This window comes from Convolutriloba macropyga, chromosome 13, assembly GCF_964194025.1.
Source record: "Convolutriloba macropyga chromosome 13, txConMacr16.3, whole genome shotgun sequence".
NCBI lineage: Eukaryota > Metazoa > Xenacoelomorpha > Acoela > Convolutidae > Convolutriloba > Convolutriloba macropyga.
The window spans coordinates 7,584,590-7,725,463 of record NC_134480.1 but is presented as its reverse complement, the minus strand read 5'-3'; the positions used below and the strand labels follow the sequence as shown (position 1 = coordinate 7,725,463).

Here is a 140,874-nt window from a genome sequence, read left to right as displayed (position 1 = left end):
TAGCAAAATAGCGTGTTGGCAAATTAGCAAATTAGCTAAATAGCAAATTAGCAATTTATGTACACTAAAAAATTTTGACAAAAACGGTGTAGCAAAATTTGGTTGTGAAGTTTTTTTTCAAACTGAAGTATTTTGTTTTTCAATTTTAGTTTCTCAAAAAGTGACAGTATTGTTTTCCAAGAGAATTTATAATCTTGCAAGAATCTCGTAAATTTTCAATTCTTGCTTAACCAGGGAAGTGTTAGATGCAAAATTCAATATACATTCCCTAAATTCATCTTGCTGAAAAATTTTTCACAAGTACTCTCGCACAACAATTTGACAGAATTTTTTTCAAGTGGAATTGATTATTTAGGACAATAATTTCGAAATTTTTCTCTTCAGCAAGTGGTTCTAGGTTGTCATATAATGTCTCCTGTTTGGTGCTTAAACTCCCAACTTTTTGTTTCACCTTGTTTTTTTACTAAGAGTTTAAATTATTTAGACTAAAAAAGAAAAATATATAAATTCAGAAACTTCCTACCTAAGAGATGAATTTGAAACAAAAAATGATTCATGAAGTAAATCACGTAAGTTTGAAAAACAGTGGAGTTTTAATAATCAAGAGAATGGAAAAAATCTTGTAATACCTAACGCTTTTAGCGTAGTTGAATGTGATTTATATTCACACAGTTTTTTTTCTCAAATTGTTTTTCAACAAGGTTTTGTTCTGGTGCAAGTTGAAACTCGATTAGATACTCTACAGACCACCTAAGTGCCGATTGGTAAGTTCCATTGGACAGGTTATCCAAAAAGGTGCCAATTGAAACTCGATTAGGCACTCAACAGACACCATTGGTTTAAATGAACATGTTTTTTTGCTAAAGTTTCGACACTCTACCAATTTATCTCAAGAATCAATATAATGGCAATAACATTGAATTGATAATTCTGTTGTCAAAACGCTCAACCGTTCTCGAGACAGAAACAGAGCGCCAACGATTTCTTGAAGAGAAATATAGTACTAATTGACGCTTCAGTCTCTTGTTCTTCTCTGCATTTCTAGCAGCTCGATGTGCTGGACAACCGGTACGAAAAAAAGAGTTTGACGAATCGCCTATTAAGATCTCAGTTGTTCTTGCGAGCACATCAACTTGTCTCTCAATCGTGCTACCTTATTCCAGGCTGCGTAGTTCCTACTGCGATATTTTACTATTCCTACGTCTCAGAGATTCGTCGAGTTTTCGCTCCATCCCTGCTTTTACGTTTAGAGCTGAATCTCGTTCGACACAGAGCGGTTGATTTGTTGGTTTAGTTGTTAGTACTAACTGAATGGCATAAGATCAGGAAACGACTAAAAAGTTGGAGAACAGGTCTGAAAGTTATGAGAAAAAAATTGTCCAGAATTTTTTTCGATGTAAAAAAAGCACATTTTTTCACATGTGGCTTAAAAGTTAGAACTGATCTGAAGAGAATAAGATTTCTGGGATAAGGCAAGCTGAAATTGCGGAATGTTTTGTCGGAAAAATCATTTTTCACTTCCAAATATTTTGCCCAAACTAACGCGTCTCAACTTCATCAACAGAAATCTTCACCAAAACTGAAACCTCCTCGCACTCTACTAAAAAAATCACAAAAATTGTGACGTCTGCGCACATTTATTATATCGAGGTGTGAACATTTACGTCTGTTCTATCATACAATTGTGGGTTTCATCATGTCTTCCCTTTGCTTGGATTTTCGGATTTTCGCAAAATTCAGATTAAAGTATTAAAGTATTGATATTAAAGAATTTTTATGATCAGATCAAAATGATCTAAGATCAGAATTTGTGAGCCGATATGTAAGATTTACGTGGTTTTCCCTTGCGGATTTTCGCATCAGAGATCGATTCGACCTGTAATCTAAAACTTGGTATCGCTCATCACATTGAAGAAATGGCTATCAAAATTTCGCACCACTATATCGACTGATATCGTTGAAGATTCCGACAGCTTTGACGTAATGACGCTCTTCAAACTCAATTCTGATTTCCCAAATTTGTCCAGAGTTCGTACTTGAAATGGACAAGCAGTGACCACTCCATGGACTCATGCCCACATTGAGGTCATGAAGGGTGCTGATAGGACCTAAAATTTGTAGCTTCATCATACATTACGAAAAGAATTGACGTTTTTCGACCTGATTTGAAATAGTATCTCAAGTTTATTAGACGTCTTCATTTCATCGAAGTTTCGGTAAAAAAAAACTCAGCGGCTAGCCCAGGTTACCTGTGTTGAGGAATTTTGTTTTTCACTTATAAGAAATCGTCGTAGGAAACGAAAAAAAAACGACGTAAGAAAGGACAAAAAAAACGATCAAAAAATGACTATTTTATTTGATGAAAACGGCGTAAGAAACGACAAAAAACGACGAAAAAACGATAATTTCTTACACGCAAAAGACGATTTAAACAACGGAAATTAATGAAAACGAAGAAAACTACGACAAAACGGCTAAAATGACGACAAAACGACGAAAACAACGATTTCTTACCAAAAGATTGTCGTTTTTTCGTCGTTGTCCTCAACACGGGTAGCGGATTTATGCGCTACTTTAACCACTTTTTGTGAGTCAAGATTTTGCTGACAATAACACAATTAAATCATGAGGGCTCTTTAGCTGCAATTGACAAAAGTTCGCCCAACTGTTGACCTTTTGACCTTGGATTTGTGCAATATGAAACGTGATATAGATCTCTCGAAAAAGGTCATTTAACCTGAAATGTGGGCGTTGGTAGATGAAATCACAGCCCTGTTTCCGATGTCCAGTCGTTGGTAGCCTGAAACAAGTGATAAAAAATACTGTAAAGCCATTACAAACGAAATTAATGGAAAGGCAGTTATCTATCACCATTCCCGCCAGCTGAATGAAAAATAAACCCAAAGTTATGCATGAATTACGTTGTTGCCCAGAAACAAATTAGTTTATAGCTGTAGTTTATATCATAATCGGTGCCGCAACCATAAGGCTAAATTTTTGGGCTGGATATGGGCATATTAGTGAGCTGATATTAGTGGTCATAACTCTCATGAACTGTTTAATGTAATCCGGTACTAACGGAGACCAAACTTCTCAAATTCGTAGCTTAGATTTTGTTATTCTTGAAAATAACTGACTTACCTATAGAATTTCTTAACCATCGCCTGTCTTTTTTGATCATTTTTTTCATCAATTTTTATTTGGATTCATTTATATAAATCAACACCAAGAATTCGCCACTTTTTATTCGTCCAATGCAAATCCTCGCTTATCAGAATTTTTGAAAAATTTATAAATATATCAATTATGGCCCTATATTCAGATTAATTGATATTTTCATAAGGACTCGTTAAAACTGGACGGCTTTTCTATAAGATCTGGCACGATTCTTATGATAAGATATTTTTTTAAGATCTGGCGAAGCAAACATTAATCTTTCAAAGCTACAAAAACATGAGCTCATGTTTGGTGCACGTTTTGGCTGATTTCGGTGCCCTGAAAGCCGGCAGTTGCTACCCAGGTTGAGGTCCAGACCAAAATGGCTTCTGATCAGACCGTCCCAGACAAAAGCGACCTCTGATCAGACCGACCCAGACTGAAGTGTCCTCTGATTAGACTATAGAGCGCTCGAAGCTCAGTGTGCGCTTAAAATGCGCTCAAAAAGCTCCTCTGATCAGACTATTGTGAGCTCGAAAGTCATACCCTGATCAGACTAGTGTGCCCTCGAATCCGCAACTGATCAGATTGAAGTGCGCTCGATATAGCCTCTGATCAGAATGAAGTGCGCTCGAAATTGCCTATGATCAGACAAAAGTGCGCTCGAAGTTGCCTCTTTTTAGACTAAAGTGCGTTCAAAATAGTCTGATCAGAGAATGATTTTGAACATAAACAAATCTCTCGTTGTAATATATTCATCTCATGAAAATTGATGTTTTCAATCTTCAACTAACGAAAAGCCTATTCTAAAAGTATTGCTAAAGAAAACAAAATCAAAAAAATTCTCAAATAAATTTATTGAGCATGCCATTTTTTATGTTTTTAACTGAATAAATGAACTTAGACAGCTTTGCATGAAAACGTCTTGATCTACTTAGATTCAAAATCTTTTGTCGAAGGGAAGTTGCTATCAGCTGGACCCCTTGGTTCTGATCAAACCCATCAGATTTTTAGATGGAGTTCTGATCAGCAAGCTGCTTTCTTGTTGACTCTTACCATAGACAAAAAATATCAGTAAAAAAACTTGAAAAAAAATTTGCTCGACTTGGTCTATGGTCAGACTAGTGTGCGCTCCAATAAGCCTCTGATCAGACTAGTGTGCGCTCGAAAATGCCTCTGACCTGACCGTCCCAGACCAGATTGACCACTGTTCAGACCGTTCCAGACCAAAGTAGCCTCTGATCAGGCAAGTTCCAAGACCATTGTCCAGACAACAGTGCGCTCGAAGCCTTTTCCAGACACTGTAATTCGAGCGCACCGAGAACATGTGTGCGCTCGAAGATGGTCTGATCAGAGCTCAATTTGGTCTGGCCACCTCAACCTGGGTATCGTTGCATTGAGAGCAAAACTCCAGTTGAACTTCTATTGGGACGCAGAGTGAGACTACAAGCAAAAGCAGACTTTGAAACCCATTTTATTCAAGACCAAAGTTCCTGTAAATTTTATCAGCAGGAAGAGCTTGAACATATCTCTCATAAAACTCGAAACCTCAACTAAGACTATCCTAGTGAGCGACAACCAATTTCCAATACTGGATGAGGACAATGAGAAAACTGAACCACTAGTGGAGCAGACAATATACCAATCAGAGCCACAGTTCAGCGCACAGATGTGGGACCTTCATATCAAAACAAAGCTTCTGCAGCTACATCAGCTGCAGAGCAACAACAACCTGAATCATCAGAACCTTGGCGATCATCAACAAGAAAAAGAAAACAATTTGACAGACTTGGAGAACCTATACCCACAAACTTGCTTAAAAAGGAGGCAGTATGTGATGGTTTCAAAGAAATATCGAAAAATTCGAAGTTATAGTATTAAAGTTTCAAAGTACGAAAGAAACACTTATCTGACGAGTTTTTCTGCTATGTCGATAAGTATTGGCCACACAACAAACTCGATTCTAATTTTGTTTGGCGTTATCCTTATCTTATTGGTTCATCAACCATATATCAAAAGTTAATTCTCCCATCAATAGAAACCTAATTCTTACAGCCAATGACTTCCAACTAATGAGCTAGATTGTATCTAGGCCACATATGATTCTCATGAAATGTTGCAGAAAATACAAAATCAACTCCGGGATTAAAAACTAACATCTATTCATATGTCAATCAAGAAAAATGTTTTTCAGCTAATGTAGTTTTTCTCTGTATATTTTTTATAAACAACTATTTTAAGTACGAGCGAAATTTTGTATATTTTCAGTTCCAAATTTATTTTAAAATTTAACATACTGAATTGTTTTGACCCGTGTTATCGACCACGTTAATACCAAACATTATTCTTCTAAGAAGACTAAGAAACTGTGATCCGGAAAAATATTGTTGTACGATCAACTAAGATTTTTCCGCCCGAGTTTTTCTAATTCGTTCAACTTTGGCTGTTTTGCTCTAGTTGCTATGGAAGGGGTTCGGTAGTGAACTGCTCTGTTTCTTTAATTTGATTTAAAATTGAGAAATCAATCTGACAAAATTAACTTCAGAGTAGCCACAATAATAAAGTCGGTTAGAAAAAAATAGAGTTTTTTCTGCTTCAATTTTATATTGCTTCTCTGTTTTTGGCATATAGAAAAACTTTGACTTAAGCTATAGCGTTAGAAACAACTATAAGCAAGAACTACTTGGAAAAGGGTTATCTTGCATGATTTGAATTGAAAATGGACGGAAATTTTGGAAACTTCTCACATACGTTTATTCCTAGGCTAAATATTTTATCTATGACCAATTTTCTGATAAGATCAAATTGCACTGTCACTTACAAACGATTCAGCAGCAAAAAAAATATTATCTGAAGCAAAAACTGAATCGAAAAACGCCAGACAAAACATATTATTTCCCTACACTAACTGACAGACGAGAAGAACGGACAAAAATTTTCAAAATCCTCCATTTGGATTGACAAGTTTTCTGTTTGAGTTTATCGGGCAAAATCCACCAAATATATCCACTAAGCTCAACAAGAAATTTCGTTCGTCCCTCTGGCAATCGAAGTTTTGGGCGGTCTCTCGAAGACTCTGAAGAAGAACTTACTTCGCATTTCTTTTTAGCTGATAGCAGAAACTATCAGTCAAGGGGACATTCATTGCCTTCGATAGAGCAGTTCAATCAATTTCTGTTGTCATCATACGAGGATCGGCTACTACGCTGTTCTTGCGAACTCCGTAGTTGAAATTGTCTGTTAATTAGCGACCCGATTAAGTGGGACGCAAAGTGAAGGTAACTATTCCTATTCGCTTTTGCTGAACTGAATCAATCTCTTGAGAAGTTAGAAACACGCCCAGAATCATTATTGAACTCATCCAATGAGATGGGAGCCTTTTCTTCAGCAATGTCATCCAACAGGAGGGAACTTGTGCTCATTTCAAGTTCAATAAATCGAGGAAGGAGAAAACGAGAGTTAAAAGGCTGAGGGAGAGAGGAAGAGTCATCAAAGATCAGAGAAAACATCAAGATTGGCGATAAGAAATAATCAGCAACATTTGATTTTTAATCAAGATAAACCAATATTATTTAATAATGGAGACCACTCTGATTGCAATAAATTTTTCAACAATTTGAATATATATATATATATATATATATATATATATTTATATATATATATATATGTGTGTGTGTGTGTGATTGTGTATGTATGTATGTATGTATGTATGTATGTATGTATGTATGTATGTATGTATGTATGTATGTCTGTATGTATGTATGTATGCATGTATGTATGTATGTATGTATGTATGTATGTATGTATGTATGTATGTATGTATGTATGTATGTATGTATGTATGTATGTATGTATGTATGTATGTATGTATTTATGTATATATGTATGTATGTATGTATGTATGTATGTATGTATGTATGTATGTATGTATGTATGTATGTATGTATGTATGTATGTATGTATGTATGTATGTATGTATGTATGTATGTATGTATGTATGTATGTATGTATGTATGTTTGTGTATATGAATATATATATATATATATATATATATATATATATATATATATATATATAAATCTTATAGGCAGAAAAAGGGCACTCACTTGTGCAGAACAATCCGTTTCCATTTAAGTGCGGCGGACACAAACAGAAATATTTTTTTCCGTTGAACGAACAGGTAGCCAGGTCACTGCAGAAATGATGCCCAGTTTCGCACGGATCTAAAATCGAAGCAAGTTATTGATCAAAACTGTTTTCATTGAAAGCTATGATAAAAAAGCTTAATATTGACTTTTGGTGCCCGTTATAGTTGCACCAGATAATTATAACTCGTTACGTTGCTGTGGTTAAATTTTAGTAATTAGGGTATCCAGTGTTCACAGGATCTGAAATCTAAACAAAACTATAAAATGGTTCAGAACAAAATGTATAACTGACAACTTGATTAATCACCAGCAAAATTTTGTGTTTATCAGAATACGTGTGCTCAAAAACAGTTAAAACAGGGTCCGTGTATGAGCGTTGCTTTGTACGTGTTGGCATTTCTTCGGATAACGGAATTTACTGGCCAATATTGCTTTTATTTAGCTCCTAATTGTTTGAACCCCCCTATCGCTTTTGTTTTCACTTCATAAAACGTTTTTAGCACCCTGATTTGATAATTACTACTCTAAAGCGGCAGAGATAAAGGTGCAAGCGAAAAAAGCCGCTTGTTTTTCTGTCTATCATTCACCTAGCTTATCTACACAGAATGAAATTGTCCTGTATAACTTTTTCTATGATTCCCTGTGACAGCGATATCATTAACTCCCATTCTATGATTTCTATGTATCCTAGAAGTCTGAAAACATTTGGTTATCTTGGATTTGCCATCTTCGAAAGCAGATTTTTTGGTCTTTGGTATGGTTTCGAAGCTCAACATTGTCATAAATCATAAACTATCATCTGTTACCTGGCAAATAGTGAGCAAAAGTACACCCCAAAATGGCATCTATGAAATAACTTGTTGAGACGATATATCTAAAAGGATAAAGTCACCGATTAGACTAAGAAAAATAAAGTATAAAAAATAGTAGACTTAATTTTTTTTTAAAAATTAAAGCGCAAAATTCTGTGGGATACAGCGAGTGAGAAGCATTTTTTGTGCTGAATACTCGGCAAAAGCTTATTCTCTAACCAGGAAGATAATGCTTTTTAGTATGTTTTCAAATATTTTTTTGATAAGTAATAGTTGGCACAAATCGGCTTCTCCCCTAGTGACGAGCGGATTCAACTCTTGCAAGAATCTTGCAAGATGATTCAAAACTTGCAAGATTCTTGCAAGAATCTTGCAAGATATCAATCAAGGCAAAAGAATAAATCGGGGTACAAATGTTTTAGGAAAGATCTTTAAAGCAAATTATTTTTTATTGAACAAATTACAAAACCTTATATTTAGTGATTTACTTCGTCTAGTTTTTGTCGTTGTTTGTTTTGGAAAACTGTGTAAGTGCGGTTTTTTTTACCGTACTATATCAGTACTGCTATAGTTTTTTCAGTCCAAAGCTCGGAAAGAAAAAGGAGGAGGAAAGAACCACCAGAACCATACTGGAAAATCTCAAAAAAGTCAGGTTTTAACTTGACTTCAGAAGATTTTCCGACAGTTGATTAACTATTTCAGCTCAACCAACAGCAAAAAAGCAGCCAGGTAACCAGGACAAAAAGGTAAATGTAAATTTAAAATCTTGTAAGATTCTTGCAAGATGGATTCAAAATCTTGCAAGTCTGTTGCAAGATGGATGCAAATCTTGCAAGAATCTTTCAAGAAAAAAGGAAGAACTATGCATTCCTTGCAAGATTTCTTGCAAGATTCTTGCAAGATTTTAAATTTTTTCATCACTAGGGTCGCTCTCGATGTGTCAAGAATGTGTTTAAAAGTATTCCACGACCAATTATCTAGGGTGACCGGATCTTAAATATGTTTTTCAATGGGAAAAGGGACCTCTTCCCTGAAATCCGATTTATAGTTTTCAGGGAATCTTTTTTTCTATTGTACGTTTAATAAGACTTCATGCTCGAGATTACTGAAAAATTTCCACTCACCTTCAACTTCTGTCATTGGGCCCATCTCGCCTGAAACATGCGCATTGAATATAGCAAGCTCCAAATCTTGTTATATGAAAGATTGTATAGAAAACGGTCATATTAACGTTTGGCAACTGAAAAACAATGAAAAAGTAATTGTTTGGACAGATTTTTTTTCTCATCACTGGCACGAAATCGAGAAACTAAATTTGCTAAACATCACTAAAATACTAGAAAAGGGTTTAAATTCTAGCCCCAATGTTGCTTTTTTGAGTAAACGTGCGATTTTTTTCCCATATTTGAGCAAAATTTTCGTTTCATGGGTTTCTATGAACAAGTAAATATGCCTTTTTATAAGCCCAGTTAGGCTTTCAACCAAAGGTTGTTATCTGTGGACGAAAGCAACTTTATAATAAATCGGTCGATTAATCAGTAACGCTTTATTTACATTTTTTTGCTAATCATCTTGTATTATTAGTACACTATCTCTGATAGTTGCTTGGCTGATCCAAAAAGAACTTTGAATATTGTTTTTTTTGCGCTACAGTAACAAGCAAACAATATACAAAAAGATGTATTGACTGTACCATTGATATAATTGTTCATTCAATTAGGCCGATAAGAGTTGTTTCTTTGAATTAAGTTACTCTAAACAGTTGATGATGTCTTCGTTTTTTGTGGGCTTGTTGTGAATTATCGTTTTCATTACAATTTTTTTCAGACCGTGTTGAGTTTTTTCATTGCTATGACGTATCTCTTATTCATCAATGGGTTACTAATTTCCAGTGAACTTATGTTGATTTATAGATGGAAACCAGTATGACCTCCACCTTGTTCAAAAACAGTCTAATTAGCTTTTCAAAAATTGAATTTCCTGTTTTTAAAGCACTCCGTTCACATATTTGTTCATGTAGTATTGCAAACACCGTCTCAATTTATAAGGTTGTGATGAAGTTAAATGCCTCCCTACTCAGTTAAGATAGAGATTTTTTGCAAGCAAAGGTGTTTGAAAGACCTGAAGAAAAAAAGACAAGGCATTGGTCATTATCTCAAATAGAGCGGGACCAGTGTGATCTATTGTCTTCATCTCACGAAAAAGACCTATAAGAAGACAATGCCAGGTTTTGTTTTTCTCCAGAATTTTTTTTTAATTCATGGTTGATTTCAGAAATGTGATCTGATTATCCTAAAAATATTTGGACAAAAGAAATGTGGAAAAAATAATTACATTTCGTAAAATTGAACTCATAATCAATGTCTTCAGAACGAAAGGACAATTAACCACAAATTTTAGAAACGGTCACCAACCCTCTTACAAAACAAATTATGGGTCTTGAGATTTTTCCTTTAAACACCAGACCATTCTAATGTTTTTGGACCAATTTTAAAATCCGGTAGTCCGTCGATTATCAATGAACATGTGAATACAATAAAATCTATGAATTTCATAGTAAATATTATTCACTCTATAGGTATTAACATAGCTAAATAAGTTACCATATATATAAACGAGAAGGAGAACGCAAAGGAAGCCGAAGTAAAAGTAAGCCGACAGAAAAGCAAGCCGAAACATATGTAATAGTTATGTAATCTATCAAAAATAACACATTTTTAGTCGTTACAATCAATACTTTGCGTAGTATTATAGTGCATAATGTATTCCAATGCACCCAAGAAACAAAAATACGTCAATTTTTATACATCTAGTGGGTACGGGTCTCAGCGGACGGCTGTCCATGGCCATGCCTCTCATCCGCTATGAGATGTTATCCGGAAACCGCGGGCCAGTTATCGCGGCGAAGCGCGCCCACCGGCCCGCCAAGGTCAACTTAAAATACGGGTATTTCAAAATTTTATGGATTACTGGACCTCATTTTCAAAATTCGGCGTGCTTGCCTATCGGCTTGAATGACCACCATCAAACGAGAAGACTAAACAAAGAGATTTATTAAATGCACAGTTAGAGAAACTCACTTGAATAGATCCATGAACGTCTTGTGTTTTTCTCTGCTTTCGAGAAATCAATCAGCTTTTCTCTCTTACTACTGTAACAATTACACTTTTGGGAGTCTTCGGAAAAGGCAGACACTAACATTGTCGCGTTTGGTAGGTTTTTTGAGCATTCTTTGAAACAAATTTTTGCGTTTTTAGACCATAAAACGTAATTAGGCTCTAGGATATTTTCATTAATCGAAAACAAGTCACGTTTTGTTTGCAAAATAAAGGATGCACCGGATAATAAAACCGCAAAGTTTGTTATAATAACACTGGTTAAGGTAAATTGACGGAAATTAGATATTTTCATCATTGCACGGGAAATCTTTTTGATACAATTCTTAAGCATTTTTTTAAAAAAAGTTTATTTTAATTAAACTGATTAGTGAACAACAAACTTTTGTTTATTTTTCAAACTGAATATAATCATGATGGGAACTTCTCATTAATTAAACTTCTATGACAGCGGTGATTCTATTGTTATGGATAAATATATTACAGAAAATAATATGACTGAAATTATAGAGGATCAGCTTAATTTCCCTTCACACAAAAAGACAAAAATTCTGGCAAGCATTCGGAGTGAATGGTCTTTAAATATTTGACGACAGGAACTTCAAAGTTGTGCAGATTGGTTGAATTGATAAGAAAAACCTTAATAATAAAATTTTATTCAGCAAATCTATGAAATTTCTCAAGTGAACATCCTGTCAGCAAAAAACTTTTTAATGACCCTACTTATACCACGGAAGCATTTTTTAGAATGAAAAATTGTTTTTGCGTCTGGTTGAATGAATGGTTTTTCCTATTTGGATTTGCATCAAAGTGAAATTTTGATAGCATCAGCCGAGGCAGCTGTCTAGATTAAATATTGATAATGTCTTCGTTTTTCGGGAACTTGAGTTAGGAGCAAAGAATTACAACAGCTTGATGACAAGAAAATTTTCTTTGAAATTCAGTCTTTAAATAACTTCTGATATGGGGATATTTAAACTTCGAAGTATGCACTTTGGAAACTTTCTGGATAATTTTCTTTGGATAATTTTCTCTGAAAAACTTTCATTTTCATGAAAGATTAAAATTTTTTATGAAAAAAATATTTGCATTCATTCAGAAAAACGATCCATTCATTTGCCCAAAAGAATGACGCAGAAAATAAAAAGCACAAGTTTTCACTATATGTAAACAAAAAAATTGGAGGTAGAGATCTTTGAACTTATAGAAGTCCTCCATGAGATGAAAAAAATAAAGAACATTTTTTATTTAAACAGTTTTACGTTTGCATCAATTCGTCTCTCTTGTGGGTCCAATTTGACGCCATTTTAAAAAGGAGGCTCGTTAATGTGCGTTCGCACATGAAGTTCCGACCCGAGCTGATCTACATTTTTGTCTTGATTGTCAACCAAATGAAGAGATAAACAGAAATAGATATTTGAGTTTTAAAAAATCGTTTTAAACCCCGACCACTAATTGAAATGCATAAAACCATGCCTCATTACAGCGCTTACGAGATCTGTGAAAAAAAAACTACGAGAAAAAAACAAACAAAAAAGCAAAACGGCGAGTACTCAATATCAAAATGTCAAAGCACCTAGTAAACAACGTCAAAATGCAATCAGATAAAATCTCAACTGCACCAATTTTATTTTATCTTAACTATACAGCAGATGGGACTTCTTCTTAATGAGACTAGGTAAATGAAAAGAAAAAATTTGAGAAGAAGTTCATAAATCTATCAACTTCTTTTAAACCAAATAGATGGTCAAACAATTTCCAACGTCTTAAAAAATTTAGCTCTTCACAGATTATTTCTGAATAAATTTACTAAAAAGTCATCACGAAATTGATAGAACCTGGTTAGACAAAGCCATAGAAATGGTTTAAAGATGCAGAAAAGCTCAAAAAATTACAAACAATCTTCGAAAACGCAAAATATCGAAGACATTGCAATCATTACCTATCACATAAATATTTTTTTATTTCATTTTTATCTAAACTAATTGAGCTGAAATTATACTGAACAACTGAATGAGTTTACTTGAGCCTCATATGAAAATAGTTGAGCTCTGTTATTACTTGAATGTGGTAAAAGAAGAGAAAAAGAACACAAATATTGACCAATCACAAAACGTATATGAAAAATCATATTGTCCAACAAACAAAACATCAGGTACGTCAAAATATCAATAGAAAGTTTATTTTTGAATTACAAGGATTTGAATGGGACCTCTCCTCTCAATGATGAGAATAAATTACAAGTTGACGAAAAGAACAAAAAAAACTATACAAAAAACTAAACAAATAACGAAAAACGAAACAATTTCGAAAGAATTATACAATAAACCTCATCAGTATTCGCTATGAAATGACTAGAGTAATATTAGTAATATTTTTTATACAATCCTCAATTAGAAGCTCATGAGACCTCTCAGCATTTAGCGACTATATAAAGAATAAAAAAACAGCAAAAACAGCAAATTCTAAAAATAGATAAAACAAAACTGTCACAGCCAATAAAACTGAAATTTTCAGAATTAACATTTCCATTTTCCTTAAACTTTTAGCAACACTAAGATTGGTTTTCCTTTGGCTATAAGACTTCAAAGAATCAACAAACATGGACAAATACTTTAAAACTACAAAACATCTGAGAAAACCCGTAGTATCAACGACACTTTATTCAGTAGCTTTCATCAGAAGTCAATAAAAACGTTACGTTTTGCCTTGATAGGAAACGAAGCTGTTTTTTGCTGACCACTCATCAAACTGATATCAGAATAAGTCTTATGGCTGTGAAAACAGAAACAAATACAGGGAAAAAAACAAAGTTCATTACAAAAGTGCAAGAAGAAAGTGTCGAAGCCCTTTAATCCAAAAGTTTTTCTCGCAAAATTTTATCCATAGTTCTTTTAAAGTTTTCTCTGGGCCAATGGGATCTAATAAAATTAGGATAAACTTGAAAGTGATAAAAATTATTTTATAAAAACATACAAAAACTTAAAAAAAAAATATTAAAGTTCGTCCTATCGAAGTCAAAAATTGAAGATAAAACAGCTAACCAAATTAGTTTTGTTTGCAGAAGAAAACGCGGGTGTAAGTTCTCACTGAGATTGACTTAGAATTGGCAAAAATCAGTTTAAGATTTGCTAAAGTTCAAATAAAGTTTATTGAAAAAATTATGTTTAAAGTCTTGACAGCCATTAGCTGTCCGCTCAAGGCACTAGATAGATTCACCAAATGCTCATTAGAAAGTCTATTGGATTTTCAGTCATTATATTTTTGGCAAAGGATTTCAAAATTTCAGTAAATTCTCAAAAAGAAAATCAAAATTTTATTTAAAAAATATGATTTAAAAAAATATGAGTGATCCTTTGAAAGCTAATTTTCTCTTCTTTGGGCATCATTGGACTGTATATGAGTTTTGTCTTTTTTGCAACCTCGATATGAAAGTTGGCCTTTCTCTTAATGACTTAAGGACAAAAAAATATGAAATGTTTTCATAAAAAAACAGCTCTCAAATAGAATTCGATTTTTTTGATAATAAAATTTCCAATGAGTCCAGAACCAGTCTTTTTAATCGCTTTTGCTCTATTAGGAACACCAAATAATTAATTTGGTAGCGTGAAATGTAACTTCGAATTAAAATTTATATACAGGAAATGTTAATTCGAACAAAAATTACGCTAAAGTGAGCAAAAGTGAACCAAATATCCCGTGATCAAAGGAAACTTTAAGCCTCGATAACTCCACGAAAAATGAAAATTCAAAAATTATATTTTTAATTTTGAATTCTAAGCTGAACGAGTTTTTTAATGATACCATTCACATTTCTCTACGATGAATAAATTGATCGGCCAAAATTTTCTGAACAACTCATTTTAGTATATAGTTCCTCCCACAGCAAGTGGGGTTGGAAAAAAAAATGAAATTTGTGGTCGATATTGTGTCCAGATTCCTGTAATATAATCGATTTCCGAAAAAGTGCTTATATGTTCTTTTTTTTGAGAAATCACAGGGTTGCTGCAGGGTATCTTATTTGAATGAGAAGTTTGTCCGATGTCACGTATACTGTATTTCTAATTATCCACAAAAAAGAAGCTCAAAAACTAAAGAAAAAATGAATAATCTGATGAAAAAAAAAGGTTGCCGCCAACCCAATGCAACAACAACTGTTCTCTTGTAAGCTTTTGCCCACAACCACCTACTTTCAAGTATCTCGTTAAAAAGAAGGCTGTCTTTGACATCTTGCAGAAAAATGTCTGTATTAGAAGACTCCTGTAAAAGTTTTACAAAACGTATCTTACCAATGCTCTTGCACAATATTAACTGTCTCATGAATACTATCATGTAATTAGTAGGTAAATATTGTCTCAAGAGAGGGGGTTATCCTACGATATTTAAACATGGGATAATAGGGGGTTATCCTGGACGAAAAGGGATGAAGAGGACTCGGCTACTACCGTTTTAAAACTCATTTTTGCGCCATGAAAGCACTAGCGACGGTTGATTGGAAAACTAATCATGAATCTTACAAGGAATGGAAAAAGGATTATCTTCAATACGGTGAAAGGATTCTTCATTTCATGGCAACATGTCAGTACTTGGATCCTGATGTTGATTTGGATAATGCGATGAGATTGAGACCCTGTGGTGGACTGATTGATATTAACAATTCATCCCTGGACAAGTATTTCAAGTTAAAATTTTGAGCTGCATGCTATACTATACTTCAGGTTTTGTCTTCGATTATAGCGAAAAAGGGGTGAGCTATTCGTATATCCTACCCTGTCCAGTAACGAACAAGTACATTGGTCACGTGACAGGACTTCTCTTCTGTCTTTATGTGGAAATTTTCCAATAGCAGTTTATTCAGTTTGGTAGAATGTTGAAATCACGACCAGTTATTCTTGATTTTGAAGGCTTTCGATATATATAAAGTCTGTTTTAATTATCAAACAACTAGCTGTTTCTTTGAAAGTAAATTAATGCGATACTGTGTCAATTATACCCCCAACTTAATTCAGCATACTCTCATCAAGCGAGACGCGATCAAACTGGGTGTCAAAATATCTTCATGGTTTGAATTGGGAGAGGGAAGTTTACCCATATTGTTATTTGCATCAAACATTATCAAACTAGAAATTTTATTATGTTAAAAATAAAAAATTTGAAATTTTTTCACGAGACACCAAATTGTGCTTCACATGTTTTAAGCTGCCCTAAGCAACAAAGAAACAAACACTGTGCAACAAAAAGGCTACGCATTTTTACATTTGGCTAACGAATGAATCGACGGTCCGAGAAAGCAGCACAGTCTCTACTTCAAGTGAAATTGTCCCCAAAATTAGTGGTTTCCAGTTGTATAGCGGATGGAGATCAATTGACAGTTATATTTGTCAAATAAAGAAAAATTGACAGTCGCTGTCAAATGATACTGAAGAAACAGCAACTGGTCTGTACTGGAGCGGAAATAGAAGCTTTCAATAAAATCCATTCCCTTTTGGAGTACTTTCTATTGTACCATGTATTTGGAATAGAAAAAACGAAAGCTGAAAATAACCCCTTTACCTGTGCCCAAGCGTGCGGTACCAGTTCTGATGTCACTGACAGTTCAGAACCCTCCGGCTAAAATAAGATAACAAAATGAAGAGAACAACGTACAATGAATTGTATTCAGAGACAAAACTGACAGAGTAAATGAAAACTACACCATTACTTTTAATAAAAGAATGGTGTAGATAGAAGAATGAGTGATAATCAAAACTCACACGCTGTATCTTATGAAATTTATATAATGAAATAGACGAATTTAATTTTTTTTCAAAGATTTTAATTGAAATGAGCAAAGCAGTGGATCAGTTAGATACCGGCGGGGCGATAACCGACTTAGTGTTTGATGATAATTTACCTTGAATGACGATCATGGAAGTTTTGTAATTCAAGGACACCACGATCAGAAGTTATTTATTTCACACGAGTTTTCATCACATTTTTTTAGATAATCGGTTTTCTGGCAAAGCTGGTGTTTTTTCAGCTTGATATGGAAGAGTCTACATTTTCGATTTCTCTTCTTTCTTGTACCGTTTGATACGCTCTTCCCTACCCAATATTATGAACAAAATAATTTTAATAACTGACTTTTCGTTTATGGTTGTTTGCGGTCCGTCAAGTTGGGGAAAAACAGAGCTTATTTTCAGAACGTTGCTTCAAAACACTTTTTCTCCAAAGTTCCTCTCGGTTTTTTGTTTCTACCGACATGAACAACCCAAATTTAGGTCGCTAGAGGCAAAAACAAACATATATTACCAAATTTTTAAGCTTCGATTTTATATCGGAGCTCGAAAAGTGTCGGTTAGTGTTTGACAATTCAAGCGAAAAAATTTACAATGACAAAGAGTTTTCGAAGTTTGCTACAGCAGGACGTCACAAAAACATTGGTGGAATATACGCAAGACACAATTTATTTCAACAATGTAAGTGGTCACGAAATTTGGATCTTAATTCAACACACATAATTTTATTTCAATCACCCCGTTATTTTCAACAGATTGGTTTAAAAGGTCGACAGCTGAATAATACCTAATTTTCGAAAAATAGCTACAAGCTAGCAACCAAACAATCATTTTTTCATTTACTGATCGATATGGATCCAAAAACATCGCACATTTTACGTTGCTGCACCAATGTTGTCCCACAAAAAAACCATCCTTGTTTAACCTCTCAACAACTAAAGCTCCTGTAACTAACTTGAGTAATGAGTGAGAATGAGTTTTGTATGCTGAAGTGAATGTTGGAGATATCAACATAAAATCAAAAGAACTAATCAATTCCGCACCAAAATGTTTTATAGACTTCATTTGTGAGTATTTGTTCAATGTTGTCAATGGTCACAATTCTTCCAAAAATTAATCAATGCAAGGTCATGAAAACTCATATAAAAAAATTTTATCTTAACAAATAAGTTTAAAAAATAAAAAGCAGTTTTCATGAAAAAACAGGGTCTCTCGTGTTAAATTCATTTTAGGAAGTGATTATGTATACCGAAAAACTTTGTTTCAATTCAGAAAAGAATGCTCATGTCAACAAAACCGGCAAGAAGTGAGATTTTTGATAAACCTGTCTACAAACAAAAAGCCACGCAATTGTCTCTAATTCAAACCAACATGTCACAAAAACCGGAAAAAGTCAAGAAGAGGATGGAGCAGTCTAGACAGAACCCAGCGTAAATGTTGAAACAGATCATGGGGAAAAAAGGGAGTCCATGAGTAATGACAGTGAATTTGAACCTTTTGTCAAAATGTACAACTACAAATTTTCAGTCAAAAATTTATAATGAGAGATTTGGGAGTAATGGAGAAAAACTAAATCTGAAGACCAGAGATCCTTGTCAACAAGATATTAGAATCCCGACGGTATCCATTGATGATTCAGGAGGTATCATACATATTGATAATCAACCACTTGGCTTAAAAGTGCCAAATTTGTTAAATAATACACGAGTCAACAATGAAAATTGATATTCAAATGTATTCTAAGTTGTTGATAGCTCTTGAAATTCCACCTGATTTAATTTTGAATACCTATGCCAAACAATTCTTGGAAGAAACTGAAAGCAAAGAACACAGTTTTGCAAGCCCACGAGGACAATCAGGAAGCGGTTATCAAGTTACTAACTAAACAAAACAGGCACAAGTAAAAAGTCGGCAGAAGACGAGTCCAAACTGCAAAAATGGTCTTACTTCTTCTGAGAAAAAATGTTAGACCAACTGTATCTGAAGGGACCCAGTGCGGTTACAAACCCAAGGCCAATTGTCATTTGGTAACGTTAAGTCATATTTGGAAACCAAGCCACCTTTTACAAAAAATATTGATCAATTCCTTTACGATTTCCTAAACTTAAAGTAATAGTATAAGACATAAATGAAATATGGTCCGTTAACTTGGCCTATGTGGACAAACTAGCAAAATACAACAAGAATGCTAATTTTTTATTGTTTGCGGTCAACTGTCTTTCCAGATACCTTTGTGTGGAGCCCTTTATAACAAAGTTTGCAACGGAAGCTGCCTTGGCCTTTAAGAAAATGATAAAACATAAGCAAAACATAGGGTTGATGATGGTGCAGAGTTTCTTGGAGCCTTCAAAACCTTATGCAACAAAGGAGAAATTCATTTATACAGCACTTTTAGCGAAAACAAGTCGGCAATGGCAGAGTGGAACATTCGAAAATCATTATCAACAAGTATTTTGAAGGAAAGGACATACTCTTACATATTTTTTGAATTTCAAAAGTCAAATTGTTGTATTTGAACTAGTACTTCAATGTCAATTCCCTCACCCGATATTTATCGCGCGTATTTAATTGCGATTTCAGCTTTTTGATGTAGATGGCTTCTATCGTCATTAGTTTTTCAACCCCAGGACATGCATCAAGAATATCCCATTTTACGTTATGCGTTGCACCACATTCAACAAGGTGTTGTCCTTCTTTTGATGCTCTGAATTTCTAGTAGTAACATGTCGGCTGGTTTGGCCAACATAGGGAATTGACATTGAAGTACTAGTTCAAATACAAAAATTTGACTTTTGAAATTCAAAAAAATTTCTGGTACATGTTAATTCGAAATTTTGTCAGTCCCAAAAAGTAAAAAGTAAAAACAGAGAGGAATGAATGTAAAAATCCCTTTAAAGCATTATACCCGGAATTTTCATAAAATCCAGAATATTAAATGAATTGATTTTAGTGTAATAAGTGTAAATAAAATGTTGTAAATGTGATTTTAACTGTAAATAATTTTAAAAATTCGATGTTATTTTAACTCATTTCTTAGAATTATAGTCAAGACAAGTTTATATACTTTGTAAATGATTTCATTTAATTTTTAAACCTGACGATGAACGCAATGTTCGAAAACGTTCGTTTTAGTTAATCAATTTAAGTTTTAATTGACAATTACTTCTCTGCATACTCTTACATAGATAAACTGGATCAATTTGTAAAAACAAAATTTTCGCGGGTTAACCGAGTAAACAAACTTGCTCCAAATAAAATCACTAAAATGGATGTTCCACGACTTTTATCTTTGAGTGCTCAAACTAACAAGTCTCAGAGACCCAAATTTTACGTTGGAGATTTTGTTACAATTGTCAAAAAAAACAAAGCCTTCAGGAAAAGATATAAACCATCGTTCACCGACGAACTTTTTGAAGTCGAAAAATTACCAACCTTTAATCCACTAACGTATTCATTTAATGATGCAAACGGGGAAAAATGGCTAGATTTATCTTTAATGTTATGAACCAGAGTTACAGCTTGTTTGCGTTGAGAAAAAAGAGTGAGAATCGTTTCACCGACAAGTTCACTGTGCATGAAATTTTTGACTCTAACACTCTTAGTTCATTTCGAAACTTTCATGTTTACTGAGCAACTATTTAGGTTATCTTCCCGTATCATATCCCTTATGAATTATTGTTTAATAAGATTTCTTAAGTAGCCGCCTTACTTGTCGAATTCATTGCTCGTGTGCACGAGTGATATGATGGGCCCTATTCTTGACTGGAGTCAAACTCCTATTGACAAGCCTATCAGTATCTAAAAAAGCCTTCAAACTATACTGCATACTATACTATCTGTATTGTGATTCATTACGCTCACTGCTCAATGGTGTAATTTGTTTAACAGCCTTATTTTCAGACAATTGGGGATAGTTTTTCTGATTTTGAGGTAAAATGACTAATAAAGAATTGACAAATATACAACTTATTCCTTTTGAGTTTGCTGTCCAAGTTACCTGCGAGAAGTGTGTATGTAAAATCACAAAGGCTATTGAAGATGCCCCAGAGTTTGAGAATAAAAATTATATGAATTTCATTAAGAATTGGAACGTGAATATACCAACTCAAACATTTTATTGCGAAACAAGCTTGCCTGGTTTTAAAATGTTAGAAATATTGCGCCGCTCTGGTTTAGAGGTGCGCCTGAAGAGTGCTGGAAATCCAAGTCATCCGGCTGCAGTGACGGAATTTCACGACGTTTTGAAAAATGGTGTTGTTGGAGTTGTTCGTTTTATTCCTCTGTCAAGACTGTTTTACGTTTTGGAAGGTATGTAGCATTCGATTTTGTTAAACCGAATTTGTCTTGCTTGGAAATCTTCTACAGTGCTTTAAATAATCTAACTTGTTTGTGGGGGTCGTTCCCATTATTAACCCTCATGAAATTATAGCCCCATTATGGTATAATTACCATGATTTTTTTTGAGGGGGGGGGGGCTATAGGTTATCTGACCACTAAGCTGGAGGGGGGCTACAATGAGAAAGATCCGGTTTGTGAATGATTGTAAACTTAGCATAGACATTGGTTTAGGTTCCTTCGCTGGTTTACCGGATGAATCCAATGAAAATCGCTATTCCGTTTCAATCCACGAATTTGGAGATTTGTCGAGTCCACCTTATTCTTGTGGACCTGTATTTGCATTGGAGGGAGTTTGTGACGGATTGTTGGGGCATTTTACCTCCCCAACGGCTTTCTACCTAAGCAATCTAAATATGGATATGAGTAGACTTATAGGAAGGTCTTGCGTGATTACGAGAACCAAGTATGGCGTAAAAGAGGTTGCAGCTGTTGGAATTGTCGCGCGTAGTGCCGGAGTATATGAAAACCCAAAGATGTTTTGTACTTGTGATGGTTTGAGCATTTTTGATGAACAGAAACTAATTGACAAATATTAATCAATTACAGTTATATATAGAATCAGTGACACAATATCAGATTATTGGAACAAATATATTCATCAACCAAATACTATATTGTTGTGAAGGTCGTTTGGATCCTGAAAACAAGAATCATTTGTGCCGATAAAACTTTGAACATATGCGAAGTTGAACAACGTTTAATTGTTTAAACAATGTCAACTCTTGTTTGAGTATTGTATAGTCACACCGATCATTTTCCGATCTACGCGCGTAGTTGCGGGGGCACCTTAACTTACTAAATTTTTGTGATCGAAGTTTTTGTGTATCAAATGTAATTCGAAGTGTATCTCTGAAACTCGTTGCATTGTGGAGGTACAATAAATGTTATATTTCGTACATCTATAAACAATAAAACTGCAATTGCTGAGCCATGAAACAAGTAACCAATGCTTCTCGTAATTTTTGCTTCCTTCAAGATATGTTTTTATCTAATAAGTAAATTTATCAGAAGTAAGTTAGCGAGCTGTAGATTTGCGAGGAAATTTTTAATTTTTGATAATTTCACTATCAGCAACTGTAATTTCACCATTATTAGCAAGTAAGTTAGTGCTCTGTTAGTTTGTGAAGTAAAAACTCAATTTATGTTAGTTTTTTACACCATTTATTTCCTACACTACTGTTCTTACCTACCTGAAAATTGTGGTAAGTAATGTTAAACCCCATTTTAAACTTGATAAACTTCAGCTAAGTTTGACGGTTAAGAAAGCTGCTGTAAAGATGTGATTGAATTCTGATTTTGCAACAGCTTTCTTTTCACGGTAAACTTGGATGGAGTGCATCAACTTTTCATTGGAGTTTCTGGTATGTTAAGGATTTGTTTCTACTTTTTAGGGTTTATTACTTTTCTAGAGTTAGTAAGGTAATTAGGGCTCAGAGTCGAGGGCGTTTTTGCCTGTGGTTGAGATCGAATTGCGAATGATTCTCAGAAATATATTCAAGCTTATTTAGACCCCAACTGTGCTCTTTCATGGGGTATATGTAGATAAAATGATGAAAAACTGAGTTAACTGATGGGAAAAATCCTACTTCTTTTGTCTGTGGAGATGCATTTCCATGCTCAAATAATCACGCAATTCGTTTGTAGGGGCAGTTTCTGTGTTGAAGTCTTCTTTCCACTTGGGTAATGCAAAATTGAGCCTCAGCTAGTTTTAAATTATATTTCGGCTTCCAAGTATTCAAGAAGCTTGACTTAAGATACACATCAATTTTTGCATAGTCTTTCTCAGTTTTTCGCCCAATTCCTCTACCACACTGTAGCCGCGAATTTTTAAAAAATATATGTGGAAAGAGGTGTGAAAAATTGAACATAACGTGAACCCGTTTGGTTGAAAATCGTTTCATTTGAAATGCCATTGAAAACTCTGAAAAATTCCCTCATCAATTACCTGAAATCCAGAACATCTAATTTTTATGATATGAAATATTCGTGTTCACATTTTTTCAAGTGTTATTGTACATTTTGTCGTGCATAAGTCATACATATATGTTTTTCTTAATCCTTATTTAAAAGGAATTAAGTCTTCTACTACTACTACTACTTGAAAATCCTCGAATTTAGTGTCCTTGCACAGCTTAATTTTTATTTATGTATCAGCAGCCAAATTGGGGTCCAAATAAATGTCGATTTTTGATATAAATGCCGCTCACGAGATGCTGAATTTAGACTAAAAACGCTCTGATTCATCTCAGTTTGTAGTGACCAAAAACCAGTGAACACAAAAAAAGCTTAATTGATGTATCTCTTGAGATTCATTGCCTGCGCTTTATTAAAAGAATTAGTTAAATTTCTTCTTATAACGTAGCGTTCCACGCCACACAATCATATATACAAAGATAATTTGACAGAATTTGGCTAGCATAGAGCATTAGATTCTTAGGTAAGCGGAATCAGCAGCTACAAATGGAAGACATTGTTGTGACTTTCTTGTAATTTTCTTCCCTCGCGTTTTGAATTGTTTTTAATCTTAATTTTTTAACTGCTCTCAAACGAAGTTTCACCCCCAGCGTAGTGTGTATATATTTTTTACGACCCCCAGTGGCACGTGCTATTTTTTACATAGTAACGTGCTATATAACATCATATGATTTGTAATGGGGGGCATGAAAAACACTGGGGAGACCGAAAACAAATAGATCCAAAAGAAGAACGTTAATAGACGGTGTAGCTTAGTGCTTACTGTCGAGGAATCTTATCATGGAGGCCGGGGGGTCCGAATTCAGCCCTAGTCGGAATTTTTGCGTCATAAAAGTCATTGCCCCTTTCTAAATTGATTGCCTCGTGTGTGTTTCTAAAGCAATTCGTCCGATGTTGATAGGTTTATGTTCTCTGCTTTTTAATGGACTTCAGTGTGGTTCAAATCCGCAAAAATAAGGTGAGCAACTTGAGCAAACTTTTTTGATGTTTTTTTCTCTTGCTAAGTTTATGACCAGAAGTTTGCAATAATTGTGATAGTTTGTTGGCTTTTACGCCTCTTGCGATCAAATTGAAATTTCTATAATTTCACGAAGCTGCTCAAACAACGCTTTATCAGGGTGCTAAAAGTTGTTCAAAAATTTACCTTACTTTTCAAAAGTAATTATCAAAAAATGCGCTTTTGGTCCAGCGAAAGTTTATCTACTATAGCGAATGCGTTTGATTGAGAATCAAGAATAAGTCCAGTTTTAAACTTTCAACTTTTGAGATTCAAATTTTAGAAAAATTTTTCGTAGCTGTTTAACGAAATTTATTATATACCTGCCTGCTGAGTTTTACCAAAAATTTCTGGCATACTATTATTAGTTACCAACTGGTCGCTCTAAAATGATAGACATTTTTGTTATACAATTTGAAATATACAATTGCTACATTCAGCATGAATTTCAAAATCGATATCAAGAAGCTTCTCATAGGAATTCCAATCTGCATAAAAATCAATACCCCTTCAATTGTATGCTTAAAGGTTTACCCATTTTATTTTATATCTGAACAAATTTAACGGACACAAATTTTCTTTTATATCTGAACAAAACATCACAGTCTCACTGAAAGAAAATTTTTTTAACGAAATCAAATTTTCTCCCTCTAATTTTTAACGCAAATGCAAACTCAATCATAGTTGAACAAGCGTGCAAAAATCTCATTTTGAGACAACTTTCTTTTAACAATGAAACAGATGGAATTTTGTGAAATTTGCTTCGGGGTATCTGGTAAGTAACGGTTACTTATTAGATGATTTTTTTAAGTAGGCGAGAACACTAGCCAATGGGGGTTAGTGCAAAAGTTTGATTGCAAGATGGAATGTTGCGTCAAAGATTGAATTTAGCGTCGTAATACTAAAGGGTGCTAACTTAATGTTGACGTTCAGTATATTTCTCTTTTTCGAATATTTTCTTATATCGAAGGTTAAGAGTTTTCTTCATGTTTTTTAAAGCTGAAGAACATCTGTTCGCTAATTGAACTTTGACTTCGTTGTTTTCGAACACTGATTGCTGTTTTCGAATAATAAACTTTTGCATGCTGAAGACATCAATTTGTTTTCAATTACCAGTTTTTAGTAACTGCTGATCTTTTTCTCGGAAAGGTGTTGTGAGAGCTTTTGATTAATAATCCCGTTTGCCTCCACCGCTCACCTCCGACATAACTGTATGCACCACCCTCCACACAAACTGCTACCGTATTTAACTACTCCTTCAACCAAATGTATACAGCAACCAGATACACCAACCCTCACATGCATACCGCGTTCGGCCATTTTCATTAAAAAGCATTGGTTTGTGGTTTTCGTAATTATTTTTTGTAATTATAAGCAACATTTGGTTTTCTTGTTAATCTATTCTATTTTTTGTGACTCGTTGATCTTGGGCATTGATGGTTCTAACAGTTTTTCTCAGGGCGAGTATTCTTTGGGTTATTAATTGCCCTCCTACGAAGCTTAACAATTCCTTCAAGTCTTGTTTCATAACGCAATTTTCTGTATTTTAACTCTTTCGTCTGACCATTATTTTCAGTGACGTTCAGGCTTGTCTTTTTGATTTTGGGCTGTTAAGTTGCGCTCAGTTGCAGCGTTTCAATTAATCTTATCGCTCACCAGTCGTTTGAGAGCAATTCTTCCGAGATTAATGGATTTTACCTGAGTCATTTTACATTTTTATTTTTATTTGAGCAGTTTGACTATCTGGCGAGGCCAACGTGATAATTTGATATAGCCCAAGGCCATTAATTTGCTGTGAGATTTTTAAATTGTTGATCTGTTTTTCGGACCAGTTTTCAACAGTTTTATAGTTTTCTGTTTTCGGACATTGCTCTATAAAGAATAAATAAATTGCTGCTATTGACTTCTCTCGTTATTTGAGACCTGTTAAAAATGAGGTCACAATTTATTAAATAAAATTTATCCTAAAATATTAAAATATATATATTGGCGTATCTCGAGCCGGCTGTTTCAGTATCTTAGCATTCAGGTACCCTACGACCGTACCAACTGACGTCACTTATATTCAAGGAAATCAAAGGTGTTATTAATAGTGACTAGTTGAATTTTCTGTGAGCCTGATTTCGCAATGAACAGAATATCACAGTAAGAAAAATGAATAAATCAACAAAATTTGAATTTCATTTTCAGATTTGTGTTCACTATGGCACAAGTCCAGGAGGTTTCCGACTTTGAGTCTCTTAAAAAGTCAATTATGGATAGAGATCTAGTTTGCTTACACATTTTTGCAGAATGGGCTCCGGAATGTGCGGAGTTGACCAAAATTCTCGAACTGCTAACTTCCGAGTTCAAAGACATCACTTTTATTTCTGCAAATGCTGAAAATGTCGAAGATTTTTGTGTCGAGAAAAACGTCAGTTCTGTTCCCACAGTTTTGTTTTACAAATTTGGTGACCTTTATGGAACGGTGGAAGGATTCGACGTGCCAGGTGTTAAAAATCAGTGCAAAAAATTGTCAAATTTTGTGGGACTTCGACCTATAAAAACGGGATCTGAGAAAGCTAATGGTGCGGCTTCGGGCGACCAAAACGGAGCTTCGACCCAAGAAGCGTTTAACGAATATTTGGGCAAACTAATCAACAGAGCGCCAATGATGGTATTTATGAAAGGCTCGCCCTCAGAGCCGAAGTGTGGATTTAGCCGACAAACAATGGAGTTATTGTCGAACTACAAGAATGTGAAATTCGATTATTATGATATTTTGCAGAATGACAAAGTGAGGCAAGGATTGAAGACGTATTCTAATTGGCAAACATATCCACAGGTGTATGTTGATGGGGAGTTGATTGGAGGTATTGACATTTTGAGGGTAAGAAAAGTAATCGAAAGTTCCTTTTAAAATTCTGTACCTTACGGCGGTGCTGAAGTGGCTAGGGTTTGAATTGTTTCGTAAATTTTTCGTTTTTGGGGTTTGTTATCAATCAATTTTGTTGATATTCTTAAAATCCTCTCAATTTTGTATTAATTCTTTAAGAACTGAAAATAGAGCTGAAGTTCAAATTGGAACTACAACTCTAAATTTAGATCTAAATTTAAATCTTTGTATAATCAATTCGGTTATAGATTTTTCTTGTTCACTTTGTTGGTTTATCCTTTAGGAAATGAATTCTATTGCGCGGCTTTTTTCTACCATTTTTGATTGAAAAGATGTCCTAATTTCTTTTTCAGGAGCTACACGACGCCGGCGAGCTCGAAGAACAACTTCCGAAATCAGAATCAGTTGAAGATCGAATTAAAAAGCTGCTTTCTAATAACGAAATTATCCTTTTCATGAAAGGCAACCCTAAGGAACCCAGGTGTAAATTCAGCAGAGCTTTGATGGAAATGTTCAAAGATCTTCCGCCGACTATAAAGTACGAAAGTTTCGACATTCTTCAGGACGATGAAATTAGGCAGGGCCTGAAGGAATATTCGAATTGGCCAACCTACCCCCAGTTGTACGTCAAGGGGGAGCTGGTGGGGGGCTTGGATATTTTGAAAGAGATGCACGCTAGTGGTGAGCTCGTAGAGGCTATGACCGTTTCGTGATCAGGGTTCGCGATGGGCCCTAGTATACATAACGAGGATACATAGGATTGAGAGGTGCTGCCCGTTTTCAATGGTGAAATTGGAACAAAAGACGTAAATTTTTGGACGTTGAATGCCATACAGATTAAATTACATAGTCTTGATTGGTTTTTAAAAGACGTGACGTATATAATCAGTTATATATTTATTGAAAAATATTTGACCTTGAGGCTTTGTATTTCAAAATTGAATTTTAGCATCAAAAATAGTACAAATTTCGGATTTATTATAGTCGTGTGACTTAAAATCAACCGAAAGTGTTTGTACGTTGAATGTATATACTATGGGTATCCTTGCGTACTTCGACAAAGTTTTTCAAAATATTTCCGCTTCTTTCACCTTTCTCCAAACTGTTCACGAAGTGGTTGAATTCCCTCGTGGATGCCTCTAAATCGGGAGTACAGGGAGGAGGTCTGATGGAATCCATAGTCGGCATTGATCGTAACTGTCTGGTCTGTCGATTCTGATTGGTTGATGAAATGGCCGGCTGTGATTGGCTGAAGGTTTTTTGATTGGCGGTGCCGCCGGATTTCGAGGTGAGGCCCCTGGAAGCAAGGTTTTGACGGCGCTTTTTCAAGCTGGTTGGTGTTAAATCACTATTAGAGTCCTCAAAAAATTATCTGGTTTTCACAGCTGTTAATGGAAAAATTTTAGTGAGAGTATAAAGTTACCCATTAATAAATTTGCTTGAGAACTATTAGCTTTCAAATGAAATGAAGTAGAAAGATAACAATTATATATTAAAGTAATGGTCTAATATTATATACACCCCCAACAGAAAATAATTAAAATAGCAAAAAAAAATATAAAAGTAAGAACCCACCCCCCCCCCCCCCAAAAAAAAAAAAAAAACTAGCGTTCTTGCGAATATAAGGTATAACATAAAACAGCGTGTAATAATAGGACAGAATATATGCATCAATGAATTGTCCCAAATGATCAATTTCTGTATTAATAGAATCAAAACCCTGCCTGGCACTTGTAGGTTTCAACTGAAGAATTGGTTTGCATATGATGAACATGTTGTGTCTGGGAGTTGGATTGTACTTTGCACGCCATGCTATCGAACATGTCTCTGGTCTGTCTTGGTGTAACTTGTTTGTCAAGTCTTTGTTGTTGTTTTTGAGGGTAATGGACTCCTTTGTTTTTTCCCTGGGCATTTTGCGGGGAGACAATAGGTGTAATCTTTTCTGCAGATCTAAGTGAGATGGGCCCAAGTGAGGTTTGCTGCTCTGAAAAAAAATTGCTCTTGTCAAAAATCGAGAATGGTTTGCGTTTGTCTTTTTATGGGCAATTTTTTGCGAAGAACTTAATTTTGCTTTTCGATAAAGTTTTCGGAGAATGAAAGTAAATTGTGTGTATGAATGATGCTATAATCTATGCACCACAAGAAACCTGTGGATATGTGCTCAAATACCTAGCCTAGTCTTAAATTTGAACTAGTCTTACATTTAAAATATGGTAAACCTACTTGAATAAAATGTAAATTATCGCACTTAGGCATTATTATGCTAAATAGTCATCCTGTTAATGTTGAAAAATATGGTGACATTTGGAATATTTTGGGTATTTTGTCCTGACACCGTGATAACGGGGCGTTTGTTATTAGATAACGGAGCGTTGGTTATTAGGCAAAAATTACAGTAGGTGAACATTTAAATTGTAAAAATTGGGCAAAATTTCTCAACAAGCAAGCAAATTGATCGAAAACGGAATAAACGAACACCGAATAAGCACTAATTATTGAAGGTTTTGACAAATAATATTAACGCTGTTCCAGTATGTTATCAAGTTTATTAAACTTTGCCCGTTATAAGTTACTAGTCTCAAATATGTCTGACAATTTGACATTCTGTCGTAACTTGCAAAGCGCTAAATGAAGCAAGTGCGTTGGTTAGTTTTATCTGAATATGAAAAATTTGTTTTGTTCGATTCATGAATTCTACAAGTCAACCTTTGTCAAGGCGCTATTCCTTAAAAAACGGCCCAAAACGATTTGAATTACAAAAGGATCCGTTATTGGATCGACTTATTTTCTTCAACTATATGTGAATGCTAATAAGCGGGCAGCTTATGTGGATAAACTTTTAAAGCAGTTGCAGTTTTATATCATTAACAAGTTCTACTTATTTTATTTTTTCACTTTTATTCTTTTCTCGTTCCTCCCTTGTTACTTGAGCAGTGCGGCTGCGCCAACCCTGAATCAGCTAAATTAATCCAAGCCCTCACCTGTCATTCGAGAGCAATTCGACCGACAGTAATTGGTTATGTTTTCAGTTTCTGTTAGCTTCGTTAGTTTTAAATTTTCTCATCTGAAGACATTGTTCATTGAGTCTCCTCAGCTCAATTAAATAAATTTACAGTCGAGATCTCAAACAAAGTTTTAAAATTTTATTTTGAAAGCCTTCGTTATCGTATCGGTTTCAATTTTTTTCGTGACATAAAGGATCCTGATCTCAAACAAGGTAATGTGCGTTTGCACATAATGTTCCAGCCCCGCTCATCACGTTCTGATTTATTTGTCTACCAAATAAGAAGAGAGAAAACTCTCAGAATTATCAATTACCGTTCAACAAACAACTAAGTGAAAAAATAATGCTCGATTAGAGGGCTGAGGAGACTTGCCATTAATGAGAGTACTGGACAAGACCAACATAAAAATCAAATAATGGCAAAAATTAATTACGGCGAAATTTCGATATTCATATTTAAAAAAGCGCTTCATAACAAAATGCAAGTGGAATCAATAAAACCTGAAATAAACAAATTAACTTGTACTTCATGAAGCATTAGATAAGATATGAGACTTGTCAATTATGAGATTCTGTAACAGGCGGACAAAGAAGAGCAAAAAAGGGGGCAAAGTTCGAAAAAACGTTTCTGTTTATAGAAACATCCAATTTCCTGTCCATATAAGCCAGACGACTACAAAAAGAACGGCAAAGCCGGAATAGATCTATTAAATTTAGCGAGAAAGTGGTTTCGCATTAAATAAAACCGTAGGCTATTCATGGAAAACATTAAATATCGCCATTAGTGTTATAATGTGACCAGGAAACAAAATAACTCAGAATTGGGCAAGTATCCCAAAATCACATTTAATGAGTAGGGTCGAAGCCAAAAAACCATCAGTTGAAAACAAAAGCGATTATAAAACTGGATCCTGGTTCACTTGAAAGAGGATGCGAGCTTTCGTTACACAGACCAAGCTATGAAATTGAAAATTAAGATGAAAGTAACAAAGTACATTCTTTTAAACGAATATAATTTTAAGTTCAAACAAACTGTAAGCTTTCAACTTGAAACAAAAACATTAACTTGCAACTGCCCAGGAAGACAGTTGTGCTTGTTATTAGTGAGACCGCATTATATGACGACAAAAAACAAGTACGGACAGAACTCAAAACAATTTTACAAACAATTTGTTGAAGCCATTCAAAGTATAAGATATTGAAAACCATTAACAACTCTAAATTAGCAAAAGTTTTTTCGCTTGGTTATCCTTCAATTTTTAAATGGTTTTCTTTTTAAGGGTCTTTGTGAAAAAGACAAAAAGTAACCACATATGTTAACCATTGGCGAGAACTCAAGAACTTCTAATGAATACACTCAAGCTCTAAAATCGTCTGTCAAAACATGATCAACAGCAAAAATTATGTCTGGAACAACTGAAAATCGATGAGCCCTGTCAGTAATGAGTCTAAGTTGACGACAAAGAGAAAAATATTGGAAATAGAAAATTTTTTGCGATAAAAATGAATTGAAAGGCATTACATATCGCCATTAGTGTTATAATGTGACCAGGAAACAAAATAACTCAGAATTGGACAAGTATCCCAAAATCACATTTAATGAGTAGGGTCGAAGCCAAAAAACCATCAGTTGAAAACAAAAGCGATTATAAAACTGGATCCTGGTTCACTTGAAAGAGGATGCGAGCTTTCGTTACACAGACCAAGCTATGAAATTGAAAATTAAGATGAAAGTAACAAAGTACATTCTTTTAAACGAATATAATTTTAAGTTCAAACAAACTGTAAGCTTTCAACTTGAAACAAAAACATTAACTTGCAACTGCCCAGGAAGACAGTTGTGCTTGTTATTAGTGAGACCGCATTATATGACGACAAAAAACAAGTACGGACAGAACTCAAAACAATTTTACAAACAATTTGTTGAAGCCATTCAAAGTATAAGATATTGAAAACCATTAACAACTCTAAATTAGCAAAAGTTTTTTCGCTTGGTTATCCTTCAATTTTTAAATGGGTTTTCTTTTTAAGGGTCTTTGTGAAAAAGACAAAAAAGTAACCACATATGTTAACCATTGGCGAGAACTCAAGAACTTCTAATGAATACACTCAAGCTCTAAAATCGTCTGTCAAAACATGATCAACAGCAAAAATTATGTCTGGAACAACTGAAAATCGATGAGACCTGTCAGTAATGAGTCTAAGTTGACGACAAAGAGAAAAATATTGGAAATAGAAAATTTTTTGCGATAAAAATGAATTGAAAGGCATTAAAACCGTTTTCTATAAACCGAAATCAGCAAATAGACTCATTTAAACATTCAGAGAATCAATTACGTCTTTTGATTGTCAAGAATATTCGTAAGACAACAAAAAGAACGACAAATAACGGCAAAATTAAAATTCTATTGAATTTTGCGCGAGATAGCGGTTTCGCAGACGTTAAAACTATAAGCTATTCACTGAAATCTTCAAGTGTTTTTTTGCGCTTTCTTTCAATGCCAATGATAGCTTACTTTATTGTGATAATTCAAAGAGAGGACAGATAACAACCTCAAATAGCCGCAAATATTCAAAAATCACAAAACATTTTATAAAATCTCGCGGAAACCAAGAAACCATTAATTTATACTTTGTTTTCTTCACCTTGAATAAGTTTTGCACGGCATATATTGAGACTAATTTAACGCTTGCCAGAAATAAGATAAAAAAATAGTCACACTTCCAAACTTCACTGACAGTTTCCTAAAACAAGTTTGTAAGTCATAAGATGAATTAGATAACAACTGAGAGAATTGTATAGATTCACCTATAGCTCCTAGAGAACCCATATAGATCTTTGACTAATAGAAAGAAATCATGAGACTGCAAAAATAATGACAAGTGAAGGCAAAACAAAAGAAATCAATTAAAGTTTTCGAAATCACTTTTTCAAATCCATCAAAACCATGAGTTTTTCTCTGATTACATATATCTTATTTTGGCAGTAAGTAGTATATGTCCATAATTGGGCCTTGATTTGAAAGCTTTCTCATCAATAATAAACAGAAAAAATTACAAAAAAACATTTTCTTTGAAAAAGACCGGGCCCCAATATAAGCCGAATAATTATTGATTGTAAGAATCTAAGATCAGTAGAAGTCTAGAGTTGATTTTGCTGCCCGTCCAATAAACACAAGTAATTTATCCGTATGCTTGCAAAATAGATCAATTAGCAAATGAGATATTTCAATAAACCAACGATAACATGCCTTTTTGTATAATTATTTTAATTTTTTGAAAAACTGGCGAAATTTTTTCCAGAAGACTCCTATAGGAAACGAATGTACACCTAGCCTTTTTTTTGTAGTTTTCAAAGATTTTGACAGCAGATGTAAGGTCTCTACTTCCGGCATATTTAAACTAAGTGGGATTTAAAAAAGCCGGTTTGGAGCTTTTTTAAAAGGCAGGAAATTCGAAAAGTCTAGCGAAATATTTACCAAGAGACTCGGATGAAACCAATCGACAAGCTTCCTCTGTCTGTATTTTAAAACCAATTACTTTGTTGTTAACATTTTTATAAATTTCAGCCAAATTCACGAAAATTTGGTGAAAAAAAATACGGAAAATGTGATTGAAAACAACGGAATTCTGTCTACTATTCACGAAACTTTAAACCTCGATAACTCCCTGTAAAAATTGAGATCAAAAAATCTGTTTATTTCCATTTTCTACGTTGGACGGGCGTTTTTTGATATCTGTCTCAACTCCCTACTATGGATATATCGATGGGTCAAAATTGACTGAACAAAAAAAAACCATTTGATTATATAGTTCCTGCACCAAGTGGGTCGGAACAATTAATTTGAATACTGCTCTCATTTGAATTTTTGGAATTGGCTATTATATTTCTCAGCAGTTCTTGTTAGAGCGTTTTATCCGACGCCAGTCGGTTATGTTTTATTTTGACTGGTATTAAGGTGTTAAATAGTTGTTGAGGGATTTACTATGCGGAATATTGGTGTACCAGATTTTTAATTTTCCGTATTCGAAAAAAAATTCAGGTTCATGATGGAAATGAGAACTCACTGAGACTTTCGAGGGGAGTTAAATTCAACGATGAGCAGTTCTTGAAGTTTTAGAACCTTCACTAACTGCACTAATTCTGCTGTGTAGGCTTAAATTCACGTTGTGAAGAGCAATTTTAGGTGGTTTGAACCCAATTCTCACTTATGTCCCTGCTCCGACGTCCTTTTGCCTCTGACCTTTTCTGGTCATCCCCAATCACCCCCCAACTTGTTGCTCAACCAGTCAAACTAGACCGCGTTTAGGACAGCTACAGACAACCAGTCAAGACCCATGCCAGTCGTTTGACAGCAATTCATCGGGTGTTAGTTGGTTATGTTAAAATATTTTTTTCTGATGCCATGTCTGTGAACGAACGTAGAACGCGAACCTCAGAATTTTATATAATCTCATAAATGGCAACAAAAGCCTTGAATGTTGCGTCATTCAAACTGTCGTTATTTGCTCTCCCAATATTTGTTTCCTTGCTTAAACATTCTTTGAATGCATTTTGACTTTCACTTAAACTAACTCGCCTCTTTGTAATAATATCATCAGTTTGGTTATAATGCGTAGTTATATCGTATGTTAAGATGTGAGGTTTAGAACAATTGGATTGCTTCAACTTAAATTGTCATTTATTGCTACAAACTCAAACACAAAAGTTATTTTAAGTTTTGCTGAGGTTTTAATTCGGGTTTTCTGAGCTACGTTTGAGGTCTACCACAGCGGGGTATTCAGAGAAAAGTGGAACCAAGATTTTAACCTGGGTAAGTTGCTTGCTGAAATTTAATAATTACTTTTGATAACCCACTCTTTATCTCAATTTTTCTGTCTCAGGATTTGATCGTCTATTCTTATGTTCGGCGAATTAAAGCAGGAATTTGGCTTTAATAAGAAGTTTTTGAACGTGCGTTTCCTTGTTATGAATCAATTTTGTTATACATCTGTAAACAAATCCGTCTATTTCATGATTTCAAATGTTTTTGAGATTGTTTTGTTTTACTAAACGTACAACCATGTTTTTAGAAGAAAAATTCATATAGCTCGACAAGAAGCTTTGCTTGTTCAAAATGAATTCGCATAGAGGAGGCCTCGGGGAACAAGAAAATAAGCGAAGAGGTTTTAAAGGGTACCATTTAAGAGCTTAGGTTTAAGTTATATTGACTTGGCTTGAAGTAACTGAAAAGTTCCGTCGTTTATCGAGAACCGCATAGTTCAAAATGTTAAGCTAGAACTTCGAAGTGACTTCTACAGTGTTGCGTAGCCGTGCTTGAAACAAGCGCGTGTAAATTTTAAATGACAGATCTCTCAGTGACAGGTTCTAGAAGCCAGATTTTCCTATTTACAGGGCCAGATTTCAACTGCTATCATTTTTAATCTTGCAAGGTACGTGTTTCAAGCAACACCCGACTCTACTAAAGTTGCTTGCAAATTCTGGTTTACTTCTCGAACATCTACTACAATACAATCAAACTAAACTTAAGGTGTTTTTTTTTACATTTGCACGTTTTAACTCCTTAGTTTAATGTCTTTTTAAGTAATAGTTATTAATCAAATCATTCTCGTTAGTTCAAATTATGAAGAAGTCGCATCATCACTTGCGGCCCACTTTGAAAAGCAGCTCACGAAATTGGGTTTTCAAGTGCAAAAAATATCTTGCAGTACATTCATGATCAACTCACTAGTTAGTTGGCTCAAATTGAGTACTTGTCCATATTGAAATTAGTTGTACGTGAATAGATCCTATCAATATTTTAAATTCGAATGATATCAAGCTAATTTGGTGTCATCAGGGTATGAATTGTCTATGGGTGTAAGTAAAATACGTACATAGTTGACCATTGGGTGAATTGATCCTATTGTCCTCTGGTTCTGATTGGACGACTGTTCAGCTTGATTTCCCTGTGGTTGCTGGTGATTCTTTTGTACGAAAAGGTTTCCTTCTTGTTCTCATTACTGTCGCAAAGCGAATAGTGTAAAATTTATAAAAATTTTTCTTGATTTCGAAATTTAGATTGAACAAAACATTTTTCGCACGTTTTGTTTAGCCTGCCATTCTACTTCTTCTGAATCTGACTTTTTGTGAAGTAACTTCCATTACAAGTTCAATTCCCTGCTATGTCTAATGCATATTTAAGCACATAAGCTTACATGAAGCGTGAACAGGTCGGAAATGTTTAAAAAAATAGGAAAACTTAAGCCTCATTTTTTTGCCGATAATTGGAAAAAATTTGTATCTTCGAGTGTTTGAGGGGTTTTTCAAGAGCTTTATATCACAAATAATTTTTATTGAAAACTCTTCGGAACGGATATTGCTGAGGCAAATTTGTTATTAAAGAAGACAGTCGCCGATAATAGGGTTCCTAACCCCCTAATCAATTTTGACGGTCGAAACAATAAGTTATGTCAATTATAAAGGGTCAACTTTTGTTTTTGTTGTTTGGAAGGAAACAGTTCCTGAGTTTGCTGTTGTGAATATTGGCTGATACGATTCCTCCTATTAAACGATGAGTTTTTCCGGCTGTTTCCGTGACTGTAAAACGTGGATGTTCTGGGTTTGATCTGGCACCCTGCCCGGGCAATGTCCCTGTCGGCTGCCCATTTTGGGATGCCACGTATTATTGACCCCTTCTCACAACTACCATCTATCACCACTTTGGTGAATGTCATTTGCTCCATTTCTGAGAAGAGATCTGTTCATTGAGTTTTGCCGCTTTGGTCACTTTTGATTTATTTGAAAATTAAGCAAAACATTATCAGTAATTTCTCTATTCGCATATATCAATAATTATATATTATTTATATTATTTATAATATTTATATTGATAATATTTATATTCTTTGTTTATAATTAATTAGTTTTCTACACTGCCTAAATTTTGCAATGTCTGAACTTTTAAAGATATTAGAAGAAATATAGTGTTCGTTTTTTTTATTGATAAAATAAAGAAAAATAAAGAATTAAAAATTGTAAATAATAATGCAAAACTGTGATATTTTTTGATATAATATCGTATGTAGAAATTGGGTCCTTATGATTTTGAGAATTAAGATTGTTATTATCAAGTGATTATGGAACTTCAGGAATGAACTTTTAGTACAACTTGTTGGCTTTGGTGACTGCAAAACTATAATATAATAATAGTTTTTTTTCGAAATACGGAATAAATTAACGAGTCACATTGTTTTGTAATTTTGCCATATCGAAAGGGTAGCAGACGAATATGAAGTTGATTGCTTTCCTCAAAAGATTGAAATAATAAATACGCTTTGAATTATTGAGATATGGTAATCCATCCCTAATTCAAGTAAATTCTTAAACTGAGATGTTGATTTTGTAATTCAGAGTCACAATATATATATATATATATATATATATATATATATATATATATATATATATATATATAATCAGCTAAAACTGCTATTCCGTGTACTATTATTTTATGCCATTTTTATATCTGAATCGTAATAAACCTATCAGTAATATTGGTAATTAGTAAGCGCCTTCTTTACTATTTATAACTAAAACCGTACTACGTTCAAAGCGAGGCTATCTGAGGTCGGCTGGCCTGATTACACGCTTCACCTGTTTCGAATTAGTATTATCTAACCCTTGCTTAATCCGGATCGGATTCTCTCCACGTCTCTAGATTGTACTGTTGAAAGAGAAAACCATTCCATGTTTTGTTCACGTGATTTTTCCTCTTTAATTAATATGACCAGTTTTCAGGCGTTTAGTTTTTGGCGCGATGTGTTGTTGTAAAACGTTTGTGTGCGTTTTACGTATGGATTGTTTTGTTTGTGCTTGCGTAGCGTGAAAAAGGACAAACTTGATTTGTTACTGTCGTCATTTTCAGACCGTTTTGTGACCCTGGCTGACTTCGAGTAGAATAAGAGAGACAGAGAGGGGAATACGAAATATAATGAGATAATATAATGAGGTGTGGTTTTGTTGATCGGGTTTTTAATAGGTTTTTGAAAACAATCGCAGCACATTAATAAAAATTTTTAAGGTTTTGGAGCTGATATTCAACAGTGTATACAATTTTTTGAAAGGCGCGGAAATTGACAAGAATTCATTTTACTTTCTTGAAATTTGGGGAAGCATCCATGAATCAGATCTAAATAGAAAAATAAGCAAGCTAGAACCTAAATTTTCTAAATTCATTTTTCAATTGTCTATATACGTACAGAGAAAGAGTTTAGCTATATCATCTACAAGTCTTCAGATTTAGAAATTTTACCAACATTTTTTCTCTAAATTTGATTTTTTGCGTGTGAATAGGTTTGAATCATGAGTCTTGAGTGTAATTTTTGCGGACGTAATAGCAGTATTTAAAAACACAATTAGGTTTTTCTAGATTTAAATAAAAGTTTTGAACGTTGAATGCTATGAATAATTACTCTCGAATGAAGATATGCAAATTTTTGCTTGATCGTTTTCTTCCAGAACATTTGTTGATTTGACTTTTCTGAGTGAGTTTTCCTATTGCGAGTCTGCTGCTAAAACAAAGGCGATTGTGAGCGATGACCTAACATAGCTCCTGCGGCGTAGAGGTTAATGTCTCGGGTGCTCATCCGCGTGGTATCGGTTCGAACCCCTTAACAGTCAAAAGTTTTCCGTAAATATGAACAAATGATGAACACTGATGAAAAATCCTTTCGCTTTTGTTAACTTCGTTTTGAAGCTATTCTTTTTGTTTTATGATTTTTATGAAGTCTAACAGGTTTTTGTAGATCAAGGTAAGAATATTCAGCTAGTTTTGATAGCTTTTTTAGGTAAATTTAGAAGTTTTTCGGCGGGAATTCAACGCTAATTTGAAGGTTTTTTAACTATTTTCGGGCTATATATTCATGGTAAATGAATAAAAGCCTAATATCTGTTGGCGCTGTTTTCTACAAACGATGCAAATTCTTATTGAACAAATTTGTCTTTCTATGAAAATTGTAAGAAATTTGAGAAATTCGACGCAATTTTCTCATTTTTTTCTCCTTTTCATCAAAAAAGATGTTTGTGTGCTAATTAAGGTTTGGCTAATATTTCGTGGTTGAATTACTAGTTTTGATAGCATGAAACAACGTTTTTTGCCACAGGTGGTGTAATTTTTTAACTTTTCACCTTCTTTCCCACCCCTCACCTTCTGAAGCAGGCTGAAATAGGTTTGAGCTCCCTTTATTCGTTCGAGAGCAATTCTTCCGACGTGAGTTGGTAATGACAACTGGCTTTTAATATCTTAAGCAGCTGCTTCTTTTCTATTTGTGATGGCATGGGTGACATTTTCTATCTATTGATTGACATTGTCTGTTAAAGCTGCATTTCGCTAGTTCTCCATCGGAGATTTTTTTGGGTTTCCGGACAAATCGTGATCGAAGGCGACTGTTTACGGTCTGTTTACCCGTGAAGCTTGCTGATTTACCCGTTTTACATTTTAAGCATCATTACTCAAGCCTGTCATTTTTATTTTTCTGTTTCTCTCAATTTTTGTGGGCAACTTTATTATTCCGGTGAACCCATTTTGGCTTTCCGCTCTGGATTTACATACTTATTGGTTTCAGTTTTTTTATTGTATTAGATCTATCTAGATGCGTTTCTTGAATTGTTCATGAGGTTTCACCATTTTTCGGTTTTGTTTCAGATCGGTTGATGAGTCATGGGTAAGAAACTTCTGATTGGTCTGGTTATATCTGGACTAGTAATACTCACTGTTGGACTCACAATCCTGTTCGGCTACCCTTCATTCTACAATAAAGTTAGTTGTTACCTGTTTTTAACAACCTTTTTTTTAACAATCTCAAATGGCAGATGACTTGAATTGGCAAAATCTGTTTGGGCTCTTAATGGCGCAACAATCAATGCTGAAGACCATTTACCAAGACCCTTTTTTATTAGCATCTTCCAACATTAAACACAAGCTGTTCATAATAAAATCACGTTTTTACTCCAGCAATAAATTGGCAATTGAAAAAATGGCAATTTCAAAAAAATGGCTATTGGGTTTACTGTTTGGTCACATGAGTCAAGCATGAAAATTATAACCTTGACAATATTTTTTGTTTAAACACGGGTCAAATAGTACTGCTCGGTGGGCGGCTAAAATTTAAAATTAACAAGCTGATCACGGATAAAGTTCAGCATCAGGATGACAGATGTAAAATACAAGACTGTGTGTGTAAATATCTAATAGCAGCGAAAGAACATTATTAAATAACTGTCAAAAATATTTAGGAAGTATTCTGAATCTCCGGGAAATTACTGTTTTTTTTGAATTTTAATTAAATGAGGGACTTGTTAAATGGTTTCGACATCAACGGTTTCAAAATACACCAAAAGTTTCAAAATACTTCGTCCTGGGACTGACTTTGAAGAGTGTGAAATTTTGAGAATGAGATGCTATTGTTCTGGATTGCTGTTTGGTTCTAGCAAACATCCCTAGTAAGAGGTAGCCAGACGTACCAAGAGTGGGTGAAGCCAGATCTGCCTGTGTACATGCGGTACCACATGTTCAATTACACAAATGCCGACAAGTTCATTCAGAATGTAGACGAAAAGCCGATTTTGGAAGAAATTGGCATTCTGTCATACAGGTTTGTAGTCTCTAGTTTTTAACTGCTCTCGAACAAAGTTCTAGAACAATCTTTCGATTTAACTTCTCGAGTGAATTTTTCACGCTTGACTCTTTGATCTTTTTTGAGTGATTAATAGCCGCCCTCATCTTCTCAGCCGGCTATTATAGCGCTCCTATTTTTTACAATTCAAAGAATTTGAATTGTATTGGGGCGCTGTCTTTTTTTTAAGATCTGTTCACACATTTTCATGATTTTTGAAGTCAAATTGGAGGGAGGAGTGATTTTGGTCACGCCGAAACAGTAAATGGAGCAAAAAAGCGAGTGGTTTTGCGGTGTGAATTTTTTTTCGCTCTAATTTTAAAGTAGAGTGCGAAAATGGTGTTTGAACAAAAATTCGGTTTCTCGGTAGTGGTTTTTTGTTCACATGCGGCAATTTGACTCTGATTTTTACTGTTTTTTCGATTTTTTGGATCGGATTTTTTTTCTAAATGGTTCTCTTAATCCATTCACAGCTCATTCTAGGACTAGTTTTTTGTTTGAATTTTCATTTAAATTTTCATTTCTCGGCAGTGGTTTTTTTGTTCACATGCGGCATTTTGACATTGATTTTCTGTTTTTTTTTCTTAATTTTTGATCTGATTTTTTTGAAATGGTTTTCTCAATTCACTCATAGTCCATTCTAGGTCTAGTTTTTCTGTTTAGTCAATGAAAATTCTTTGAATTGTACGTCAGGACTTGTCCTGCTATGTTTTTTTACTTCGTCGAATTAAAAAATGTTTCGCTTTACCTCATTTCGCCGCTTTTTCAACATTTTGTATCGTTTTATTAACGTTTTGTATCGTGATATCTTTTTGACTTCTCTAGGCTAGTTTCTCTTTTCTCTCATTCTGCTAAAAGTGATTTTGAACATCAGTTGCTCAGCAAAGCAATTCAAAATGAACAGAGTCAGTATAAAAAATTGAAGTCAGAAGTAGAAACGGGATAAACCCATAAAGCCCAATTTTAGGTGCCCGCTATTTGAACGTCGTTCCTATAAGTCTTAGTTACCATCTCTAATGCTTATTGGTATTGATAGTAGCCCCTGTGGCCTCTCTCTAAGAAACAGAAGTACGTTATGTTCAACTACGAAATGCCATCGAAATAAGTCGTACTTAAAAAATGTTTTTGTACAAACATCTTTTTTTTTCAATATCTTCTATTCTTTCAATCCCAATCATGCTTATTGGAATCAACGGCGGCTATTTTCCGGCAATCTGCCGGGTATGTTTTGAATTGCGAGCATTCTGAAGATAAATCTTGTTAAAATGCAACCGAGTGTGAGCGAGGAATTTTCAATGCCGTGTAGCGTAGCGGTCAATGTGCACGACTGTCATATGAGTGATCGAACCCTTCACTCCCTCGTACAAACTTGTTGCTCCAACATTTTTAAAAAATGGGGAATATAAATATGCAAGGCTGGCTTTTTCAGTCAAATGTTCACTTTTTGTTTACGCATCATAGAGAAAAAAGGGTTCTACTTCTTTTCACCCCGATTCATTGAACCCCGCATATTTTAACACCACATCATTTAACCCCTCTATCATTTAACCTCTATCATTTCACCCCTCTAACATTTCATCCCGCCAATTAGCAGTCGACATTAAAGGAATTTTTTGTCATAATTAAGTGGATAAATTAATCCCACGTTCGGTTGTGATAGTTTCATGTCAAGTCTCACGGGCCGCTGAGGCATGGCCATGGCCCGCCAGGCATGACCAAATGATTATAATGCTAATTTAATAATCCTTATTTTATAGAAAGATTAAAATCAGGGTGGAAATGTTTGAGGGATTAAGAGATAGAGGGGTTAATTGATACAGGGGTGAATAAATCGGGGTTAAATGATAGGAGGTTAAATGAAAAGGGGTGAAAAGCTGCACACCGAAAAGAGAAAGGCACCATTTTGTTGCCCTCGGGATTAGTTTTGATTTACATTAAAAATATCAGAAATTTGAAAAAGGTTTACTCTTAAAATTGAGGGAAAAACACCGCTTGCTCGGGGTGGGGGGAGGTTTTGTTGTAAATTTTGTAGTAAAATTTGTAGTAAGTTTAGTTAGGTTAAATTGAGGTTTTCCAGCATAATTTTCACCGTTTCTAGCCTAAAATTGATCATTTAAACTATGGCCAAAAATTTCCAAAAAATGAATTCTGTTTTCTCAAATTTTTGTTTAAAAACTTTTCTATAGGTCCTTCTGTTTTCTGCTGGCTAAAACTTTTGTAAGAACCATTATTGGCCTGCATCGAAAAGGAATTTGGAACATTGAAGACTTCAGGCAATTTAGAATGAAACAGCAAAAATCAACTTTTGAGAATGTAAAAGCATAAAAATTGTTTTCTTTTCTAAATTCTAGCGATCTTTTTTTAAATAATCCTCCTTGTGCTATCAGAACTAGTGATTTGAGCAGTTTAAAAACATTGGAGACGTAAATACCGGTTTCATGAAACTAATTTTTTTATATGTATTGTTTATAATGTAAGGGCAGACACTTCGAATTAATCTCTAGCATAATGGAATACATATAAATTTGAAAGTTAGAGTTTTTATGAATTACCAGGCTGAACAATTTATTACACATGTTCATTTTTTTTAAATTGGTTATTTTTCACTTCTCTGTATATTGAAATTGCCCTTCGAAAAGATCTTTCCAGTTGTTGAGAGTTTATGTACATAGCAAAATCCAACTGTTTATTGTTGGTAAAACTCTTCACATAAAAAACAAATATATCGCAAGAAGAAAAAATTTTCTTTTCTTTTCTGTTATCATAAAGTTTATTAATCTTTCCTATTTCTTAAAAAAAACAGCTTACTTTAAAAGTTTATGCGTCAGAATGCAAGTTTTTCTGATGAAAAATGTTACTCAACGCCACTAAAAAACAGCGTTCAAGAACAGTTTTCAACGTTCCTTTACATGTTGAGACAATTAGAGGCAGAATGCAAAATTTATCTGAAATTTTGAAATTGCGGTTTTAATTCTATACAAATGAAATTGTTTTTGTTAGATGTAGTTTTTAACACATAATCGGGAAATAATTGGATGGTGACGAGCTTTTAGTAAAGATAAAATGCGAAAAAGAAAGTTAAAAAAGTTCTTAGTTGTTAGGTCTGTATTTGTGTTTGTGCAGGCTTGCTTGGGTGTATATATGGGTGTGCGTTTTTGTTTATGTGTGGTGCTTGTGTGTGAGAGAGAAAGATTGTTAGTTTGAGATAAATAGTTTCTTCTAATGTTAGACACAAAGAGGAGCGAAGTCAAAAAATGTCCCATTATGCGCATGAAACATTGAAAGTAAGAAATTTGTTTCGAAGACTTCTTGGAGTTTTTTTTAGATTTTAGTGTCAATTTTACAATAAGCAATAAGTTTGCTTCAAGAAGTGCACACCAAATTTTCCAAAAAACAGTCAGACATAATTGAACGCCGAGTGAAGATCGGATCACAAAATTATTAAAGTTTTTCGTATTGGGGTTTGTATTTGTGTGCGCGTGCTTGTGTGAGAAAGAGAGAAAATAGTTTGCGATAGTTAGCTCCTTTAAATGTTGGAAACCAGAATACTGTCAGAGTGCTAAAACTGCCAGAAATTATGACAAAATGAGAAAAAAATAAGTTTTAAGTCTCGTTGATGACATCTACGAGTTTTTAAAATGTAATGCCCCATTATGCTCATGAAAAATCAAAATTTAAAAATTTCAAAAAGTTTAATTTCCAAGTTAAGGTTCAAAGTTAGGTATCAATAAAATTGCTATGAAAAGTCCATGCCTAGTTTTTCTAGAAAAAAACAATTCAAATAAAATGAACAGTGAAGAATCTTGTGTATTGACCAGTTTCGAAAACCAGAAGTTTTTTCGGCGTTGGGCCCTGTATTTGTTTATTGGTGTTTGTTTGTTTAGTGTGCGGGCGTGTGTGTTTGTGTGTGTGTGTGTGTGTGTGTGTGTGTGTGTGTGTGCGTGTGCGTGTGCGCGTGTCTTTTATATGTAAATGGTGCTACACTTATTTTAACAGAATTTTTGAAGAGTTTTTGTTTTAACTGACAAAAAAGACGGCATTTTTTGGTTGAATTGGTACAACTAATTTTCTCCAATGCGTATAAACTGCTTTTGAATACTCCCAACAGTTTCTCTGACAGAATTCAATTTTTGCAACAGTGAGAGGTATGCTGGAACATACTGTGCTACGCACAGACTCGCACAAGCCGTTTTTTTCTTGTATCTACTAAGTTACCCAATCAAAATTGATATAATCAAACGTTTTTTCTTTTGTTATACGCAAGTAACGGGCTCTAAAGAAGAATTGAATTAATAAGGACAATTTGTGGAGTTTTTCCAATGTCAATCAGATTTTATGCAACTGATCTAATTTTATTGCTCTTGAACGTAGTTCATAGCAATTGTTGTAAAGGTGTGTCTTTTTTCAAAATTTTCGCTTGACAATTTTGACTTTTCGAGTGACTTTTACGCCCTTGACTTTTTGCGTTTCGCGTGATCTAAAATTGTCTCTCAATCACAATTTCAAGTGGCCGAACTCAATTGGCTGCAATTTGATGCTAAGTCAAATGAAAAGTGCGCCGAAATTGGTGTCATTTTTTACTTTAAATCTTAATAGTGGTATATGTTAACCTCTATTGTGGTCATTTGAAGCCCACTATTGAACTTCTTAGTCCGATTTAGACCCCCCGCCGGCTGGAGCAGGCTGCAATTGATTAGAGCTCCCACTAGTCGTTTGGGAGCAATTCTTACGACGTTTAGTCGGTTATGTTTGTTTTTTAATAGCCGCCCTCATCTTCTCAGCCGGCTATTATAGCGCTCCTATTTTTTTTTTACTTCGTCGAATAAAAAAATGTTTCGCTTTACCTCATTTTGCCGCCTTTTCAACATTTTGCGTGATATCTTTTTGACTTCTCTAGGCTAGTTTCTCTCTTCTCTCATTCTGCTAAAAGTGATTTTGAACATCAGTTGCTCAGCAAAGCAATTCAAAATGAACAGTCAGTATAAAAAATTGAAGTCAGAAATAGAAACGGGATAAACCCATAAAGCCCAATTTTAGATGCCCGCTATTTGAACGTCGGTCCTATAAGTATTAGTTACCTCTCTCTAACGCTTATTGTTATTGATAGTAGCCCCTGTAGCCTCTCTCTAAGAAACAGAAGTATGTTCAACTACGAAATGCCATCAAAATAAATCGGACTTAAAAAAATGTTTTTGTACGAAAATCTTTTTTTTTCAATATCTTCTGTTATTTCAATCCCAGTCATGCTTATTGGAATCAACGGCGGCTATTTTCCGGCAATCTGCCGGGTATGTTTTTTAGAGATAAGCGCGTTAAAAACTATCAAAAACGCCTTGATGAGTTAATTTTGTTTATGTCACACTTTTTCAAACCAAAATTTTTCTACCCCTTCTAGACCATTTTTCTGAGACACCTCAGTAGAAACGAGAGTTCACTCCCCCACTTATCATCAAGAATTTTGTTTTCGTTCATTTAAATGTGTAGATTGTTGAGCTTGAAATGTGTAGCTGATTTGACAGTATGGCCACATCTTACCATTTAGGTGACCAGACAATAAATTGATGTCAAGGGCTAACTAAACAATTTAATAAAAGAACTATTGTTTGTATTTGCTATTTCTATTTAACAGTTTTCTTATTTCAACACTTGATTGATTGATGAAAAAAGTGTACCAAACTCCTTGGCAACAAAGTCACCAAAACTGTCAAATACAGGTAAATATTTGTGTATTTACCTGTGTTGATTTTTCATCTAGTTGAAAGAAAGATTTGCGTCTTTCAGAGTGAGCCTATTGCAAGGTATGTTTTGATGTTCATGATAGCGTTAATATTGCTGTGGTCTGTGCTTGTTAACCTGTACTTTCTTTCTTCTGTCTATTCCTCTTAATTTCAGCTTTCTTAACAATTGATTTTTAGTGTTCATTTGATGGTGATGTATTGAATTCAGTTTACCATTGAATTAAGTTGAAATTAAATTTGATTTCTAATTTGCGAATCTTAAATCGGATCTTTTCCGTTTGTGCCCCTCAGCCTAGTGGGTGCATATTATTTGCACCCCCCCCCCCCCCCCCCCAGATGCACTTGCCATATTTTTACATTATGATTTACTATGTAATGGCACGTGCTCTGTATTTGGGGGAGCATAACGTACTGGGGGGGGGGGGGGGGGCACAAACGGAAAAGTTCCCTTAAATCTGATTTTATCTAAATTTGTTTTCTATTTAACATGTGGTCTGCGTTTTAGTAAACTACGAGTAAATGTTGAGATACTTCGGTTAGTAATAAGACACTTATTGAATTGGTTTATTAACCCTATAGGCAAAAGAAGCATATTTTTTCGATCGTGAGGGGTATTGGGGAAATGGTTGTTTGTTTTTGCATAATATTTGAAATAATCATGTAACGTTTTAATTATTATAGCTGAAATTTTTAAACTCAGAACGTCCTCTCTCAAACCAATGAACATATCTTATCTTATCTAACCGATTCCACAAATCGCACATATGGTTCTATGCAACTCATCAAGAAATTTTCTTGGCTGGGATATTGCAGCGGTCCCCCCTCAGTGTTTTTTATGCACCTTCCCAGTGTTTTTATGCCAACCCCCCCCCCCCCCCCCCCACACACACACACACAAACGGAATAGATCATTTTCCATAATCATAGAAAATGTATGGTAATTAGGTGACTTTACTCTCTTATGCCCACTAAACGTGGAGGGGATTAGGATTGGTAGGACCAAATTGACAGTGTTTTCCCATTTAGAGAGTACGAAGAGAAACACGATGTAGAATACGTGAAGTCTGGTGACATTGTGAGATATGTGAGCAACAGGACATATGTATTCGACCCTTTCACTTCTACCATGAATGAGTCTGACATCGTTACAGTCCCAAACATTGTCATGTTTGTAAGTGTTTACCTAACCTGCTGAGCAAATCTATTGTAACCGAATCTGTGATGTTCCGGACCCCCCCCCCCCCCCCCCCTGTTTTCTGCCCGTCAGCAGTTTTCTACCTAATGAGCTGGTTTGTCCTAACATAACAGCTCCCTTTTCCCTGCCGTAAATTTTGAAAAATGAAATGACTATATGCTACATTTAGGGAGCTTCTGCACTGTTAACGGTTTGTGGAGCTTTCAAAGTGCTGAGACTAGCGATTATGATAAATACAATTGTCCATTATTAAGGTTTTAAAATTATTAATTGCTCTTGAACGAAGTTCATAGCAATTATTGTAAACGTGTGTGTCTTTTTTTAAATAGCCGCACAGCAATAGCTGGGGCTATTATTGGCCTTCTCTTGGTTTTTTACAATTCAAAGAATTTGAATTGTATTGGGGCGCTGTCTTTTTTTGAAGATCTGTTCACACATTTTCATGATTTTTGAAGTCAAATTGGAGTAGTGATTTTGGTCACGCCGAAACAGGAAGTGGAGCGAAAAAGCGAGTGGTTTTGCGGCGTGAAATTTTTTCGCTCTAAATTTAAAGCAGAGTGAGAAAACGGTGTTTGAACAAAAATTCGCTTTCTCGCTAGTGGTTTTTTGTTCACATGTTCACATAGTCCGTTCTAGGTCTAGTTTTCTGTTTAGTCAATGAATATTTTTTGAATTGTACGTCAGGACTTGTCCTGCTATGTTTTTTATTTCGTTGTCGAGATTTTGTTACGACCATATGACGTCACAACCACTTCAAATCTGCTTTTTGTTCATTGGTTCATGCAATTCCAACTGAAGTGTGTGCGTGACGTGATTTTTCGCTCTTAGTGGAGCGAGTTTTTTTGTTCATTCGCGTGATCAAATTTTTGGTCACACTTGACTTACCTCACTCACAAAAATGACTTCCTCACTTTGAAATTGACTTTTTTTTTACTTTAATTCAAAGAGATAAGGTCAAATGGTTGTGTGTCACTCTAAATGAAGGTTATTAGAGAGCAGCTATTAGAGGCAGCAAAAACTTAATCAAAATATAACTTATGAGCCTTCAATGAAAAGAACGATTTTTTTTTTGCTCTGTCCTTTTTTAAGTATTTTTTCGAGACTGCAGATCTACGAAGCTATTGCGGTTATTTTCTGGCAATCTGTCAGCTATGTTATGCAAAATTTTCGCTTGATCGTTTTGACTTTTCGAGTGACTTTTACGCCTTTGACTTTTTGCGTTTCGCGTGATCTAAAATTCTCTCTCAATCACAATATCAAGCAGCTGAACTCAATTGGCGGCAATTTGATTCTAAAACTCAATTAATAGTACCACTATTAAGATTTAAAGAGAAAAAAATTTTCTCTTTCAATCTTAATAGTGGTACATATTAACCTCTAATGCGGTTATTCGAATTAATTAGAGCTACCACTAGTCGTTCGAGAGCAATTCTTCCTACGTTTAGTCGGTTATGTTCAAATATTGGTTTTCAGATTCCTACGGTGAAAAGGAAACAGTATAGTTTTATCGTAATCATATTTGAGGTGCCAAAATTCTACAGTGCCACAAAAATGCCAGAAATTGCTACTTAGCCAGAAGTTGACTTTTGTCATTTTGAAACGTGCCCGTATCGTGTTTTAAGCATGGTTACGTGACTCTGCAGAACTCACTTGAAAACTCTGACTTAATATCTCGAACTGCTTCGCAGTTCTCGGTGAACACCAGAAGTCCTCAGTGACTTCGTTCTCACTCTCCTAATCTATAAATGAATAAGGCACTGATCTAAAAACAATTTTGTACCATCATACAGGTACAAAAAGTGATTATAGATAGACGGTCTTGTTCTATCTCCGCCAAAAAGAAACAGTGCCAAGAGAAGAAAACCCACCAAAATCTGCTGTTGGCATTGGATCAGTTTAAAGAGCGGTGTTCAATGATATAGATACCTCATTCCCCTTTAAACCCGCGGCCCCTTTCTGCCCCCCCCCCCCCGCCCAATCATCCGTCCCACTAAAATATGACGCCTAGGCTTACTTGGCTACTAAAGAAGCCGAAGCCTTGCAAGTCATTTGAAATCAATTTTTCGGACTCTAGTCAGTAATGTTAATTTTTCTGCTGGAGTTTTTATTTTGTTTGCTCGTTAATGTCAAACATAGGTGGGGTTGTTTCGGGACTCATATATGCCAAATTTGAAAATCTGAAAAGCTATTCTGTGACTCTCTGCTGAAAATCTTTTGAGTGCCTAGTGAATAAGATTGAACAGCACATTTGGTACATGAAAAATTAACATAAACCCTTCACAAAATTGCTAGCTCAAAAAATGGAAAGCTAAAACGTTTTCTATTGAGGTTTACACTTTGCAACACGCAAATGTTGTGATGGTGTTAAAACGGAAAAAATCCCGGAAATGTTTGGCGGCAAATGCTGATAGATTTCATTGTTATGATTGTGATTTCAACGTGGCTTTCAGTTCTTTGACTTATTCTGTGACCTTATTTGTCCTTAATTTCGTTACTCTTTGAAAAAATTTTTGTTATTAAAAAAATGTATTTTAAAAAAAATGCACTTTTTTTAAAGCTTCCATGGTTTACTGCTATTATCCTGACCATGGATTGATTAAAATTATACCGTATAGATCTCGAGTTATCGCCAGTACGAGACGTATACCTTGTAACGACATGTGACCAACAGTAATTAGCTAAAAATTCCTTAGTTTGGAGGGCTACGTTGATTTTGGCTATGTTGGGGCTGGTGTAAAGGTAAGATGAAATTAGGTAGTTACCGGAAAAGCGAGCAATTTGTTATGGGCAAATAATTAATTATAGGTGAATTCTAAATTATATTTACATCTCGGTACATCCACTTCTTTCAAAGTTTGTTAATTGCTTAACGATGGGACATAAATTTGCCGCTTATTTGCAGATCGTTTTGAGGCATTTTTAGGTATCTCAGAAATTGATAAATGTTTACGAAACTCGTTTACCAAGTTAATTACAATATTATATGGATATTCTCAGTTTGTGGCGACATCGATCTAAGTCTATATCAATTTAAAGAAGTTATTTGAAAATTGACCGGATTTAAATAGATGATTGCAGACCCTAGGAGCCCCGTTTGGTTGCTTGCTGACGATCAAGCCCATAAATGTGGCCAAAAAGTCATAAGAATCGTCGTGACATATAGTTAGTGGGTTAGCTACCGGAATATTGTCGATTGTTTAAACCAGTTGATGACAGAATGAAATTTACTGAAGTCAATATGAGATGATAATAATTGGTTGCTGCTTAACCACAGTGGCGCATCGATAATATGAACAAACTTCTTTCATTGGTGGCTATTGTATAACTGATTTTCCGATTTTGAAACCCGTTTTTACAGTCTCTTACTAGTTCGAAGGCTAGTGGCTAATTGGTGTGCATTTGAAATGCCAATTGGTAAAATTGGACCTAATATTGATCAAGATTTGCAACAGTACTTTGAAGGTAAAACAGATTTATTTTGAAGTGAACCTTGTTCGTTAAGTGGTATAAATCATTTTGTATTAGGGGAGTTTAGCCGGGGATCAATGTTAATTGCAGCTTTGGATATCCGAACGATGAGCTAACTTGGTAATCGCTGCCTTCGCGTAGTCATTTACGAGCCTTCACACTTTCACTTTCGAATTTAGTTTAGATCTGTGTCAGGTTAATTTATAACCTATCGATAGCATGAAGAGATTATCAATATAGCGAAAAAAATTTACAAACTAACGTTAACAACAAAAATCGAGTTTGCTCAAAGCAATTTTGATCAAACGTTCTTACAACTAAAATTTATTGAAAATCTTTTGAGAAATTGCAACGAATGAGCAGCTGACTTTTTATCTAGATCTTATTGAAGATTTTGAGTCTGTTGATCTTCGGCTACGCACCAAGCAGTTAGCTCTGACTGGGTTTGACGAAAATGTTCAACGTATGATAGTTTTGTTATATGTGAAGACGACCTTGGCATGTTTCATTCATGAGCTTTGGAAAATTGCTTCTGGTTCTCTTTATCGAAGCTTCTTTTGCGTCAATTACACTTTGCTACCAAAAAGCTACGTACAGCATAATTTCTGATTTTAAAACATGATTCGTGGTTCATAAGCATGAATTGAGCTAAGGCGTGAAAAAAGTATGAAATTTAGAAGTTTAGAAATTTCACTCTTATTTTCTCCGCATAAGCAGAAAAGATGGTTTAAGCAGAAAAGATGGTTTAAGCAGAAAAGATGGTTAAACCGCTTTGTTCTTTCAGTTTGCCAAATTGCTACGCTAGGAGATTTCGGATTTTCATGGATGAAAATACAAAAACAACTCAATTTGAATTCATGATCTAGTCCACAGCATGTATACAAACATATCTGAAAAATAAGTTTTGAGGCCAAAAATCGAGCGAAAGACGCCCCAAAATTGCCAAAATAATCCAGAAAAAGGTTATTTAATGACAATTTAAAATATCCCAAAACCTCTATGAAGCGTATCAGATTTACACAAAACGCTTACTCTTGCTACGATACAACTTCCTGAGCTACAGTTAGACGAGTTCTCAAAAAATCAGTTTTTTTAAGAAATGTTGCAAATAAGTCAGTTTGAAGAAATAAAAAGCAAATGTTTTCATTCAAAATGGTGTGTCAATATGCTCAAACAGCCTTTCTCTCACTGGTAAAATTTTGTTTTTACTGATGAAAAAAGGGTGCGCATATCCAGTGACGGAATTGTTCAAGTTTTTCGAAGAATTGGACGAGATTTCTTGAAAAAAAAACGAAAAATTTGAGTTCGGACAAGCGATCACTGATGTTTCGGGGTGCAATACAATCAGACGGACCAAAAATCCTCGTTAAGTGTCCAAACAAGCTAAACGCTGCCGGTAATTTGGAAATTTCGAAAAATTACGAAGGAAAAATAGATTTTCAGGACATTATTTTTTCAACAAGATAATGATCCTGTTCATAAATCGAAGATTATCGGCAATGCCTTTCAAGGGAAGGAGTGGAAGGTGCCGGAATGTCCGGCATATAGTCCAGATATAAATCCAATCGAAAATTTATGGGCAATTTTGAAGCACCGATTACGAAAACACAGTTTTTCTGCTAAAGTATAGAAGAAAAGGTGTCAGAATTTTGGAATTGATTTGACCCAGATGTCAATAGAAACCTGTATGAAATCTAAACAACCGTCTGCTAGAAGTGTAATGACGCGTTATTAGGAACAAATTTTAACTCAAAATGTATTTTTTGATTTTTTTAATGCTTTTTAAAAAAATCTTCAGGTGTACGTAGCTTTTTGGTACGATAGTGTATTTTACAGCGAATCAATACTTATCTTAAGTTGAAATATCTAGCGAGAACTTTCGATAAAAGAGTTCATATCAGCGGAAACTTGAAAGCAGAACATCACATACGAGCCCTGCTTTTGGAGGCTAATCGAACTTTCAATTTTCTGCGAAATAATGTTCCTTTATATAAATCTGGCAATGGAACGTGTAGTCTGGTTACCGGTTACAGATATTTTTGTTCGATATGCATTTTCTCCGAATGATGAAGCTAGTTATTTTGCTGCCGGTCGTGATGACATACTTTTCACCAATATTTTATTAATTGATCAAACGGTACGCTTGGGAGGTTATCATTATTCACACGAAAAGCTGTATTTTTGACGACCATTGCAGCTATCAAATATGTCCAATGCTTCGTAGGGCATGTTTGAAATTTAATATGACAGACATTGACATTGAAAACGGTCGTTAATCGGATTAACTGTCGTTATTGTGAACAATTGTAATGCTTGATTTGACCAAAAACTGGTTAGAATTCTTAAAAAAAACGGCGAGCTGTTTTTTTATAGCTAGTCTTTTTAACAGCGCGTATACGACAAATAAATTAAATACAGTTTAATTGCTCTCAAATGAAGTTTGTAGCAATTATATTGGTCCTGTGGTCTTTTATCCAATTTTTTGTTGACCAATTTTTCGTCTGACCCTTACAACTTTTTGTTCTCAAAAACGGCTTAAACAGGTAAACGGCTTACTAGTCTTTAAGTTCTTTAAGTTGGCTATCCAGTGAAACCCCCTCTCCCCCACTCACTTCACCTCCCCTATTTTGGCCAGGTACTATTGCACTGGATATTGTTTAGTACTTTAGAAGGGAAAATATGATCAACTTAGATTTTTTGTACTTCAGACTGTGTTGGCATCAGCGCCTGCTCTGGAGAGAGGAGTTGTGGAAGTAAAATTTGACGAGTGGGCTCTGGAATTCAATCATCCAGACCTGCAGAATGCAGTCTCCCCGTTTTATCACGTGGAAGCGGGTAACTTCTTGTGGGGCTATGAAAACAACTCGCTCCTTGTCAAGTTGGAAGAGTTGATAGGAGGACCGACTAGTTTCGGATTACAGGTATGTTGTTTGCTAAAATGTTTCATAGAGTGCTCTTTTTCGCCGTATCGATTAAATAATTGCTCTTCACCATAAAGGCTCATTCCACCGTCAGTAGAGGAAAGGTCGTTAAGAAAGTAAGTAGGGGCTCAATCACAAAATCTTGCCAGCCTAGTATTTAATTTACGATTTTTTAAAGATTTTCCTATCTATCTAATTTTGTTTTAAATTCTAAAAACTTCTGAGCTCATTTAAACTTTAAAATGGTCACTTATGCATGAAGAAATTCTTTCTTTCTCGAACGAAGTCTGAAGCAATTATTATAAACGCGTGTCTTTTCTTCAACTTTTTTGCTTGACCGTTTTCTTCTAGAACTTTCTTTTGGTTTCACTTCTTGAGTGACTTTTCATGCTTGAATTTTTGATATTTTTGATTGATTTGAGTTGTGTGTATTCAGAAATTCAGTCTCTTTCTACAATAAGTTGGTTAGTTTATGTTTGATGGATCGAAACGAGGCTGTTATACCAGATCATACAGCCAATAAAATCTAGTGTCAAAAAGCAGTCATCCAATGTCCCCAATTTACCAAACGAACGTGATTTTTGTGTAGGATTCAAATTTGTATAGTATTACCAATCGCTCTCAAACATTTTAAATCGTTTGTAGATTTTGTAGCAGTTATCTGGGATCTGGCAGTCTTTTTTACAGCTAGAAGAAGAGTAGTGGTTGTTCTACATTTTTTTTCGCTGAAGCACAATTATAAATTGCTTAATCTACGCCCGATAATATTAACTCGTACCTTCCATTTTTCACAGACTTCAGTTCTCTGTCACACAAATGGCCTGGTTATAATTATGCCACCTTTTTATTACCCGTCGTCCTCTACTCATTCGGGTATTATTTAGGTGCTCTACTTTTTTCAATTGTTTTTACCTTTCGTTTATTTTTTTAACCTTTCTTTCGTTGTTTTACACAAGCCACATATTTCATGTTCAACTTCAGATCCATCTCACTCACTGTTTTGATGAGTAGGGTTTTTATTAATAGCCGCACAGCGATAGCTGGGGCTATTATTGGCCTTCTCTTGGTTTTTTACAATTCAAAGAATTTGAATTGTATTGGGGCGCTGTCTTTTTTTTTAAGATCTGTTCACACATTTTCATGATTTTTGGAGTCAAATTGGAGTAGTGATTTTGGTCACGCCGAAACAGGAAATGGAGCGAAAAAGCGAGTGGTTTTGCGGCGTGAATTTTTTTTCGCTCTAATTTTTAAGTAGAGTGAGAAAACGGTGTTTGAACAAAAATTCGGTTTCTCGTTGGTGGTTTTTTGTTCACATGCGGCAATTTCACTCTGATGTTTACTGTTTTTTCGATTTTTTGGATCGGATTTTTTTCTAAATGGTTTTCCCAATCCATTCACAGCTCATTATAGACCTAGTTTTTTGTTTGAATTAATTTTTCATTTCTCGCTAGTGGTTTTTTTGGTTCACATGCGACATTTTGACATTGATTTTCTGTTTTTTCTTATTTTTTATCTGATTTTTTCTAAAATGGTTTTCTCAATTCACTCATAGTCCATTCTAAGTCTAGTTTTTCTGTTTAGTCAATGAAAAATTCTTTGAATTGTACGTCAGGACTTGTCCTGCTATGTTTTTTTTATTTCGTCGTCATGATTTTTGTTACGACCATATGACGTCACAGACACTTTTTGTTCATTCGTTCATGCAATTTCAACTGAATTGCATGTGTGACCTCATTTTTCGCTCTTAGTGGAGCGAGTTTTTTTGTTCATGCGCGTGATTAAATTTTTGGTCACACTTGACTTACCTCACTCTCAAAGATGACTTCCTCACTTTGAAATTGACTTTTATTTACTTTAATTCAAAGAGATAAGGTCAAATGGGTGTCTAAATGAAGGTTATTTGAGATCAGCTAATAGAGGCAGCAGTAACTTATACAGATTTTAATAAAAATATAACAGATCAGCCTTCAATGAAAAGACGAATTTTTTTGGTCTGTCTTTTTTACTGTTTTTTTAGACTGCCGATCTACGAATCGATTGCGGCTATTTTCTGGCAATCTGCCAGCTATGTTTTAACAATTTTAGTAAATCGGTGTACACCAGAGTCAAGAGAATCTGCATTAAGCGATAAAGTCCGGTACTTTCTGTTGCGCGTCGTCCTCTACTGTAAATTTTTCCCCGTCGTCCTCTGCTTATGCTGATATTATTTAGGCGCTCTCCTTTTTTCAATTGGTTTTTACCTTCTATTGCTTTTTTTCTCGTTTCCTTCGTTTTACCCAATTAACCTATTTCATGTTTGGTTTCAGATCTATCTCACTCACTGTTTCGATTAAGTGGTGTTTTTTTAAACAATTTTACTCAATCGGAATACACGAAAATCAAAAGAATCTGGATTAAGCGATGAAGCCGATGAAACTTTAATGTTTTTATTACTAATTGATTTTACTTTCAAGCATGTGTCCTTCAATTTAGAGGCTGAGATCAGTATTTTTCGGGTAATGAAATTGTCTAAGAAAAATTTTTAAGACTTAGAAAAAAAATTCCCCGTCATTTTTGTATTCTTCATTTTCTTCAATTATAACGTAGTTTAGTTGGTTCGTTTTTGAAGGTTATTTTTCGGCAGTCTGCAGGCTTTTTTGCTGATCTATTTACATATTTTTTTTGATGTGAGTTAATTTCGTGAATATTTGGTTATAAAAATATTTCTAACCACTGAAAACTGTGAAATTAGGTCATACTCTGGAATTCGCACTCTCTAAGTCATTATCAAATTGAAGAACTTAGGAAACAAAATATAATAGGGGAAATAGTCTCGAAATTTATGTACGACAAGAAATGGTGTATTGAATTTTCAGAAGTTGAAAACGGAAGCTCTTTTGTTCACCAAATTTTTGTTTCATGGCGAAGATGATTTTTCAGAAATTGCGACCAGTTCTTCTGTCCTTGCCTGGATCCAATTCCCCAGCTAAACTCGCACCCTTTCATCTATCCTAGCTACAGCCATTTGTATTGAAAATGAGATGTTTGGGTTGATTTTTTGTCCTTGTGCTTTGATTCTTGCTCTTTTTGTTTTAACGAATAGTAGCCGCCGTGAGCTTCGCATACGGATATTACTTCTAGATATTGCTACTTGTTCTACTAGGTTAAACTTTTGTGTTTGTTTCGTTTTATTTTACACGTTTGAGGATTTTTAAGCTTGATTTTTTTTATCTGTCTCGTCACTGAATACTCGAAAATTCTTCCAGCAGAAAGTTTGCTTATTTTATTGAATAAGACGGGTTAAACCGATCAAGCGGGGTCTTTGAATCAGTGCATTTGGTCATGAAAAATGCTTGGAACTAATTATGATTTTTCAAGCTTTCGTGCTTGATTTTTGTGTGACCTGAATGTTTCTCACTGGGAATTTTGGGCAGCTGAAATCAATTGGCTGCAGTTTACTACTTATCTGAAATGAAAATCACGCGAAAAGTGGGTTTCATTTTGTCGCTTTTGATCTTCCAATTGATCTATATAGGCTCTGATAACATGATTTGAAGCCGCTTAGTAAACGCATTGCCTCGCTCTTATCTCTAGTACCTCCTCCCATGGTTGAAACAGTGAAGCAGGCTGCAATAAAATTGAGCCCTTCAGTTGTTCCAGATAAATTCATCTGACATTAGTTGGCTATTTTTTTAATGGAAATGCTCTTGGTTTTTATGATTTCATCGTCACGACTTTTGTTACAACCATTTAACGTCACGCTATTGTGAAACCGGTTTTTGTTCAATTTTTGACTGAATCACATGCGTGACGCCATTTTTCAAACGTATTCTTAAGTGAGAAATCTCATTTTCTTCCAAATTGACCTTTCCTCTATCAAATTGACTTTTACTTACTTTAAATGCAGGAATTAAGGTCAATGTAGGATATCTGGATCTAATTGAATGTCATTTGAGAACAGCTTCACATTTTATAACTGTAAATTAATTAAAGAAATCAAGACATTGAAAACAACGATTTTTTGAATATTTGTTTGGTATCATTTTTTATTAATAGCCGCACAGCGATAGCTGGGGCTATTATTGGCCTTCTCTTGGTTTTTTACAATTCAAAGAATTTGAAATGTGTTGGGTCGCTGTCTCTTTTTAAGATCTGTTCACACTTTTTCTTGATTATTGAAGTCAAATTGGAGTAGTGATTTTGGGCACGCCGAAACAGGAAGTGGAGCAAAAAAGCGAGTGATTTGGCGGCGTGAAATTTTTGCGCTCTAATTTTGAAGTAGAGTGAGAAAACGGTGTTTGAACAAAAATTCCTTAGTGTTTTTTTGGTCACATGCGGCAATTTCACCTTGATTTTTACTGTTTTTTCGATGTTTTTGGATTGGATTTTTTTTCTAAATGGTTTTCCCAATCCATTCATCGTTCATTCTTGGCCTAGTTTTTTGTTTGATCCAAATTTCACTTTATCGCTATGATTTTTTGTTCACGTGCGGCATTTTGACATTGATTTTTAAAAATTTTTTTGTCTGATTTTTTAAAATGTGATTTTTCCACTTCTCTCGTAGTCCGTTCTACGTCTAGTTTTTCGTTTAGTAATGGAAATTCTTTGATTTGTACGTCAGGACTTGTCCTGCTATGTTTTTTATTTCGTCAAGATTTATTGTTACGACCATATGACGACACAGCCACTTCAAATCTGCCTTTTGTTCATTCGTTCATGCAATTTCAACTGAAGCGCGTGGTCATTTTTCGCGGAGTGAGTTTCTTTTTTCATTCGTGTGATAAATTTTTTGTTCACTCGTGACTTACCTCACTCTCAAAAATGACTTCCTCACTCTCAAAAATGACTTGCTCCCTTTGAAATTGACTTTATTTCACTTTAATTCAAAGAGATAATGTCAGGTGAATGTGTGTCAATCTAATTGGAGGATACGTGAGTGCAGCTAATGGAGACAGCAATAACTTATACAGATTCCTAATCAAAATAACATCTCAGCTTTCAATGAGAAGGCTATTTTTTGTCTGTCTTTTTTTACTGTTTTTTTAGACTGCGGAACTACGAAGCTATTGCGGCTATTTTCTCGCAATGTGACAGCTACGGTTTGTTTTTTATAGCCGCAGTCAGCCTCTCAACGGCTATTGTATAGGCGCTCTCCGCTTTTTAATTCGCTTTACCTTTGATCACGTTTTTCGTTTTACCTGAGTCACGATTTTCACGCTTGAATTGTGGCTTACTTCACTCACTGTTTCAACTGAATGGATTTTGAATCATTTCACGCATTGAATTACGCAATGTTTTGAATACGCTGAAAGTCAAAAGAGCAAAATCAAAATAAGAGGAACAGGATAAGCATATAAAGCCCGGTCATTAAAGCCATAATGCATTAGTTTATCAAAGTTCATTAAAGCGATTGCTAGCTGGCATCAGTATTATGCTTAATAGCGTACAGTTTAGAAGCTGAATTCAGTGTAAGTTTATAATGTAACCGAATATGCAGAAATTGAGCACCACTTAAGAAAAATTTTGAAACTTAGAAAAGTTTTGTCAGTTTATCTTTTTCTGTTTCAATCCCAATGTGGCTATTTTCCGACAACTTACCGGCTATGTTTGAGACTGCCGGTTTGTGAAGCTATCGCTGCTATATTCTGACAATATGACAGCTACGTTTTATGTTTATTTGTTCCTTGATTTGTTCCCAGTGTTCTAACCCTTATGTTTTTAGAGGAGACTGCTTTGTCTTTTATTTGTTGCTCTCAGGTGAATTTTGGTCTTCATGCGATTTGTTGCCTGATCGAATTTTTTCTGAATATTTCCTGTTTTCGATCTCAATTACGGAAACGACAGTTAAAGCCTGGTGCGCATTAAGTCGCTGAGCAGCTCTCTTAAATTTTCTGGTCGCTAAGTGTACAATTCACCAAAGCCAAATTCATGAGAAAACAAATTAATGAGTAGAAGGGCAGTTTTTTTGGCGGTTTGGACGTCCTCCAACGCCCCTTAATTCTTTATCATTTAAACAACTGTTTGTCCTTGCCAACCTTGATATCTTTCGAATTCAAAATCAAACTTGTTTGTAGAGCATCAGTTTACGATACCCGATAATGTTCACTCAATAGTCTGATTTGGAGGTCACTTATCGTAGTGAGTTTTTAGTCTAACAACTCAAATGACGGGCCTTACGCCGTGCTAACCGGGAAGGACAATTTGAACGAGAAAAGAGGCAAGATTATCCAGTGGTACAACATGCAGTCATTGCCTTTCTACAGTAGCAAGTACGCTAACATGATCAACGGCACTGACGGAGAGGTCTTTCCTGTTGATATTGACAAACATGCTCGGTAAGTGTTCAGTTTGCAGATATTTATCTTAAGCACGTGAACAAAGTTTTCTATTTCCGCAAACTTGTGTGTTCAAACTAATGTGTGCTTCGTAATGAAAAATTTGCTTTTGTTTTCTCTGTAGGCAACAATAAAATGATACCTTTAATAAGTGCATTTCAAACTGTTCTGTTTTGCTGTAGATAAGTTGACCAATTCATCTGTTTTTTTCCTAAATTTGGGGGCATGCGCTTTTTCATATTATACAACTATCCAAAATTGGAAATAGATGGAACCAGCACTTATACGATGGCTAAAGAAAGTGATTTATGGTAGGCGTATGTAGTTAAAGGCTCAGTTCCAATTTATGGAAGGACATACGTGAACAGAAAGAATGATGACAAAAATAGAAACAAGACCCAACATCCCTTGATGGCGCAATTGAAATGAGCAAGAGCCATAGATTTAGGAGCCGCATTATCCAGGCTGCTAACTAATTTAGCTTCCGATTTCCCTTTGACTTCGCGGTTTTGTTTACCAAATTTTGGGCTATTTGTTTGGTTAATCAAGGGACTAATGTAAACTTCTTCCGAGTCACGGGATGAGGGTATGAGTAAACCCTAGAATCAATGAAAACACTAAGATCAGATGAATATATCTACGATATACGTGTCGCCATAAATGTGTACATGAATTTTACTAAGAAAACATTGATATGTTCACGTGATTGCAACTAGCAGAGACGGAAATTCTACAAATTCATTACTCTAAATTTACGATTTCTTGACGCTATGTTCTTTTGTATTGTATCTTTCGTTTTGTATGTCTTCCTAATCACACCTCGATAGTTTTGATTGCAATTTTGGAAAGAGTAAAATTGCTCTGATTATCATTTTGCTTTCCAATTTTGACGAGAAATAGTTGCCCCCTGGGTAAGTAGTTATGTAATTTAGCTGTGGAAATTGTCAGGCTACAATTATTCCAATCAAAAGTTGGTTTTTTTGTTTCTCAAAATTTGTGTGAAATCGTTTGGAAAAGATATGGGCTCGTTCTTATGGACAAGTTTCGAAGATGTTTTGAAACTCCGTGAGCGAAACTTTTTATTTACAAATTTCAGAAGTTTTAACATTTTTTACAAGTAGCGGAACAGGTCGGTGGTATTATATTTAAGTTTTTATGAAAATTTAGCCTTTTTCATGTTTCTCAGCTTGTACTTAGTCTCTATCATTTATTTTTAAAAATTGCATATCGGTACAAAAATAATCAAAAAAAATTCATGGAAACCTGAACGGTCATTTTAAATTATTTTGCAAATCATAAGAAGTCACCTGCTTTGGCCGCATGCAGCTTGTACGTGTTCGACTCAGTTGCGTGTCGAATTTCTCTATCATATAGCAATTTTTTTTTACTAATTTTCTAATTTTCATATCGTCACAATTTTTTTTAAAAAAATGGAAGCCTGAACGAAGTTTTTGCCGCGGATAGGTTGTACGTGTTCGACTCAGACGTGTGCAGAAGTCTCTACGTCACAGCGGACTTGGATGATCCTCAAAATGAGGTGGAAGGAGTTGCAACTACAAAGTTCTCAGCACCTCCCGAGCTGTTCCAAATGGACTTTGAGGACAATGCTGCTTTCTGCAAAGGGGGAGATATTAACAACTGTCTCGGAGATGGTCTTATGGATGTGTCAGCTTGCTATGGTTAGTCATGCTTAGTATTATCGACATTTTTTATTTTATTCAAATTTTTTAGCAACTGTTCTTCTCTCAACTCAATCTTTTCTCATTGGAAAGTTTTCTGTTCCGAGTGCTGTTTTTGGATTATTTTTAAAACGCTTTTCTAGCAATTTAGTAATGAAAATTAGGTATGACAAATGCCGTGCTAGTGTCGGTACATTTTTTTCTGTTATGTAAACTAGATTGGTCGTTGTGGATATACTTAAAGCTTATTCAGTGATGCAGTACTGAAAGTCAGGTGTTGTATCAAAAATGCTCTGATCATCTGCGCAGTTATGATTTATTAATAGCCGCTCTCATCTTCTCAGCCGGCTATTATAGCGCTCCTATTTTGTTTTTAATAGCCGCCCTCATCTTCTCAGCCGGCTATTATAGCGCTCCTATTTTTTTGCAATTCAAAGAATTTGAATTGTATTGGGGCGCTGTCTTTTTTTTTGAAGATCTGTTCACACATTTTCATGATTTTTGAAGTCAAATTGGAGCGGTGATTTTGGTCACGCCGAAACAGCAAATGGAGCGAAAAAGCGAGTGGTTTTGCGGCGTGAATTTTTTTCGCTCTAATTTTAAAGTAGAGTGAGAAAACAGTGTTTGAACAAAAGTTCGGTTTCTCGGTAGTGGTTTTTTCGTTCACATGCGGCAATTTCACTCTGATTTTTACTGTTTTTTCGATTTTTTGGATCGGATTTTTTTTCTGAATGGTTTTCCCAATCCATTCACAGCTCATTCTGGACCTAGTTTTTTGTTAGAATCAAAATTACATATCTCACTAGTGGTTTTTTTTTCTCCCTAGCAGCATTTTGACATTGATTTTCTGTTTTTTTTTTGTTTTTTCATCTGACTTTTTTAGAAATGGTTTTCCCAATTCACCCATTGTCCGTTCTAGGTCTAGTTGTTTGTTAAGTCAATGAAAATTCTTTGAATTGTACGTCAGGACTTGTCCTGCTATGTTTTTTTACTTCGTCGAACTTTTTTTCGCTTTACCATTTTGCCGCTTTTTCGACATTTTGCGTGAAATCTTTTTGACTTCTCTAGGCTAGTTTCTCTCTTCTCTCATTCTGCTAAAATTGAATTTGAACATCAGTTGCTCAGCAAAGCAGTACGAAATGAACAGAGTCAGAATAAAAAAATGAAGTCAGAAATAGAAACGGGATAAACCCATAAAGCCCAATTTTAGATGCCCGCTATTTGAAGGTCGTGCCTTTATGTCTTTGTTACCATCTCTAATGCTTATTGGTATTGATAGTAGCCCCTGTAGCCTCTCTCTAAGAAACAAGTATGTTCAACTACGAAATGCCATCAAAATAAATTGGACTTAAAAAATGTGTATAAAAATCTTTTTTTTTTGCGATATCTTCTATTCTTTCAAAACCAATCATGCTTATTGGAATCAACGGTGGCTATTTTCCGGCAATCTGCCGGGTATGTTTTATTACGATGCGATTAAAAGTTAACTCTTCGATTGCGTTTTTTTTAGTTTTTTGCTGTAGCTGTCATCGCTGATTATAGTAATTTTCTGTATAAACCAAAGAAAACTTGAAGTTTTCAAATATTTCAGCATAAAAAATTTTGCCATCTTATGGTATAGGTGTTTTGATGTTCATTAGTGCTCGAAAGAATTGACTGTTTTATATTTTGTGCAGTAACAGCCCGGGTCGAGACCGAATGGTTAGCTTGTAAGAGCTTGCAAGGCCAATTGTTAACTTGTAACAACTTGCAAGTTTCTAGCAAAAGATGGTCAACTTGTAAGAACTTGCAAGGCGAATGGTTAACTTGTAACAACTTGAAGTTGCTTGCAAAAGATGGTTGACTTTTAAGAACTTGCAAGTTTTTGGAAGAAAAACTTCCAAGGCGATGCGTCGCCCTGTACGAACTTGCAAGTTCTTACAAGTTAATCATTCGGTCTCGATCCGGGAGCAGAAGTCCTTCGTGTGCGTCAATGAAACAAAAGCTACCCAGATTGAAATGAGCTTTTTTGGAAAAGAAAAATTGTTTTAAAAATTCCTGTTTATTTAGAGTTCATGCAGGAAAAGCAGACAGGCGAGCAAATGACACTGTCTATTGTGATGTCCCTGCCTCACTATTTGTATGCTGACAATACAACACAAGACACAATCATCGGATTCCACCCTGACAAAAAGCTCCACGAGACATACATCACATTAAACACTGTAAGCATCTCTCATGACAGCCGTACCTTTGCCGGTGGACTGCTTTTCAATCTTATTTGTTTAGCCCCAAATCATTAAACCCCGATTTTAATCCTTTTTTTATTAGGCATCATTAACATTATTTAACATCTCTACTATTAATTGGCACTATAAGCATCATGACCACGCCTCAGGGGTCGCCTCAACTGAGTTGATATGAAACTATCCCAATCGAACGTGCTTATAATGCCCACCGCTAATTTCCGATGTGAAATTATGTGGTGATAAGATATTCGGGGTTAAAGTAATCGAGGTGAAAAGAAGCATAACAATCTTTGCCGAAATTAAGTCTGATTCAGGCGGATCTAAGTATCTGATAACTTTGAAATTATTACTTGGAATCACTGTCAAGAAAATAATAAATTAAATAATTTATTGCTTTGTATGAATAGATTTAGGTTTCGTTTAAGTTATCTACTTTTTAAGGACTTATACATGCAATTGGCGTGCATTTAGTCATTAAAGTCGTAATATTATTGAAATCAGTTAATTTGATCATCCGACAATTCATCATTCATTAAGCGGCCAATTTCTTTGAACATGGAGATATATATAAACAGTCCCACTAAACCGGATCAAGTTTTTGTTCACGGATCCGCACAATTTGTTAATTTCTAAGTATATGATCTAATTATTTGACTTCAAAATATCTTTAATAACACTGAATTGGTCCTCCGTGTTAACATAAATAATGTGGCAAGACAGTGGGGAGGATAAACATATGCTCTGGTCAATAGTATTTCAATCACAAAAACCTAAAATCACCCTTGGGTCCTTTCAAGTCAAAATGATAGAGCGCATTTTTGTAGTTGAAGAGCTTTTGGGCAGAAAGTTTTGACATTAAAGTTGAAATTGTTTAGAAATCTTATATTTTCTGGTTGAGGTGTACGACTCTTTCAGTTGACCCTTACCCCTTTTTTGCTTGAAAAGTAGATAGCAGAACTAAATTGCTGGCGTTGACAGAAAGTTATTGTTTCTAAAGTTCTTTGTATGGTGAGCAGTCTTGCTTTGCTTAGAAATAACGATGTTAAATTTTTCTATACATATCCCATTATAGATCCGACCAGCTGAAGAGGGCATTTAATGTAGTGGGCATATAACTAGCATAACTTAGATCTAGCTGCTAACAAAAATTTCTGATAGAGCTGAGCTTCAGCTTGAAGTTAAGGTATTTCGCTAGCAAGAAATAATTTTGTACGTTTCTCTCATTTTTTCATACATACTTTTACACTTGATAAGTTTTTATGGCAAGTTGCAGCCTGGTTTTAATTGAGCAAATTACTGAGCAAACAACTTGAAAATTTTAGGAAGTCAATTCGCACTTGGCGTTTATACCAGAAGAACTGATGCAAATAAACTATCAAATTGTGGGCTGTTTCAAGTACGGATATTCTTTTCAAAATGAAACACAGGCTATATGTGCTGTTTTAGAATAGCCGCCCTCATGTTCTCAGCCGGCCATTATAGCGCGCCTATTTTTTCAAATCAAAGAATTTGAATTGTATTGGGGCACTCTTTTTTTCAAGATCATTTCACACAAAAAAAATAGTTTAAGGCTAATTTCATGCTCAAAATGGCTTTGTTTACGCAAATTGCAAAATTAATTGAAAGGTGTCTTTTCGGAAATTGGCCATGTAATGAGTTTGACTTTCTTAAATTTTTTGATCGGATTTTTTTTTCAAATTGTTTTTCAATCCCATTCATTGTCTTTTTTGCTAACCTATACTGTGTTGACATAAATGGCCTTTATGATGTTTTGTTTGGCCCATTTTGATTTAATAAACGATGACAGCTCTGGACGAGAGCTCAAGTTCCGTCAGGGAAATTTCTGGACACGGCGGATTAAATTTTAAAATCTTATATCTGGTCAACGAATCGCCCCCCACCGCCCACCACCACTCACGTGAGGAGGTATGTATGCCGTATTATGAAACCAAAATACAGGGCCTTCATCAGTTGGCTTAAAGCAATGCGACCATTCATTATTAATTGCTCTCGAAGGAAGTTCGTAGCAGTTATTGTAAACGTGTTGGTCTTTTTTATGCAATTTTTTTTTGCTTGACCGTTTTTGCTTTCCTTATAGAGCATTTTTTGACTTCTCAAGTGACTTTTTCACGCTTTCGTTCTTCATTCTCTATTGCTCTCACTGCGAAATAAAACTGGTTGTTAAAATAATGTCGATTGCAGCAAAATAAAAATAAGGCCCTGATTGCCGAGTAGGCAGTGCTGCTGGTGAGGGATCGGGTGGTCAATGGTTCGAATCCCGGCGTGGTGAACTATTTTTGCACCTATAAAGGAAAATTTATCTAGGCTACGCCCATTGAATTAAATTGTCTCGCCTGTTCGAGAGCAATTCTCCCGACATTAGTCGTTTTGTGCTTTTTAATAGCCGCCGTCAACCTCTCAAAGGCTATCATTTAGACGATCTCCTTTTTTAATTGCTCTCGTAGAGAGGCTATTATTATTAACATGTATGCAATGTTTTCGCGTGACCGTTTTGACTTTTTGAGTGACTTTTAAGCCCTTGACTTTCTGCGTTTTTCGTGATCTAAAATTCCCTCTCAATCACAATTTCAAGCAGTTGAATTTGGCGGCAATTTAATAGTCAAAGTCAAATGAAAATTGCGCCCAAACTGGTGCCATTTTTACTTTAAACCTTAATAGTGGTATATATATTATACTCTAATGTGATCATTTGAAGCGCACTATTGAACTTCTGAGTCCAATTCAGGCTCCTTCCTTGCCGACGGAAGCAGGCTGCAATTGATTAAAGCTCCCACTAGTCGTACGAGAGCAATTCGTTCGACGTTTAGTTGGTTGTTTTACAATTCAATGAATTTGAATTGTGTTGGGGTACTGTCTTTTTAACATACCAGAGTTGGGTTGTATTGGTGCTCTGTCCTCTTTGTAATATATTTTTACACCTTTTTCCATGAGAGTTTTCAAAACGGGATAAACAAATAAAGCTCATCGGGCATCTAGTTTCATTCGATGCCCTTAAGTGTGGCTTTATTAGTCCCTCAAGTGCTTAGAATGATGCAATTTGAGAAGGTCGTAATTCAAGGTTAAGAGGTCAGTTTTAGGTTTTTTGACCCCAAAATGGTGCAGTTTTTTCCAATTTTTTTGGTCATTTTTCGAGTTTTTTTTAATTTCTCTCAAACAAAGGTTGCAACTATTATATTAGTCCTGTTGGTCTTTCGTTATGTGATTTTTCGCTTGACCGATTTTTCAACTGACGCATTTGATTTTTCTTAGTCAAGAACGGGTTAAACACGTAGTGCCCAGCGGTCAATAATTTCTCTTGAGCCTTTCAGCTCACTAGTCTGCAAGTATCCTATTAACAGAAACTGCTTTGAACACTTAGTATTATGGGGTGAAGGGCGGTTCTTAGAGGTTGACCCGTCCCCCGGTGCAGATTCTGAGCAAGGCAAAACCGCTCGGCAGTCATTTGAGAGCAATTAGCCCAACGTTGGTCGCTTATGTTTGTTTGCTTAGTCTTGAATTGACGTTATCAAAAGATCAGACAAGTCTTTTTAAGGAGATAATTACTTTCTATGATCATTTTGTGCTCTGTCTTTTGTTAGTGCAAACATAAATACACAAAATTATACTAATTTCAATTTTTTAAGTTATAAAATTTTGTCATTTTCGAGTTCTACCGGCTTCAGGGGCCAAGGAACCTCCTTTAGGGTTCGAAAATAGGATACTTCATTTTTCCTAGTTGCTATGGAATCCTTTTCGACATTTAAATATTGCAAATTTTAGAACTTTTTAGAAATTGGGTTACTGAATAGTGTCTGAAGACAATGAATTCGTTCTGAAGATACTATTATCACGAAATATAGCAACTTTATAATAAAGTTTTAGTATAAATTTTTTTGTCTTTATCTGATTTTATTGATTTCCAGGAGCCAAATTAATTCAAAGTCTTGCAAATGGTTTACTGGAAAGATTTGAGAAGTAGCAAAAAGTGGTTTTGAACACATTAGTATTGCGAAATTTAGAGAAACTTTGTAATTTTTTTTGCCGTTTTCAACATTTTTTTAGAGTTTTTGCAATTTTTTTGGTTCTATATTTGGTGGCCCATTAACTCCTTTCAAGGCTTGTATGTGGGTTAAAGGGTATGTTTAAATTATTGAAATTTGATCTTAAGTGTAAAAGCAATGCTTATATATTTGTTTGCTTTAGTTTCTCCAATTTATTACCCTTGCAATTTGTGTTTTTGTTTTTAGTCTCAAGTTTTGGGACTGTTTGCCTTTCTACCTGCCCTTGTTCAATTGATTTGCTTGACAAATGAAGTAGCTTTCATTCAGTTCTTGGGATTATCTCAGAACTTGTCGTGCTGTTTTTTTCACACCTTTTTTCCGTGACTGGGCTTTCAATACGGGTTAAACTGGTAATGCTCAGCGGCATAAAGCTTCGTTGTAGGCACGAAGCTGGTTTTCCTAGTCGCTGAAATGTTTAGAGTGGTGAAAGTGCTGGAAAGGTCGTAATTCAATGTTAAAAGGTAATTTTATTGAGTTTCTGAGCCCAAACCGGTGCAATTATTCACGTTTTTGTTTTTTTTTCGACTTTTGACCAGTCTTGAATGAACATCTGTAAAAGTTGATGAAGGTCTTCTGCCTGACATCAGTACCTTTTTTGACCATTTTGTGAGCTACATGTTTTTTGACGTTAAGTAGGTTTTGTTTTACTATTCAATGAATTTGAATTGTACTGGGGTACTGTCTTTATACAACCCCGCAATTGCATTGTATTGGTGCTCTGTCTTTTTTGTAATATGTTTTCACACTGTTTTCCATGACTCAGCTTTCTAAACGGGATAAACAGGTAAAGCTCATCGGGCATCTAGTTTTATTAGAGGCACTTAGCTGTGGCTTTAGTAGTACTTCAAGTGCTTAGAGTGATGCAATGTGGGAAGGTCGTAATTCAAGGTTAACAGCTCAGTTGTAGGAGTTTTTGAGCCCAAAATGGTGCAATTTTTTCCTGTTTTTCGAGTTTTCAATGGCTCAAACAATGTCTGTAGCAATTATTTTATTCCTGTTGGTCTTCTGTTATGCGATTTTTCGCGTGACCGATTTTTGTCCGACCCATTTGATTTTGTTTACTCAAAAACGGGTTGGACAGGTAGGGCCCAGCGGGCATCAAGTTTTCTTAGAGACTTTCAGCTCACTAGTCTCCAAGTACCCTATTAACAGAAACTGCTTTGGAGACTTATAATTATAGTGTGAAGGGCGGTTCTTAGAGGTTGATCCGTCCCCCACCCACTCCCACAAACCCACTCCTCCCCACATCACCCCAACCGCACTCACTTCAAAACCACATCCCCACCCCTCCATATCGTTTAGGCTCTAAGAACGCCGTGCAGCCAAAGACCCTCGGCCGTTGCCCCCTGTGGACCTCGCCCCCGCTGCGCTTACCACACGCCTCTTCAATTAAGCTAAACCTAGCCTCACTAAACCGTTGTTAGCTACTGACAAAGCCAAAACCGCTCGTCGTCAGAGAGCAATTAGCCCGACGTTAGTTGGTTATGTTTGTTTGACCAGTCTTAAATTGACGTTATCAAGTTTTTTAAGTGTGGAAGTGGAATGGTTTTCAAATTTTTAATTTTGCGATTTTCGAGCAATTTTTCAATATTGAAATCTTTTTTGAAATCTTGGGAATCTTTTTTGAATTCTCTGAAAGCATCATGTTCCATTTTAATTTAACTAAGTTTGGCCATTTCATTAAAAAACTTTTAACTTTTTGCCATTATTTGAGTCCTGAGCCCTAGCAGCAAGGTAACCTCATATAGGGTTTATAAATAACTTACTGAATTGTTGCTAGGGACAATGGAAGGGCAGTCACATTTTAGCATCACAAATTTTTGCAATTTTTGTGATAGTTTGCAGTTTTTAAATTGTCTGAAAATTCGTATGTTCTAATTTTATCAATATTTATTGGCCTGCGAACTTGCAAATAGCTTGCTGATTAGATTTTAGAGACAGTGAATTGGTTCTGAAGATTTTATTGTCATGATTATCAGCAACGTTTCGTTGCAACTGTTTTGAAATTTTCCGACGATTTTTGTCACTTTTGGGTTTTATCGATCTTAATAGGCCAATGAAATATTTTTAGGTCCTGTAGATAGGCTACTGGAAAGATTTGAGAGGCAAAAATGGTTTTGGAACTAATTATATTGCGAAGTATGGAAACTTTTAAAAAGTTTTGCAATTTTCATTTCTTAAGCGTTTGTCATGATTCATATATCTTTATTCTAAATGTTTATGCTAAATTTTTAGTTGGTACTAGACCCCTTCTAAGGCTTGTGCGTGGTTTAATGGGTGGATTTGAAAAGATCAAATATTGCCTCTGGGGTGAAAGCTTAAGGAGGTGCATCACTAAGTTTTTTAATAGCCGCCTCATCTCAGCGGCTGTTTTAGCGCTCCTATTTTTTTACTTCGTTGAACATAAATTTCGCTTTACCTTAGGTCACAGCTTGTTCAACATATCTTGTGAAATCTTTTTTTGTCTTCTCTAGGCTAGTTTCTTGCTTCTCTCATTCTGCTAAAAGAGTTTTTAGACAGCAGTTGCTCAGCAAATCAATTCAAACTGAACAGACAGTATTAAAAAACGAAATCAGAAATAAACGGGATCAGCCCATTAAGATGAATTTTAGATGCCAGTTACTCGAACTTGTTCTTAGTTGCCATCTCTTGTGCTTATTGGTATTGATTCTAGCCCCTGTGTCGTCTCACCACGAAATAGGAGTATGTTCAGGTTCAAATTGACTTCAAAATAGTTCGCACTTTGAAATTGTTTGTGCACAAAACTCACTTTTTTAGTATTTTTTTCAATCCCAATCTCGATTATGGGAATCAGCGGCGGCTATTGAGGGGTATGTTCTGAATATTTTAGTTTAACCTTTTGAGATTACTTCATTTCGACTGGCGTTGTTCAATTGTTCTGCTGTTCAGATATATCAGTTTTTCAGTTTGTCATTTAATTCTTTGTATTTGGACTTGCCTGCTATGTTTTTTTAAATGATCTATTCACACTTTTTCATGATTTTTGAAGTCAAATTGTAGTGATGAGTTTGGTAACGCCGAAACAGAATGTGAAGCGAACCTAATGGTTTTGGGCGTGAATTTTTTCGCTCTAATTTTAACGTAGAGTTGGAAAATGGTGTTTGAACAGTAACTCGCTTTTTTTCGCTGGTGTTTTTTTGTTCACATGCGGAAATTTCACTTTAATTTTTACTGTTTTTTTGGTTTTTTTATTGGATTTTTTGAAGTTGTTATCCCAATCCATTTATAGTTCAAAGTCAAACGAGCAAAATCAAAAGAAATGGGATAAACTGATAAAGCCTGGTCATTAAGTCATAGTGCATTAGGTTATCAAGGTTGATTATAGCGATAAGGTTGATTATAGCTGGCGTTAGTATTATACTTAATAGTTTTCAGTTTAGAAGCTGATTTAGGAGTTTGCACACCAAATAAGAACACTTTGGCACTTAGAATAATTCTGTCATTTTTTTTTTTAATTTTTCTGTTTTAATCCCAATGTGCGTCAGGCATGTCAACGGCGGCTATTTTCCGGCAATTTGCCGGCTATGTTTTCAAAATTGCGGTCTGTTTAAACATTAACTCCTAGCTGATTGATTTTTTCTCTCTATCTCAAGTTTGAGGCTATAAATTTCTTAAATTTGAGTAAGATATTTTTCCAATCAAAAACTTTTGAAGTGTGTAAATTTGGTTTGTTTAGAAAATTTATTAAAGGCTTGTGTTTGTGTTTAGGAGACGGGTGTTGAATTGGAAGCTGCCAAACGAATGCAAGTGAACACACAGTTGAAGAAATACCAACTGAACAGTTTGAGACACCTCAAAAGAGACTGGACTTACGTTGTTCCACTCTTCTGGGCCGAGGAACTGCTGGAAGTAGATTCAAAAATTGTTCATCTAGTTCAGGAGTCGAATAGGTTGTCTTTATCTGCGAGGATTCTCGCACTGATTCTTGTGGCTGCTGGAGTTATGTTGCTGATTGGCGCTCTGGTCGTTGTCATGTTTTATGGAGCGGTTAGTTCTCAAATGTTCAACCTTTTTTGTCTCAAAGTTCAAATGGATGTTTGCTTCAACTGAATTACTTAAGTGATTGCTTTTTATATTTTGCATCTAAAAATTTATGTTCGAATTTCAAGCATTTTTTGCTTTCATTATTAGGACCTATTGATTCTACTCTAGGAACTGGTAAGAAAACAATTGCCTGTTCGAAGCATTGAGAAATTTGGTTTGGTAGACTGACCATATTAATTAACTTAGAAGCCACCTTCATGAAGTTAATTTCTAGCCCTTTAGGGATTTTTGTTTTGTACATCTTAATCAAATATGACTTCTGCAATCGCTTCTGAAATTTGAATTCAAGTCAAATTAATTGCTCTCAAAAATTTGTAGCAATTATATTAGTCATGTAGTCTTTTTTGATGCAATTTTTTGCTTGACCAATTTTTCGTCCGACCCTTTTAGCTTTTCGTCCTGAAGAAGGTGATAAACAGGTAACGCCCGGAGGGCATTGGTCATTAAGTTCTCTCAGTGCCTTTTGGCTTACTAGACTATAAGTATGCGATTCACTTAAAATGTTGAGATATAAATTTATGGTGGGCCCCTCCCCACGCCTTCACGCCGCATCCCAAACCCCACCCCTGCATTTAGTTCTATCCGTAACTCAGTGCCCTCTCCCACCCCCACACTCCTCTTCAGTTAAGCTTAAGGTAGCCTCTCTAAACTGGCTCTCTAAGCTAGCTAATGACGAATCCAACGGCTCCACAGTTGTTTGAGAGCAATTCGTAACATGTCCAAGAGTTAAGGGGGTGATCTTAATGGAAAGGGTGTTCATTTGGGTTTGGTTGTGCCTGCCTTCTCTCCGCTTTTTGTTTGCAATGAACGTGTCTCACATTTCGGGACGAAAGGGATATTTAGCCATTAGGCGAAAAATTTTGAATGGATGTTTTGTTCAAAGTAGTTTTACAGCAGTCGTTCTTGGATCCCTTTATACAGCAATACTAAGAGGAAAACTGGTTATTAACATAAAATTTACGTCAACAATCCAATAATGAAGTTGCCTATGACGTCAACCTTCCAATAATACTAGCTATTGGGTAATCTGTTAGATAATAGATGTATTATAGAACAGTGGACGTAATCGTCCGTTTCATTGGTCAATTTTATTCTAAGAACGGGTTTAAAAAAGCACTCACACTTGAAAATTCAGCACAACAGTCTGCTGTTTTCGACGCTTGTAATTACTGGTTTCTAATCGGTATTCAGTCTAGTGTTATTTGATAATATACACTTAAAACACTTAAAACCGTTACTTCAAAATCTACCCAACGCTTTAAAGTTGTTCAGTGTGCCTAACAGTTGTCTTTACACATAGAAAAATTATTAAAGTACTATGGGTGCTATGGGTAATTTGTCCTGATAATGTGCTAATGATCTTGCCAGAATCTAGTTAAGTGATCGAACTGCTAAATATAATTAATAAATACTTGATTAATAGCCGCCGTCAGCCTCTCAACGGCTATTATTTAGGCGCTTTCCTTTGTTTTACAATTCAAAGAATTTGAATTGTTTTGGGTCGCTGTCTTTTTAAGATCTGTGCACACATTTTCATGATTTTGCAAACGAAAAAGCGAGTTGTTTTTGTTGCGTGAAATTTTGTGACTCAAATTGTAAATAAGAGTGAGAAAACGGTGAAAAATTCGCTTTCTCGTTAGTGGTTTTCTGTTCACATGCGGCAATTTCACTTTGATTTTTACTGTTTTTACACTTTTTTGGATCGGTTGTTTTTAATTGCTCTCAAACGAAGTTTGAAGCAATTATATTAGTCCTGTCGGTCTTTTTTTTAATGCGATTTTTCGCTTGACCGATTTTTCGTCTGACCCATTTGACTTTTCGTCCTCAAAATCGGGATAAACAGGTAGCGCCCTGCGGGTATTAAGTGCTCTTAGAGCCTTCCAGCTCTGTTTCAGCCCAAATCGTTTTGGAGACTTATACTTATGGTGCAAAGAGGTTGAAGACCCCCCCCCCCCCCCAACTGTTGATCGCCCCCACTATTGCCACCACCCCCCACCGCGATGTTGACCCCCCCCCCACCCGACTGTTGCTACCCCCATCACCCCTCTAGGCCCTGATGATAGGTTACTGAAAATTTTTTATTGGCAATAGATTAGTTCTCAACTTTTTACTTTTACAAGTTTTATCAATTTTTTCATAAAATTTGCAATTTTTCCAATATTTTTGAATTTTTTTTTGTCATTTTATAGGTTTATCGAGATCCAAGGGCCAAGGAACCTCATCTCGAGTTTGATAATAAGTTATTCTATAGTTTCTAGATGCAATGGTGTGTTTTTGAAGATTATAACATTTAACGAGTTTAGCATTTTTTTGAAAAAATTTTGGCAATCTTCAAGTTTTTTGAAATTGCAAGTCATTTTTTTAAGGTTTTTCCAGCCTCAAGAGCGAAGAAACCTCCTTCGAAGTTTGCTATTAAGTTGTTGCTTAGTTTCTAGAGTTAATTGAATGGTTATCATTATTTTAATGACTCGAGTTTTCGCAATTTTTTGATAAAATTTAATTTGAAAAATTCTTAAAAAATTGTTATCATGTTCAAAGTGTATGGATCTTTATGAGCCAGTGAAACTGTTTAAGGCTTGAAATGGGGATACTGGATAGTCTCTCGAGACAATGGAATGGTGTTTTGAAGATATTAATGTCACGAATTTTAGCAAGATTGTGTTAAAATATGCAATTGTTTTTTTTTTTAATTTTTGAATATTTTTGTCCTTCTCTGAGTTTAGCGATCATTACATCATTACTGGCCAACGACGCTTTTTAAGTCTTGCAGATGGGTTGCATGAGAAAATCCAGAGACAAAAATTGTTTTTGAACATTTAATTACTGCGAAATGTTGAAACTTTTCTTTTGAGTTTTACACTTTGTTTTTTTTCTGTATGATTTAGTTACTAACAAAGCTGGAAAACATCATGGGAAAAATTACTAGCTCTCTCTCTCTCTCTTTGTGTTGGCTGTCGTTTCCTTCGTTCGCGTTCTCGCTCACGTTTGATCTCGCACTCTCTCTCTCTCTCCCTAACTCTTTTGTTGATGCCGCACTTCAGCGGCTGTTATGTGGCGTGATGTCAACGTCTATTACCCTAATCTCAGATCCCTGCAATCTAGCTAAAGCTAACCTCACTAAACAGTGGCTATGTACTGACGAAGCCAACCGCTCGCCGGTCGCTTGAGAGCAATTTGCCCGACGTTAGTCGCTTATGTTTCTGAAATGTTTTCCTAATCCATTCCTAGTCCATAGTTTTGTGTTTTAACTGAATTTTTTTCTCGCTAGGGTTTTTCGTTCACATGCGGCCTATTGACATTCATTTCGTTTTTATCTTGATATAATTTTTTCAAAATTGTTCTCCCAATTCACTCCTAGTCCGTTCTAGGTCTTGTTTTTGTTTACTCGAGGGAAGTTTTTTGAATTTTACATTAGGATTTGTCCTGCTGTTTTTTTATTCGCTTTACCTTTTGATCACGTTTTTTTTTACATAAGTCACAATTTTCACGTTTGACTTACTTCACTCACTGTTTCAGCTGAATGGATTTTAAATTCTTTCACGCATTCAATTACGCAATGTGGTGAATACTGTCAAAATCAAAAGAGACGGGACAAACCGATTAGTCCGATCATTAAGTCATTGAGAATTAGGTTTTCAAAGTTTCTTAGAGTTTTTGCTAGCTGACATTGGTATTGAGCTTATTACTTATCAGTTTAAAAGCTGAATGAAGTATAGTATTAGAGTCTAACTGAAACTGCCCGCCAAATCAGAACACTTTTTGAGACTAAAAAAAAAACAAAAAAATCTTGTCAGTATATCTCTTCCTTTTTAATAGCCGCGAAGCGATAGCGGCTATTATTGGGGACATCATGGTTGTTTTTAATTTGTCGTCTCCACCGATGATTCTTACGAATTGGCTTCTTGGAATTGACTTTTTCAGTGACTTCTACTGCTCTGCAGTTCAAATTTGTGTGCGTGTCCTCATTTCTTCTTTCAGGTCAATTGCGTGACTTACCTCACCCAGAAAAGTGACGTCTGAACTCACTTATGGAACTTTAAATTGTATGAACATATACTAATTAAAGATCAATAGTATGCATCTAAGTAGTGCCAAACTTATAATGCCCTAATGCTTGAGTATTAGAGTCTTAAGTTTTTGATTTCGATTAATAATTTTGGGGCTCTTTTAGGGCTTTTCCTTATAGACCGTATGTGTTGTAAAATTTACAGTCCGAATCAAACCCCCAAAAAGTCTATTGGTCTATCAAGGGACTGGTGGTCGATCTGTCTCTTTTTGATTGCTCTTGAACGAATTTCATAGCAATTATTGTAAACGTGTTGGTTTTTTATGCAAATTTTTCGCTTGACTATTTTGCGCTTTTCTCAAGTGACTTTTTCACGCTTTCTTTCTTCATTTATGAGTGATCTCTATTGCTCTCACGCCGAAGTAAAGCTTGTTGCTAATATAAGATTGTTTGCAGCATATGTACGATAATAGTCGAGTGGGCAGTGCATCTGGTTAAGGATCGGGAGGTCAAGCGTTCGAATCCAGGCGGGGATAGCTTTTTCTACCCGTCTGTCGTTCGTTAGCAATTCTTCCGACATTAGTCGGTTTATGTTTTCTTTAGTTGTTTCAATTCATGGAAGGCCACAAGCTTCTATCGCGGCTATTTTCCGGCATCTGCCGGCTATGTTTTTCTGTTTCCATCCCGTTGTGCATCAAGCGCGTCAACGGTGGCTATTTTCCGGCAATCTGCCGTCTATGTTTTAATATTAACAATTTATTTGTTGAGCTCTACTAATTTAATCTTATTTTTATTGCTCTAATATCACGACTAAGGAGCTAAGGAAGAAAATTTGAGACCAGGTATCAAATTTTACTTTTCAAAATGTAGAGAGATGATGACGGTTCAGAGGGAGACGAAGATGAAACGAAGCCCCTTCTGTCTACAAACTAATAATATGCTAATTTATCTTAAATGCAACTGGATAGTTACGGTACTAGTTACGTCTATGCAGGAAAGTTTAGAGTACATCTTCCTAACAACTGAAAATCATAATTGATGATGTTATTAATTGCTGTCGAACCAATGTGGATGTTTTTAATTGCTGTAATTACATTATCATATGTTGTCAACTGCTCCCGAACGAAGTTTGTAGCAATTAATGTAAACCTGTCTTTTTTTGCAAATATTTGCTTGACCATTTTTTCAGAATATTTTTTGCTCTCAAGTGTTTTCAAGCTTGACTTCTTTTTTTTGCCTGATCTAAGTTACCCTGATCCCGAAATATGCCTGTTGCTAACATAAAGACGATTCTAAGCTTGGAAGTAGAAAGCCCATTCCCCGAAATGGGTGGAATTTTTGCACCCATCCCCCTAAGTTAAATTGCCCCGCCTGTCGTTCGACAGCAAATCATCCGACAATAGTCGGTTTATGTTTTGTAATACCCTCATTGAAAACTCCATTGTCGATTGAAAAATGTGTTCTCACTGGCTGGCGACATTTCACTTTTGACTGAATCAATTTGTCATCTATCAGTGACTGAATACAACCCATCGAATAAAACGCTTGCTCCTGGATTGTATGCATTCTTTTTAAGGCTCCAATTCATCATATGCGACTAAGTGGTTATTATGCAACCTTGCGTATCTCTATTTTTTCAACTAATTTGTCTTCTGAATTAAATTGATTGTATTCTCATAACATAAAACCAAAGGTACGTTTTTTATGGGATTTTTGGATTCAGTTTTTAGGCTGCTTTCAAATTTTAGAAGCTGACTAATACGAATATTATTGGATTTAGACCTCGTAGATATGACTATCTCAAAGAAAGTTCAAGTAAAAAAAAAACATCGAAAACTGGGTTTAATGGGTTTTTGTTAATTTCGTGATTTTTTTTGTTCACATTGACTACGTTCATTCTACATTGTGTTCTTGAGCAACTGCTCTTTGCATGTCAAATGAGTAGAGAGAGCTTAGAGTGAACTGCAAATTGTTGAAAAAAGATGCAAAAGTGGTCTAATGCTCAAAAGTATATCACTACAATTTGGAAACTGAAACAAAGCGACTCATTTTTTTAAAATTAGTTTTGTCAAAGTGATATCTAACTATATCTTAAATCCTATTTTTATTTTGGAGCTTGAGAAAAAACACACTACCCTTTGAAGAAAATCGGTAAATTCCAGTGGAACCTGGCATTGCCGAAACTAAGTGCAGCGAATAAAAGAAACAGCAAACACGGGTAATAAGTCAAAAATTAACTGTTTTTTTTAATAGCCGCGTCCTCAATTCTAAGCGGCTATTATAGCGCTCCTAATTTTTTTTACTTCGTCTAACAGATTTTTGTTTCGTCTTACCCTGACTTCTTGGAATTGACTTTTAATTGCTCTCAAATAAAGTTTGTAGCAATTATATTAGTCCTGTCGGTCTTTTTTATGCAATTTTTCGCTTGACTGATTTTTCGTCAGACGCTTTTGACTTTTCGTCCTCAAAAACTGGATAAACAAGTAGCGCCCAGCGGGAATTAAGTGGTCTTAGAGCCTTTTAGCTCTGTTTCAGCTCAAACTGTTTTTGAGACTTATACTTATACTTGTGGTGTGAAGGGGGGTTCTTAGAGGTTGAAGACACCCCCACTGTTGAACCCCCCGCGCGCTGTTGCCCCTCCACCCCAGTGTTTCCCCCCCCCCTATCAGCCCGACCCTAGTGCAAATTTTCGACTTTTTTTGATTTTTATCAGCCCTAGGTGTCAAGGAACCTCCTTTAGGTTTTAATAATAGGTTAGTGCATAGTTTCTAGTGTTAATGGAATGGTTTCAACTTTTTAACATCACGAATTTTAGCATTTGACAAAACGTGCAATTTTCAAATTTTTTGACATTTGTTTTTCCTCATTCAAATCTTTCCGGACCCGCGGGCCAGAAAACATCCCAAGGAGTTCGATAATAAGTTACTGACAAATTTTTAATGGCCATGGAATAGTTGTTCAACTTTTTAATGCCACAAATTTTAGCAATTTTTTGATAAAACTTGCTTTTTTTCAAGTTTTTTTGAATTTTTTTTTAGTTTTTAAGAATTTTTCAGCCTCAAGAGCCAAGAACCTCCTCTAGAGTTTGAAAATAGGTTATTCTCATACTATAAAACCAAAGGTACGTTTTTATGGGATTTTTGGATTCAGTTTTTAGACTGCTTTCAAATTTAAGAAGCTGACTAATACGAATATTATTGGATTTAGACCTCGTAGATATGACTATCTCAAAGAAAGTTTCAGTAGAAAAAAGATCGAAAACTGGGTTTAATGGGTTTTTGTTAATTTCGTAATTTTTTTGTTCACATTGTATACGTTCATTCTACATTGTTTTCTGGAGCAACTGCTCTTTGCTTGTCAAATGAGTAGAGAGCGCTTAGAGTGAACTGCAAATTGTTGAAAAAAGATGCAAAAATGGCCTAACGCTCAAAAGTATATCACTACAATTTGGAAACTGAAAAAAAGCAACTCATTTTTTTAAAATTAGTTTTGTGAAAGTGATATCTAACTATATCTTAAATCCTATTTTTATTTTGGAGCTTGAGAAAAAACACTCTACCCTTTGAAGAAAATCAGTAAATTCCAGTGGAACCTGGCAATGCCGAAACTAAGTGCAGCGACTAAAAGAAACAGCAAACACGGGTAATAAGTCAAAATTTAACTGTTTTTTTAATAGCCGCGTCCTCAATTCTAAGCGGCTATTATAGCGCTCCTATTTTTTTTTACTTCGTCAAACAGATTTTTGTTTCGTCTTACCCTGACTTCTTGGAATTGACTTTTAATTGCTCTCAAATAAAGTTTGTAGCAATTATATTAGTCCTGTCGGTCTTTTTTATGCAATTTTTTGCTTGACCGATTTTTCGTCAGACGCTTTTGACTTTTCGTCCTCAAAAACTGGATAAACAAGTAGCGCCCAGCGGGAATTGAGTGGTCTTGGAGCCTTTTAGCTCTGTTTCAGCTCAAATTGTTTTTGAGATTTATACTTATACTTGTGGTGTGATGGGGGGTTCTTAGAGGTTGAAGACACCCCCACTGTTGACCCCCCGCGCGCTGTTGCCCCTCCACCCCAGTGTTGCCCCCCCTATCAGCCCGACTCTAGTGCAAATTTTCAACTTTTTTGATTTTTATCAGCCCTAGGTGTCAAGGAACCTCCTTTAGATTTTAATAATAGGTTAGTGCATAGTTTCTAGTGTTAATGGAATGGTTTCAACTTTTTAACATCACGAATTTTAGCATTTGTTTGACAAAACGTGCAATTTTTTTTCAAATTTTTTGACAATTGGTTTTTCCTTATTCAGATCTTTCCGGACCCACGGGCCAGAAAACATCCCAAGGAGTTCGATAATAAGTTACTGACAAATTTTTAATGGCCATGGAATAGTTGTTCAATTTTTTAATGCCACAAATTTTAGCAATTTTTTCATAAAACTTGCTTTCTTTTCAAGCTTTTTTGATTTTTTTTTAGTTTTTAAGAATTTTTCAGCCTCAAGAGCCAAGAACCTCCTCTAGATTTTGAAAATAGGTTAATGAATAATTTCTACTTTAAGTTGAATGTATTGCAAGATTTTTAGAAAGATTTTTAGATTGCAAGATCACGAATTTTAGCATTTTTTTGATATTTTTCGCCATTTTGTTTTCCAATTTTTTGACATTTATAGTCATTATTCAGAGTTTCTGAGCCTCAAGGGTCAGAAAACCTCCGTTAGGCCTTGATTATAAGTTACTGGAAATTTATTGTTTGTCGTATGTTAATTTTCAACTTTTTAATATTACAAGTTTTAGCAATTTTTTTTGTAAATTTTTTTTGAAGATTTTCGAATTTTGTCATTTTTTAGATTTCTCTAGCCTCAACGGCCACCAAACGTCCTCTAGGGTTTGATAATATATTACTGCATAGTTGAAAGATGTAATGGAATGTTCTTCAAGATTTTAATATTACTAATTTCAATAATTTTTTAAAATCTTAGCAATTTTTTCATGTTTTTGAATTTTTCCGGCAACAGAGGACCTGTGACCTCCTCCAAGGTTTGATAAGAAGCTGCTGCATAGTTTCTAGAGTTGTTAAGAGGATGGTGATCAACATTTTTAATGACTCCACTTTTGGTAATTTTTTAATAAAAATCAAAGTTTTGGGAAAATTTTTGTTGGATCTTTTTGAGACTGTGAAACTATTTCAGGCTCGAAACAGGGATACCGGATATTCTCTTGAGACAATGAGTTGGTTCTTAAGATATTAATGTCTTGATTTTTAGCAAAATTTTGTTAAAATTTAAAAAGTTTTTCTAAAATTTTTTAATTTTTGTCCTTTTAATTTTAATTTAACGACCATTACTGGCCAACAAATTTTTTAAGTCTCGCAGATGGGTTACTTGACAAAACTTTCGAGACAAAAAATGGTTTTGAATTAGTTTTTTGCGAAGTTAAAAGTTTTTTTAATGTTGCCTTTTTCAGTTATTTTCTATATGATTTATTTATTAACAAGGTTAAAAAAACAGAAGTTGCAGTGTCGAATCCAATCGTGGAAGATATTCATGTCTCTTTCTCTCTCTTTCGGTTATGCTTCCTTTCCTTCTCTTTCTCGTGCGCGTTTTATCTCTGTCTCTCAAACACACACTCTCTCACTCGCTTGGCCTATTTTTCGTCTGGCCCATTTGATTTTCATCGAAAACGGGATAAGGAGGTAGTGCCCTGAGGTCACTAAACCGTGGCTAGCTGTTGACGAAGCCAACCGCTCGTCGGTCGTTTGAGAGCAATTCGACAGACGTTAGTCGGATATGCTTCATTGACTTACCTCACTCAAAAAAAGGACTTCTGAACTCACTTATGAAACTTTAAATTTCATGAACATTTACTTATCAAAGGTCAATAGTGTGCATCTAAGTAGTGCCAAACATATATGCCCTAATTCTTGATTATTAGAGTCTTGAGTTTTTGATTTCGAATATTGATTTTGGGATCTTTTCCGTTTGTGCCCCCCCCCCCCAATACTGCACGTGCATCTGGGGGTGCAAATAATATGCTCCCACTAAGCTGAGGGGGCACAAACGGAAAAGATCCTAATTTTGAAAAGCCCTATTAAGGCTTTCTCCTTATAGAGCTTATGTGTCTCATAAAAATGACAGTCCGAAGCTAACCCAAAAAGTCTAGTGGTCTATGGAAGGACTGGTGGTCGATCTGTCTATTTTATTTCTATAGTTGTTTCAATTCATGTAACGCCACAAGCGTCTATCGAGGCTATTTCCCGGCAATCTGCCGGCTATGTTTGAGAAAAAAGCAATTTCAAAGTTATTTAAGATATCACTTTCTAACTGTTTCGTTACAAAATTGAATTCTGCGTATTGAGATTGGCTTTTTCAGATGATATAGTTTAATTAGTAAATTTAAGTTAAAAGACAATATAGCATTAAAAACACGTGCAAAATCACTATCTATTAAAGCAAAAAGTGTCAAATTGAGAAAGCAAAATCATGAACTGAGCTCGTCAAAAAATGTTTAGGAGGACTATTAGATGTGAAAAGTATGACAACTTTAAGCAGCAATTTTTCCTCAAGAACAGAAAAATTTAAAAAACTGAAAGAGCTTTTCAATGGTACCACTTTTGTATCTCCCCAAAAGATATCTATCAGTCAAGATTGACTTAACAAAAAAGCCACGGTAGCATAAAGTTCCTAAACAATAAATTTGAGGTCTGGAACAATGAGTGGTCAGGTCATGAAGGGCACTTGGGACAGAGTTAGAATAAATCTTTTTTTACTGATGTTTGATTTTTATTTAGAAGAAAGAAGAATTTATCTTCACAATCAATGTTGAAGACGATGGTGAAGAAATTTCGCATTTTCTTATCACTTCTTGGAAGGTTATCCCTCAACGAAATATGGGCCACTTCTGCTGCTGCTGTTTCAATTTTATCACTTTATGGTCAACTATTTTCAGTTGTTCACCGATGCTTCACATACATATCTTTACGGTTTTATATGTTTTGTTTGATTTAGATTTAAAAATTTTAAAATGTATAATCTTTTTCTTTCTAATTGCAACAGTTGGTAAAAAAAGGTTTTCGTCAACTCTCGACGCGGTAACATTAGATGCATAACATTGCTGTTAGAAAAATTTAACTGTTAACGCCAAATTATAACTGAAAATTTTACTGAGCATGTAGCAAAACCGTTGGAAACAAGTAGTCTAATACTAAAGCAGAATTTAGACCCTGTTTTAGACTTCCGAGGTTTTTATCGCGCGCTAACAAATTATCAGTAAGTTATGCAACTGTTGTTATCATAACTAAACCCTACAATGGGTTACATGACAAGTTACCCAATTCCATTTTACTCAATACCCTTTGACTTTTTCGCTGAATAATCCGGTTACAAATAAGGACAGTAAAATCCAATTCTCGGTTGTGATAGTTTCATATCAAGTCCTAGGGTCCTTTTATTGTAGTCGGCTAAATATTCGTTCTGAAGATGACGGTTTGGGTATAAGGGCATTGGGTACCCGGGTTGCCCGTCATAGAACTCCCATGGATTTCATGCAAGGATCATATATGATTTCGTAGATTCCATACAAGGATCGTACTAGGAAATACGTTATGATTTGTATGCCATCAGATATGATCCTTGTAAGATTAACGGAAAGGTCAACCCGGTTAAGTCCCATTTTATGCTTAAATGGTCGTTCTCGTATATTTAACAATAGGGTGAAACATTGCCATTGGGTAAAATAGCGTTGGGTAAAACGGAGTTTGGTAAAATTTACTGACAGCCTTATTCGTTATTGATGTTGATGTGAATTCTTCTGATTTATAAAATGTTATGTTTTATGGATTTTCAGACTAGCAATGGGCACGAAACTAATTATCGGTCTGTCTGTGGGTGGTCTTCTCTTGCTTGCTCTTGGCCTCATTGCCCGATTCGTCTACCCACTCATCTATAACAATGTTAGTGTCTTTCTTTGTTTGCTAGGGAAAAATTTTGGTACATCGCAATTAGCGGTTTTTATAAAATCTGTTCTAACAGTCGCTGAGCGATAGCGGGGCGGTTATTGATCTCTCCGTATTTTTAATTGCTTTTGAACGAAGTTTATAGCAATTATTGTGAACGTGTTGGTCTTTTTTATGCAAATTTTTTGCTTGACCATTTTGCGCTTTTCTTCTAGAACATTCTTTGACTTCTCAAGTGACTTTTCCACGCTTTCGTTCTTCATTTTTGAGTGATCTCTGTTGCTCTCACTACGAGGTAAAGCTTGTTGCTAATATAAACTCGGTTGCATCAAAGCAAAAATAAGGGCTAAATAGCACAGTCGGTAGTGCATATGGTTTTGAAGCGGGAGGTCAAGGGTGCGAATCACGGTGGGGTCAAATGTTTTTCCACCCGCCTGTCGTTCGAGACCAATTCTTTCGACATTAGTCGGTTTATGTTTTTACAATCCAACGAGTTTGATTCGTACTGTGCTCTGTGTTTTTACAATTACCAAAAACGCATGTGAAAAACAAGGGATTAAGGTCAATCTGTTGAACACAAGTCAAATGTAGAGATTCTGAAAGAGCGAGAGAAGTAGGCATGAAAACGTTTTCACCAAGTGAATAGAATTTGTAATGATGTGCGGCGTTTTCAATGAACTTGTTCAGTTTTAACGTGAATTTTTTTTTTGGCTCAAATGGTTTTTAATTGCTCTCGAGCGAAGTTTGGAGCAATTATTGTACACTGTGTTTTATGCAAAAGTTTTGCTTGACCATTTTTGCAATTTTGTTCCAAAACATTCTTTGACTTATCGTGTGACTTTTCACGCTTGATTTTTTCAATTTTGACTGATAGTTGCTCTGATAGTTTGACTGGTAGTTGAAAATTGCTCTCATTCTGAAATAAAATTGAAAACTAATTTAAAAGCGACTGTGAGCGAAAGAGAAAGCTATTGTAGCTTAGGTATTAAGATGTCAGACTTCCATGCTGGAGGCCCGTTGTTTGATTTTTATGCACCCATAAAACATTTCTAAGATAAACCCCTCTATTAATTTGCCCCGCCTCTCGTTTGAGAGCAATCCATCCGATGTTAGCCGGTTTGGTTCACACTGATGTAAACAGTTGAATGTATTTTTGTGGCTTGTTCTAACCATTTTAAGCATTTTTTGCCCATTTCTGGTTACTTTTTCAATGGAGTTAAGAGTTGTTGTTAGTAAAAAGGAGTATGTAAATAGGGTTGTGACTGTTTAAAGAGAAACCACATATCAAGGTCGTTTTTAAACGATTGCTGGTACGTTGCAACTTGTGGAGTTTTTTGCTTTCTCCGTATCTACCCGTTTTCTTGGTATATAGCGTTTTATAATTTTCTCTACCTTATTTTTAGTCTGATTTGTTCACGCGAGGCATTTTTAAACCTTAGGTTTAGTTTCAATTCAAAATGTTTGATGGGCCTGACCATGCTGACATGCAATGGTTCTGGTTTTCTGGACGATATCGTATTTTGCGCTTGTGGTTTTTTATTGTTTTTTAAACTTCAAATTTTTCGAGCTTTTGTGTTGAGCTAAAAAAGAAAATAAACAACTATAATTGACATGGTTACTCTTTTTTAATGCTCCGAAATAATTATAATAGCAACTTCCTCTTGTCATCAGTCTATGCAAATCAATATTACATATATGGTAATGAAACTTACATTTTGCTTGAGGATGATTTGTTCAGTATTTTTTGAACTAAATATAACCCGGGTTAATTTGATAATGTATATGCACAGGAATCGTCCTTAGCTGATGGCTCGATGGTCTATGACGAATGGCAGGCACCCGACTACCCAATCTATATGAAGTATTACATGTACACATACACCAATGCACAAGACTTCGTCGATGGCACAGATCCTAAGCCAGAGGTAGAACAACTCGGCGTCCTATCTTATCGGTTAGTTTGCTTTCGTAGCTGCGTTTTTTTCAAAGGATTTGACGGACTGGAAATGGACAAAACTCGAAGAAAAAATTTTTAAGGTTGCGCTAGTTCCTTACAGCAGCCGGTTTACATGGAACGCAGGGAAAATTTAAAGAATGAATACTTCTGATCTTTCTTCAATAGGCTGATCACGAAATAGCGCATTTGGTATTACAAGAAATTTTGCTAATCCATAAGTTGAGTGGCGACATATTATGTGGGATCTTTTCCGTTTGTGCCCCCCCCCCCCAGCTAAGTGGTTGCTTATTATTTGCAACCCCAGACGCACGTGCTATATTTTTACTTAAAAATTTACTATACAATGACACGTGTTCTGTAATTGGGGAGTGCATAACGTACTGGGGGGGGGGGGGGGGGGGGGCACAAAAGACCGCGATTTCGTATATGTGAGTTTGTTTTTTTAGTTATCATTGTCTGGATAAATGTAAGTAGAAAAGACTAACTCTTAGCGTGACTAACTTAACAAATCTTCTTTCTCCTTTGTTGATGCCAAACTGAGAGTCCTGTTTTGTATTTGTTTTCTAGCTTTTCATAAAGTGACTGTTTATTAATTGATCTCAAACAACGTTTGTAGCATTTCCCTGGACCTTGTTTCTCTTTTTTGCGATTTTCTGGTTGATCAATTTTTCGTCTGACGTTTTTGAATTTTCTCTTTAACGCTTGACTTCTCGATTTTGAGTTATCTAAACTGCTCTCTCAGTGATAATTTTTAGAAGCTGAATTCATTTGGAGGCAGTATTCTTTTGAAAGCCAAATGTTGACTTCTCAAATTTAAATTTGTAGTGTTATAGAAATCAGGTGAATTTCCTTCAGCAATGCGCCTTCCCACTCTGTCATAGCAGTTTTCAATTGATTCCCAACCCGTCAATCGTTTGAGGTTAATTTTTCCAAGACTAGTCGATGTTTTGTGTTTGTGTGCTTACTGTGTTAATCCATCTCTCTTTCCGCTCTCAGAACTTTTTGTGTTTGTGTTGGCATGATTGTGGCTTTATCACTGCGACAATATCCCTATGAAGTAGAAATGTCTTCCGTCCCTTTCGGGTAACGAGCATTTTGTTTACATTTTTGATAGCTGCCTCTGTCGCAATGCTCTTAGAGCTCTACTAGCCTGTAAGAAGTTTTCAAAAATGTGTAATTCGTAATAGCCGCCATCAGTCTCTCAACGGCTATTGTTTAGGCGCTCTTCTTTTTACGAATCGAAGAGGAGTATTGGTGGAGCGTCTTTTTTATCGATAATTTTTTGGAGTGTATTTAAAACAGGATGTAAAAATCATTACCGCACGTGAAAACTTGTTTAGGTCTAACGACTGAAGGAATCGAAGAGAAGAGAGAGTGGTTTTTAACTCTACGTTTGGGAGCATTTTGACCATCTCAATCATATATGAGTGTTTTATATGCAATCTTGAGCTATTTTTATGATTTCGCCGTTTTAGACGCTTTTTAGTATTATTTGCCCTCTTTCATGTTTTCAGTATCTCGGGTTACATTTCTGGTTAAAATCAGCTCCTACGTTGGTTTCTGTGGTCTTTTTGATTTCAGCAATATTAGTTTAAGTTTGTTTTAAGAAACTTAAATAGTCGAATCTTAGATTTTTTCGCTTAATTTTCGAACTTTTTTGCCCCACTCTTCCGTTTTTCTACCTTTCACAATAGTTTCATGTTTAGCTGTTTAGTTAGACTTGTTCATGGGGTTATGGTTACTAAGCGGAAATATTTAAAGGTTTGATAGTACATACTTTCGTGAACTAAATTGATCATTTCTGAAGTTTTTGTAATTTTTTTCTTGCTCCCGTTTTATGGTTTTTATATGCGTTTAGGTGTTGTCTAGGTGCTCAATAAATCAATAGGAACTGTTTCCTAAGGCGTGTTGCGAACAATTATTGAGACTTAGAAATTTTTAGAGAATATTCGTAAAAAAATTAACAGATTTTTTTAATTTTGTTTTTCTAATTGTTTGTTTTGCTCGGTTTTTTATTTTCGTTTTCAGAGATGTATCTTGGGTTTTATTTACCCCATCGATAGTCAATTGTTGAAAAAATCAATAAAAAATAGCAGCCAATTTGTCATATACAATGCTCCTTGAGTCGAAATTTATGCAAAATTTTTCAAGAAAGTTTTTTCATAAATTGCTTTTTCCCCTGATAATTTGTTTGCTCCGGTTGTTGTTTCAAATGAAAAATATAATGATTTTGGTAGTTTTTTCAGTTTCTGGTGGGTTGGCGAGTGTAAGTTGTTTTTTCTGCGAGTCGATTCCGGAGTCTTCAGGCTATAATTTTTTAATTAGCTTTACCTTTTGATCACGTTTTTCGTTTTACATAAGTCACTATTTTCACGCTTGACTTCTGACTTTATTCACTCACTGTTTCAGCTGAATTGGTTTTAACTTCTTTTGCTCATTGATTTACGAATTGTATTGAATATGGTCAAAGTTAAAAGACCAAAATCAACAGAAAAAGGATAAACATATAAAGCCCGTTCATAAAGTCATAATGCATTAGGTTATCAAAGTTCATAAAAAGCCATTGCTAGCTGGCATTGGTATTATGCTTGATAGCCTTGGATTTAGAAGCTGAATTAAGTGTAATTTTAGAGTTCAAAAGAATATGCAGAATTTACACACCAAATAAAGTCATTTTTACACTTAGAAAATGTCTGTTTTTATCTCTTACTTTCTTCTTGTTTCCATGTTTGTCTCAATGTGCGTCAAGCGTGTTAACGGCCGCTATTTTCCGGCAATTTGCTGCTATATTATGTTTTGAAGGACAGTCTTGAGACGTTAGGTTTAATCAAGGTCTTACCAAAGCCAACCATTTCCCCTCGTCAGTCGTTTGAGAACAATTCGTCATACGTATGTTTTTCGGTTCAAATTTCGTGTTTGACTATTTTATCTCTTTTTTCATCTGAACTGAACTAAGAATTGAATCTACAAATTTATGCAATATAAAGAATGCGGTCAGTGTCAGAAGAGTAATATCAAAGAAATATAAACCGATAAAGCCGTTAAGTCGAAGTGCGTTCTAACTACCACATATTTTAAGACTGCACACCAAATTAGAACACTTTTTGGCACTTAAAGAAAATTAGGATGTTTCATTGGTATCTTTCACCATATGCCCAAATTTTCTTCCGTCTCATTAGGTGCACCCTGAACAAAAGCCCACTGCTAATTGAATCGAATTTAACATAGAAAAGTTTTGCCGTATAATTAAATTTTCTGAATTTGGTTTTGTTGAATTTCTTTTTGAATCCATAGGGCAGCATAACATAAGCCTTAAAATGGCTTTCTATTTATCCTTTCTTGAGTATATCGTTGATACCGTCCTGATCTTTTTCTCAATGCGTATATTTTTTTACTCTTCATCAATTCAATTGTTATTATTATTATACAGTCTGCCAGCCGTTTTTAATTGAGGTACTAAAATCAATTTATTGGTCTCAGACGAAGTATAGAGGATTTATATAAATCCTGTTATCTTTTTATGCGATTTTTCGCGGGAGCGATTTTTCGTGTGACCCATATAACTTTTCGTCCTCAAAAACGGGATAAACAGGTAACGCTCGGAGAGCATTGTTTTCTTAGAGCCTTATGCCTTGCCTTGCTAGTCTTCAAGTACTCTGCGTTTCACCAAAACTTTTTGAGGAGAAAATTTTTGATTGTAAAGGGCCGTTCTTAGTCTTCAAAGTTTGACCACCTAAGTCCCCCCGCGCTGCCGGTCACCCCCCCCCCCCCCAGCGCTTGTCCCGTCACCCCAACACACACACACACACACCCTTTCATACCATACACTATTGCTAACATCCCTAAGCGCCAGCTGGCTGCTACCGACGCCAACTTCTCGCCTTTTTTAGAGCAATTCGCCCGACGTTAGTGGTTATGTTCAAAATTAGGAAGTATAACCCCATTTTTTCCTTTCGAGGAATCAAATTGAAACATTCCAACTGCTCGGAAAAATTTTTTGCTATGCGCCCTTCGGCCATATAATTGAGGTTTTTAGATATTTTAAAGTCATGTTTTTGAATGTAGTAGTAGCATGTGTAAGTAGTTGCTTATTGTTGAAATGTGTTCTCTTGTTGGTTTATTAGTTGTTCTGTTTTAGGCAAGAAAGTATTGGTCTTTGTCTGGTTTTAGCATGCTTAGTTCTAGATTCTATATTGCACGACTCTTCTGGTCGTTTCCGGTATTCTGCTGGTTATTTTTATGAAATATTTATGGATTTTTTTTAGAATATTTTGCTCGCTTAAGCGATTTGACTTTTCGTCAAAAGAAATGGGATAAAGAAACCGGTAAAACGCGACAGCAAAATGTCCATCTGTAGCTTTCTTAGAGCCTTAATAGGCACTAAGTGTACTGTTCCGCAAAGCTACTGAGGAAGAACTCTATGGTGTTAGGCGCAATTCTGAAGGGCTCCCTAAGCTAGCCTCAACCAAAGACAGCCCCTTTGCCTGTCATTCGAGAGCAAGTCGTCTGACCGTTGTGGGTTTCTTTGTTAAGGGTAGAAGAATATCAGAATAAAATGCGCTCACGATTTTCCAATGAAGCTTATAACAAAATTCTCTTTTCTGGTGTAAAATCGGGAACTGCATTCTTTCTCTTGATGGAGTAATACCGTGTATATACTCTAATTGAAATGACGAGTGATGCGCTCAATTTTGTTTGTTTCACAATTTTATTAATGCAAGAGGCAAAAGTATGCCGTAATTTTCTCCTTCAGGTTTATTTTTTTAAAAAATGATAGTTTGATCTGTTACTTTTTCCCTCTCCAGCTTGCTAGGTGCGTATTGTTTGCCTCACAAGTGGAAATGCTATACTAGCACACATTTTGGCTGATGATACTTATTTTTTGTCTCCGGGAGAACGTTTGGGTGGAGGAGGAGGAGGAGGGGGTGTCTATTAGCGCTAGAGCTGTCTTAAGTCGGGACAGATCCAAAACATGCATCCACCGTATGATCCTTGAACGTTTAGAGAGACACAAGTGAAGTTTGATCTTGAGTACGTGGATGACGACAAAAGAGTGATCTACTACAATAACAAATCGTATGTCTTCGATGAAGAAACATCAACAATGGCCGAAAATGACACAATTGTAGTTCCTAACATTCTTCTCTTTGTAAGTACAGTTTATTACATGTAGCTCTTTTTACCAAGTTATATACTGGCACTTGTCGCTGCTTTCCACGTCACATGGTGACATCATGTCAAGTAGACAGACAACCTAATCGGTACATAATTGTATGAGTCCCTCGAAAAAAATAATTGTTAATATAAGAGAAACTGTAGGTAAGCAGTTTCTATATTGGCCCGTAGGAAACTTCAAAAATGGCCGAAAATGACACCATTGTAGTTCTCAACATTCTACTGTTTGTAAGCTCATTTCTGCAGTTTGTCTTCCTTTTTGGTCTTCCTTTTTACCTCCAACCCACATCTTTCAAATCTGCCGAGTATAGAATTTTAGAAAAACAACGAAATCGCTTTAAAGAAAAAAAATGATCCGTGGAAAATTACACGGATTATCTTTTCTTTCTTTAAGTTTCTCTTCAAACAGTGTGAGGGAAGTGAAAAATTATGCGAAACACCATCACTACGTAATGCTCTTTGATTCTGCCTAATAGTTAAGTAATTGTCAAAATAAATCTCATTTTACCATTTCTAATTGATACGAAAAAAGCACAAGTGATTGATGACTGAGAACTGAACTTGCTTGTTAATTTCTCTGGAATGAAAATTGAAGCAACTGTTATAGTCCTGTGTCTTCATTTATACCATTTCGTTCTTGACCGATGTTCTTTCGCGCGCTAGACCGATTTTAGTTCGGGAGTTTTGCGTGATATAAATTGCTCTCATTCACAATTTTTATCTTCTCCCACTTTAGTCTATACCAGCTCACAGATTATATATATATCACACACATCACTGTTTTCTGCAAAGAGTTTTATGATATTAATTAAGCAGAAATCAAAGAAAACCTAATTGGTAATTAACTACAAAAATTACCTCAAATTACTGATTGCTGGTTAAAACAACAGGAAAATAGAGGTGAAGAGAACTCTAGATAGTGTTCAACTTAGAAATAGTTTACGACCATCAGATCGACTTTTATGAAAAAAAGGATCAAATTTGTTTCCTCTCAGCTCCGTGGTGCAAAGTACTGGGGGAATTACTTCACAATGAATCAATATTACTTTCATGAATCTATACGTGAGATAATTTGATTGGGTGAAATTTGCAATATGAATGTATAAATGTGTCCCAAGTACTTTGTACAGATTGTTATACTATACAATAATTCATTTTGTTCAAAATAAAACCGATAACTCTAACTCGAAGAAGTGTTTAATAGCCGCCTCATCTTCTCAGCCGGCTATTATAGCGCTCCTATTTTTTTTTACTTCGTCGAATAAAAAAATTTTTCGCTTTACCTCATTTTGCCGCTTTTTCAACATTTTGCGTGAAATCTTTTTGACTTCTCTAGGCTAGTTTCTCTCTTCTCTCATTCTGCTAAAAGTGATTTTGAGCATCAGTTACTCAGCAAAGCAATTCAAAATGAACAGTCAGTATAAAAATTGAAGTCAGAAATAGAAACGGGATAAACCCATAAAGCCCAATTTTAGATGCCCGCTATTTGACCGTCGTTCATATAAGTCTTAGTTACCATCTCCTATGCTTATTGGTATTGATAGTAGCCCCTGTAGCCTCTCTCTAATAAACAGAAGTACGTTATGTTCAACTACGAACTGCCATCAAATTAAATCGGACTTAAAAAATGTTTTTGTACAAAAATCTTTTTTTTCAATATCTTCTATTCTGTCAATGCGATTCATGCTTATTGGAATCAACGGCGGCTATTTTCCGGCAATCTGCCGGGTATGTTTTTATTAAGATCCGTTAAAATGATTGATAATTTTTATTATTAATAGTTGCTGCTATTGTTGGCCTTCTCGTGTTTTTTTTTGTACAAGCCAAAGTATTTGGAGTGCATTGGTGTGCTCTTTTTTTAATGATGTGTGCACATTTTTTTTGGCTTTTTCACCTCATTGAGAAGTCGAATTAGTGTGGTCATATTAATCACGCTGGAGTAGTAAAGGGAGTGAAAAAGCGAGAAGGTTTGAAGCGTGTTTTTTCCAAGCACCTTTAAAGTGGATTGCGAAGTTGGTATTGGAACAATTTTTAGGTCTTTGAAAGCGATTTTTTCACTTGCGGCAATTTTTCCGCTGTTTGCAGCATTTCACTCCTTGTGTGCTTTATGATATATGTGTTCTTGATTTATGATATATGTGTTCTTGATTTATGATATATGTGTTCTTGATTTATGATATATGGCGACTATTTGCAATTGACTGAACTCATTGACTTGCAGCTAATACTTTGTTTAAAACTCTGACACTACTTGTTTACATAAAGCTTTATTGAAAATTTGATTTTTGCTCTTTTCTATTGTTAATTGCTCTCAAACGAAGTTTCTAGAAATTATATTAGTCCTGTTGGTCTTTTTTATGCGATTTTTTGCATGACCGATTTTTCGTCTGACCCAGTGACTTTTCGTCCTCAAAACGGGATAAACAGGTAGCGGGCTTTAAGCTCTTAGAGCCTTTCAGCCCACTAGTCTCCAAGTATGCGATTCATAAACTGTTTTGGAGACTTATTCTTATGGTGTGAAGGGCGGTTCTTAGAAGATAATTAAACTTTTCGTTTGTAAAAAATAACTGAGTTTTGTCATTCTTTGTTGTACTCATTGCTGTTTTAACACTTAATCTTAATAATGGCTTATTAATTTTAATAGTAGTTTGAGTTCAAAGCAATCGTTTTTGCTATGAAATATTCTGTTACCTGCTTTTCGATAAATAAAACTTGCTTTATTGTTAAGTGTTTGTTTTTCTTGTGGTCTTATCCCTAAGTCTCAGAAACAACAATTTTTTGAAATTTTAACGCGGCGTAATTTCGGTCTTTTTTAGACTCCAACTTTTAGCTAAATTTTCCATATGTTGCACTACCATTTGTTTTTTAATAGCCGCACAGCGATAGCTGGGGCTATTATTGGCCTTCTCTTGGTTTTTTTTTTATTTCGTCGTCATGATTTTTGTTACGACCATATGACGTCACAGCCACTTTTTGTTCATTCGTTCATGCAATTTCAACTGAATTGCATGTGTGACGTCATTTTTCGCTCTTAGTGGAGCGAGTTTTCTGTTCATGCGCGTGATTAAATTTTTGGTCACACTTGACTTACCTCACTCTCAAAAATGACTTCCTCACTTTGAAATTGACTTTTATTTACTTTAATTCAAAGAGATAAGGTCAAATGGGTGTGTGTCACTCTAAATGAAGGTTATTTGAGAGCAGCTAATAGAGGCAGCAATAACTTATACCAATTTTTAATCAAAATATAACAGATCAGCCTTCAATGAAAAAAACGAATTTTTTTGGTCTGTCTTTTTTACTGTTTTTTTTAGACTGCCGATCTACGAATCTATTGCGGCTATTTTCTGGCAATCTGCCAGCTATGTTAAAATTTTAATGGAGTTGGCGAATTTAACTTTATTTGCAGTTCATAGTTCATTGTCCCTTTTTTCAGCCATTGGTAGTAGTAGTACTAGTGGTAGTAAGACTTCAATTGACGGTTTAAGGCAAATGTATAGGACCAACCGGGTAAACAAATCACTATCAACACAATTTTAAAAAAAGTCGATCAATACGAAAAACTCGAGAAACGCAAATGTTACATCTACATTTAGGTGTTCAAGTGCAGGGGATAGGTTGATCGTGTTTGTTGTTTCTCAGTGTAATAAGCAGTTCATTAATTGATCGTTTCGACTTAAATTTCGATTTAAAGAAGTTGACCTCAACATTAAGAAGTTCAGCAGTATTGTCTAAATCCTCGGCCAGATATAAAAGATTTTTCAGTGTAATTGTTCTCAGTTGGAGTTAGCTTAAAACGTTCTGTCCATGTTACGTAATTTAATGCTCGCTCTATCTACCAGAAAGTAGTTGTCGAACGAGAGACAGCTTTCATATCTCGTAAAAGACGCAAAGAATTGCAGGTCACGTTCAATAGGCGTAAACCCTGCTGGTTAATTAAATTCCATTTTCCTCTATTAACAGCGGGAAACCATGCTGGGTAGCCTTGTAGAAGAACAGATAAAACACACGTTTTAAAGAAGTTAAGTTTCACGCCTGATAAAGCTACGCAGTATCTCGAGTTCTTAACGGCATTTCGAGCTTTCACCAATTTTACTTGTACGCGGTAATTCCACTTTTATTTCTTCGAAATTTCAACTCCAAGGTCAGTTGCATTTTCGAAGTGCACTAGCTCATCATGACCCATAAATAGGCGAGAGTTTGCAATAAAACCTGCAACTCAAAATAGTTCGATAATTTTATATCAAACTATTTGTCTTTTAAACACTGCGAGCACCTGCAGCTACTTCTGGGCTCCATCTCAATTACTCGATAGAGCGCAGGTCATTCAAAGAGCCAGTACATCTCTTGAACGAGTTCTTATTTTCTATCGCCTTTAATACTTTATTCTGCACAATTTCATACTATCTGATTAGTCGAAAGATAAAAGTCACGCTTGAAATTGGTTTTCTGGCAATAAACTCAATAGAGTTGAAAAAACAGTCTGCTGGTTGCCTTATTTACAATTTTTTTTGTGACGATTTACAAAACTGACCGCAATCATTGATAAAAAAATCTTCAGCATTCCTTGCTCTTCCTAGATTATTCCTTTCATTTTTGCATTTCTCTCAAAAATGTTTCACAATAAAACAGCTTGCTAATTTCATTTAATCTCCCATGGAACTCTTCAACCTATCAATTCTCACAATTACCTGTATTCGCTTGTTTTCAGAAATTGTAAGTTTGTAGATTACAAATTTAAAAATTACAAAATTTAAGCAAATTTATTTCGATTTTAATGAAAAAACTTTTTCCCGCTTGAATTGCTTTGTAATGTTATCGTATTTTTCGATTGTTCGTTCCTCTTACTAACGGAGCAAACTACTGTTTTTATGTCTGAATAATAGATTGCTAATGTTCGATTAAAATATTTAACATATTTCGTAATATTATCGATAGTTATGTTTGTACCCACAGCTTCAATTTAAAATACTGTTGTGTTCAGACGATTCTGGCGACATATCAAGAGACGCTTAATTGGGGCTTCATCAAGTTTTTTGCTAACCGTGACTTCAATGGAGGTGATCCTGACTACGTAAACGCAGTGTCTCCATTCTACATGGTGGAAGCGGGCGACTTTCTCTGGGGATATAACGATAATCTCTTTCTAGAGCAATTGCATGGATTGGATGCCGAAGTGCCTACAAAATTTGGACTCCAGGTAGTAAATAATAAGTAAAACACGCACGTGCACGTCATAAAATTACGAAAGTCTGGTTGCCAGAAGTTTCTATTTACATAAACAGAAGTCGACTACTGTGAATTTTCGTCATTTTAATATCTGCAACTTGCGTGTCTTAAGCAAGTTAAGTAACGCTGCATCAGTCACTTCGATATTGTTGCTCAATATGTCGAACTGCTACACTCGATAAACGCCAAAACTTTTCGGTGACTGTGCTTGAAGTCACCGGAAAGTTTTAGCGTTTATCGTAGCGGAGTCAAGTCACATAACGTATACTGATTAATTGCTCTCAAACAAAGTTTGTAGCTATTATATTAGTCCTGTCGGTCTTTTTTATGCGATTTTTTTGCTTGACAGATTTTTCGTCTGACGCTTTTGACTTTTCGTCCTCAAAAACGGGATAAACAGGTAGCGCCCAGCGAGCATTAAGTGCTCTTGCTTAGAGCCTTTCAGCTCTGTTTTAGCCCAAACAGTTTTGGAAACTTATACTTATGGTGTGAAGAGCGGTTCTTAGAGGTTGAAGAACCCCCGCCATCTGTTGACCCCCCCCCCCCCCCCCCCCCTATTGCCCCCACCCTGCCCACCGCGCTGTAGCCCCCCACCCGACTGTTGCCACTTCCATATCAGCACCCCGGTGGCTATCTACTGACGAACAACGGCTCGCTAAAAACACGCAAATTTATACTATTTTTCACAATTTTTTTCAAGCTTTTTGAAAATGTTTGTCATTTTTTGAGTTTTATCAGCCCTAGATGTCAAGGAACCCCACTCTATTGTTTGATAATAGGTTACTGCATAGTTTCTAGACAGAATTTTTTTTAATTTTTCAAAATTTATTGTCATTATTCAGGGTTTTTCTGCCTCAGGGTTCAGAAAACTTCCTTATGGGTTTGATAATAGTTGGCTTCATAGTCTCTAGTGGTAATGGGATAGTTTTCACATTTTAACATCACGAATTTTAGCAATTGTTTGATAAAACTTGACTTTTTTTCAAATTTTTCACGATTTAATGTTATTATTTTATTTTTTCCAGCCTCAGGAACCAGGAAACCTCCTCTAGGCCTTGATGATAGGTTACTGAAAATTTTTATTGGCCATAGTGTAGTTTTTTTAACTTTTTAATATCAAGTTTCATCGATTTTTTCATAAAACTTGCAAGTTTTTTGTCAATTTTTGTCATTTCATAGGTTCATCTAGACTCAAGAACCAAGGAACTTCCTCTAGAGTTTAATAACAAGTTACTGTCTAGTTTCTAGATGCAATGGAGTTTTTTAAAGACTATAACGTTTAACGAATTTTAGCATTTTTTTGAAAAGTTTTGGCTATCTTCCTGTTTTTAAAGAGTGTCGTTTTTTTAAGGTTTTTCCGGTCTCAACAGCCAAGAAGACTCCTTCGAGGTTTGATAGTAAGCTGTTGCTTAGTTTCTAGAGTTAATGGAATGGTTATCATTATTTTAATGACTCGAGTTTTAGCAATTTTTTGATAAAACTTAATTTGAAAATTTTTTGAATAATTGTTATGTTCCAGGTGTATGGATCTTTATGAGCCAGTGAAACTGTTAAGGGCTTGAAATAGGGATACTGGATAGTCTCTATAGACCATGGATTGATGTTCTGAAGATATTAATATTGCGATTATTAGTAAGATTTTGTTAAAATTTTGCAATTATTTTTAGAATTAAGATGTTTTTCTTCTTTTCTGAGTTTAACGATCCTTACTGGCCAACGAAGCTTTTTAGGTCTTGCAGATGGGTTACATGACAGAACTCCAGCGCCAAATTTGTTTTTGAACATTTTCTTTACTGCGAAATGTGGAAACTTTTCTTCTGAATTTTGCACTTTCAGTTTTTTTCTATGATTTAGTTACTAACAAGGCTGGAGAACTTGAAGTTGTAGAGTCGAATCTCATCATTAAAAAAATTCCTAGCTCTCTTTCTCTCCTTAACTTTTGTTGATGCCGCACTTCAGCGGCTGTTATTTGGCGTGATGTCATCGTCTATTACCCTAATCTCGGGCCCCTTGAATCAAGCTAAAGCTAACCTCACTAAACACTGGTTAGGTACTGACAGAGCCAAACGCTCGCCTACCGTTTGAGAGCAATTCGCCCGACGTTAGTCTGTTATGTTAATATACTTCTGTAATTTGATCGAATGACTGCTGTATCTGAATAATAGCCGCGAGGCACATGGTTTCTTACATAGTTGTGACAGAGGGAGAGAGAGAGAGAGAGAGAAACTATGTCCCATACCCAGCAAAAATTTATGTTCATTTGCGGCTTTTAGATTAATAACGAAGCAGTTTGAACACCGCCAATGTAGCTTGTCGGGTAGTTACTTTCACGTCATTGCTTATTCGGCCATTACGCAATTTTTTCACGTAATTGTGACCTTTTTTTTGCGATTTTGACGTTTCAAGAGGATGTTGTTTTTTTTTAAAAGCCGCCGTCAGCCTCTCAATGCCTATTATTTAGGCGCTATCCTTTTTTAAATTTTGCTTTACCTTTTGATCACGTTTTTCGTTTTCCATAAGTCACATATTTCACGTTTGAATTCTGACTTACTTCACTTACTGTTTCAACTGAATGGATTTTAAATTCTTTCATGCATTGACATACGCAATATAGTGAATACGGTCAAAGTCAAAAGATTAAAACCAAAAGAGACAGGATAAACTGATAAAGCAATTATTATTAGTCGTGTTGGTCTTTTTTATGCTATTTTTCTCTTGACCAAGTTTTTGTCTGACCCATTTGACTTCATCCTCAAAAACGGGATAAACAGTTAGAGCCCAGCGGACATAGCATTTTAGCTTACTAGTCTACAAGTATGCGATTCACAGAAACTGTTTTGCAGACTGAAAAATATGGTCTGACGGGTGGTTCTAAGTCTGCAAAACAGTTTCCGTGAATCGCATATTTAGAGAGACTAGTAAGCTAAAATGCTATGTCCGCTGGGCTCTACCTGTTTATCCCGTTTTTGAGGATGAAGTCAAATGGGTCAGACAAATACTCGGTCAAGAGAAAAATAGCATAAAAAAACCAACACGACTAATAATAGTTGCTTTATCAGTTTATCCTGTTTCTTTTGATTTTGCTCTTTTGACTTTGACGGGTGGTTCTAAGAGGTTGACCACCCACACCCCTCCCCCCAACATCTCCCCTTCCCCGATCCTCACCCTTTGCACATCGTTCAGGCCACTAGAGTCCCGTGTAGTCAAAGACCCCCTACCCACCGTTGCCCCCACCCCACATTGCTCCCCCCCCCCCCCCCCCCCCAACGGTGCAACCCCGGTGCGCTCACGTCCCTTCAGTTAAGATAAAGCTAGCCTCACTATTAACCGTGGCTAGCTGCTGACAAAGCCAACCGCTCGCCGGTCGTTTGAGAGCAGTTTGCTCCGACGTTAGTCAGTTATGTTTTAAGTTGTGTTTTTTTGTGTTACGTCCGCCGTCTGGTTAGTCATCAATTGAACAAAAATACGGTTATACACGACGGTCTGTTGATAATTGCTTTAGAGTCTTATCTGGTAAAGAATTGTCAACAAAATTGTTCTGATTTTTTTTAATTGCTCGCTAACGAAGCTTATAGCACTTATATTAGTCATGTGGTTTTTTAATCCGTTTTTTGGCTTGACCAATTTTTTACTTGACCTGGTAAAAACCTGGCCCTAAAAATTGACAGCCGCTAAGTCAGCCCCTCGATTACTGTAATCGCAATCCAACACCCTCCTTGTTCACCCTCCTCCACCTGGCGATTTGAACCCCCGTCTCATTAAGACCACACAGCGTTTGACCCCCCACCCCCTCACTTTACCGCCGCCTAAAGCTAAAGAAGCGTTTATTATATTTTTTGATGCATTTTTAAGGTGCTTGAATTTTTTATTGCGGCTATCCTCGCGTTTGTTGTTGATTTCTGGTTCATGGTTTCCCTAGTTCATCGGAACTTTTGGTGTTGTAATTAATTGGTGTTGTTGTTTTGATTCTTTTTTGGTAGTATTGCAGTTTTAACTTTTCAATTTTTTTGAAATTGGGTACAAAAGGTCAAACTTCTTGATTCCTATGTTTCACTCAATCAGTTACATTGATTTTTAGAACAGTTTTTGTTATAGGTTTTTAGAATTTGCAGTTTTTATTATTAACTGCTCTCGAGTGAGGTTTGAAGCAATTATTGTAAACGTATCATTTTATGCAAAATATTTCTTGAGTTTTTGTCTTGTCAAGTGACTTTTGCATCATTGACTTTGTTTTGCCTGATCTTAGTTTCTCTCTCGTTCACAATTTTACGCAGCTGAACTGAATTGGCGGCAGTTTATACTAAGAGTCAAATAAAAAGTGCTTGGAAATTGTGTCATTTGTTCGCTTTAAATTTGAATGGGGGTATATTAAGGAATTAGGCTTATATATCAGAGCTCCCACTATTTGTTGCTGCCACGGGAGAATTTCAGCCGATGCCAGTTTTAGGAAGGGCGTGCAAGTAGGAAATTTGCGCTGAATGAAGTTTCAAGTAGTTATTGTTAACGCGTATTTTCCGCTTTCTCGCGATTTAAGTTGAATTTCCTTATTCGAAAATAGGATATTTCGTTTAGACCAGTGGCATTAAATTTTTTAGCAGCTCTCATAGAACTTTAGGAGGCTCTAAGTACGGTTCACCGAAGCTTCTGAGTAATCAAAACATGAGGGCTGAAGGGAAATTTTTATTTCTGTTAGGCTAGAAAACCCCAACCCGCTTACCCGCTTTTTAACCCCCGCTCTCCCATAACTTCTTCCCCTCCCCTCCACCTGTAAACCTCCCTTCTACGTGTGCGGCCAGTCTCCGTAAACTTAACTCAGCCTCAACTGAAGCCCTTTAGTGAGTGCATATCATGTGTAACTTCGATGGCATTCCCTAATGTCCTATAGTATCAGATGATGATTCATTATGTAATGGAATGTTCGGCAAATATTGGGCGCATAAGTACTGCGTGGGGGGGGGGGTTTGGGAGGCAAAACCAGGGAACGTTATTGTCAACATGGTTTGGCTGGACGTTTAGGTGAACAATACAAATGATGGTCAATACGAGATATACACAGGGAAAGGCGATGACAACGACAAGCGAGGAATTGTTGAGAAATGGGACAATTTGACTGCTCTTACTTTCTGGTACAGTGACACGTGCAATATGATCAATGGCACAGATGGCACTATATTCCCTGTGGATGTCCCAAAAGATGAAAGACTGTATGTGTTCAATACTCAAATTTGCAGAAGTATCTTCTTAGAAGCTGAGGAAGATCAAGAGATAGAAGGAATTGATACTACTAAGTTTGTGGCTCCTAGTGAAGTTTTCGAAGTGGACTTTGAAGATAATGTTGGCTATTGTACGGGCGGAGAAAAGGACGAGTGTCTTGGCAATGGTCTTCTGGATGCATCTAAATGCTACAGTGAGCTGATTAATTGCTCTTACATGAAGTTGATGCAAATTTTGCAATTATGTCTGTGTGTTCATGTGTGTGTGTGTGTGTGTGTGTGTGTGTGTGTGTGTGTGTGTGTTATGTGTGTGTGGTGTGTGAGTGCGTGCGTGCGTGTGTGTCTGTCTGTGTGTATGTGTGTGTGTACATATGTGTGTGCGTGTGTGTACGTTCGTGTGATTCTAAGTATGTTTGAGGTTGTGTATCCTTGTATGCGCGCGCGTGTGTGTGTCTGTGTGGACGCGTGTTTTTATCGAGAACTATTGGTAAGCTAAGGATATGATTTTAATTGCTCTAAAACAAAGTTTCTAGAATTATATTAGACTTGTGGTCGTTTTACGCGATTTTCAGAAACGGGATAAACAGGCAAAAACCGGAGGGCATTAACTTCTCTTAGAGCCTTACCGCTCACTATTCTCTAAGAAAGCGATTAAGCAGAACTGTTTTGGAGACATTTTTATGATGTGAAGGGCGGTTTCTAGAGTTTGACCCCCCTCTACTTCACCCCCGCTCCTACTTCACCCCTCCCTCATCCCAACCCACTGCCCATCAAGCCCTAACCCAGAGAACGTGACCCCCGGACCTCCCACCCACTGTGTTCTATCCCTCCCCGCTCGCCCCACGCCCCTTCAACTAAGCTAGAGCTAGGGTGCCTCAACCGTCCGAGTTTAGTTGGCTGTGTTTTAAGTGAATTGAATCCTACTGCCCAATATTATCTTTCAGTCAAATGCTGAGAAAATTTTTGCTTTTAATGTTGTTGTTGTTGTAGCCGTCCGGGGTCGACTTCGGCGTCAGTAGGTATGCCTTTAGAGCCCGAGGAAGGACGCGGCCTCGACAGGCATCAACCATAAGCTGTCGATCGTGAGGTGGGTGGGTTTCTTCTTGCACTCGAATAGATGCTTCGTGTCATGCGGGCTCTTTTGGCAATCTGGGCAGACGTCACGCACTTCGGGGTCGATTCTTGACATGTACGAATTCAGTAACTTGCTATAGCCACTTCGTAGTTGGGCGAGCTTGACTCTGGTACTCCTGGGAAGCTTCTTCTCCGACTCGGAAATGGGGGGTGGCGGGGCATTCAGAACCTCGTTGTTGCGCATTTTTGAGTTGGATTTCCTGACGAACTTGCTGTGAAGTATGATGTTGCCTCGCTTCAGCCATTTTGGGTGGCTTCTTTCAGTGGCACTTTCAACATCGCTACCGAATTCTTCTGTCAGGGTCTTCCGCATGTCTCTTCCGCTGACTGAGTCCTTGATTCCATAGTTTGGATGGTGTGTCGACTGTGAAGCCAAGAGATGTTGTGCTGATAGAAGCTGGCAGTGGTCTCGCACGGGTAGAATCTTCGTCTCGTTGTGAAGATCGTCTTCCATTGTCATCCGCGTGCAGCCGGTGACACTTCTCAGGGCAGAGTTCTGGCATCTCTGGATTTTCTGCCAGTGCGAATCGGCCAGACCAGGGGACCAAACGGGAGCCGCGTAGTTGATGATGGCTCTCCGTGTAGCTTTGTACGTAGTGAGTAGCAACTCTTTATCCTTCCCCCAGGAGCTCCCGGCTAGGGCACAGAGGACACCAAATCTGTACATCGGGTCAAAGGTGACTACTAATATTTTTGGGTGTTTTCCTGTTGGTATCCTGTTGCCTTCCACCTCTATTTTTAGCGTTCTACTTGATTCGTTGCTGAAAGTGGTGAATAATGTCGCCGATGATTTGCCAGGAGAAAGTTCAAAGCTGTTTTCCTCGAACCATTTTAGGAGCACTGCAAGATAACTGTTGGACTTCGTTTCTGTTTCGGAGATAACTGGTCCTGAGGAAAGAACTGTGCAATCGTCGGCATAGCTTACCAGCTTCACGTCTTCTGGAGGGGTCGGAGCAGTTGCCATGTAGATGTTGAATAAGCAAGGAGATAGAACACCTCCTTGAGGCACGCCGCTGCTGATTGTCCTTCCTTTTGACACGCTGTTCCGGAATTTGCTTTTAATCGTGGAGTTTCTCGGTGTGATAATTTTTTTTCATGAAACTTGTGTTCATATGTTCTGGGTCACGAATAAGCAAAGACCTATTGCACCCATAGGATATGCAGATACAGATTTGCTTTTGTAGATCATTATATGAGGACATATACCAATATACTATGGATTCGTTAAATAAGTCCAATTCGTCTCATAAATTTGAGAGATTCTTGGTTCCAGTTGATGGCTTACACTTTCATACCACAGTGAGTGTGCATATCTGTGCGTTCATGTGTGTAATTGTTCGCGTCTGCGTACCTGTGTGCTTGCTTGTGTAAATGTGCAATTGCTCGTGCGTGTACTTGTCTCTGTGTATGCGTATAATTGTGTGCGTGCGTGGGGGTTTTCAGAGGGTGCAAATGCGTTAATGTGCATGTGTGTATGCTTTGGTGAGTAAGTGCATGTTTGTTCGCGCGCGCATGCATGTGTGTGTTTGTCTGTGTCTGTCGGTCTGTCTGTGTTTGTATATGTGTGTATGTGTACGTTTGCCTCTTTATAAGTGTGCTTGCATTTGTGTGCTTGTATGCGCGTGTGTGTGTGTGTGACTGCATGGACGTGTGTTTTTATCAATAACTATTGATAAGCTAAGGATATGTTTTTAATTGCTCTAAAACGAAGTATCGAGCAATTATATTAGACCTGTGGTTCTTTTGTGAGATTTTTTGCTTGATCTTTTCCTCAAAAACGGGATAAACAGGCTAAAACCGGAGGGCATTAAGTTCACTTAGAGCTTTACCGCCCACTGTTCTCTAAGAAAGCGATTAAACAAAACTGTTGTGGAGACATTTTTATGATGTGGAGGGCGGTTTCTCGAGTTTGACCCCCTCTACTTCTCCCCCCGCATCCCCAGACACGCCCTAACGCACATCAAGCCCTAACCACCACGCCTTAATGCACATCAAGCCCTAACCCACAACACGTGACCCCTCGGACCTCCCAACCTCTGTGTTCCATCCTTCCCCCGCTCAACCTGGAGCGCTTACCCCACGCGCCTCCAATTAAGCTAAAGCTAGGCTCCCTAAACCGTCCTTGTATATTTGGCTATATTTTAAGTGAATTAAATCCTACTGCCCAATATTATTTTTCGGTCAAATTTTGAGAAAATTTTTGCTTTTACTCGTGGAGTTTCTCGGTGTATAGTTTTGTTTTCATGCAACTTGAGTTCATAGGTTCTGGGTCACGAATAAGCAAAGACCTATTGCACCCATAGGATATGCAGATTCAGATTTGCTTTTATAGCTCTTTAAATGAGGACATAAACCAATATACTATGGATTCGTTCAATAAGTCCAAAGCGTCAAATGTATTCAGATTCATGATTCCAGTTGATGGATTACACTTTCATGTCACAGTGGGTGTGCATTTGTCTGTGCATGCATTGTTCGTGTCTGCGTTCGTATATGCGCTTGCTTGTGTAAATGTGCAATTGCTCGTGTGTGTACTTATTTGTGTGTCTTTCAATGCATGCTTGTATGTGTATAATTGTTTGCGTGCGTGTGTGTATGTTTTGGTGAGTGCGTGCATGCGATAGTGTTTGTTTGTTTGTGGGGTTTTGTGTGTCTGTGTGTGTGAGAGAGAAAGAGAGTTTGCGCGTTCTTGGTTGTGCCTGTGTCGAGAACTATTGTTGCGTCTCGAATAGGTTTGTCAATTAAGTCGAATCTTCAGTTTGTTTCCTAACAAGCAAATTAATTTTTAATATTTGTCAAAAGTTCTCAGTTAAATCTTTGAATCGCCCGGTAAGATAAAAGCTTTCTTGCGACTTATGATAATTCGATATAGGTTAAAATACAACACTCAAAATATATGCAGACATGAGCAGGTAAGATGACCTGTAATGTCTGATTACGTAATGACATAATATCAATAGATTCTGTTTAGATGTCCCATCATTGAATTTGTTTAGTTTGGCTCCATTTATTTCTTGACGTTTCTGAACTTGTTTTTATGAACTATCGTCCATTCATGTGCTTTCCTGTGTTTGTATTCGGTTCATTGTTGTTTTGTTGGCCTTCAATATTTGGTTTTGTTGAGCTCGGGGATGATGGGCCTGCTACCGGGGTCGGTGCTCGTTTTTTCTCAATGCCAAGGTTTTCCCGCTCAAAATCGTCAACACGTTCCGCACTATGTTGGTTTTTGAGCGTATTTTTCAGTTTGTTCAGCGTATGTGAGTATTTTTCTGGGTTTATTTGTTAGTCTTATTAATATTATATCTATTGGCTTTTGAAATTCCGCTGTCATTTTTGTTAGAGCATTGAATAAGTTTAAAAACCTTTGTTTACCGAAATGGAATTGAAACTTGAATTTGTTTACCACTTGTGCCAAAAATTTTGAATTTGCAATTTTTACCAGTTTCTTTCTAGTTGACAGCCGCAAAGCGGACGCTGGGACTTTTATTGGCCTTCTTTTGGTTTTCTACAATCCAACGTATTTGGGTTGTATTGGTGCGATGTCTTTTTTTAAGATCTGTTCGGTTTTTTGGCTTTTTCACGCCAGTGAGAAGTCAAATTAGAGTAATTATTTTATTAATACTGGAGTGTTAAAAGGAGCGAAAAAAGCTAGTAGGTTTGAGGCTTGATTTTTTGTTCAAAGTTGAATGAAAAATTGGTATTTGAACGTTTTTCGTTTGCCAACTTGCAATTGCTTGAACTCATAAATGGGCAACTACAGTTTTTATGACTTTCCACTAATTGTTGTGATAATATATTAGTGAATAGCCGATTTCTGCCCTTGTGTTATTATTTGTTGTCCTATCGCTTAGTATCCTTAATGACAGGTCTTGTTGGTTGCTAATCAGAAATAATTGAATAGGGTTAATTGTTCCAGTTCCAGGCTAGTAGTTTTCATGACTTATGAGGCTATTTATTAAATATTTTTGTCAAATTTGTGAGTATTTGCTGCACTTTGTTCTGTTACCCTTAAATATCTTTAAGAACTGGTCGCATAGGTTTCTAATAATGTTTATTTCAATTTGTTTAGTTATTTTAGTTCAAAGCAATTTCATTCTATGACTTTTATACTATTTGTTTTCGGAAATATTGTCGAATTTTTGAGTTTTGGGAGCTTTTTTTGTTCACTTTGTTTTACGTCTATGGTTGCTATTGTGAATTAAACTCGTGGAATTTTTTTCTCACCGTAGTTGTTGCTTTCAGCGACATTAATTCTATATGATTTTAAAAGTTTGAGCGAAGTTTTAATTTGCAAAATTTTGTCGTATTGTCTTATGAGTTAGTCGCAATAATGACAGGTTTCGTCGGTTGCTAACGGGGCATAAGGGAATATAATTAGTCGTGTGAGTTCTGTACAGTAGTTTTTTCCTTTCTACCTTTTCGAAACAATAAACGTCTTATCTTCAGTTTTTATATCTTGTAGTGTTCAGTCTTATCGCTTAGTCTCAAAATAACAGTTCTCATTTAGAACTGCTATAAGGTATTTTTATGACTCTTAAAGTTTGTAATATGCCGAATTACAATTCGAATTAATGCCAATTTTTTTCGATTTGCTACTCTTCATATCTGTCATTGATTCCCACAATTTTGTTGTTAGTGTACTCATTATAAGAATGCGTAGTCTTGTTTTGTTTGTTAGACATTCTAAAATACTAAATTTTGAAAAACCAATTGCTTTTAAATTTGTTGTGCATTTTGCTTGCATAGGGTCATGGGTGTTGCTGTCTATCTTAGTTTGACCTTGCTGTTAAATGTTAATTGTATTAGTTAAATCGTTGGGCTGTATTTCAGGACTTGTCTAGCTATATTTTTTCATTTCGTCGTCAAAATTACGAGCATATGACGTCGCGAATTCTCAAATCTGCTTTTGTTCATTCGTTCATGCATTTTCAACTGAATTTCGTGCGTGCCGTCATTTTACACTGTTGACTTTTCTTTAGTTTACTTCAAAGAGATAAAGTCAAGTGAGTAAGTGTCCTTCTAATTGAAGATTATTTGAGAACAGCTTTTAGAAGCAGCAATAAGTTAAACAGGTTCTTAATCAAAATATAACATCTGACTGTTTAATAGAATGAAGTCTTTTGGCCTGTTTCTTTTACTGTCTTTTGGAGACCTCAGATCTGCGAAGCTATTTTGTGGCAACCTGTCAGCTATTTTTGTAATTTGCTCTATTTTTATTTAAATCCACTTCTTGATTAATATCTGCTGCCACATTTTCCAGCGGAACGATTATTTGGCATTTGATATGTTGATGCTTTTGCTTTCGATTTCTTAATCTAGCGCTTTTTCAAGTAGTTTTCATCGTCAAAACTTTGAGTGAGTTGAAATATTATTATAGCTGCGAAGCTGTAAGCTGAGCGTAGCTATATTGCGGTGCTCTTGGTTTTTTACAAATCAAAGAATTTGAATTGTATTGGGGCGCTGTCTTTTTTTTAAGATCTGTTCACACATTTTCATGATTTTTGAAGTCAAATTGGAGTAGTGATTTTGGTCACGCCGAAACAGGAAGTGGAGCGAAAAAGCGAGTGGTTTTGCGGCGTGAAATTTTTTTGCTCCAAATTTAAAGTAGAGTGAGAAAACGGTGTTTGAACAAAAATTCGGTTTCTCGCTAGTGGTTTTTTGTTCACATGCGGCAATTTCACTCTGATTTTTACTGTTTTTTCGATATTTTGGATCGATTTTTTTCTAAATGGTTTTCCCAATCCATTCACCCTTCATTCTAGGCCTAATTTTTGTGTTTGAATGCAATTTTAATTTCTCGCTAGTGGTTTTTTGTTCACATGCTGCATTTTGGCATTGATTTTCTGTTTTTTTTTCTTATTTTTTCGTTCTGATTTTTTTTAAATGGTTTTCTCAATTCACTCATAGTCCATTCTAGGTTTAGTTTTTCTGTTTAGTCAATGAAAATTCTTTGAATTGTACGTCAGGACTTGTCCTGCTATGTTTTTTTGTTTCGTCGTCTGACGCTCTTTTTTCGTTTTACATTTGTTCACACAGCAAAGCTGAAAAAGTCAAATTTTCTGAATGACTTCTTCCTCTCACTAACGGCATTTGCGCGCGTGACGTCATTTCTCACTCGCTTTAGCGAAAGTTTTTAGGTTATTTGCGTGATTAGATTTTGATCATACGTGACTTACCTCACTCAATAAAATGACTTTTGCACTTTAAAACTTTAGTTTAATTTGAATTTGTTTAAGGTCAAAGGAACTCCAATGTGCAGTAAAGGTCCCTAATAAGAGGCTTCTGTGGAATGAATTTTAACAAGCTGTATTAATTTATTGCTGAATGTTTTTAGCCTAGTTTTTTGAGCGGCGTCAATTTTTTTTCAATTTAGATCTGTATCTGTTTCTATCTCTATTATATGGCACGCAGTTCTATTCTTTCGCAGCTATTCCGGCAATCTGCCGGCTGTTTTAATTATTTTAACCCTTTGCTTCTCATTTAATTGAATCGTTTCGAAAAAAGCTGTACCCCGCCACCTACCAATTAGCGAGTCATTGTGGGGGGGGGGGGGTGGGATAAATTTATGCACTCACTAAGCTGAGGGGGCGGGACACAAACGGAAAAGATCCCGTTTTGTGTAATAATCTCCAATTCATGATGTACAATTTTGTTTGGGTGTTTCAGAGGAACTCATAAAGGACCAGACAGGGCAGTCGCTGGATATCAGTTTGATCATTTCTAGTCCTGAGTTTCTCTACTGTGACAACAACACCATCGAATCCATAATAGGGTTCGACCCAAATCCTGCAGAACACGAAACTTATCTGAATATGGAAAGGGTGAGTGGGGGTATTTTGATCTATCGTTTCACCCGCACCCAGCTTAGAGGGCGGAACACCTGTGTAGCCACTCCGTAGTGCATGGGCAATTTCTTAAATAGTAACGTACGTGCTATAAAACAACATACATTAGAGCCGGCATCACACAAATTTTGGATAAATGGAAAATACGTAGCCGGAATGCATTAAAGAAAGTTGCAACCTCTCAGTGGAGAGATTTTGAAATTGCTTTCAAATGAAGTTCTTTAAAATTATATTAGTCTTGGTTGTCTGTTCTACACGAAGAGATTGATGCCACACCCGAAAACCCCAAAAATGCGCAAGTGGCGCGTCAACCAACTTTTTGTTGATCCTGGTACAAACGGAAAAGATCCAATTTTACTTAACTAGAACTTAACTAGAAAACTGACATTATGTTGTTAGTTGACCTTTTTTAAGCGATAGGTCGGATCTTTTCAACTATTGCCCCCCCTTTTGGTACCTAGTAGAGAATGGCCACCCCTTTTGTGCTATACTTTACCACATTATTACTTGGCCTACAGTTTAGATAGCCGAATATCTGTTTAAGCGCAATTGCGGACCGCTGTTCATGGCCATGCCTCTCATGCTTTGTGGGATGTAATCCGGAAATCGCGGGTCAGTTATGGCGGCGAAGCGCGCCCACCGAACCGCCAGTCGGAAATTCTTTTCGCTTCATTTCGGCTAATTGCCCTAGCATGGCGCATTTTATTCTATCCAGTTTAACACAGTATGAGCATACACGGAAAGTTATGTCGTCTCTGATTGGTTAATAAATCGCTCGCTTAAATTCTATTCAAGAATAGCCCCCCTTTTGCAAAAGGGGGCAATTGTTGAAAAGATCCAATAGGTCTATGTGATTGTTAAAATTTGTTAGGCGTTAGACAAGCGATCTCCAGCAATCATATGATAGTTATTTACACACGTGAATAGTCGAAATTCGTTGCCGACAACTAGCGACTAGTAAACTTGAAAATTTGATTTTTTGCGATGCGGGCCGTTGTAATCCTCAAAAGAGGGAACGTTCGATCCGAAAACTTTAATTGAGCCGCCGTTACCAAAGGAATGTTATGTTTATAGTAATTTTTATTACGTAATGAAGGGGAGTATTGGTTTTTCTATTGGTCTTTGTTTGTTTGCAATGTCGAGTGTGTTCAGACGTTTGACCTAAAAGGGAAAGACGCCACCCTTAGTTTTCACAAAAGTATTTTTGCCCCCTAGCTGAAGTTCAAAGGAGGAGACAACATTAAACATTTACGGTGAAAAGAGGAGGTTCAGAAGTTTTTAACCCAATTGGTTTAATTTTTTTTGAATGACACCAAAATGGGTTAAAACCTTCTCAACCTGACCTTTTTCTCCCTCCACCTACCCTGAGCTGTCCACTTATCTCTCCTGCCCCTTAACCTACCCCGCTTACTTTTATAGAGCATGAGATCTACTGTTTGAAACGTTGTGTGTGCCTTACACTAATATGAGGTATTAATTCTTTTACTAGCGTTATTTTTCAGGTGCATTTTTTGTTATTTTTTGTGAAATTTTTCCAATTTCACTTGGTTCAGAGAAAATACGTCAATATTCAAGTGCTTTGGCCGTTTTGGCTTCAATCTAAGTTAGAAAGAAGCTTTGGTTTATTTCCGAATTATTTCGGCTGTTTTTTGGTTGTCGGCGGCTGGTAATGTTTACGTGACTCTCCTTGAAGTCTCCTTAAACTTTTGGCGTTTATCGAGAACTGCGTAACGGTTCGAGATGGAAAGTCAGAATTTCGAAGTGACTTCTGCGGAGTCACGTAAGCATGCTTAAGCCACAAAACGCGTACATTTTAAGTGACGAAAGTCAACGGAGGTGAACTTCTGGCTTGGAAGGAACTTCTGGCACTTCAGACTTTTGGCATTTTGAAATATGCACGTGTGTTTTAAGTATTTTTATGACTTGAGATTAGGTCTCCCTTTTCGAACAATGACTTCTGGTTTTATACGTTGGGCATCCAGAGACTCGGTTTGCATCTAGTTTTCAATAGTTAGTTGCCTTCTTTAATATTGCGGCTGAAAAAATGTTCTGAGAAAATTTGATTTTCTAGTTGTACCCTTCCCTGTCCAATCTACTCTTGCCTGACTTAGTCTTATAACACTTCACTTTCTCTGTCAACCTCCTCTCCCACCTCTCAACTACCCTCATCCCACGTCAACCCTCCTTGCAACCTTCCTCAACCCACTCCAGTTATCTAACCCCAGTTATCTAACCTCGCTATCCCCGTTTGCTATATCACAACGCTTTGGCCGACTGCATGTACCCATTACATCAGCAACTACCACAGCTACCATTATAATAATTAATATTGAGTGAGAAAAATTCAGACATTTCGTTTTTTTAGACTTCTATGCTGTCTTTTGGGTATCGTTAATAGCCGCTGTCAGCCTTTCAACGGCTATTATTTAGGAGCTCTCCTTTTTTCAATTGGCTTTACCTTTTGATCACGTTTTTTGTTTTACATAAGTCAAGATTTTCATGCTTGATTTTTGACTTAACTCACTCACTGTTTCAATTGAATGGATTTTAAATTCAGCGCGCAATTGAAGTTCGCAATCTAGTCAATACGGTCGAAATCATAAGAGCAAAATCAAAAGAAACTGGATAAACCGATGAAGCCCGTTCATTAAGTCATAGTGCATTAGGTTATCAAAGTTCATTATAGCTATTGCTAGCTGCCATCAGTTAAGCTTAATAGCTTTCAGTTTAAGAGATGAGTTAAGTTTTTTTTTAGAATCGAACTGAAACTGAATAAGAACACTTTCTGAAACTCAGGAAAGTTTTTAATTGCTCTCAAAACGAAGTTTGTAGCAATTATATTAGTCCTGTCGGTCTTTTTTAAAGCGATTTTTCGCTTGACCGATTTTTCGTCTGACGTTTTTGACTTTTCGTCCTCAAAAACGGGATAAACAGGTAGCGCCCAGCGGGCATTAAGTGCTCTTAGATCTTTTCAGCTCAAACTGTTCTGGAGACTTATACTTATACTTATGGTGTGAAGGGCGGTTCTTAGTGGTTGAAGACTCCCCCACTGTTGACCCCCCTATTGCCCCCACCCCAGTGTTGCCCCCCCCCCCCAATCAGCCCCCGGTGAACCCTCCCCCACCCTCCCGTGGCTAGCTACTGACGAACAACCGCTTGCCAAAAACGCAAATTTATACTATTTTGCAATTTTTTTCAAGCCTTTTGAAATTTTTTTGATTATTTTTTATCGGACCTAGGTGTCAAGGAACCTCCTCAGGGGTTTGATATTAGTTTACTGCATTGTTTTTAGTGGTAATGTAATGGTTACAACATTTTAACATCACGAATTTTACCAATCTTTTGAGAAAACGTGCAATTTTTTCAAGTTTTTCGACATATTTTTCCTTATTAAGGTCTTTTCAGAACCAGGGGCCAGAAAATATCCTATGGGGTTTGACAATAAAATACTGACAAATTTTCAATTGTCATGGAATAGCTTCTCAACTTTTTAATGTCACAAATTTTAGCCATTTTTTTAATATAACTTGCTTTTCTTTCAAGTTTTTTGAAGTTTTTGTTGATTTTTTATTTTTTTTAGCCTTAAGAGCCAAGCAATCTCTTCTAGGGTTTGCAAATAGCTAACTGAATAATTTCTAGATTAAATGGAATGTCATGCAAGAGTTTAACATCACGAATTTTAGCATTTTTTGATATTTTTTCCATTTTCCAATTTTTTAACATTTATAGTCATTGTTCAGTTTTTCTGAGCCTCAAGGGTCAAAAAAGCCTCCTGTAGGGTTTGATAATAAGTTACTGGAAAATATTTGTTTGTCATGGGTTAATTTCTAACTTTTTAATATCACAAGTTTTAGCAATTTTTTTTATAAAACTTGCATTTTTTTGAAGTTTTTTTTGAAATTTTTTGTTATTTTATAGGTTGCTCTTGTCTCAAGGGCCTTAGAACTTCCTCTAGGGTTTGATAATATGTTACTGCATAGTTTATAGATGAAAATGAATGTTCTTCGAGATTTTAATATCACGAATTTAATCAATTTTTTAAAAGTATTTGCAATTTTTTCATGTTATTGAATTTTTTCTGGCAACGGAGGCCCTGGGACCTCCTCCAAGGTTTGATAATAAGCTTTTGCATATTTTCTAGAGTTAATGGGATTGTGATCAACATTTTTTAACTCCAGTTTTAGCAATATTTGGATAAAATTTCAACTTTTCAATTTTTTGAAAAAATTTTTGTTTCAATCGTGTGGATCTTTATGAGCCAGTGAAACTATTTCAGGCTTGAAACAGGAATACTGGAGAGAGACAATGAAATGGTTCTCAAAATATTATTGTGTTGAACTTTTGCAAGATTGTTAAAATTTGCATTTTTTCCAAATTTTTTCAATTTTTTGTCCTTTTCTGAGTTTAACGACCATTACTGGCCAACGAAACTTTTCAAGTCTCGGAGATGGGTTACTTGGCAGAACTTTCGAGACAAAAAATGGTTTTGATTTTTTTATTGTGAAGTTCAAAACTTTTTAATTTTGCCTTTTTAATTTTTTTCATGGTAAGAAAACTAGAAGTTGCAGTGTCGAATCCAGTCATAGAAGATATTCCTGTCTCCTTCTCTTAGCGTCCCTTCGGTTAGCGTCCCTTTCATTCTTTTCGTTTACTTTTTATCTCTCTCTCTCTCTCTCTCTCTCCTTTGTTGATTCCACAGTTCAGCTGCTGTTATGTGGCGTAATGTCACCATCTCTGATCCTCATTATCAATGAGTTTTAGTTGAAATGTATTTCATCATAAATGATCTAACAGGCACTTTTAGGAAACCATTGTTAATTGCTCTCAAAAGCAATTTGTAGCAAATATATTAATCCTGATTGTCTTATGCAATTTTTCGCTTGGCCGATTTCTCGTCTGACTCATTTGACTTCCGTATTCAGAAACGGGATAAAGAGGTAGCGCCCTGAGGACACTAAACCGTAGCTAGCTGTTGACGAAGACAACCGCTCGCCGGTATTCTGAGAGCAGTTCGCCCGACGTTAGTGGGTTATGTTATTTCGTTTTCTGTTTCAACCCCATGTAAGTCTAGCGCGTCAACGGCGGTTATTTCCCGGTAATCTTCCGGCTATGTTTATTTTTTAGATTCAATGTTACGTCGAACTTCGAATTTTTTTCGTTATTGTTTTGTAATATCGATTTTTTTGTTCTATCAACAAATTTCGTGTCGTCTTAAGCAACGGCATAAACGGTTAAAGACGCAGGGTAATAAGCTATTCGCCGAGGCCGTTAGGAAGACTATTAATAGCCGCCGTCAGCCTCTCAACAGCTCTTTTTTACATCTTTTTCAATTCAAAGAGTTTGAATTGTGTTGGGGTGCTGTCTTCTAAGATCTCTTCTTACATTTTCGCAATTTTTGAAGTGGAATGACGGTATTTGAAGAAATTGGGCTAATTTGACTTCGTATTTTTTAATAGCCGCCGCCTCATTTCCAGGCGCCTATTATAGCGCTCCTAAATTTTTCTTTTGCTTCGTCTAACGGATTGTTGTTTTGTCTTACCCTGATTTCTTGGCCCTGTAAAAACGACTTCTGAACTCACTTGTGGAACTTTAAGTTTTATGAACATTTCCTTGTTAAAGGTCAATAGTTTGCATCTAAGTAGCGCCAAACGTTTATGCCCTAATTCTTGATTATAAGAGTCTTGAGTTTTTGATTTCGAATATTAATTTTGGGATCTTCTCCCTTTGTGCCCCCCAGTACGTTATGCGCCCCCCAGTTACAGATCACGTGCCATTACATAGTAAGTCATTATGTAAAAATTATTGCACGTGCATCTGAGGGGTGCAAATAATATGCGCCCACTAAGCTGAGGGGGCACAAACGGAAAAGATCCTAATTTTGAAAAGCCCTATTAGGGCTTTCTCCTTAGAGCTTATGTGTCTCATTAAAATGACAGTCAAAAGCTAACCCAAAAAGTCTAGTGCTAGTGGTCTATTAAAGGACTGGTGGTCGATCTGTCTGTCTAATCTTTTTAGTTGTTTCAATTCATGGAAGGCCCTAAGCGTCTATCGCGGCTATTTTCCGGCAATCTGCCGGCTATGTTTTCTGTTTCGAGTTTCTTCTTCAGATTTTTTGGCAAATAATTTTCAAAGTCGTGTGAAAGTCAATTCCTAGTCTAGTTTTTTGGTTTTGTCTTTAAAATTCATTCATTGCAGTATTTGTCCTGCTATTTTTTATCGGTTCGCCTTTTTTGTTTTAAGTCACCACTTTGATCATCACGTTTGACTTCTGACTTACCTCACTCACTTTCACTTTGAGTGTTTTATAGTATTAATTCAACGCAAGTACGGTGAAGGTCGAAAACGAAATCAGAAGAAAGGGGATTGACCATTGAAGCCCGGAAACTAAGACTGAGACATAAATTCATAGTTTGAAGTGCGGTTTTTAAAGCTTCACCTTAACCCCTACCCCTACTCACCCCACCTCCCTCTCGCTCACTTTTCTGCACCTCATTCTACCCCACCATTAAGCTTAAGCTGGTTCCTTAAGAAGCAGCTAGCTACTAATTAAGCCAACTGAGAGCAATTCGCCCCACGTTAATCGGCCATTTCTGTTGTCTGAACAGTTCACAATTTGTTAGAAGTATTTTGTTGTCTTTAGACATCGGGTGTGATTCTGAAGGCAGCAAAGAGAGTGCAAGTCAATACCAACATCAAATACTTCAATGGAATCGACTCTCTCGAAACTATGGAGAAAATAGTTGATAGAACGGGACAGTCGGGACAATACCTGGTTCCCCTGTTCTGGGGTGAAGAGGTGAGGATTAATTTTATTAACATTTCGGATATTTGTTGTTACTGACCCCCAGCATGTAGACTCTTTAATACCTGATGATTATTGGTCATATTAAGAATCCCCCGCCTTTTGACTAGGCAAGGTAAAGTCAAATAATGTCAACAGAGAGCTCCGATTCGGTAAGCCGAGTATACTGTGGCTATCTTGGTTTTTTTTTAAATCGAACTGGAGTGTTGGAGGAGTACCTTTTTACGGTTCGAAGAGTCATAGTGATATTTTTTTTTAAATAAGAAGAGTTGTTCTGCACTCGGAAGTAAAAGTCAATGCCGCCCAAATGATCGATTGCAGCTGAAAATCTTTACATTGACTGTACCCACATTGCGATGACCTTTTGTTTCACTACTCCAAAGCGGAGTGCTGGTATTCTACAGGTTTTGTTAAAGCTGAAGCATTTTTTTTTCACTGCTCATTCTTTTCGAACGTTTACATCTGTTTAATTGATCTCAGACAAAGTTTGTAGTTATTATATTAGTCCTGTAGTCTGTTCTATGCAGTTTTGCGCTCGACCGATTTGACGCTATGACCTTTTAGTGACCTTTATCATGCTTGACTTTCTGATTTTTTCGTGATCTAAATTGATCTCATTAAGTTTTTAAGCCGCTACTTTAATTTGAGGCGAAGTATTACTAAAAATCAAATCAAAAGAGCATCAAAATTGTTTTCATTTTATGTCTATAAGTGATCTATAAGTCTCTGAGTGGTCTATAATAAGCTGTAATACAGGCATTTTAAGACCCTCACGACCATTATGCCCTCTCCCTAACTAACGTAAGCTACCCCTAATTAAACCCGCTTTTGTTCGAGAGTAATTGTGCGGACCGTAGTAGGATATGTTTTCGAATGTTGACTTCAGTTTTCCATTATCGAAATCTAACAATAGCGTAATTTCTAATGTATAGTTTGGTAACTGTTGGTGTTATTCAAGGTGAAAGTCATTTGGAGGTTAATCGCCTATAAAGTTTGACCTGTTCACATTGCCTTATCTTAAGCTTCCCTCCCCCTCAAATTTTATAATTTTGTATAAAAAAATGTATTCAGTTTGAAAACCGCTTCATGGTTATCCTGGCAGTTGACTGGGCTGAGTGAGTAACATTTTGATCAAGTGTGGCTTTTTTAATGAATTTTTAATTGCTCTCAAACGAAATTTGTATAAATTATATTATAGTCTTTGTCCTTTATCGCTTTTGTCCTCAAAAATAGGATAACAGCCAAATTCCGGAGGGCATTGAGTGGCTTAACAGCTCTCTTAAATACTTAAGCATTATTAGTATCGAAGATTACGATTAGCCAAAACTGTTTTGAGGAGACAGTTTTATGGTGTGAAGGACGGTTTTTAATCTTTACCCCATCTTAGTCCCCCATTTATCCACCCAGCACTATCCGGCTCACTTTCCTCTAGCTGACTATTTGGACACCTCTCTTTCACCCAACTCCCATCGCTTGCCCCCCCCCCCCGCACACACACACACACACACACACACACACAACGTTTACTTCCCCTCCACTCCGCTCAAATGACCCCCCCCCCAATGCTAGCATCCCTAAGCCCCAGCTGGCTACTAACGAAGCCAACCGCTCGCCGGTTGTTTGAGAGCAATTTGGTCAACGTCAATCGGTCAGTAGGCTGTTCTTATTTTAACTTCCCTTCGGTCGAAGTGGTTGTTGAATATTAGCCGCACAGCAATCGCTGGGGCTATTATTTGCCTCTTTTAATTTCGTCAAGGTTTTCATCGTCAAAATTTTTGTACTGAACATATGACGTCACAATCACTTCAAATCTGCTGTTTGTTCATTCGTTGATGCAATTTCAACTGAATTGGGTGCGGGTGCATGCAGTCATTTTTCACTCGATGTAAAACAAGTTTTTGTTCATTTTCGTGAGTAACTTTTTGGTCACACGTGACTTACCTCACTCTCAAAAATGCTTTCCTCACTCTGAAATTGTTTTTTATAGCTGCGAAGCTGTAAGCTGAGCGTAGCTATATTGCGGTGCTTTTTTTTGTTTCGTCGTCTGACGCTTCATTTTCGTTTTACATTTGTTCTAGAACATTCTGTCTCGTCACTGCTTAAATGGCTTTTTCGCGCTTGATTTCACGCTTTCTGCGTGACCTAAATTGCGGTTATTCAGAAACAGAATCTGTTCCTAAAACAAAGTTGATTGTAAGAAAACAGATTGTATGGTCCGACAGCCGAGTGGTTAAGGCGACTGGCTGTTAATCCGGAGATCGCCGGTTCGAGACGCGACAGGGAAAATTTTTTTGCACCCAAAAGTTTTATAGGCGGCGGCGATAACTATTATCAACTCACTTCTTTATCTTTTTCCATCTGTATTTTACGGCACGCAAGTCTATTTCGCAGCTATTCCGGCAATCTGCCGGCTATGTTTCTCAAATCAAATAGCTTGAATTGTTTTGGGGCGTTGTCTTATTTTTAAGATCTATTCGAAATTTTTCATGATTTTAGAAGTCAAATTGAAGTGATGATTTTGGTCAGGGTGGAATATGAGGTTTGTTTTCTGGCTTGTGGTTTTTGTCTCAAGCTCTCCCGTTTTAAGTTTGTTTAACTTACGTTCACTTTTTTTGTTTTACAAAAGTCACGACTTGTGCGTTTGATTTCTGTCTTACTTCATTCACTGTTTCAACTGAATGGCATTTAGAATTCATTCTGCACATAAGTTCAATGTCAAAAGGAAAAATCAAAAGAAACCGAGCCGCAATTAATAACCGAAACCGCAAGGAATCCTTTTATTGAAGTCAAATTGTGCTTTTTTATGTTTTTATTAATAGCCGCAACGTGATAGCTGAGACAATTATTGGCCTTCTCTTGGGTTTTTTTCTCAAATGAAATAGCTAGAATTGTTTTGGGGCGTTGTCTTATTTTTAAGATCTATTCAAAATCTTTCATGATTTTTGAAGTCAAATTGAAGTGATGATTTTGGTCAGGGTGGAATATGAAGTTTGTTTTCTGGCTTGTGTTTTTGTCTCATGCGGCAGTTTCACTTTCGATTTTTACCGTTTTTTAATAGCCGCACAGCGATAGCTGGGGATATCATTGGACTTCTCTTGGTTTTTTTATTCCGTCGCGAATTTTGTTACGAATATATGACGTCACAATCTGCTTTTTGTTCATTTGTTCATGCAATTTCAACTGAATTGCGTGCGTGACGTCATTTTTTGCTCTTATAGGAGTGAGTTTTTTTGTTCATTTGCGTGATTAAGATTTTGGTCACACTTGAGTTACCTCACTCTCAAAAATGTCTTCCTCACTTTGAAATTGACTTTAATTTACTTTAATTCGAAGCGAAGGTGAAATGGGTGTGTGTCACTCTTAAATGAAGATTATTTGAGAGCAGCTAATTGAGCGACTCACCAAAACTGATTAAGAGACGTAAATTCTTGGTGTGAAAAGCTGTTTGACCCCCTCCCACTCTGCGATCGAATAAAAAAGTTGAAATTTGGTTTTTAAAGCTCATTTGTAAATGAAGGTTATTTGAGAGCAGCAAAAACATGCAGATTTTTAATCAAAATATAACATATCAGCCTTCAATGAAAAGACGAAGTTTTTTGGTCTGTCTTTTTTACTGTTTTTTTAGACTGCAGATCCACGAAGCTATTGCGGCTATTTTCTGGCAATCGGCCAGCTATGTTTATTTTTTTGTTGCTTTCCAATTGTTCTTCCAATGAGTTCATTCTAGTTCTAATTTTTTATTTTAGGCAATAAAAATTCTTTCCATTGTTTCAGGAGTTCTCCTGCTGTGTTTTTACAATCAAGTAATTGAGTTGTATTGTGGCTCGTATCTTTTTTTTTTGTATGATGTTCTCACACATTTTCCAATGACTTTGATCTTTCAAAACGGGATACAAAAGGTAAGGCCCAGTGAGCATTAAGTTTCATTAAAGCCTAAAGCTAGATTTAGTAGTCCTTCAAGTGTCTAGAGTGGTGCAGCTGCTGGAAAGGTCTTAATTCAAGGGTAAAAGGTCTTTTTGGGATTTTTTGAGCGCAAAATGGTACAATTTTGTTTTTTCGCCATTTTTCGAGTTTTTGTTTTATTGGTCTTGAATTGACTATTGTTAAAACTGATAAAGGTCTTTTGCGAGATTTACTTACTTTTTATGAAATTTCTGTGAGCTATATGATGTGATACTGCAAACAAAAACGCGAAAAATGAAAAACACGAACAATGTTACTGTTTTTTGCGGGTTTTTTTGAAAATTTTTGTCATTTTTGAATTTTTCCAGCCTCATACGCCAGAGAAACTCTTCTCCGTTTTGATAATAGAGTATTGCATAGCTTTTAGTGGCAATGTCAAGGTTTCCGCCATTTTAATGTCTCTAATTTTGGCAATTTTTTTTTCAAATTCTATAATTTTTTGTCATTTTTCCAGCCTCAGGTCCCACAAAACATCCTCTTAGGTCTGATAACAGGCCACTGCGTCGTTTTTTTAGTGGCAATGGAATTGTTTTCATCTTTTTAACATCGCTAATTTTGGCTATTTTCGTAAAATTTGATTTTATTTTTCTGAAAATTATTGTCATGTTCCTGGTTTATCGACCTTATGAGCCAATGGAACTTTTCAAGGCTTAGATATGGGTTTCTGGATAGACTATGGAGACAATAGAATGGTCTTGAGGATACTAATATTACAAATTGTTTGCAACTTTTTGTTGAAATTTGCTATCGTTTTCATTTTTTGTCATTTTCTATGTTCATCGATCTTTACGGGCCAATAAAACCTTTTTAGGTCTTGCATATGGGTTACTGGACAGATTCCAGAGACAAAAAATTGGTTCTCGACATTTGAGATATTGAATACTTCCTTTGAGTTTTACAATTTTCAACTTTAAGTATTTGTTATATTTCTCATTTTCTACCTTTATTGGCTAATAAACGTCTATTAAGGCTTGTGTATGAGTTGTTAATGACAGGTTTCATTGGAATTTTAGAGTTTGATAACTTCTCCATTGCGGTAACAACGATGTGTAAATATTCATAATTGATCGAATATCGAAGATAAGTTTTTGGTCCTCTGTGTACTAGGAGTCTTCCGGATTTCTACTTATTATATAATTCTGTTTTTGATTTAAATGAACCAACTGTTTTAAGCTCAGCCTTTCTGCAAGAAATGGAATTATTTACATAAAACGGTTCGTGTTTGTATACATCCCTATTGCGAATTGTAGCCTATCATATTTTTTCAAGAGTAGTTTTGTATTAGTCTCTGCCAGTGGACAGCAAGCTGACCGATCTAGTTAACGAGAGCACCCGAGTGACGACAGCTGTGCTCGTGCTGGCCTATCTCTTCATTGCCTTCGGATGCATTCTAATCGTAGTTGCGGTAGCACTTGTCGTATACTCCTCGACAAAGGTAAGCACAGTTGAAAAAAACCTTGAGATACATGGGCAGGAATGTCATGTTCATGAGACCTATTGCTTTATTATTTACTTGATCAAATCATTAAATAATGTCATAAAGCCTCTGAACAAAAAATTCAAAAAGCTGTTAGGCAAACATGAGTTAATTTGATTTGTTCAGAAGGGGGCTTCTGGTCCCGGGCCTCCTAACGAGACGGTAAACATTTGGGCATAAGTTACCACGCTGGGTTCCCGCTGGCTCCTTGTGGGTTAATTCCTGTTTTTTTAATGGATACTTTCGTCGCAGCACTCATTATAGACCTAGACTCTCTTCTGTCAGAGTTTGGGGATCGAAAACTTATTTACCGTTCAAAAAACTTATACTTCAATAAAAGAAAATGATGTATCAAGTACGGATATGAACTTCTGGGATGCATTTGAGCACTGAGTTTGCGTAACAATTTAATAATTGGTCTAGCTACTTATTAGAAGGATCGCTTCAAAGTGTATCAATTTTAGCATCATGGAGTTTAAGTCGAACTGTAAACATCTTTTCGAAACCCCCCCCCAAAAAAAACAGACTAGTGAGTCTAACATCCTTAAGCATAAGCTGCCTCCTACCAATTCAAACCTCTTAGTAGTGATCTAAGGCAAGCTCTAATGACATTTTACAAGGTTACTACCTCACCCCTCCCTCCCTCCCTCCCTCCCTCCCTCCCTCCCTCCCTCCTCCCCCTGTGCTTAACCAGGCTACAAATAGCAAATAAATTCGAGTCATTCAAGAGCAATTAGACCGACGCTGGTCGGTCATCTTCATGTTCCTGATTGTGACCTATTTTGCCTTCTTTTCAGAAAACTAGCGCGTATGAAATGGACAAAGAGGGTCTTCTGAGACGTCAGTTCTAACCCCGAACCCAATTGTCCATCTTCATTTCTATCTGCTTTTGCCTTTTCTATGATATTTCTAAACCAATCTTGCCGACAACTCTCGACCAATCAGGAGAATGAACACTCGCTGCATTGCACTACTTGGTGCTAGTATGAATAGTAACCAAATATCAACAAAGCCGTATTTAATTTTTTAATAATTTAATTTGAATTGATTTGATTTTAGTATAGACTTTAATTTAGCCTACAGTAGCCTACAGTCTTTCACAAGCAAGAGAGTTATCAAATTTCTGAAACTTTTTTCACTGAGAAAAATTTCAAAACGTTTGAAGCTGAGAGTTTTGGAGGTAACAATTACTGCAAATTTTTAGAGCTATTTGCTAGAACGTTTTGATCCAGAATTCTTCTATAGCCCGAATTTTTTTCTGTGTGTCGATATTGACTTTTTGGTGATAAAAATTTACTAATTCGAGCTCTAGGAAACGCCGATGTCTGGGAAAATTATCACTTCTGATTTTTATGTTTTGTGGCAGTGTTTTCAAAATCACGTTTTAGAATATGCCTTGGACGCTACTTAAAGTTAATAATCAATCCATCGCGGAAATGTAATTTGAAGTTAGTGAATAGTCGAGAATGGCGATTGATGCGGCCAAGTTTTGTGTTACTATTGGAGAATTTTAAGCTAATTTGGCATGAAAATATGCAGGATAGCGCCAAAGTTTTGCCGGAGAACAGTTAGTAATTTGAAAGCATGATTACACGAGAGGCTGCAACTTGTCCAAAAATTTTGTGAATTTGCAGCGATACATAGCTGATATTATCCAACACGTTCAACGCCTAAGAAATTCAAGGAGAATTTTCCTTTTCAAGTTATTTCAAGGTCATTTGCGAATCCTAATTTCCATTCCTTAACTGGTCATTTCATTGACTAAATCCATATTCAGTGCCAAGCATGTCTTCACTTGTTCAGCAGAAATTGACAGAGTTTCTGTTGTCGATCATTGTGAAAAATGAAAAGTAAACAATTTATGTTGCTGTCAATGTTCGAAACAATGTAAACGTGTTGGTTGGCCGTTTTGACTTTTCGAGCGAATTCTTTGCCCTTGGCTTTTTCGTTTTGCGTGATCTTTCTTATTCACAATTTCTTGCAGCTGACTTCAATTGGCGGCAATTCAATGCTAAGAGTCAAATGAAAAGTTCTCCAAAATTGGTGCCATTTTTCGCATTAAATCGTAATTGTGGTTTATAGAAACATCTAATGACGTCATTTGAAGCCCCTAGTGAACTTCGTGGTCCCCCTTGAAGCAGGCTGCAATTCATTTGAGATCCGAGTTGTTCGAGAACAAATCATCCGAATTTTCGTGCAAAATGGGAAGCATTTTAAAATCAACTCTTTCCTCCTTGGCTTCTGGAAATTTGCATGTCCAAAGTTACTCTTTATTATAGGTTATAGTGTGTGATCTCAATCGGGGAAATTTACTTAGCAACATCAAACCAAACGTTCGCCAAAGCTAGTTTCTTTTTAATAGCCGCACAGCGATAGCTGGGGCTATTATTGGCCTTCTCTTGGTTTTTTACAATTCAAAGAATTTGAATTGTATTGGTGCGCTGTGTTTTTTTTTCAAGATGTGTTCACACATTTTTCAATGAATTCGATCGTTCAAAACGGGATAAACAGGTAAAGCCCAGCGGGCATTAAGTCTCATTAGAGGCCGAAAGTGGGCTTCAGTTGTTCTTCAAGTGCTAATAGTGGTACAGCTGCTGGGATGGCCATAATTTAAGGTTGAAAGGTCATTTTTAGGAGTTTTTGGGCTCAAAATGGTGCAATTTTTCATGTTTTTTTTTTGAGTTTCTTTGTTTTATTAGTCTTAGGTTGAAGTTTTTAAAAGTTTTTAAGGTCGTTTGCGACACAAAATTGCTTGTTATGACCATTTTATGAGCTAAAAGTTTTGGTACTACAAACACAAACTCGCGAAAGGATACTAATTTTTGCAATTTTTTCAGGTTTTTTGAAAATTTGCATTTTTTAGCCCTAGGTGCCAAGAAACCTCCTCTAGAGTTTGATAAAAAGTTTGATGATAGATTACTGCATAATTTCTAGTGGTAATGGAATGGTTTTCAACTTTTTGCCATCATGAATTTTAGCATTTTTGACAAACTTGCAATTTTTTTCATATTTTTTGACATTTATTGTCATTTTTCAAGTTGTTTGAGTCCCAGGGTCCAGAGAACCTCATTAGCGGATGGATCATAAGTTACTGAAAAGTTTTTAGTTGCCATGGAATAGGTTTCAACTTTCGAATATCTCAAATTTTAGCAATTTTTTTTGACAAAATTCGCATTTTTTTTCAGGTTTTTAAAAATTTTCGTCATTTTTTCAGTTTTTCCAGCTTCAAGGACCAGGAAATATCCTTTGAGGTTTGTCAATTGGACATTTCATAGTTTGTAGTAACAATGGAGTGGTTTTTAACATTTTAGTGTCTTATATTTTAGCATTTTTTGATAAAATCTGCAATTTTTTTGAGGTTTCCTAAAGTTTTTGTCAGTTTTTGATATTCGTCCATTCTCAAGTGCGAGAAATTCTATTCCACGTTCTGATAAAAGGTTACTGCATGGTTTTTAGTTTCAATAGATTTGTTTTCAACTATTTAACATTTCGGTTTTTGGAAGTTTTTTGATAAAATTTGCAATTTTCAAGTTTTTTCAAAACATTTGTATTTTAATTATTTTTTCTTGTCTCATCAGACAGATAACCTCATCCAATGTTTGATGGTATGTTATTAAATAATTATTAAATGCTAGGGGGCAATTGAATGGCTTTCAACTTTTTAATCGAACGAATTTCTATTTTTTGAAGTTTGAAATTATTTCTAAAAATTATTGCCTATCGATCTATGAGCCAATGAGTTTTTAAAGCTTGGAATTGGGTTACTGGATAGCCTCTAGAGACATAGAAATGATTCTGAAGATATTTATATCACAATTTTCAGCAACATTTTCTGATAATTTGCAATTGATTTCTTTTTTAAATTTTTGGTCATTTTCGAGTTAATCATCGATCTTCAAGGGCCAATGAATATTTTTCAGGTCTTGCAGATATAATACTGGACTGATTTCAGAAACAAAAATTATTTTTGAACATATTTTTGAAATAGGTATTTTTAAAGGGAAAAATTTTGCCTTTGGTTTGAAAGCTTCGAGTTTTAGCAATGAGTATATTTTGTTTAGTTTTGATTCTTTCAATTTCTCAATTTTTTGAGATGATTTTGTTTGTGTTCCGGCTGGAATTGTTCAATTGATCTGCTGGTCAGGTAGAGTACGTCTGAGTTTTTCATTCAATTCTTTGAATTGTATTTCAGGACTTGTCCTGCTATGTTTTTTATTTCGACGTCATGATTTTTGTTTCAACCATATGACGTCACAGCCACTTTTTGTTCATTCATTCATTCATGCAATTTCAACTAAATTGCATGTGTGACGCCATTTTTCGCTCTTAGTGGAGCGAGTTTTTTCATGCGCGTGATTAAATTTTTGGTCACACTTGACTTACCTCACTCTCAAAAATGACTTGCTCACTTTGAAATTGACTTTTGTTTACTTTAATTCAAAGAGATAAGGTCAAATGGGTGTGTATCACTCTAAATGAAGGTTATTATAGAGCAGCTAATAGAGGCAGCAAAAACGTATACAGATTTTTAATCAAAATAGAACATATCAGCCTTCAATGAAAACGACGAATTTTTTTGGTCTGTCTTTTTTACTGTTTTTTTAGACTGCAGATCTACGAAGCTATTGCGGCTATTTTCTGGCAATCTGCCAGCTATGTTTTGATTTTAAGTTCTCAACAGTGGTCTCCAATGGGATGTAATATTACTTGAACTGCGCAGTGACGTTATGGACCAGCCCTGCTCCTTGCACTCTAGGCGTGTTCGTTGACGCTAGTCGCTTGCGTTTCGATTTTTAATAGCTGTCGAATGAATGGAGTTTGAAGCATTTTTTATAAACGTGTTTTTTTTTTTGCAAAGTTTTTGTTTGACCGATTTAATTTTCGAGTGATTTTCGCGCACCTTACTTTTTTGTTTTGCGTGTTCTAAATTTCTCTCTCATTCACAAGATTTGGCAGCTGAACTCAATTTGTGGCAGTTAACTGCTAAAAGTCAAATGAAAAGTGTGCCATAATCGGTGTCTTTTTTCACTTTAATTTTTATTAGCAGTTATAAAGGTATATAATAACCTCTAATGACGTCATTTGATTGAAGCTTCCTAAGTGAATCCTACCCGACTGAAGCAGGGAGCAATAGATTCCAGCTCCCATTAAGCGTTCGAGAGCAATTATTCCGACGGTAGTCGGTTATGTTTGAGTCTTTGTAATTGAGTGAATTTTTGACAGATACGTGTTGCTTTAACCGACTTGACAGTTTGAATTAAGTATTGAGTTTTGGGATCTATTCTGTTTCGCCCTCGCCCCTCTTTAGTTTTCTAGGAATATCTCCCCCACAGGCGCACGTGCAGTTTAAAAAGTGCATTTTCTTGCCGTAGTTACGTGCTAAATATTTTGCACGGGAGGGGCAGAGAGAGAGAGAGAGAGAGAGAGAGAGAGAGAGAGAGAGAGAAGGCGGGGAAGGGGGTACAGAATAGATTCGAATTTTCTTGTAGCTTCAGTTTATTGACATAAAAGACAGGAAGCAGAAATTTTTCTTTGATTATTTATTAATTACATTGAATAGTAATTTATAATTCAAAATTTTAGAAAGAAGGGAAGGTTTATGCTTTTCTGTTTTTTAAAGTGATGAATCTTTCTACTGCTAGTGTCTCATCAAATATCTTACGCGAACTGTTTGTAAGATTTTATTTCTCATTAGCAAATGTTGAGAACGTTACAAAACATTTTAGTCAAGTTTTACGTTTTGCCCTGTTATCATTTAATCGATAATTTTTGCAATTTCAACAGCTGAGTCAAAAGTTCTGCGAATCCGTGGAGATTAAAGATATTCCAGTTACTATAGTTTGTTATTTAGCAAATTGAGATGTATTATTTTAAAATGTTTTATTTAAATAATGGAATGCTTTTGAACTAAGTTTGATGAAAATGTCAGCTCTGAATTTGAGTCTAATTATTAGTTAAATTTTTATCCGTAGCGGGTTTCGGAAAGTCATTGAACGAGTTATGTAATCGCCCTAAACTAATTTTGAATTCAATGCAAAATTGAAGTTTAAGCTTTAGTGGCAGTTGCGTAACATATATTTTTTCAAATAGTAATTCGGTTAATCATTCTCTCTCACATGACTTAATATTTAATTTCAAATACTAATTTTGCTGTTTTAATCCATCTGAGTGAGCGAAAAGTAGTCAAAACAAGTTAATGTTGCTTTTTCCTTAAAACATACCATTGAATAAGAATGTAAGAAATCATTTGGTCCAAATTCATTGAAATAACAGCCCGAAGTCGCTTTTCTGTATCAGAACTTTATGCTTGTACAGATTCAGTTTCCTGAGGCTGCCATTGGTAGCGAATATTTTTTTTCAAACAATCTCGAACAATTATCACGACTCAAACAACTGTTGGGAAATTTTTTTGATAATCAGTATTTGTGTTAACGTAGATTACTGCTTTTGGGGAAATGTTGCGTGTGAAAGAAAGATTATTTCGCTTTAGAAAAATTAGAAAGACAAGAGATAGAGCTACGGGCGGGGCCTGTAGCCTAGATTATATTTCATGGCTGCAAGAAAGGTAAACGAAAACAGAGCTACGGCACGAAAAAGAGTAGATTACCTGTCGTGCTGTTTTTAAAGAGATGGAAATAGCTTCGGCTGAATAAGCAAGTGAAAGGTATTTCAAGTCATATCTAATTGCTACCGAACGAAGTTTGGAGCAATTATTGTAAACGTGTGTGTCGTTTTTATTTAAAATTTTTGGGACGTTTTCGCGCCTTTTTTCTAGAACAATTTGTCGATTTCACGTCTTTAGTGAAATTTTCATGCTTGATTTTCGCATGACCTAAATTGTGCTTATTCAGAAATTATGTCTGTTGCTAAAACGAAGGCAATTGTAAGAGTAAATTTTAAAATGTTTTGATAGCGGAGTGGTTATTGATTGAGTCTTACACGACCGAGGTCTGGGGTGCAAACCCCTCACTGGTCGTAATATTTTGATTTTTTGTTTGATCTTGATTGCTCTCTTGTTCAAAATAAAGTTCTCGTGTTGATAATAAGTGAAATATCTAAGCCCTAATGACATCATTTAGATCCCCATACTCAGCCTAATGTAAGGGTTCCCCTTGATAAACCTAATGTACTATACCTCGCTGTTTACCACACCCCTCCAGGAGTACCCAGCAATTGTATGAGAGTAATTAGTCTAACATTAGTTGATTACTGTTTTTTGGTTCTTAGTGTTTCTTTGTTTTTTCTCTTAGGTTTAGGTAGCGATAGCTGAGGGTTTTTTGTGTTTCTTTTTTGTCGTCCAAAATATTGGTTATGAAGTCTTGTAACCCTCTGTTCCAAGAAATTTTGTTTTTTTTTACTCTTGTTCAGCTAAGTACCGTGCGTGATATCAGTCTTTGCCCACAGTGAAGCAGTTTTTTTATTAGCAAATATCATTTTGGTCTCAATTAAATTTTGCCAAAACCATTTTTATCTATTAATCTGGTATTCTGCGGTAATCTGTTGGTTATGTTTGAAGCAAATTTATCTGTTTTTATCTGTTAATTTATACCAAACTTGCTTAGATGGTTTTATCAGCATGAGAAGCAATTATTGTAAAATTATGTCTTTTCAGGACTCGAAGAGGAGTATCGATATTCTACAGGGTTTTTTTTGCTAGAGCAAGATTGTTCATGACTGAATTTTGACTTTAGTTTCGAACATTTAGCTGTTTTGATGGTTGACTTCTGTTTTCGAACATTGGACTTTAACAGTAGCTTAGTTTGCAATGTATAGTAATTAGGAACTGCTGATAATATTCAACGTGAAGAGGTTATTTTGAGATTTTATGATCATATATAAGTCACCCCTACCTATCAAAGCTGAAGACCCCCCTCTTATTTTCGCGTTTTGATTTGCTGATTTCGCTAAAGTTAGGTTTATAATGCACGACGCTTCGAGTCGTTTCCGGTATTCTACCGGCTATGCGTTTATGTAGATTTTTCGCTTGACCGTTTTTGCGCTTTTCATCTACAATAATCTTTGTCTTCTCAAGTGACTTTTTCTCGCACTTCTTAATTTTTGACTGATTTCAATTGCTCTCACTCCGGAATAAAAATTGTTGTTCAAACAAAACCAATTGTTAGAGATAAGATGACAAGGCCCTGGTAGGTGAGTGGTTAATGCCTCTTTTCGAGGTGCAGGAATGGGACTCAGGAGGTTGGGGCTCGAACCCTAATTTCATCTGATGTTCTTGGCCCTGTAAAGAAAAATTTTCGCCCCGCGAAAAAATCAACTTTTTCGGCGCTTTAAGAATTATTTTGGATTTTTCAAGTTACGATGAATTAGTATTACTCCAATATTTGTGTGAACAATGCGTCTTTTCAGAACTCAACATGGCTGAATAAACAAATTAGTTCTACTTGATAGTTACACAACGCGGTAATTACATCAGGAAGGTTGAAAAAAATGTCTGCCGAGAGTGAGTTACCAAAAAGAGCCCGCTGTTTCTTCGACATCACAATTAGCAATGTAGAAGTTGGCCGCATTGTTTTCGAGCTATTTTTGGATGTCTGTCCAATAACATGCGAGAATTTCAGGGCCCTCTGTACGGGCGAAAAGGGTAACACGGTTGATGGCAAAAAACCCTTACATTATGCTGGTTGTCGGTTCCATAGAATCGTGAAAGGTTTCATGATCCAAAGTGGAGATTTCACCCTAGGAAATGGAAAAGGCGGACAATCAATTTATGGATCAACGTTTGCTGATGAGAATTTCAAGTTGAAACATGATGAAGAGTTTTTGCTGTCCATGGCGAATAAAGGCCCCAATACGAATGGGTCTCAGTTTTTCATTACCACTGTTAAATGTCCACACTTGGACAATAAGCACACAGTTTTCGGAAAAGTAGTTTCTGGTCAGGAAATTGTCAAGTTGATTGAAAACCAACCTGTTAGCGACGAGGGCCACAAACCAAAAGCTGAGATTGTTATTGAAAAGAGTGGCGAATTGGTACTTCAGAAACGGAAGAAACCGAAAAAGGAAAAGAAAGCGAAAAAGGAAAGTAAAAAGAAAAAGAAGACAAAAAAGAAGGAAAAAGAAGCGGAGGGTAAAGAAGCTGGAAGCGATAAAGAGGGAAGCTCCTCCGATAATGAGGAATCGTCTAGTAAGAAGGAACCCGATACCAGCAGGGAAGAATCCAGGATAGCCGACCGATCTGGGGACGGAGTTGCGAATGAAGACAACAAAGATATTGACGGAGAAAAGAGGGAGAACGAAGCAGATGATCAAGATGAAATAGGGGATGAAAATGACGACGACGAAGATGTGCTTGATATTGGTTTGTTATTAGCATTCACTCGTTAACAAAAGTAAATGTTCAAATAGCAAAATTACATATAAATCTGCCTGTTTTTGAAAGAGTATTTTCAGTGCCACTCCCTCTTTCCTTCAATTCTGTTCAAATAAACTACACATCGAGAAAATTTAATTTAATTACTATGTGAGTTTGCTATTTGAACGTTTGCTTTTGTGAACGGTTAACGAGTGTATAATTGAAGGGTTCATTTTTGGTACCTGCGCATATTACTCCAATCTGTAATCAAAGTTCTAAAACCATTTTTGCACCATTGATTGTTTACACACCATTTGTTTTGCCTACCAACGAGTTTGAAAAAATAAGCATTGTTAACTTAGCAGATAACCGATCTAAAGTTGATGAGCTCCATCCGTTTTTCACAAAACCGAAGTAGTCACATATGTGATGTTTTCACGTTTGTTCGATTATGATTGAGTTTAGGCTTACGTTTTGTGTGGGAGAGAGAAAAATGATGTGATTAAATAAATGGTGATTTCGCGCCGTATTTACTGTAAAACTAATTTACTGTAAAACTTATTTGCTGTAAAATTTGGATGGAGTTCAATAAAATTATATCGGGTTGTCTGGTAAGTCTCCGATGTGTATTTTCCCTACTTATAGGCAGTCAAGACGGTGTAAAAGCAATCTTCGAAATTTGATTGCATGTTGGTGTAATATTACGTCACAAACTGTATTTTTACTTCTTAAACTTAGAGGTTGCCACCTGACTTGTGACGTTCAGTATTACTTTTTGAAGAAAAAACAAGTTTCGGGTAATATTGCACCAATTTGGGATCAGTGTTTTGAAACATCATGATCGCCTACATTATTGGTCTTGCTTTCCTATTAAAGTAAGGTTATAAGCTATTATATATGATTCAATATTCGATGTGTTAATGAAACCTTCGTGGCTTACGGTGAACTGATAACAGATCAGACCAGCAGAAAATAATATAATTGCAAAGTGAAGTTTTTGCGCTGTTGACTAAAACAGTTTGCTTCTCGGAGAAACTGTTCAATTTTGATGTTACTAGTCAATGTTTGGCAGCAATTAAATTCAAGTTTCAGTTGTTTCTCAATTGCAGCTTTCGTAACAGTTTTTTAAACGTAACATTTACTGAAAGATTTCTCTTTTTTTTTTTAAATTTCAAATAAGTATATTTCAAAGAACTGATTTTTAATATTATAAGAATGGTGCGAAATAATTCGTATAGTAAATAGATATAGCTCGGCGTTGTTAAAACTTTTGATAAGAATTAACATCCTCACTAGCAATAAAAAAATCGAAACTTTGAATTGTTTAGGCGTGTCGAAACCGGAGCAAATGGCATTACAAGAAACTATTGATGACGAGCAACCTTCCTCTTCGAAAAAACTTCCAGATATTATTTCATCCCACAATTCTGATGAACCCAGTTCTAGAACCAATGACAACAAAGAACCAGATAATACCCAGCCTGAGGTTGCCGAACCAACGGAATATTTTTGTTCAATAGACCCGGAAGAAATTCCTCCGGTTCCGGAAAAGAAATTTTTAACAAGGGTAAAACCAGAAGATGATATGAAAGACAAAGACAAGGATGCTGTTGATGAAAACGCGGAAAATGTTAGATCTTTAAGCAGGCCAGCAGATAAAGATTCAAACGAATCCAAGAAAAGAGGGAAAGAAGGTGAATGGCGAATCGGACCCGATGGAATGAAAATCAAAGGTCGCGGTATGATGCGGTTCGATCCCCGCATGAGCCGGGAACGAAGTGTCACACCACCCCATTGGAGGAATACTCACTATTACAACAACCCTAAAAGGGCGCCACAAGAGCGTAGAGAGTACGGTCGACACGACGAAAATCCAGAAAGACGTCACGACCGAGCTGAACGTGGAGGTGGTTCCAAAGATGAAAGTCGAGATCGTTTATCGGCGTTTGCGAGGTTAGAGAAGTTCAGAAAAGCGGAACGCGATGCAGCTAGAGAGGATGGTCCCCGACAGAGAAATTATGCTTTTGATAAATTCTACCGACAAAAAGAAGAAGAAAGACTGGAGTTATTGAAAACTCGGCCCAGAAAACGATCGAAAGGAAGAGAAGAAACAGAAGACCAAAGTACAGGAACTAGTGATCAATTCCAGCGCTCAACAATGCCACCTGAAGTCGAGGAAAAAGTGATGAAAACGTTAAGCGAACGAATTGCTGCTGAAATGATGAACAGTCGAGTTTCCGGTGACTATCATCCGAAAAATCGCGGATACAGTTCCAGAGATCCAATTCCATTCAGACCCAGATCACCAAAAAAGGTTAAAAATGAGTCAGGAGGAGGTCCAGAAACCAGGATTGACGATGAAATAGAAGACGGACAGTTAGTTCCAGGGAGCAAGGAGGAATCGCAACGTCACAGGAGGTCACGAGAGAATCGGGACGACGACCGTGGCACCAGGAAACGTGGCAATAGAGATCGGACAGGAAAATCACCAGAGCAAAATTCTCCTAAAAAGAAGGAAAAGACAAATTCTAACCCAGCTAACGAAGACGAAATATCGTGGCGTATTCAGAAAAGCATTTCTGAAAGGTTCAAAGCTATCGCCAATTACTCAGACGTCCCTGTTGCTAATTCCAAAAGTCAAAATTCTGCAGGAACGAAACCGAGACGGGAAATAGATCATGGTGCGTCTAAAAATTCCGCTCGCAAGGGTACAGATCGCAGTTTTGATAGAAACAACCGTTCTCGAAGCAGAGATAAAAAGGCAAAAAATAAAAATTCTCCAATCAGAGACAGTAAGCGTGAAAAATCAACAGAAAAAGAGCAATCAAAAACGACAGGTAAAGCTGAAAAGAAACCTGAACGTAAAGTTGACCCCCCTAAGGAAGCCCCTAAGAGATCTCGAAAATCCAACAGCCGAGAACGAAAAGTAGAACGTGCAAATAAAAGCAAAAGTCGTAGTAAAGAAAAAGGCACGAAAAGCAAAGATAGCCAAAGTCCTGTGAAACGTCGCAATAGATCTCGGAGCAGGAGTGCGGAAAAGAACAATCGCGAAAAATCTAGTCGAGATGCCAAATCAAAACGTAGTCGTTCCAGAGACAGAGGTGCTCGAAAAACTTCTCCCCAGCGAAAGGCGCGACCCGAGAAGTCCAGTCGAAAGCGAGAAAAAAGCTCAAGTGTCGAAGACTTATTCAATTTATCGGCATTGGTTTAAAACTTAAACAATATTTTGTTGATATTTTGTCGTTCGTTTTGTTGATTATTCTGAAAAATATTGGTTTATTTGTAGAAATTGATACAGAATAAGTTGGTGTTATCATTTTTATTAGCCGAGCCACTCAAGCGCCTATTTATTACGTGCTTAGGTTTTTACAATTACGCTTTATCTGGCGTTATGGTTTTCTCTTTTTACAACTTGACGAGAAGTAATGGTGATCTATTTTTAAATCAGTGATCAGGATATAAAGTCAAATGCCGCACCTGAGAAGCATTCAACATTTTAATTGCTCTCAAACGAAGTTTGTAGCAATTATATTAGTCCTGTTTTTTATGCCCTTTTTTATGCGATTTTTCGCTTGACCAATTTTTCGTCTGACGCATTTGACTTTTCGTCCTCAAAATCGGGATAAACAGGTAGCGCCCAGCGGGCAATAAATGCACTTAGAGCCTTTCAGCTCACTAGTCTTCAAGCATGCGATTGACAGAATATGTTTTGGAGACTTATACTTATGGTGTGAGGGGCGGTTCTTGCCCCACGCTGAGCTCACTTACGCGCCTTCAATTAAGCGAAAGCTAGCCTCACTAAACCGTGACTCAGTTTTGAATTGTATTGGGGTGCTGTCTTTTTTTGAAGATGTGTTTAAAGATGGTCAGGCCGAAACAGGAAGTGGAGCGAAAACAACATTGACTGATTTTTTGGTTTTTCAATTTTGTACCGGTTTTTGCTGGTTAATGTTATGATTTATTTTTTTAGTCGATGAAAATTGTTTGCAGTGCAGGCCAGGACTTCTCCTGCTTTGTTTTTTTGCTTCGCCGAAAAAAATGTTTTGTTTTTTTTTAATTCACAGCTTGTTCAACAATTTGTGTGAAATGTTTTCTTTTTGTCTAGGCTAGTTTTATTCTTCGCTCATTTTTCTCGAAGCGTGTTTTAACAGCAGTTGTCCCGCAAAGCAATTTGAAATGAACGGGGCCATTAAAAGGAAAGAAAGAAACAAGATAAACTCATATGCTCAATTATGAGATATCCGCTGCTAGAACTTTGTTCTTATGTTTTAGTTGCCATTAGTAATGCATATTGGTATTGATACTATTTCATGTATCTTGTCACAGCATGAGTGTGTCCAACTACGAGATGACATCAAAAAATTTGCTCTTTAAACGTTTGTTCATTTTTTTCTCTGTTCTTTCAATCCGAGTCGGACTTATTGGAATCAATAGCGGCTGTTTTCTGGCAATCTGCCGCGTATGTTTTTTGAGGTTTTTAATTGCTCTTTAATGAAGTTTGTAGCAATTATGAACAATATTTTGTTGATTTTTTGTCGTTTTGTTGATTATTCTAATATATATGTGTGCAACACCCACAAACCTCCCACCCCCAAACACCTGCCTCCCCTTCGAGCTTCCCCACCAACACTGCCTTCTTTACACAGCCCTCCAGTCATCTACAGACCTCCCCACGCCCCCTCCAACATGCTTCCATCCATCTTTAGTTCCACCTAACGACCCAACTTTTTGACTCATTCTATGCTACTCTTTTTTCATTCCCAGCAGCTGCATCTACAACAGCTCCATCGCCTACTCACCTACCGTCCTCATGCCATTTCATTGAGACTGATGTGTGAAAATTGGCTGCTTTTTCGAAAAGATTCCAGAGCAATATTATGCAAATGTTATTTTTTTGACGGTCATTAAGTCATTTTGAATTAAAGTTGAATTAAGGTTGTCAAAGTTCATCAGAGTGTTTGCTAGCTGACATTGGTATTGAGCTGATTAGCTATCAGATTAGAAGCTGAATTAAGTATATTTTTAGAATCTAACTGAAACTGCACGCCAAATTAGAACACTCTTTGACACTTAGAAAAAAAACGGGTAAAATTTGGAATTTTGACTTTATTTTGAAAATTGCTTTCTCTGTTTGAAAATTAAGCTTTAATTTAGAGTACTCAATATGTTTACTAGCTAGCAATCTCTGGTTTTGTGTTAGGTTAATAAATAGGTCTTTATGTGACGTTTGGATCCCATAACAGTCCGTCTTCAACCCAGACTACTAGCCTAAACCTCTCTAACCTATCTAACCCAAAGCTATCCCTCCATAAATAATAATAAATTAGTTCTCGAGTTTATTCCATTGCTTGCATTTATAAATTTACAAACAACAAAACAAAACCCGAAAGGACATCAAAAGGTCACTAGACCTGTCAAGTGATGCCTTTTAATTCTTCTCAAAGTCTACTTATTTGTTAATTCGAACCCTCTCAAACCACATTTTGCACTGGTAATACCATTTTCCAATCAAACTTAAAAACCCTAAGAAAATGTTTAATAAGAAGACCAATTTCATTAAAAAAAATGCAGTTCGCTTTATTCCTTACCTAAAAGGTTAACAAAAAATCTGTTTTCTATAATAAATGAGTCTCTAAAACTGTAAAAAGTTTGCTAAATCCTGTGCACTGAATGAGCATAGTTTTTGAACAATACTTTCATCCATTTTAGTTAAAACATTATATAATTGTCTTAATCTATTTATGAGTGACTTGTTTCTTTGCTTCGTTTGCAAAAATTTTGTTTTGACCAGATGAGTTCATTCATTTATTTGGATATTCTCTTCAATTAATTCAGGAAATGAGTTATTTAATAATTTGCTTGGATGTTCATGGCGGAGAACTCTTGACAGTAATTTTATTAGTTCATATATGTGTAACTCTTTAACAGAAAACAACTTGAGTTTACATCTTAGTTCGTCAATGCTTTGGAATCTCTTAGCTGAAAATAACAGACGAAAAATTCTGCTTTGCCGCCACTCTAACTTTCGAAGATCGCTTTTATTGGCCACTCCATACAACAAAACCCCGTACTGTAATACTGGTTGAACGTAAACTTTGTATAATCGGACTAGTATGTGTCTTTTAAAAAAAAATTTTATACTGATAGATGGCAGTTTTTAATGAATTCATCCGACGAATTATTTTCTCAATGTATGATTTGAAGCTCAGTTTACTATCTATGTATACACCGAAGTACTTTTTGTGGTCGACAAATTCGATATTGTAATCATGAACTTTTATTTCAGGTGTCTCATTAGTAGCACCAAAACTTATAGCCTTGCGTTTATCTCTGTTTATTGCTAACTTATTTGATTCCATCCAAACTGACACATTTTCTATTGTATCATTAATTCCATCATCCACCTTTCCCTAAATATTTATCATCAGCAAACATACTTACATTACAGTTTGTACAAAAAGCAGGCAGATCGTTTACGTAAATCAAGAACAGAAGTGGCCCTAAAACAGAACCCTGTAGTACACCGCATGAAATGCTTTCAAAGGATGATTGCTGCTTGCTAACTGAAACACATTGTTGTCTGTTGGTCAAATATGAATTAAGAATGTCATAATTTTTCCCCATCAAACCATACTCAAAACATTTTTGGAGCAAAATTTCACGACTCAGTATCAAAAGCTTTCGATAAATCAATAAATACTCTATAGTAACTCTTTCGAACACAAAGAAATTCTTATTGTTTCAACAACCTCCGACACAGCATCAATTGTGTTTTTGTTTGCCTGATATCCAAACTGTGCCTTGTTTATTACTGAGTACTTGGACAAAAAGGAAATGAGCCTTTTCTGTTGACATTTCTCAACAGTTTTTGAAATAACTGGGAGCAGTGATATTGGTCTAAAATTACCGAACTCATTTACTTTACCATTTTTATACAGAGGTATAACATTGGCAATTTTCATGTAGATCAGAGGAAGTTTTTTTTGGGCATTGGCTTGATAATGTCGAAAACTTCTTTAGCTGTGACGTTAGTTAAGAACATGGAATTTTCTAACTTTCTGACCCGGCTTAGATCTGACGGCAGAATACAACTTTCAGATAGTTTCTTTCCTATTTCAACAAAATACTTATTGATTTCATCAGCATTGAGATTGTCAATATTTTTTTTCGTTCCCTTAATATCGTCTGTTATTGAAAATAAACTTTTATTTTTGTTTGCCTTCAATTTTTTGTTCGTAAAACTCTAATTTTTGCTTTTTTGTTCGGTTTTTAAACGATTATGCAGATTATTATTTTTTTCTCTATTTTCGGCAGACTGTTCGTTCTTCAATCTTTGGTAGGCTTCAAGCTTTTTAAGACTGAGATTTTTGATCTCGTTATTCAACCAAGGCTTTTGAACCTGTTTGAATTTTCCGTTAGTGTGCTTTTTGAACTGTTGCAAGGGTACATGACGATCCAAGTCCTCGTTTATCACCCTCGTTAAATCAGTAAAACTGAAATCTACATCAGAAGATAGATATAGTTTATTTCTCGTTCCCAGTTTTTTTGCAATACTGTAATTCAAATCTAACCTGAGTTCCTTATTTTGAAGTTTTTTAGGGGCCTATAAAAAGATTTTTTGTTTGGTTTTTCCGGATCAATCCTTGTTTCCCTGCAGCTCAATTCAACTCCTCTGTGGTCAGAGATCATTGTATCCCTCACATCTACGGAGGCTTCAAAATTCGCGAAACTATCAATGCATGTTGCCGTACAAGAAGTGATTTATGTCGGTTCTGATCTATTCTTTATTTGCAGTCCTGTACAAGAGAAGAAATGCAAAACCTTATCAATTTTGTTCGTTTGTTCAATCGCATTTAAATTGAAATCACCACAAAAAACTTCACTCTCCGGTTTGATAGTGAACTTATCAAGGTGCTCTTGACAAACGTTTGTATACTCATCTATACCATAATTTGGAGTTTTATAACCAACAGTTATCACTTTTTCATTTTGATATCCTAACAACGCAACTGTCAATAATTGTACGTGTTCATTGTTTGTTATTGCTTTAATCTGAACTTTGATGCCTTTCCGAATGAAACATCCTACACCTCAACCTCTTTTTTTCTGTCACTCCTCAACAACTGGCCATATCCATCCAACTGGTAAGCGTTTTGGAAAGTATACTGGTTGCACCAGTTTTCTTTTAATGCAATCACATCAGCTTTTGCTTTCTCTTGGTTTATAAATTGATCTAGTTCATTAAAATTTCTATGAATTGATCTTAAATTTTGAAGTAATATTCTAAGTCATATGTCCAAGAAGTATTCTGACAAAATTGCAGCCGTAAACCATTGTTTTTTCTGTCTTTTTTCTGTCTTTTTTCGATTCAGTTTTTCCTGCTGCCGCGGAATCGCAGTGCAGAACAGAAAAAAGCATTTATTGAGTCAAATGTTTGTTGTTGAAAAAAGAATAAACAAGTTTAGAGGATTATCAGAGGACTTAAAAGAGACTGAAGCCGCGGAAATCGTTGTACTTCAGACTAAATTATTTTCTGAGCCAAAGTTCTATTAGTGAGACAACAAATTTTTAAAAGTTTGCTATTAGTGACACTCAGTTTGCAACAGGTCGCGGAAATCGCAGTGCCTGATGCAAGTTTGTATTTATATATGTATTTTTAGATATTTATATAATATATGATTAAAATAATGCCTGAAGCTGCAGAAATCGCAGAACCTCATGCAATAAATTTTGAAAAAACAAAAACCAAATGCACGGAAAGCTTAAACATATAAAAATAAGCTAAATAAAAAAAACTAAGAAAATTTAGTTAATAATTAACTTTTAATTTTTCTTATCCTTTTTTCAACTTTGAGAAGTAAGTTTATATGAAACTTGTATCAAAAAACACAAATCATTTTGCACACATATGTTGTGTCTTCAATACTTCAGACGTTAACAAAACTTTAATGAGTTATTCCCAGTTCAAATTTTTCCAGCACTTTAATTGGCTTTTCCAATTTCGAAGATAGCTTTCTTTTGTTCAGGAGAGAAAGATGCAAATAGCCGATCAGCACGTTCATCATCAGTCAATTGGAGTGGTCGCTTTGGTTTACGGAAACCAGTTCTTTTATCTGGTCTACGATTCTGCTCTCGCACAATTGGATTTTTTACATTTTCCAATTCGGTAATATCAAGTTTTTTTCTCCCATCTCCTTGATCACACAATACCTACAGAGTGCAGCCATTAGTGCTTGTT

At 35.9% G+C, this 140,874-nt stretch overlaps 7 protein-coding genes across 9 annotated transcripts in view; 5 read left to right on the top strand and 2 right to left on the bottom strand.

Moving 5' to 3' along the window:
- The window catches only part of LOC142352112 (uncharacterized), a 45,961-nt gene extending 34,322 nt beyond the window's left edge, over window positions 1-11,639 (bottom strand). Inside the window, exons 1-6 of the mRNA XM_075404484.1 lie at window positions 11,201-11,639; window positions 9,245-9,274; window positions 7,267-7,383; window positions 2,738-2,800; window positions 1,938-2,108; window positions 1,544-1,600 (exon numbers count right to left, since the gene is read on the bottom strand). Of these exons, the coding sequence (XP_075260599.1) occupies window positions 1,544-1,600; window positions 1,938-2,108; window positions 2,738-2,800; window positions 7,267-7,383; window positions 9,245-9,274; window positions 11,201-11,570 (808 nt within the window). The 5' untranslated portion in view covers window positions 11,571-11,639. The remainder of the gene's footprint in view (window positions 1-1,543; window positions 1,601-1,937; window positions 2,109-2,737; window positions 2,801-7,266; window positions 7,384-9,244; window positions 9,275-11,200) is intronic.
- Window positions 11,640-20,218: 8,579 nt separating this feature from the next.
- On the top strand, window positions 20,219-22,388 carry LOC142352261 (copper chaperone for superoxide dismutase-like). Its single transcript, XM_075404747.1, has 2 exons — window positions 20,219-21,321; window positions 21,583-22,388. The coding sequence occupies exons 1-2, from the start codon at window positions 20,949-20,951 to the stop codon at window positions 21,945-21,947; spliced, it is 738 nt and encodes a 245-aa protein (XP_075260862.1). The 5' UTR covers window positions 20,219-20,948; the 3' UTR covers window positions 21,948-22,388.
- Window positions 22,389-26,576: 4,188 nt separating this feature from the next.
- LOC142351941 (glutaredoxin 3-like) lies at window positions 26,577-28,227 on the top strand. Its single transcript, XM_075404216.1, has 2 exons — window positions 26,577-27,251; window positions 27,611-28,227. The coding sequence occupies exons 1-2, from the start codon at window positions 26,586-26,588 to the stop codon at window positions 27,968-27,970; spliced, it is 1,026 nt and encodes a 341-aa protein (XP_075260331.1). The 5' UTR covers window positions 26,577-26,585; the 3' UTR covers window positions 27,971-28,227.
- Window positions 28,084-37,639, bottom strand: LOC142351942 (uncharacterized). The gene is made up of 4 exons (XM_075404218.1): window positions 36,768-37,639; window positions 36,139-36,230; window positions 28,982-29,241; window positions 28,084-28,554 (listed from the first exon to the last, which is right to left on the bottom strand). Exons 1-4 carry the CDS (start codon window positions 36,985-36,987, stop codon window positions 28,257-28,259), a joined length of 870 nt encoding a protein of 289 aa, XP_075260333.1. The 5' UTR covers window positions 36,988-37,639; the 3' UTR covers window positions 28,084-28,256.
- Window positions 34,711-83,700, top strand: LOC142351940 (lysosome membrane protein 2-like). 3 transcript variants are annotated; one of them, XM_075404215.1, is made up of 11 exons: window positions 34,720-35,075; window positions 39,948-40,061; window positions 40,733-40,896; window positions 47,682-47,826; window positions 54,027-54,239; window positions 60,369-60,553; window positions 62,018-62,232; window positions 64,282-64,436; window positions 72,251-72,529; window positions 77,463-77,565; window positions 83,371-83,608. In XM_075404215.1, exons 2-10 carry the CDS (start codon window positions 39,963-39,965, stop codon window positions 77,523-77,525), a joined length of 1,518 nt encoding a protein of 505 aa, XP_075260330.1. In that variant the 5' UTR covers window positions 34,720-35,075; window positions 39,948-39,962; the 3' UTR covers window positions 77,526-77,565; window positions 83,371-83,608. The 3 variants fall into 3 exon arrangements, with proteins under 3 accessions (XP_075260328.1, XP_075260330.1, XP_075260329.1); XM_075404214.1 differs by having other exon boundaries at window positions 83,368-83,608; XM_075404213.1 differs by lacking the exon at window positions 77,463-77,565 and having other exon boundaries at window positions 34,711-35,075; window positions 83,368-83,700.
- A 701-nt stretch (window positions 83,701-84,401) lies between these two features.
- Window positions 84,402-123,416, top strand: LOC142352118 (lysosome membrane protein 2-like). The gene is made up of 9 exons (XM_075404489.1): window positions 84,402-84,528; window positions 86,322-86,485; window positions 91,493-91,637; window positions 96,648-96,863; window positions 101,909-102,299; window positions 109,906-110,060; window positions 116,725-116,880; window positions 122,135-122,284; window positions 123,124-123,416. The coding sequence occupies exons 1-9, from the start codon at window positions 84,430-84,432 to the stop codon at window positions 123,175-123,177; spliced, it is 1,530 nt and encodes a 509-aa protein (XP_075260604.1). The 5' UTR covers window positions 84,402-84,429; the 3' UTR covers window positions 123,178-123,416.
- Window positions 123,417-130,694: 7,278 nt separating this feature from the next.
- LOC142352058 (uncharacterized) lies at window positions 130,695-134,952 on the top strand. Its single transcript, XM_075404412.1, has 2 exons — window positions 130,695-131,642; window positions 132,965-134,952. Exons 1-2 carry the CDS (start codon window positions 130,772-130,774, stop codon window positions 134,845-134,847), a joined length of 2,754 nt encoding a protein of 917 aa, XP_075260527.1. The 5' UTR covers window positions 130,695-130,771; the 3' UTR covers window positions 134,848-134,952.
- Window positions 134,953-140,874: the final 5,922 nt, after the last annotated feature.

Excerpts from the sequence above, each read along its gene's own strand:
- LOC142352058 (XM_075404412.1), top strand. The coding sequence starts at position 130,772 with ATGTCTGCCGAGAGTGAGTTACCAAAAAGAGCCCGCTGTTTCTTCGAC. Across the intron at positions 131,643-132,964 it reads CGAAGATGTGCTTGATATTG|GCGTGTCGAAACCGGAGCAA; the intron begins GTTTGTTATTAG and ends TGAATTGTTTAG.
- LOC142351940 (XM_075404213.1), top strand. The coding sequence starts at position 39,963 with ATGGGTAAGAAACTTCTGATTGGTCTGGTTATATCTGGACTAGTAATA. Across the intron at positions 40,062-40,732 it reads ACCCTTCATTCTACAATAAA|CAAACATCCCTAGTAAGAGG; the intron begins GTTAGTTGTTAC and ends GTTTGGTTCTAG. Across the intron at positions 64,437-72,250 it reads CATACATCACATTAAACACT|GAGACGGGTGTTGAATTGGA; the intron begins GTAAGCATCTCT and ends GTTTGTGTTTAG.
- LOC142352261 (XM_075404747.1), top strand. The coding sequence starts at position 20,949 with ATGACTAATAAAGAATTGACAAATATACAACTTATTCCTTTTGAGTTT. Across the intron at positions 21,322-21,582 it reads ACTGTTTTACGTTTTGGAAG|GTTCCTTCGCTGGTTTACCG; the intron begins GTATGTAGCATT and ends ACATTGGTTTAG.
- LOC142351941 (XM_075404216.1), top strand. The coding sequence starts at position 26,586 with ATGGCACAAGTCCAGGAGGTTTCCGACTTTGAGTCTCTTAAAAAGTCA. Across the intron at positions 27,252-27,610 it reads GAGGTATTGACATTTTGAGG|GAGCTACACGACGCCGGCGA; the intron begins GTAAGAAAAGTA and ends TTTCTTTTTCAG.
- LOC142352118 (XM_075404489.1), top strand. The coding sequence starts at position 84,430 with ATGGGCACGAAACTAATTATCGGTCTGTCTGTGGGTGGTCTTCTCTTG. Across the intron at positions 86,486-91,492 it reads CTCGGCGTCCTATCTTATCG|AGAGACACAAGTGAAGTTTG; the intron begins GTTAGTTTGCTT and ends TTGAACGTTTAG. Across the intron at positions 116,881-122,134 it reads CCCTGTTCTGGGGTGAAGAG|TCTCTGCCAGTGGACAGCAA; the intron begins GTGAGGATTAAT and ends GTTTTGTATTAG.
- LOC142351942 (XM_075404218.1), bottom strand. The coding sequence starts at position 36,987 with ATGGAGCAAATGACATTCACCAAAGTGGTGATAGATGGTAGTTGTGAG. Across the intron at positions 36,231-36,767 it reads ATATTCACAACAGCAAACTC|AGAATCACCAGCAACCACAG; the intron begins AGGAACTGTTTC and ends TTTTCGTACAAA. Across the intron at positions 29,242-36,138 it reads TTCACCCAATGGTCAACTAT|AGCAGCAAACCTCACTTGGG; the intron begins GTACGTATTTTA and ends ATTTTTTTTCAG.